The 144,179-nt window shown below is 35.1% G+C and overlaps 4 protein-coding genes and 1 long non-coding RNA gene across 5 annotated transcripts in view; 1 reads left to right on the plus strand and 4 right to left on the minus strand.

Annotated features, from left to right (window-relative positions):
• Positions 1-6,000: 6,000 nt before the first annotated feature.
• On the minus strand, positions 6,001-28,791 carry LOC129228164 (uncharacterized). The gene is made up of 6 exons (XM_054862818.1): positions 28,628-28,791; positions 26,162-26,214; positions 20,858-20,968; positions 18,225-18,272; positions 12,329-12,385; positions 6,001-6,220 (listed from the first exon to the last, which is right to left on the minus strand). The coding sequence occupies exons 1-6, from the start codon at positions 28,770-28,772 to the stop codon at positions 6,134-6,136; spliced, it is 501 nt and encodes a 166-aa protein (XP_054718793.1). The 5' UTR covers positions 28,773-28,791; the 3' UTR covers positions 6,001-6,133.
• A 10,416-nt stretch (positions 28,792-39,207) lies between these two features.
• On the minus strand, positions 39,208-56,379 carry LOC129228274 (uncharacterized). The gene is made up of 6 exons (XM_054862943.1): positions 56,232-56,379; positions 54,305-54,357; positions 48,733-48,843; positions 45,618-45,665; positions 42,952-43,002; positions 39,208-39,359 (listed from the first exon to the last, which is right to left on the minus strand). Exons 1-6 carry the CDS (start codon positions 56,377-56,379, stop codon positions 39,273-39,275), a joined length of 498 nt encoding a protein of 165 aa, XP_054718918.1. The 3' UTR covers positions 39,208-39,272.
• Positions 56,380-65,872: 9,493 nt separating this feature from the next.
• LOC129228250 (uncharacterized) lies at positions 65,873-86,192 on the minus strand. The gene is made up of 6 exons (XM_054862918.1): positions 85,981-86,192; positions 81,012-81,064; positions 77,921-78,031; positions 72,674-72,721; positions 69,015-69,071; positions 65,873-66,067 (listed from the first exon to the last, which is right to left on the minus strand). The coding sequence occupies exons 1-6, from the start codon at positions 86,126-86,128 to the stop codon at positions 65,981-65,983; spliced, it is 504 nt and encodes a 167-aa protein (XP_054718893.1). The 5' UTR covers positions 86,129-86,192; the 3' UTR covers positions 65,873-65,980.
• A 6,634-nt stretch (positions 86,193-92,826) lies between these two features.
• On the minus strand, positions 92,827-114,428 carry LOC129228233 (uncharacterized). Its single transcript, XM_054862898.1, has 6 exons — positions 114,235-114,428; positions 110,639-110,691; positions 108,702-108,812; positions 104,281-104,328; positions 97,630-97,686; positions 92,827-92,999 (listed from the first exon to the last, which is right to left on the minus strand). The coding sequence occupies exons 1-6, from the start codon at positions 114,380-114,382 to the stop codon at positions 92,913-92,915; spliced, it is 504 nt and encodes a 167-aa protein (XP_054718873.1). The 5' UTR covers positions 114,383-114,428; the 3' UTR covers positions 92,827-92,912.
• Positions 114,429-128,005: 13,577 nt separating this feature from the next.
• Positions 128,006-144,179, plus strand: part of LOC129228117 (uncharacterized) — a 106,424-nt gene continuing 90,250 nt past the window's right edge. Inside the window, exon 1 of the long non-coding RNA XR_008580888.1 lies at positions 128,006-128,138. This is a non-coding gene — a long non-coding RNA (uncharacterized LOC129228117). The remainder of the gene's footprint in view (positions 128,139-144,179) is intronic.

A 144,179-nucleotide genomic window follows, 5' to 3' on the forward strand; every position in this document is an offset into this window, starting at 1 on the left:
TGGCAATTCTATTTGCATATTGGAGTCTATATTATATCTATACAGCCCCTATACGCCCAGTTCTTAGCATGCAGAGCAGTACAAGGCAAGAGCTAAATAATACTTTTTATAAAAAGCTTAGTTCTACAAAATTGAGTGGAAATCTATCTTTCCCACTTATAAAAGCCAAACAGGTTGTCTCTGTTTCTCAGTTATTTGCAAATCTGAGAGAAGCATGAATTGTGAGGAGAGATTATGCTCTTTTATGGTAGCTCGATGTACTGCGAAACGAATAATAGAAAATAACTTCTGCGCTGATGAAGTGAAAGAATAGTAGTTAGTTTAGTTTAGTGCAGCTCTTTCGGAACTATCAGATCCGCCGAAAAATAAGCTTGAACACGGGGGGGAGGGGGGACCACGTGCTATGGTTCTGTTACCAGCCGTTGGGAAATTCTTTACATCTGATTTTAGTTTAGTTATGACAAAAATAAATGATTCATCATAAAAAACTGTGTTCTTCACGATGCAATTCCAACTTCTCTGTCACACGTGAAGTCGGGAAGATAACAGCAAACACCTGCGAATGAGTTCAGAACAAAGCAACAATAGATCAGCAGACCGCTCTCGAAGTTATGCTGTTTCGATAATGGGAGACATGAAAGACAGTGACCTTCCTTATTAACATTCAGATAATCCTAACCATTGTTATTCTGTTGAGAGGTTATGGAAGAATGAGTTAGTCTCTCCCAAAACTAGTATGGACATATATGAAAGGGCTGTAATTCAAAAACAAATCAAAATTTTCAATTTTCAATTTTTTTATTTCTGTATTTTTGCTGCAAGTGCTGCTGCTGTAAAAAAAAATAATGAAAAGAAAAAAAAGGACAGAAAAAAAAAAACTTTTAGTTCTCGTCTGGGGCGGCTTCAGCCTCTCAGCCGCCCCCCTAGATTCGCCACTGCATACCTTGGCGGGCGACTTTCTAGTCTTAAAAATAATGTCTTACTGATGATGTTTGATGAAACATTAGGGAAGTTATGGCGAACCGACAAAAACACTTACTACAATTTACAATGTTAAAGTCAACGTTTTCTTTTCTGGTTTGAATGCAACAAGAAAACTGTTGTTCAGAATCCGCCCCCAATGAGTTAAGATTATATATTCATGAAAATTTAATTTAGAATTCTGACGAAGAAAAAAGTGATTAAAACGATACTGTTTTGGTCAAAGAGAGGATTTGAACTCACGACCTTAGCACTAGTAGCAAGACGATCCAACCAACTAAACCCATGGGCTTCTATTTTTAGATGCAATACATTAAAACTATGCGCACAAAAAATACAAAACACGAAATCGTTTTTTCTTTTAGCAAATAAGTACAAAAATGTTAGTACTATGTTGTATTTCACCACTTCATTGTTGGCATTCGTTTTTGCTTTTGCATGTTAGTGTGCAGGATAAATCAACACTTCTGCAACTGCACTTGTTTTTGCAAATTTTGCTCTCGTGTTTTGTTTACTCAACGCATGGATAAGAAATTTCCAAAAGCTCCGACTATTTCAGCTGCCTAAATTTATCATGAAACCGCAGTCCCGATTCGCTTGGAGTTGGTGCACGTATCATACGTTTGCTTGCTTGTCCCCTAACGTTTCGAGTCCCGAAAAGCACTAAGGCTCCTATATAAGGGGAGCTGAGCTGTCCGATATATTGGTTCCAAAGTTGTCGGGCGAATTAAATAGTATTTGTACAAAAGCCTCATTGCAGAAAATTGGTGTCCAAGCTTTAAATTTGTTACCTAATTGATGTTTAATTATTTCATTCTGTAGATGAAAACGATTTAATTAATATAAATTAAAAACAAATAAGGAGTGAAAATGAGGTTTATTACAGTAAACATTTACCGATACATTTTTGTTGAATTTGTGAACAAAGTTATCTTTTTAGATTCACTTTAAGTGACATTTGACTCAACTTATCATCAATTGTTTTACGACATAGCAACCAAAGAATATTATAACGTATTTATAAATATTGGAAATAAGGTTGGATCCAATTCTGTCTTGGAACCAAAATGTCGGATAAGACAGCCTGTCCTTTTCAAGGGGCTCTACAGTAAAGTAGCATTTAGTGTGCTACTTACGCTACGTAAGTAGTGCTGTGAGGCATTCTCGTTGTCGATGACGAACTTTCAAGTGGTCGCTTTTTGGTCATAAACAACGCTTGATCAAATTAAGGCCACCATAAAGGGGAGCTGGCGTATCCGATATTTTAGTTCCAAAATTAACTGCGCACGAAATTAGTTTGTGTACAAAAGCCTGGTTGCAAAAAACTGGTGCCCAAGCTTTAGAAGTGTTGCTTGATTGATGTTTGATTATTTTATTCTGTAAATAAAAAAGATTTAACTAATACAAATTAAAAACGAAAAAGGTGTGAAAATGAGGTTCATTACAGTATACATTTTTGTTGAACTTGTGAACTAACGACCAAACGGCACGACCTTGAGGTATACGGATTTGGACAAAATCCTAGATATAGGTCAATTCCCACTAGGTATGAGCCCAGGTAAAGCGATTTGACTGCATAGGCCCTAGTTCGGCTGCAACGGGGGTCCAAAATTAATAATTTGTACCCAGAAATGCAATGGAGTTACCTTTAAAATTACCATTTTTATCGCGTTTTCTACTATTGTACTACAGTATGAGCCGTCTGCATGCTTACCTTTAAATTAATTACGTTGAATACTAATTTTTAATAAACGGTTCTCAAATTCAAATTGGCTACTACTTTTAATTTCACAAACTTGAATGCCAAAATAACATAGTTACAGGATATTTATCGTTTAAAAATGGAATTAATTAATTTCGTTTTATATTAATCGTCTGCCAGTAAAAATTATTTATCGTTTGCTAATAAAAACATTTATTTTAACTGGATATTTATCGTCTGCTACCAAATGTATCCCACATTGAAAAGCAAAAAATGGGAAAAGAGATGATTTATTGCACATGGCACACTAAAGTACAAAAATACACGATCGTTTCGACTTTTCAAAAAAAAAAAACTTAGATAATGCCCATAAATAAATCCGTGTTCCCCCTTACACTCAATTTACTAAAATAGATGCCAAAGGTGTTGGGAGATCGAACATAGTGTCGAATTCTGAAATTCCAATGGAAACGTCATTGCATTTCTGGGGCCAAACTAGCAAATTTGGACCCTCGTTGCAGAGAAACTAGGGCCTAAGCAGTCAAACCGCCTTACCTGCGCTCATATCTAGTGGGAATGGACCTATAGCAAGAATTTTGTCCAAATCCTGGACCCTCAAGGTCGTGCCGTTTGGTCGTAAGTTATTATCCTAGATTTACCTTAAGGGACATTGTACTTAACTTATCATCAATTGTTTTACGACTTAGCAACCAGCGAATATTATAACGTATTTATAAATACTAGAAACGAGGCTGGATCCAAGTCTGGTGTGAACCAAAGTGTCGGATAAGTCGGCCTGTCCTGTTCTAGGGGTTCCAGATCAAATATGTTGGATAAAAAAAGGATGATGCTAGTATGAGCAGCATCTTGTGAAATAAGCTGGGGCGTTTCAAACTAAAGTGTTTAGGGGAGGAATTCTCATTTAACCGAATGAAATTTCGAATTATTACCGATCTATAAAATACCAGCATGGGCAAAGCACTTACCAACATGTAACAGAAAAATTATTGTCTACATTTAAAAATGGCAGTAATAGTGCTTAATGTCATTCCGTCCTACAAATTTGCCAAATTATCAGGAAAAACTGACGAACATTTCAGATTTTGGGAAGTCACAGTGACCTCCCGGGACCTACTATCGTGTGCCCTTCTGTATACGTTATATGCAGTTCGACTGAGGCAGTGAAGAGCAAAGGGATGTAAGTGGGTTTTTAGAGTTATGAGTAAAATCCGTTTTAAGTTCAGACCGTAGATAGGTTTTCATCGAAAAATATTTCCAAATCATAATGTGCAACAGCACCTACCAGGGATACTGGTACCACCTCGTACCCCGAAACAGAGGAGATGTTAGACTATCATTAATATGTTATATATATACTACCCTTTCTTTCTCACTACCTCAATTGTTCCTCACAAAAACTATCTCTCTGCGTTTCGATAGATTGCGGAAATATTGCTTTTGCAACAATAGTTGGAAAAACCTAACCTGGTAGAATTATTGCCTCAACTGTATCTCACAAAAACTATCTCTTTGCGTTACGATAGATTGCGGACATATTTCTTTTGCAACAATAGTTGGAGCAAACCTAACCTGATAGAATTCTAAAAACTATGCAGATCCCAATCAAAGCATTACGACGCTGCTAAGGTTTGCTCCAATTACACTAAGTAGACGTGTCGGCATAGAACATGAATAGGTAGAAAAATATGGTCAGATACAACGTCACCATCTGTACAAATAAAACAAAGAATATATGTGTATGCATGTAATATGTGTGTGTATATATGTATGTTCCCTATACAAATCCACAGTTTACGTCTGATCTCGACCAAATTTGGCAGGGAGGTACTTGTGCACCCGAGAAGGAAAGTAGGGGAGTTTTCGAAGGCCAAAAAAAAAAAAAAAAAATTTGAATTTTGAAATTTCAAATTCAAAAATTTTTTTGAAATTCAAATTATGTTTTTCGCAATCACGAACTGAGACAGGACCCTACCCATAGGAGTTATTGTTTCTAGAAACAGCTCCTGTCCCCCCCCCAAGCCTGCCTCTCCTCCTGGGCGGTTACGTGTGCATAATTGTGTGTGTAAGTGTGTAGGCTTGTGTGTGTGTGCGTAGACCTGTGCGTATGCACGTAGGCGTGTGTGTGTGTGTGTGTGTGCGAATGTGCGTGTGTGTAGGACATGGACGCTTCCGACAAGGAGAAGCGGATAGCTCAGGACCGGAGCAGCCGCGCGGTGGGTGCAGAGGACGGTGGGTGGTGGTGCTGCAAAGGCTTCTGATCCAAGCTGAAAAAGGCACGGACCTCAAAAACGGTCAAATGAGAACAATAAGCAATCGTGATTGCTCAAAAAAACCGTTCGAGTCTCAATTTTAGGACCCGAAAATGCCATTTAATGGCTCTTTCTACCTGAAATAATTATCCGATTTTCTTCATTCAAGTCACAATCGAAAGCCTGCGAAAAATACCCATAATGTTGATTTCCTTCTTCAGAATTAAAAGAAAAAGCCAAGCCTGTAAAACTACCGGGGAAAACGCTATAAGCATTTTTAAGTCTAATGGATCATCAAAATCAAATCAGAAAATTTATCGTTTGCTAACAAGCTCAATTTAAATCAGCGTGAATAAACACATAGAGAAGAAAGATCTGTTGCCGTCTTTTACTCGGCGTGATGCTTGCTTCTGCATTCAGGTAAAATATTGTCTCTCTCTTTTTTTTTCTTTTGTACTGCCAGCAGAAGATAATGAAGGATTTTAGTTGCATTAATGGAGGGTTGGGTTTAATTTATTCCCTACTTAATGATTTGCCGTTAACGAAATTTATGAATCCTGATTTTAACGGGAATTTTTACAGTACTTTCTTTCTATTATTTAAGTCTAATTGTTGAACACAAGTCACTTTGACACAATTTTTATTTTGGAAGTAGACCGTGCAAAGCCGGGCTACGCAGCTAGTCATTAGTAAAACTTTCAAATTAACACTCCGTCGGGCGCAATATGTTGTAGAACATGATCGGGCGCATTGAGCCTGGGAAACACACTTTGATCTACTGATCTTTTCTACGCATGTTCACATTTTCTTACGAAAAAATTGTCAACTACAAACACCAAAGAAGAGAAATAAAAGTTTTTCATGATTTTCGAATGTAACAAGTTTATTTGAGAAAATGAATATACATTTTTCCATAAGCTATTGAGGGCGTGTGGCTAACTAACGTATTCGAGGTGTGCCTAATAGATCAGTTGCGCCCGACGGAGTGTTAAAGACAGTCAATGGAAGCTAAATAAAAACCACTACATTTCTTTTGTTTCTTTGATATTTCCATATCAGTTTATTTTCTGATTTTGTTTTCACATCAGTTTATTTTATAGAATTTTAAAATGGTAAAAGATGATCGGTAATGAGAATTTTCGAATGCAAGAAGAGTTGACCACCATCTGCATTTCTAGTTTCACATGAACCTGCCGTTTTTGATATCTACATCAATACCACACAGTCCTTTCGGAATATTTTCGTTATAAATGTCCAAAACACACTTCTGAAAGAAATAAAAAGAAAATCGATCAAGAAGAATAAGCACATGTACTTAATTTAAACTCTGCTATTTAGTGTTGGATAAAAAAAAAAAAAAAAACTGAAAGCAATAATAAAGGTAATTATTATTTTATTACCTCGATTAATTGTGGGTCTGTAACAGTGAAATTTTGTGATTAGTTAAAACTAACTTCCTGCTGAGCTAGAGAGTTAAAATCGAGGCTTCGAACTGCAATTTTCTTTGTTCCGGTTCAACTAAAAAAATATCTATTTATTCGTCGTATCAGAGGCAGGGGGAAGCCCCCTGCCCCTCCCCCTCCGTACGAGCCGCATATGCCCTCGGGTGAAAAAACATTAGGTACCTCTGATGCAGATAATGTGGTAGAGGTTAACGATAAAAAATAGTTTTAAAATGTGTGTGAGACAGTAGAGGGCGTAGTAGTACTAAAACTTTGCAAATGAGTAGCTAAAAAAATTTCCCTGTAAAGGCGATGCATGTAGCTCAAATCCATTGAACATAAGGAAAGTGCAGCAAACGGGATTTTAGGTTATTTCATTTTTTTAAAATCACAGATTGCATTTGCAGCACTCCGTGCTTACCGGCGGATGAAAAATTTGACAAAATGGTAATATACGTTAGCATACTGTGGACAGACGCTGTTTGCAAGCAGATCAAAGAGAAAAGTGTGAAAAATAATTATTAAATCAACACAAAAAACCCGACTGCGTAAAACCAAAAAAAAAAAAAAAAAAAAAAACTAACAAGGAATATATGCATAAGCCCAGTAGTTTAGAATGTTATTAAGTATTACTGAATAACTACACCATTTAAATAGTTATAGAATCGATACAGACATAACACAAATCATATATTCAAAAGCAGAATAGAAGGATCAACCGTCCGGGCCCATTCCTTTTTGTCTAATCAAGGAATCCAGTAAAATTTGAATGGGTCCCGACTGTTGATCCTTCTATTCCAGTGATTGAAAAAACTACTTTTTTTTGTTGTGAACTACAACTACTTTTTTTTAAATGTAGCAAGTACAAACTACTCTTGAAATGTAGTCGCTACTTCGCTACTTAAAAAAAGTAAATAAAAAGCATACACACTAGGGTGCCCACAAAAAATGAAAGTCAATTTGTCAAATCGGAAAGCCTCTTATATTTTTCCTCTTATGTCAAAACAATTGTGAAAAAAAGTTTCATATGATTTGAACAACGGCAACCCATGCCGACCTGCGTCTGAAAGTGTAAGTCAGCAGTTGTATGCTAGGCCAAATCGAAAAAAGAAAATCTTTTTTTTAGTCACTTGAAATTTCTGATGATAAAACTTTGCCAGTATACCCCGCACCCCATATGCACCACAAAATCATTTATTCAAATTAAAAAACATTTTGATATCCCACGCTTGTGTGGCCTAAAATTTATAATTTCCTCCAAAAATTTGATTTTTTTCTTTTTATCTTTTAAAAATCTACATATAAATTTAAATAAAATATAAAGTTCAAAAATGATTAGCGAACATATTTTCAGATTAACATTTGTAAATGAATAAAAGAAATTAAAATTAAAAATTTAACTTAACCTTGAAAAAATCCATATCTTTGAGTACTATGTGGAAGACTTAAATATTGCAGGATAGCAAACATTTCTATTTAACGCTAATTCCCTACTTTACTGTTAATAATTTTTTAGCTTGATAATTTCGTAAAATTCACCTTGCATTTTAAAAAATATGCATAAAAAATCATCTTTTTTTAAAGAAAATTATAAATTTTAGGCCAAGAGTGGGATACCTAAATGTTTTTTTAATTTGAATAAATGTTTTCGTGGTGCATGTGAGGTACATACGGGCAACGTTTTATCAACAGAAGCAATCACGATTGCTTATTGCTTTCATTTCACCGTCCTTGATGTTGTGGTTCCTTTTCCAGCTTGGACCAGGGACACCAGCACCACCGCCCACCGGCCTCTGCCGGCGCGGCTCCGAGCACTGCCTCCTGGAATCCGTTTCTCCTGGTCGGTGGCGTCCATGTCCTACACACAAGCATGCTAATACACACACACACATACACACCCACGCTCATACACACAAGCCTTTACGCACATACACACACGCCTACGTGCATACACACAGGACTACTTGCATACACACAGATCTACGCACACACACAAGCCTACAATGCACGCACGCGCGCCTACACATGCACACACGCCTGCACACACACACAACTATACACACGTAACCTCCCAGGAGGAGGGGTAGGCATGGGGGGACATGAGCTGTTTCTTGAAACAATAGCCCCCAATGCGTAGGGCCCTGTCGCAACTCGTGATTGCGAAAAACATAATTTGAATTCAAAATTTCAGAGTTCAAGTTAAATTTTTTTTAACAATTATTTTGACTTAAAAGGAAAAATATAAGAAGTTGTGGGACTTGAAAAATCAACTTTCGATTTTTTTGGAACACCCTAATACACGCACACCGTAAGAGAATTGAATGGGAAAAGGTTTAGATTGATGAATTAGGTCATCTGAACATGGAATATTACTATGATTTCTCTATTATTTCTTTTTTATTTTTTCCAAAAATGTCCCGTTATCATACTTATAAATACACTGTAATGTTTATATTTATTGTAAGCCGGCGAGGGCAGTTCTATATCTTCTGAAACATTTACAGTAGCTTCTATATTTGGTGAGCACTGTAAAAGCACATATTTTCGCGAGACTTTCATTTTTACGATTTTCCCGTGCCCGTCGTGATCACAAATTTAAGCCTCGCAAAATATTTTTGTTTTTCAGCTTTTGGTCTGTTCATATAAAATTCACGAAATTTTCAGCTCGCGAAATCACCGATATCTTAATTTTTGCGAAAATAAGTGCTTTTAGAATATTCGAACAATAACCTTTTTGAAATCTAAAACGTTCATCCACGGGATATTCTCGGCAGCCAGAAAAAACAAAGGAGTTACGAAATTGGTGGTTATCGCTAATTCATTACTTTTCTTTTTAAGTCAAGCTATCTATCTTCTTCTATACATATAATAAAATAAGATGTTTGTGTGTGTGTGTGTGTGTGTGTGTGTGTGTGTGTGTGGCGCGCATCCCGGGAAAACGGTAAGGCCTAGAAAGAGGAAATTTGGTATACAGGTGTAGTTTTTGCTGAAGTTGTGCACCTCAGGCTTCGATTTTTGATATTTTAATTAGAAAAAAAGTTACTTAATGTTTTATGTGATTTTTAGCACTTTTTAGTACTTTTAACCTCACAGACGCCGAACCAATCGCGCCAGACAAATATTTTTGGTACTATAGGGTCGGAAATTTAATTTTAAATATGATGAACAAAAAAATTTTGAAGATAGAGCAATTTTTGTATTTTTTATGAATTTTTGAAAAAACCTTTAATTTGCATGTTTTCCTGGGTTTTATTTTTTTTATAATATCATCCTGCGAGAAGTATCAAAGCCTCATTTCTGAAATTTAAGTTGGTAATAGTAAAAACATTTCGCCCTCTTCGGAAGAAAAAAGTTCTTAAAAATACGCAATAGTTTTTTTTTTTACAATTTTTTTAATGCTGAACACATCATGTACTTTCACGCATCAGTCGAAAAAAGCGTTCTTCAATCTTTTATGCCTGTGACGTCACTACTTGGGTTTCGATTCGATATTTACGATGGAATCTTAATCGCAAGCAATGTTAATCTTTTTTTTTTACTATATAGCTTACTTCTACATTTTCTGACGTGATGACCACGTGTTTTTTCGGCAGCGCTTGCTTTTTTTCTTTCTTTTTTTTTTGTTTTATTTAGGGATTGCATTTATTTCTTTTTCCATCCCCCCCCCCCAAGCTGGACCTTTCGCTGTATCTATATTACGTTACATTTCATAGTTGTGCGCATTAATTCAATAAAAACAGCGAGATTTTTTTATCTTTGTCAAATGCTACTTTTTGCACACTACGAGGAATTTGAGCTTTTTTTTTTTTTTTTTTTTGCTCTACTTAAATAAAAAAAAAAGCGGTTTTTTGAGTGTTCTTTGTTTTTATTAGGAAATGGGCGAGGAAGTCAAAATAAATAGAGATGGATAAGAAAATGTAGAGATAGATTGTAAAGGTAGATAGCCGCCGAAGGCGGCAATCTTGGCGCAAAAATGTGAATGGCACAAAAAAAAGATAGAGATGGATTGATTAATACTGCTGCCAAATTTATTTAAACAACCGCCGAAGGCGGCAAACTTGAAGTAAAAAGGTAAATGACAAGTTAGCCAAACAGCCGCCGTAGGTGACTGCTTGCACATTGGGTGTCAATGCCCCCCTCCCTCCCCCACATGCGGAAGTGTTTTTTGTTATTTTTCGACAAATTTGCATGAAGAGTACGTCGTTTGTGTCTCCCCTCCCCCTCCTTTAAAAATATTCCAAACGACGAAACTGGAGACAGATCTAGAAAATATTTTATTCAAATTATTAATGATATAGATAGATATAGATTGATTGATACCGCCACGAAATTTATTTAAACAGCCGCCAAAGGCGGCACCCCTGGCGCAAAAAGGCGAATGGCGTAAAAAGGCGGACCAGCTGGTCGCCGCAGGCGGCTAGTATTCAATATAAATATTGGCGAAATATGAAAATTACGATGTCTAATTAACAAATGGTGTCAAACAAATAGAACGTATGTTGTCAAAATGCTATAGCTGAGGTCAGCTGGTATTTTTATGAGTCTTATTTCTCATTGCATCCCCTTTTTTTTAAAAAAAAAAGTTTATTTAAAAGTAGTTTAAATAAATCGCTACAAACTACTATTTCTTTGTATCGAACTGCTCGCTACACTACTTTTTAAAAAGTAGTGCGCTACACTACAAACTACTAAAAAAATGTAGCTGCTACCGTAGCGTCGCTACTTGTAGCGTGCTCCTTCCAACCACTGTTCTATTCTGCTTTTGAATTTATGATTTGTCTTATGTGTTAATCGGTTATAAAACTTTCAATGGTGTAGTTATTAAGTGGTACTTAATATTCTAAACTACTGTGCTTATTTGTTTTCAGCTTTTTTTTTCTTTGATTTTTACGTAGTCGGATTTTTTGATTTTTTAATAGTTATCTTTAATTTTACACTTTTTAGTTGATTTTCATTGACTTAGTTATTATGTTTATAAGACGATAAATTTCGCAGTCTTGTCATTTTATTGAAAGAGTTTATAACGTGAGGATTATGAAGTAACTTGCGGTGGTCTAAACTACAGATTCCAAGTAAGGTCTCTCTTGGGACCTAACTCGGCTTAAAGCTACTTAAGCTTGACCTTAAAATAAACCACAGCACAGCTATATAAACAGCCTGTATAACTCACGATAGCGCTAGCTCGGAAACGTAGTCAGTCAAATCTTTATCGCAAAACCAAAAAAGCCCGTCAAGAAAGTACACGTCGCGAAACTCAGTCCTCTGAATCACAACAAAAACAAATGCAACATGTTAAAGATGAAAATCGAAATAATAGACTTAGTAAATAAATTCAGGCTGCGAAAACGATACCTGCATTTGTCGCACGCAGGTAGCGTGCGACACAATCCCGAACTGAGAATATGGCGACTGGTTTTTGATATGGTGAATTTTGATTACTGTCATGTGTTTAGTGACACTCCCAAGATTACGACAAATCGGATGACGTACGAATCATCTAAATTGGCCAAGGCGTTTAGCCTCTACAACGCCACATAGGAACAAACATACATACATAGAGTCATAAACACATTACACTCCTTTGAGTCGCGCACGCGTAGTCGGGTAAAAAGTAAAATTATTTAGTTTTCCTTAGGCGAAACTGTTTAATTGCTTTTTGCATCATTAAAGCATTACTTAGTGGCGAACTTTAAAAACTTCTTTCTTTTTTTTTTTTTTTTTGTTTGCAAAAATCTTCTCTGCAGTATCTACCTAACATGCATTTCAAGTTTCATTCAAACACATTCAGGAGAAATGGAGGTATGACGGTATGAGTCTCTGAATATTGTAAGTTTTATTTAAAAAAAGTGTATCAATAGTTTCAAGAGCATCAAAATTTATGCACGTGTAAGCAGGAAATACAAGAGTAAACGGATAAGTATCACACTACTTACTAGAGCTTTGTTCACCTGGTCACAGTACTCCAGTGATGAATCAGTATCGCAGCTCATCTGTTTGAAAATGGAGAAGTACTATATATCAGTTACTCTTCAAAGTGAAACTAAAATTTCGAATTTTCAATAGCTCTCAAAATATCAATGGAAAAAAAAATCAGGACAGTTTTTGGGAAATAACGAGCAGCTAATATGCCTAATTTCAGTTAGTAATATATCTGGCTAAATCAAGAAAGATTCTCGTTCAAAGCCTTCCTGAAATTTAACTGGAGTTTTCTGAAAAATTTACAAACCCTCACAATAAAAGCCAGACAATTTTGGTGAATAAATCAGAAACTAAGTTTAAAGTACTACACTTTAAAATCGATTCAGAAACATTTCTGGAAAATAAGGCGCAGCTGATGTGCCCAATTTCTGCCAGAAAAATACCTTGCAAAAAAAAAAAAAAGAAAAAAGAAAAGGAATATCCTCTGATAAAAGTCAGTAACCCACCTGAAATTACTCTAGAATCTTTCTAAATAAGTCAGAAATTTCCCAAGCCAGTCATATTTCTGGAACCTCCAGAAGAAACTTGAGCAGGTGTTAGGTATTAGCTTGGCGCCTTCCTGACTTGCCAAGAAGGTTCCAAATTCATTATTGCGACTAAGGCTAGGCCCGAATCCCAAGTATCTCGCTCGCAATTGCATGCAAAGCTGCAGAACCCAGAGACTTATTTGCCCCCTTTGGATACTTAATAATTCTGGATGAGCCGTTTTCGCGCCTCAGCCGATACACTTACTAAATACGTTCAATTAATCTCTAAACGGGTAGCTAAAAATATTTTTTCCAACAGTGAGAAGTCAGTATTCGTGCAACTTGGAGTAATACGGATTTGTTTTTTTTTTTTTTTTTCTTTTTTTTTTTTTTTTTTTGACGAAGTTACTTAATTTTTAAGGAAATTGGTGAAAACCTGTGAAATCTTGAAACTTCCATTTAAATTACCAGTTACGTTGCGGATTTTTTTTACGGTGTAGCTTGGTAACTTCTTTATTTCCAGGAAAGCTCCTACAGCGAATATGGCCGAATCTGGGGCAAGCAAGTTCCGAACAGCTTATTTTTCTGCAATTCTTGTTAAACTACTGAATCCAGAGATTGCATTGCGCCTTCGTTTAGAGCTCAGTAAAACTGGATTGGATGGGGAGCGGGAGGGGGGGGGGGGGAATAGATTGAAGACCCAACATAAAAAAAGACTGGATTCGCGATCCATTGTCTTCATCTGCGGAATCATCAGCTAAAAACCTTTCTTTGAAGACGCGAGAAGAATTTATGAACCTCTAGAGCGACCGTACTCTTAAACTAAAGTTGAGCGAAGTGCCTCTGGACGAATTTTGGTTGCTGGTTAAAAATGAGTATCCCACTATCTCTTGTCTTGCTATTGATGTGCTGCTACCATTTTCAACTACATATTTTTGCGAACTCAGCCTCTCACCCCTCACATTTATAAAAAAAACAGCAGGAGATCATCTGCAAAGAGCCTCGATCAAGAACTTCGTGTAGCTCTTTTCAGCATAGAGCCGAACAAAAAACGTCTTTGCCGGCTCAGGTGTCTCATTAGTGTAAAACGGAAATTAGGTGCTTAGTTTTAATTTCTTGCTTGCTTCTTTCTTGAAACATTTTTTGATACATCGTTTAACTGCAGTGTGCACTTTAATGACATGTTTGACAGAAATGCTTTGAAACATATCAAGTATAATTTGCTGTAATGTCTGATAATGGTAGTTTTGTTGTTCATTATCATTCGAAATATTTCTACTTTCTAAATAAATTTAAATACACTACGTTAGTTATAATTGTTTTATTCATATGAAAGCAGTCCCCCCCCAGTGCTGGGCATTAATCAATTATTTTTTCAATTGCCTTGTTAATTGATTAAAAAAGTAATTGCAATTAAATTAATTGCAATTAAACTATTAATTGTACTTTGCAATTAATTTAATTGGATTAATGTACGTTAATCGCTTTTCACAATTAAAATAATTGCAATTAATTTTTTAAACTGAGTTATGAAACAATTAAAACTAACAATTAACTTAATGTATCAATGGGTACACCGCAGCCTGCAGAGTTCAAAGTATTATTCGAATTTGTATTTTCGTTCAGTGTTAATTGCTCGCTCGCAGCGTGAACTATTCTCGTCTTGGCAAGTTTTTTCCACACGTAAATATTTGTGTTTTAAATAAGTGTTTTAAAATTGTGCAGATCATTGTTTTATAGTTTAACCTGTAACAGGGAAAATCAGAAAGAAGGACATAACAGGGGACGTAAGATCTCAGAGACCGCTCAGTTTAATTTTTTTTTTTTAAATCGTGTAATTAAGATGCATTTCTGTAATTTCCCTCAGATGTTCCTCGGACTTTTACTAGTACGGAAATTTTTTTTTAAATTTTTAATTGAAATATACCTTTTTGAGGATATTTTGCTGGAACCATAATATTTTTTGAGAAAAGTCATATATGCTGCAGTACATAATTTATTACTCGTAACAAAGTTACTAACACATGAAATCCACCGCCAGCTCAGTCACTTCCAGCCGAGAACTGCAGTTTCGTGCTCATTAATACGCATCAACCCGGCACACAGTGGAGTATTTGACTGAAAATCCTGGCCAAAACTAGTTTGAAATTTTCACCCTTCTGAAGGCGACATCCTTGTGTGCGTTTGTGTGCTGTACGGCGAAGCTATCCCACTTATAGACATGAAACTTGGTATACAAGTTGTCTGAAATGTCTAATGTTACAATTTGAAACTCGATTTTTAAAATTTGAATTAGAAAATGAAATATTTAATATTTTATCCACGTTTTAGACTTTTGCATGTTTACGACCGTAAAAACGATCCTAGTAAACGTACAAAAAAAACCCAATGCATCACTAGATAGGAAAAATAATTTTCTTCAAGATTATGGTTTGTTTGAAGTTCTAACGTAATTAACCGAATTTCTAAGAATTTACAAAGAGAGGTCACTCTTTCGACTTTTTTCAATTATTCAATCTATGTAAACTAAAATTCTTGCATCCAATATTCTAATAATGTTATGGCTCTGAAACTTTTTAAGGAAATAATATAAACACCTTACCTTCATTTACAGCGAAAACGGTGAAGTTATGTTCTTTCACTGATTTATAATGAATTTTTTTTCAATGAGTTGAAATAAAAATTTTCAATAATTTTCACTCGATCCGAAATGAATGCCACGGTTGGCTCTTTGCCAATAATGCTTAGACAAGTGATAAGTAAACATGTTCGATGCGAATTGCTGTTTTCCTTTGCAGATATGTAATTAAGTGCACTGTTCGAGGGGGAAAAGAGCAAAAAGCGGTTAAAAAATCCTAGTATTCTGTACAAAACACTAATTTGAAACCAAAAAAATAATCAATTTTATTCTTTTCGTTTGGTTTCAATTATTAAAACCCTGAGTTAATCATGCACAAAAAGAATTAAAGACAAGGGTTTCGGGGTTACAAAGAACCTTTTTTCTATTGAAAAAAAAAATAAATAAATAAATGAACTAGGATATTATAACTGTAAAAACACTCGAAAATGGATATTCAAAAGCTCTTTGTTTTTGAATTGTATATATTGTACTCGTACCTTGGGTCGATCCTTAGTTTTACATCGTGTGATGTGTCCCGCTAAAAATTGTACGAACAAATTTGGAACTAAAATTTTATATAACTTTAATTTCACAATGAGTAGGAAAAATGCCTTAAATATGGATAGCTCGCTAGCGTAGTAACGTTAGGAGACAATTACAATTGTCTCCTAACGCTAGCAAGTGTGTGTGGGGGGGAAGGGGGGTATTTCCCCCCTTTTGTTACGTATAAGGGGGAAAGACCCCCTCCCCCGGCACATTATTTGCAGCAATGAGCTGAAAAAATATAAATATTTATTTATTTTATCTAAAATCTATCTCAATTTTAAGGAAGAGCAAATTTTCTTAGCGAGATCACAAAATAATTTAATTTATTAACTCATTAACGTACATGAGAAAATTAACATAACTGAACGCAAACATATGTTTTAGGGGTGCAATGAATCTCTTTAGCGATGCATAAAGGTAAGCGTTTCGAAATTAATTGGAGGATTCTCATTCCATAACTTACATCTTTACCCATTGATGAAGCGGTTTCTCGTAACCATGAAACTCGTGTCTGAAATTTTATTGTTGTTTGTGCGCTCAAATATGTCGATCTTTTCATTCAGTAGTGCTTATGATAACTTTTTTACAAATTTATTAAATCTTTGTTGGTAAATTCAGTTTAAAATCATGACTTGTCACAAAAAGATCGGATTATGCACTTTTTAAAAAAAATCATTAAAAAAAAGGGCAGTTGTAGGCGGAAGATTTTTTTGCTGAAGTTAGCACTAGAGACTTTGCCAAATACGATGCAACTTTCAAAACAGCCCGACCGAGCCCGACACCCATTTAAAAAGCTTTCTCTACTTATAAATTAAGGCGAAAAGCCTTTAAAAACCTCATGTACCAAGTTTTCTTTATTTTTTTTCACAAAAATAGAATAAAAATATTTACTTTGATTTATAATTAGCACTAAGTCCTGACATTTCTTTATACCGTAAAATTGGTTTGGTTCAATTCCATTCATTTAGAAAGCCACAAAAAAATCTACATTGAAACGTAATAATTAAGCTGAAACGTAACAAAAAAGCGAAAATTATTATAGAACTCTCATCTTTCAACGAGGCTATGAGCAATTGTATGCGACTCAAGTTTCCAAAACAGTTGCCGATCGATGCACCAGTTAGTCAACTATCATGGAATAAATTTTCATAAAAATCGGGTAAATTTTTAATTTTGGACTTTTGGCCAGGATTTTCAGTCAAATACTCCACTGTGCGGCATAGGAAAGTGCCTGCGCTGGAGATGGAAAACCTCTTAAGGAAGCCAAGAGTGCCAAACAAACTGGTAGCTAATATAAGAATTAGCGCAGACCAGACGAGTGACCGAAGCAATGGTTCGGTTCAACTCGAGTATTTCATATATTTCTGCTTTAGCCCTGGCTATTGGGCGGTAATTTACTGAAAATTACTGATATTTTATTTGTTGCTAACATGTGTATTTAAATAGTTAGATAGTAATATGGTACCCGTTTAGCGTCCACGTTCCAGGTAGACCTGTCGTCTGTATAATATATTGTACAAAATCAGTAATTTTTTTTCTGAGTTAGTTTTAATAAAAATTCACAGAACAATCGACAATTGTTAATTGTAGCAAACTACAATCAACAATTGTTAATTGTAGTGAACTACAATTAACAATTAATTAATTCTTAACTGCGGTAAACTACAACTAACAATTAATTAATTGTTAACTGTGGCAAAATACAATTAACAATTAATTAATTGTTAATTGTAATTTTCCACAATTACAATTGATCAATTGTTAGTTGTTGTGGTTTCGTTTACCAATTAATCAATTGTTAATCTTTAATTGTCAATGCAATTAAAATTTGCCCAACTCTGCCACCCCCCCCCCCCCCCCGTCTTTTTACCAGTGAATAATAAGAACACTTCTATATTACCAATGCGAAATTAAGTTCAGTGTGCCCCTTTGATCCAGAAATTTCTTAAGTGTGCCGCAAAGTAAAAAAGGTTGAGAGGCACTGTCCTACCTCAAAAGTATGCAACGCGCCGAAAGAAGTGTTCACTTTAAAATTGAAGTTTAGATGTGCCGCATTACTAAAGGTTCATGTATTCAACATTTGGGAACTGAACTTTTAGCTTCTTTCTCCAGTAAGATATTTGTGAAATGTTTGTAATATTAAAAGGAATAATCGCTTTTAATTTCTTAAGGTAATGTACGATTATTTCATGCTAATTATAATTTTCATTAACTTACCATAAAGTCATCAAAAATATACTGCGCAACCTTGTAAAATGAATCTCGCTGAAATGAATAAAGAAGAATCAGAAATACAAGTGAACAAAAAGTCACAATTTTAAAAAGAAAGATAACTTGCATTATTAGTATAGATAAGAAGAAACGGAGGTTTTGTTACCGAGCAAGCACTACACTGAACAATTCTCGACTTGTAACAAAAAATCGGTTAGTCTACAGAAATGTATAGTGATGCTAGAAATTTAAATAAATGAACAAAGAAGTAAATAAATAAAATAATGCTAATAAATTAAGCTAAAAAGAAGGTAGATGAAGCGATGTTTACCAGGCGAAGTGAGATCAATACGTATGCTATCTTGACTTATTCTTGATCCAGACACGGACATCACACTATTTCCTGGCACCCCTATTAAATTCGATTCGATTCGATTCCGAGTCACAACTGACTACAACTGTATTTATGTCGAGGACTGCATACTAAGTGCCTTGCCTCCATTATTTTTTATACCGATAGATGGCAGCACCATCACCGGATCGAACAGTTAATGAGAATTTAGAACTAGACCAGGAGCTAATAGCTACCTGGTGCTAGCACCCCCAGAGGTATCGTTTCACTTGGAGGGCATTGAGACCACGAGCATATTTAACGTCGCCCAGTCCCCTTTAATGACGACGGTGGGTCTTCGACCATCGAGGTTCGTAACTCAGGACCCTCCGGCCCCGAATCCGACACTCTACCGATCGGGCTACCACGCCCCCCCCCCCCCATTAAATAATAAATGTTTCTTAGTAACTCTAAAGCATGGGATCGTGTACTCATGCTTGCGCGTAAAAAGTAGTACTTCTTAATTACTATCCTTTACACCTCCTAAAAAAGTAAGTCCTAAATACAGAAAATGTTTTTTTTTAAATGTAAAGTTTTAGTTATAGCGTTTGAGACCTGACTTTGCACAAAAGCTGTACGAAACAAAATAGTTTTTGCGCAATTATACAGCTGATCCTCGCTTAATGCTGTTTTATTTTACGCTAATTTAATTATACAACAGTGGGAAGGTAAAGCAAAGTATTTGCAGCAGTGACGCAATGAAGGGGGGATGGTGCGGGGGTAAAAGCACTCCCCCAGAGGCATTAGTTGGTACTTTTCCGTTAGCCGGTGCAAGCGAAATTCGCCAAATGATGCAGAAATTCCGCCATACTTGCTTGGCGACTCTTGTCGAATATTGGCAAAACAGAGCCCCACAAGGTTTGTAAAAAAATTGTCGGATTTCTACATTATTTGTCGATTTTCGCTCGCACCTGGCTGACGGAAAAGTATGGCGGAATTTCTGCATCATTTGGCGATTTTCGCTTGCGGCCGGCTAACGGAAAAATACCCATTCGTTTTAACATAAATGCGTATTCTAATACAGTAGTTCAAACATATGAAAGAACCGTTTCGATCAAGAAGGTATTTTTGATCATAGAATCCCAGAAGGTAATTTTGATTAAAAAACCCCTCCAGGAGATTTTTCTGGCTGCGCTAGTGATCTGCAGAAGTGAAGTTTTGTAGTATTTAAAGAAACGCGTTCTCGATATCATACTGATAATAGGGAAAGGTTGGAAATTGGCAATTTTTTCGTGACTTTTTCTTTTAGCGAAAACGAAATAAGTACGCTTTTACAATAAAGCTAAAGTGCAATAGATCGGCGATTCTCAACCGGTGGTTCGTGGAACCCTCACCGTTCAGCATAAAAATTTGATCCGTCTTCAGATCGAAAAAAAAAAAAAAATAAGAAAAAAAAACCTCTAAATTATTCGACTACTATGCGAACTAGCTGGGAAAAAGAATTTTGTCTTCCAACATGGGATAGAATCTACTTTAATATTGCTTAAATAAATTTTTATAACAGACTATATACAAAGTAAAATGAACACAAAGTTCGAATTTTGTAATGAAACTCCTACTTTTTTTTTTACTATGAGTTTTTAAGGCTGAAAGCAGCTATATATAAGTGTACCAAATTTCATTGCAATTTCAATGCGAGTAGAACAGGCAAATCAAGAAAGTGTTTAAAAAATGTCCAAGTTTTTTCTGTGCATATCGCTCTACAAAAGGTACCTTTTCCGCACTACTCATCATCGAACAAAAAAAATAAGTGTTTTTTCTGCCCGTTCTACATCATATGCACGCGTGCGGATCGTATCCATGGGGCGAACGTGTCGAAAAAACTCATCAAGATTCACGCGAGGGACTGTAAAATGAACATTTTGACTAAAATTTGAGTAAAATTTTTTTTTTATTTTTGATAATACATTGATTCTGTATTTTAAACAAAGAAGTAAATAAATTCTCCTAAAGCATTATATCACTAAAACAATCATTCTTCTCAAAATACTGCAAAACAAAATGTAGTCACGAGCATGAAAATACAATCATAACTTTCCTTTCAGTATGCGGTTAAGCTGTCCCATCAGCTTTTGCCGAGACACATGAACGTTATCTTGTGTTATCAGCATAGAAACAAAGCATAAACGAGTAAAGACTTAAATAAAAGTTGAAACTATCTAAAAAATAAGAATTTTTAATAACGTTCGAAGAGCGCACTTAAAGGGCTTGAGAAATTAATTAAGAGTGAAGCAATTGAAATACATACCTTTGTCAGTTCACTTAGGCCACAAAACTTATCTCGAGATTCTTCCAAATCATTTCCCTTAAGGGCACCATTTGAAACTTCGTCACTCCAATTAAGAAAGTTTTGCTTGTACTGAAATAGTTTCAATTTCATAAGGATATAAATATGATAGATACTTTTTTATACTACTCTAATTTTTACTGAAAAATATTAAACTAGAAAAATAATTTTGCTACGTAGCCAAAGTACAATTGTTTTAACCATTAAATTTTTGTCCGCTGCTAGTAGCCACACGAGATTTTTCGATAGATTATTAAAAAAAAAAAAAAAAAAAAAAAAAAAAAAAAAAAATGCTCTACAGTCAGTGGCGTGCACAGAAATTTTGGGGCCCGTCACAAATGACTTTTCCTGGCCCCCCTTCATGTTGTTTACCCCTATATTTCACCCCTAGTTTTAAAAATATTGGGCACCCTTCAGGCTCGGGTCTGGGCCAGCAGGTGTCCCTTCTCCCCCCCCCCCTGCCTACAGTGCCGTAAAGTGGGTGCTACAGAGAGAAACTAGGGGTGAGACTGAATTAAATACCGACTCGTAAAAACTTATGGTTGAAATCATATTTGTTATATTGCAATTATATCCTCGTAGCCGGTGATTAAGCTCAGCGATTTTGATGGATCTGTTTAAATACCAGTGGGTTGGCTAGCATTGTAGCTAACAGGAAGTTGAAGCTTCCTAGTAAATAATTATAACCCCAGGGTGATCCAAAAGGCAGTTGACTTTTTGAAACTTTTTCTTTTTTGAACTATATAAAAAACCGATGCGGTTTGCATAAAAAATACTCAGTACTGGATTAGTTACATTTTTAAAATCCCTTCAGACGTAGCGTCCGGAATACCGGACATGAACTTTAAACAGCGGCAAATCATTTAATATTTGATTAAACCACTTTTTTTTTTTAGTTCACACTTTACATTCTGTGTATTATTACCTATGCAAGAACTTTTCGTTTTGGGATTCACCACTCTAACAAATAGGGATTAGGAGATTGGGAAATGGTCATTTTCCAAACCTTAGATTCTCGTTGTAAAAGCGAAGTTTTTTTTTCGGATGTAAAATAATATAAAATTTTTTTATTTGATCATTGCAAATGCTTATATTATGTTTCATTATTGTTTGGAGAACATTTTGCAGTGAAGTTTGTTTGATGTTTCATAGTTTTTTTGCCTGAAATATTCATTTCAAAAAGATATGTCTGAAATATTGGCCGCATCATAACTCTTAATTTTTCGCTTTCAAACATGAAATTTTGTCTATTAGATACCCTTTACCATAGTCAACTGTCTACAAAGAAACATATTTTTAGTTAATTTGAACTGACAGAAAAGGTTAAGGAAAATGTGGCATTAGAATTCACTATTTGATCGATAAAAGTGTTTCAGTATAACAGCTATTCAATGCGCTTCCTATGACTGAGCACTACATAGTAGTGTTGCCAGATGGTCAAATCCAGATTTCCCCGATTCCCTTCCAACTTTTCCCCAAAAAGCGATGTTTTATGTCAAAATTCCCCAAATTCAAAAATTATTTTTTCACTAACATTTTCATAAAATGAATCGACTTCCTCATATATTTTTGTCTCTTGAAAAATTTTTTTTTCCCCAAATAGCCAAATTTTCTTATAAAATTCCCCAACTTTTTTTTCTTCCTTTTTTCGCTTTTTTTTTTGCCTTCTTTATCTTTATCTTTTTTTTAAGCTTTACTAATAATAAAGCTGAAAGTCTCTCTGTCCGGATCTCTCTCTCTCTCTCTGTTAGGATCTCTGTGACGCGCATAGCATCTAGACCGTTCGACCGATTTTCATGAAGTTTGGCGAAGAATTAGTTTGTAACATGGGAGTGTGCATCTTTAAGCGATTTTTCGAAAATTCGATTTTGTTCTTTTTCTGTTCCAATTTTAAGAACATTTTCCCGAGCAAAATTATCATAAGATGGATGACAAAATTACTAAGTTCTTGTACATGGATAATTAATGAATTAGTGATGCCGAGCGGATTTTGGTATTTTCTGGGTTGTTTATGTGGGAAATCCTAATCTATAATTTCGTTCTACCATTACTGCAACGAAATTACCAAAAGAAAGCATGCGAAGTCAGTAGAACTGTCGGAGACCGCAATGCATTCCTGCTCTGTAGGATGCTATTCAAAAAAAAAAAAAAAAACGCTAAACAGCAGCATTTCCATTTCGTTCGGTTTTCATGCCAAACATGCTTTACGCTTGTCGCGAACCTTCATTAACAGTAAACTTTGAGAATACCTTTAGTTTTGATTGCATTTAAAATATTTCCTGGTGGTTATAAGTTGCAAATCATTTTTATTAGCTTGGAATCAAAATTTCTAAATTTCACAATAGTAGTTAATCTTTAAAGAAACTTTATCTAGAACAGTTTTTTTCGGACTTTTCATTTAGACTAAATTCATAACTATACAAAAATTCGTTCGTGTAGAAAAGAGCAATTTTATGACTCAAAATATGAATTTAGACCACCTTGGTTCTTTAAAAATTCCAAAAACCCGCCTGTATAAATTCCTGATTAACAATTTACCTTTGTGCTAGATTTATAAGAAATCCGACGAAAACTGTGGATTTATATAAGGAACATACACACATACCCACACATCCACAAACATACATTCATATATATATATATATATATATATATAGATAGATAGATTAGTACTTTTACCCCTGTTCTTTGAAAGCCTGGAGCGACTTCTATTAAACCGAATTAGGTTATCGGTTATAGTTGAACCGAACTACTTAAAGATTCGGCGTAAATCAAGGAATATATCAAGAAAATTTATATATTTCAAATTGGTTTCATAAGGATCATAGAACATTAAATTAAATTTCTGTTGTAAGGATGAAATAGATGTGGTTTTAATAAAAGTAGTCCAATGCTGAAACAGTCGAAGATTGTACGTCAATATTGAACGCAATATTATTACCATACTCACGTATTTTCTCTGCTATTAACGGGAAAAACACTATTCAAAAATTACCCGCATCCCTTACTGTTGTGGATTTTATAGTTAAACAATATTTAAAAATTATAATTTAACGGTAGTATTGAAATCAAGTAGCACCAGTGGACCCCTGGGGCTTCGTAGGTCGCAAGTTTAAGAAACTATGCACAGCATCATTACTTATATCTACGGCTTTCTCGCCAGACATGCTTTAACGCTCTCGCTAAATAGCATTGACGACAGTCGTTCAGGATACATTTTGTGTTGATTGCATTTAAAATAGCTCCTGGTGGTTAGATGTTGATAACCGTTTTCATTTGCTGTGAACCAAGGTTCACAAATTTAACGATTAAAGTTAATCTTTGAAAAAACTACATCCACGGCAGTTTTTTACTGGATTTTCATTCAGACTAAATTTATAACTATACAAAGATTCGTTCGTGCAGAAAAGAGTAATTTTATGACTCAAAATATGAAATTAGACCTCTTTGGGTCGTTTTAAAATTCCAAAAACCCGCCTATATAAATTCCTGAGCAACAATTTACCTTTGTGCCAAATTTGGAAGAAATCCAACGAAAACTGTGGATTTGTATAAGGAACATACCAGAGCCGTGTCCAAGGGGAGGGTTTTAGGGGTTAAACCCCTTCCATTGGGGAAACAAATATATGTCAAATGAAGAAAGTGATTGACTTAAATTAACTTTAATGTGAAAGTCTGCGTTTAGCGCTTTTTTTTCCCCTTTCTCTCTGAAGTTTTTCTGTAATTTAACTCAGTAATTCTGTATTTTTTTTTCTCTTATTCAACTCAGTTGGACCTAAACCCTAAACGCTTACATTTCTTTCTTCTTTTTTAACTTGAAAAGTTTTACATTCCATTCAAATGTTATGTAATTTACAATTGTTAAAGCTTTACCGACTGAAATAATATTTTGGAAAAACTGGTGGTAGAACCGCTGAATGAGCTACCAATACAAAGCATTAATATTGCTTATTGTAAGGAGGTAATGATGAATTTGGCATATGCTGAACTATGTAAATGTATTGGCGATTGTGTTTAGTAATGTAATTTCCATCCACAAAAAGTTTGTTCTTGTTTAGTGTACAAGTAAGAACGTATTAAGCATTATTTCAGAACATAAAATCTGATGTACAGTAGACCTTCGTTCGGGGGTTGCGTTCCACGAAAATGCCGCGTTAATTGAGACCTAATACTAGTGTGTTAAAATAGGGGCTTGGTTCGCTAAGATAACAAAATACTTCATTATAGTGATGACTAATTATATTATAAGTTTAATGTATACTTATATCGACTTTTATACACAACGTTTATAATTAATTTCGTGTCCTGTTTATAAAGATGAGCTGGCTATGATTTTTTTTGGCAGTCATCAAGAATTTTTCCCTGTAATTCTTTGCAGAGCATTAACGCATCCATGATCACTTGCGTCATTTCAGAGATAGAATTTTCCTTCACTGAACAATCAGAAAGATAAATTCTATTGTCTAGGAATGGCTCAAAAAATTCAATGTGAACGTTTTTGGTAGTGTGTCACCGACAACGGTATCCTCGTTGGTTTTGACCTACTTTGTTTTGACCAGTGAGTTCTGAACTGTGTGAGTTTCATAACTTTACTTCTGGAAAGAGCTCTGGAACCAATCGTATAAAATGTCTCCAGTGGCCCAAGCTCGATTATTAGCACGTCAAAATGCAGTTGATTACGCGTAATCTGCAATGTTTAGGAGTTTGGATTTTGAAAGAGGGAAAATTTTTATCTGTTTGCATTGCCGCATCCGCGTAAAACCGAAACTCATCCGCGTAAAATAAAAGAAAGGTGTCAAATCTTAAACCGCGTATAACCAAAACCGCGTAAAATAAACCCGCGTAAAACGACGGTCTACTGTACATTCTACATTATAAAATAATTTGTAGAGAGTTTTTAATTCTTGTTGCAATAAACCGCATAGTAAACAGGTTTATTCAAAAGAAACAAACAAGGTTTGGTTAAAGTGAACCTGTAAAATGAAGGTATACTTTGGTTACCTGCCAGAATTATCCTTCTAGGGGAAGAAGGGGGGGCAGCAATACTTACGGGTGTATAAACGCCATACTGGGATTGGCAATGAATTCCCCCCCCCCCACACATGTAAGATTAAAACCCCTCCCTTTATGAAAATCTGGACACAGACTTGTAACATACACACATACCCACACACCCACAAACATACATCCATTTTTATATATATAGATTTTTCTCATCGCATTAGTATACAAATCAAAAACGGCTTGCGGAAAAAACAGAACTACCTTCTCAGGAACCATCTTGAAACACTTGTTATTCTTCTCTTTCGTTTCAGGGCCTAAAAAAGGAAAAAAGAAAAGAAGAAAGTTTTCTTCTTTTTCTGACTTTTACTGGGAAAGTAGGCTAAAAGGCATGAAAGAAGGCTTAATGATCTTAAAAATATCGCGAAAAACAAAGGAAAGTCAAAAATAAATAAAATAAATAAATATCGAAAAATTAAAAATTGGAAAGTAGGGTATTGAGATGGGGGAAAATGTCTGTGGGTCTGTCGGTCTGTCCCCCTTAATAACTTTTGAATGAATAGTCCGATTCGAACAAACTTTTTTTGTTCGAAAGATCTCGGCAAGGACACCTCATTCCCATATTTCACTTTTTGATTTGAACTATTTTTTGTTCAATTTTGAACGGTTCAAAAAAACTTAACATTAGCGCCTACGAGGAAATTCAAGGCAATTCCGAACTGTGAGGCGAATTTTCTTCAAACAAACTTTGTAGGGAAAAGCTTTTGATGAAAAAATTGTATGTAAAATATCTTTTTGATTTGAACAAATTTCCGTTCAATTTTGAACAGTTCAAATCAATTAACATTAGCGCCTACGGGGAAACTGAAAGTCAATGTAGATTCCGTACTTGAAGGCGGATTTACTTCAAACAAATTTTGTTGGAAATAGCTCTTGACGCCACACAAACTCCAGACTCCGACTCCGACTCCTGTGCTCGACAATTAATCGGACTCCGACTCCCCGACTTCGACTCTGATTTCGTAGCTTTGGCAAAAATTTATACACGGAGGACAAATGACTGACTCCGATTCTTGGATATTCGACCGACTCTTTTATCCTAAAATGAGATTGACTCCGACTCCGACTCCGCAGCTATGGTTTTAACTGTGAAATAATTATTGTTGATATGACTTGTTTTTATTTTCACGCTAAAGTTTTCATTTAGGTATTCAGTTTTTGGCGAATAAACTCGAAGTCATTTATGTTTCTACATAAAGATATGCGCAGACGATTTATTTTTTTTTTGGACAATGAAAATTATTTCTTTAAGTTGACATTTTATTGTTTTTATTTATTTTGGTAAGTGCATTAATTAATTTAAAAAAATATTTTTGGCAACAGGAGAAAAAGAAACGATTTTTTTTTTGATATGATGTATTTATTTTGATGAGTTTATTAATTTTTGAGCAATCACGATTGCTTATTGTTCTCACTTGACAGTCCTTGATGTTCCGGTTCCTTTTTCAGCTTGGACCAGGGCTGCAGCACCACCGTCCACCGGCGGCGGCGCGGCTGGTCCTGAGCACTGTCCCCCTTAATCCACTTTTGCTGGGCGGTGGCGTCCATGTCCTACACACGCATGCTCATACACATTCGCCTACGCGCGTGCGCCATTACACACATACACACGCCTACGTGCACACACGTAAGCCTACACACACACGCACACAACTATATACTCGTAAGCACCCAGAAGGAGGGACATGTTTGGGCGGGGGAGCCATTTCTAGAAACAATAACTCTAACCAGTAGAGTCTAGTCGCAACTCGTGATTGCGAAAAACATAATTTGAATTCAAAGTTTCGGAATTCAAATTAGAGTTAATTTTTAGTTATTATTTTTTCGTTTTGAAAACTGTTAAAGATTTTTTAATAGAAAAAGGTGTATTAGCTGCTTTGTTTAAAAGGTGCTGCTTTTTTTTAGATGAGTGAGAAATATTTTATTCCTAGAAATCAGCTTAAAATATTTAAAAAATATGTTAAAAAAAATTTGCGATTTTAGCTATTTTTGAGAATATTGATCAGGTACTAGAAAGTAGTATGGGTATATTGGAAAGTAGGCTCGTTTAGTTCTAGACAGAACTTCTTGTTGAATCACCCTGTGCGAACGAGTATACATAATGTATATGTTTTCTTTTATCTTTACTAATAATAAAGCTAAAAGTCGGGATCTCTGGATATCTAGATGTCAAGATCTCTCTGACACGCGTAGCGCCTAGACCGTTCGGTCGATTTTCATGAACTTTGGCACAGAATTAGTTTATAGCATGGAACCGTGCACCTCGAAGCGGTTTTTCGAAAATTCGTTTTTTTCTTTTTCTACTATAATTTTAAGAACATTTTACGGAGCAAATTATCATAACTAGGACGAACAAATTACCGTAACTTAGACGAGCAAACTACCATAACATAGGCAAATAAATTAACACAGCTTACTGGCGAGAAATTCATCATCCGTTATTTGTAAATATACAGGCGAATCAAATGACCTTTTCATTTTCTACTACGGGCAACGCCGTCCGGGTATCGCTAGTACTTGAATAAAGTCATCATAACAAATTACGACACCTTTCGAGTTCCGAAAACAAATAGATTGAAAAAAGCAGCTTTTTTTTGTAATTAACGCATTTGAATGGCGATTCAAAAAATATGTTTTAGAAAAGATTAGTTAATTTTTTTTTTCACTTACCTAATTCACAATTTGTAGATCGGAAACATGAATATGCATTTTCTTCCATTTTGATTGTCGCTTCTGTGGGGCGAGTTTGAAATATTTGTTTAGCAGAGATGCTACTCACACAAATTAGAGTAAAAAGTATTCTGTGTAAGAACATTCTTGCATTCTTGCTTATTTCAGTGAGAGAAATATTACAAAACGGCTCTATTTAAACCAATTATGTTCTCAAATCTTTTGTCTTCCGAAACGCTGAACAAATATAAAACAATGAAACATGAATGTGCAGTCTTTAGTATAGGAACAAGGAAAGGATTTACCAAAGCAAATTGTTGAAATTCGTGCTTGTGTAGTGCTCGTTTATTGATATAAACAGGAAAACTTCCTTTTCTATTCAGGATCCTGCAACATAAGTTTTCGATTTCCAAATTGAATACACTCATTTTTAGGGTTCATTTTTCACTTTTCACTGCAGGGTCCGTGGTATCTGCCACTATTTGTGGTTTAACCAGTTGGATCGGACCCTGAAGACAGCTCTAATATTTTAATCCGGACCAGAAACCCAGCAACCGCAGAGGTATCGTTCCACTGGGAGGACTTAGTGACCACGATCATATTTAACGTTCCCCAGTCACTATTAATGAAGACGGTTGATCTTCGATCGGCTAGGATCGAACCCGGGACCCTCCGGTCACGAGTCCGATACAGCCACCGGTGAAGCCACCACGGCCCAGTTTTTAGGGTTCGAACGATGGCATTTTTTTGACCGATGGGCGGATGCCGATTGTTCAAAGACGGCCGATTATTTCTTGTTTCGAATGGCCGATTCTAATGGCAGCACCTAACAAAGGGCCATCAAAATGTACGTTTCAAATAAGTTTTGAAGAAAGAAAGCATTCAGTACATTGTATAACCAACGACAAGACGTAGTTTTTTTAAAAAAGGGATAAACAAATATTATAATTAGATTGAGGCCACCGACATAGTTACATTTTTAATATTTTAGGAAGATCGCATCGAGAACCAAATGCAAAGTGAAGAAAAAACATGAGCCACCGAAACAAACTTTTAAAAGAAGAAAAGTTACAAGAGAGAAAGAAGGGGAGGGGGGGGGGAGATTCAAGATTTCATAAAAAATCACAATAATAATTAATTGTTCAAAGGCAAGAAACGGAAATAAAAAAAAAAAAAAAATTGAATTTTGACCTCTTGAATTCAAATTATGTTTTTCGCAATCACGAATGTCTGTGTGTGTATGTAGGCATGTGTGTTTATGTGTGTGTGGGGGGTATGTGTATGTGTGTGTAGGCATGTGTGTTTGTGTGTAGGCATGAGTATGATGAGTGTGTGGGTAGTTGTGTGTATATGTGTGTGTGGTGTGTGTGTGTAGGTGTCTGTATGTATGCGTGTGTGCATGTATGTGTTTGTGTGTGTGTATGTGTTTGTGTGTGTATGTGTTTGTGTATGTGTGTGTAGGTGTATGTGTTTGTGTATGTGTGTAGGTGTATGTATTTGTGTGTGTGCGCGTGTGTAGTTGTGTATGTATGCGCGTGTGTGTAGGATATGAACGCAACCTGGAGACGGTTTTCGCTATAGGAGCAGCATCGTGAGGAGCCGGTCGACGGTGATGCTGCAGAGGGTGCTGGCGGGAAAATAAAATGATAGCACATCAAAACAGTCAAATAAAAGTAATAAGCAATCGTGATTGCTCAAAAAAAAAAAAAACTTTGTCATGAAATTTATTGTATTTCAAAAAATAAAAATAGTATGGCAGAAATCAAAAATTATAGTATCGGAAAATGAAATTACCGAATGTTTTTCAAAAAGAAAAATTTCAGGAGCTTTTCCGGCAACATTTTTACTAAAAATAAGTGAAAAATTATGATGTAGCGAAGGAGGGGGAAGAGAAGCCTCCTGACCCCTATCCCTTCCCTACTCGCACCAAACGTGGATTAGAATTGCATTTTTGATCTTCATATAAAAAAATTCAGGTTAAATATCATTTATATCTCTCTCGTAACAATAGCTCACGTATTGTCTTCCTTCTTTACGAGGTGACCAACGGCGGGGGAGGGGGGGGGGTATTATGGTTCAAGTTGGTGCTATCCAAATTTTTGGGGGGATTTTTAAAATTTGTTCATTTAAATTTATTTATTGATTTATTTTTAATTTAAATTATTTATTTATTTTATTTTATTTCATTCTGTTTATAATTCATTTTATTTATTTATTTAGTTTGTGTGTGTGCGTGTGTGTGTATGTGGTATGTCATTTTTGCAGCACTGAACTTTTTAACAAAATAATAATAATAATAATAATAATAATAATAATAATAAAATCTTTAAAAAAATGAAATAAAAAAGAGAGCTAAAAGTAAAAAAAAAAACAAACAAAGAGAAATAGGGTCGAGAAAAATAGGAGGGAGGGAGGGTAATTTGCGCCATTGAACTTGGGGGGGGGGGGGGGATTAATGGGAACCACTGCTTCTTTACTTACTTTAAGGAATGGACTCGTTTTCTCATTTGACTGACAATGGTCAAATTTTCTCAGTCGAACTAGAAATGAGGCAGTGAGAGGGAAAAGGACATAAGTGGACTTTTTAAAAAGTTTTGAGTAAATCGGGTACAAAGTTCAAACCCAAGGTAGGCTTTAATTGAAAGGTTTTTTCAATCATGTTGTAAAGTAGCACCTTCATGTACTACTACTTCGACGCCCCAGCAGAGATCAGAATATCTCCTAACATTTGTACACTGTAAAAACAACGTAGAAGTGTTCTAGGAAAATAATGGCCAGCTAATGGCCCAATTTCTGCTAGTAACATATCTATCAAAAAACAGGAACGTTTTCCTCTAAGAGCCAGTAACTTTCTTGAAATTATCCTGAAATCCTTCTGAAGAATCCACAAATATCCCCGGTTAAAGCCAGTCGTGTCACTGAAATCTTCAAAGAAAGCTTAGGTAGTTAAAATTTACCGCCAGCTCAGTTATTCCATCCGAGGACTGCAGTTTCGTGCTCTGTAGCACTCATCAGCCCGGAATAGGAATCACATGAGCTGGAGGCGAAAAATCTATTAAGGGAGCCAAGAGAGCCAAGAGATTTTTCGCCTCCAGCTCATGTGATTCCTATTCCGGGCTGATGAGTACTAAAAAGCACGAAACTGCAGTCCTCGGATGGAATAACTGAGCTGGCGGTGTATTTTAAATATTTCTGCCTTAGCCCTGGCTTTAGGGCGGTAACTTACTACAAAAGCTTAGGTAGGTTTAATGTAACAGTTTAGCAACTTCATGATTTACTAAGCTTGCGTTCGACGAACCTCACCAGTCTACCGGTGAGTAACCGGTTGCTAACCGCAGCGTTCTTGAGAGCTACCGGTTAACTGGTTGCTTCCGATGTCGTTTCATGAGCCTCACCGGTTGAACTACCGGCTGACCGCAACTTTAGCTGGTTGATTGGTTGATGGAACCACGTGACATTTTGACCAATTATATGTATTTTTCACCTGCGTGTTATTCGTCTGCGTCATGTCTGCGCAAGTAACCGATCATCGACCGAAAGCGTTCGATGAAGCATTGGTTCGTGAACAACCGGTTAGTAACCGCTGACGGCATTGCTGTCACGTGATCAACCAACTGGTAGCTACCGGTCGTGCTCGTCGAACGTAAGCTAAAAGAGCTCAAAAGGCATTAACGCAAGCATCGCCCAAAGCCAAAACAGCATTGTAAGTAAATATCAAGTCTCTAACTCTCCGACATTTCTTGCACAGCTACGGAGGACACAGATTTATTTGTTCTCATAGGGAATTTAGTCGAGCTGAACAGGCGATACACTTAATAAATACGCTCAGTTAATCTTTAAACTGGCAGCTAAAAATACCTTTCACAACAGTGAGAATTCTGCATCTGTGCAACTTGTGACAATTCAGGAAACTTTTTGACAAATATACTTAAGTTTCAAAGGAAGTGGAGGAAAACTATTGAGAAGAAATAAAATGGAGGGAGTGATGACTTTCATTTGTGAAGCAAAGATACGAAGACACTTGATAAATTTTAAATCAAAGCATTGGAAGAAATCAGGTTTCTTTCTCTAGTTTCAAGCAAAACGTGCCAACCAATAGCTGGAAAATGGTAAATGATATAAAAATAATTCTTGCAGAAAATTCATGTGGTGGGTCGTAAATTTTTTTCCCCCAGAGTTCCAAATTTTAGTTGAAATTTTTTCCAACAGATGGCGCTGCAGATAGTAAGCCCGTAAATTAAAAAATATATTTATGAAAATTACATCAAAATTTTTCGAAAATAATGAACAAAAAAACAAAACAATATTTTCAAACAATCGTCGGCTGTGATCCCATGTCGCAATCAGAGGAAAAATCGGAGAATTTCAATTCTTCTTTTTTGACTTACCGGCAAACTAGCGCCATCTATTGAAACATTTTTTAACTAAAATTTGGAATTCTGAGGGAAAAAAATTTAAGGCCCACCACATGAATTTTCTGCAAGAATTTGTTTTTTATCATTAACCGTTCCCCTGTTATACGTTTCTGAAAACGGTCAGTCTTTTTCAGGACACCGTGTGTTAGGAGAAGTAGACTTAACGAGAATTTAAGCAACGAAAAGTCGTTATGATAAGCATTAAAGTTAATAGAAGTACATTTGCGTTATCTAACTTTATACAATTAATAAAATATTCAAGTTTATTTCTGTAATGTGCACGAAGTATTTACTTAACAGTTAATTTTAAACTTTGTGTCTATTGTTGTAAGGAAGGACGATTCCGTGATAAGGCGTTACAAAATGATATAAGCGTGGATGAAAGACGAAAATCAGGACTATTATTTGCTCAGCTTCTTCACAGAATAATTGCTTTGTTCATTTTTCAAAATAATCTCTAATAAAATTGGACAAACTGTTACTTCTGATGTTTCGTGCATTGAGCAAGAGAAAATGCATACAGAATTGGTGTTTTTTACGTTTCTGTGCTTTGAGAGGTTTTTTTTCTTTCAATCCATTGTCTGCCGGTTCTCCTCTAATACACAAAGAAAGCAACGAAGATGATGCTTACCCATGTTTTCAGAACATGATATGTTGCCTAGGTATGTAATATTATTGGTATAAATGGTTGTACACTGTGTCAAAAAAAGAAAAATAAATCTTGACTAATAATAAAGCTGAAAGTCTCTCTGTCTGAATGTCTGGATTTCTGTCAGGATCTCTGTGATGCACGTAGCGCCTAGACAGTTCGGTCAATTTTCATGAAATTTGGCACAGAATTAGTTTATAGCATGGGGCGTGCACCTCGAAGCGATTTTTCGAAAATTCGATTTTGTTCTATTTTTATTCCAATTTTAAGAACTTTTCACCGAGCAAATTATCACAACGTGGACGAGTAAATTACCAAATTATCATAACGTGGAACCGTAACATGGGCAAGCAGAGCAAATTAGCGAGAAAATACGGACGTCACGAGAAAATTCGTTGTAATTAACTCGGGGGATCGTCAAAATGGATATTTCGGGAGGCTGTACGTTCCTATAGGCATATATTCACGTGTGATCGGGTCGAAAAAAAAAAAAAAAAAAAAAAAAAAAAAAACTCAACATGCATTCGGGGTTGAGAAAAATGGAAATTAAGGCCAATTTTTTGAGTGAAAATTTTTTCGCGCATACAATACTTCCTTTTTTACTTTCTTCTATATCTAATACATAGAAGAAAGTATTGGATTCGTGCAAATTTTCGAATTTCGAATTTTGACGGATTCGAACGCTTTGAGGTGTGCTGAGTCCATTTCGACTATTTTTGGAAAATGTCTGTCTGTCTGTGTGTGTGTATGTGTGTGTGTATGTATGTGTGTGTGTATGTATGTGTGTGTGTATGTATGTGTGTGTGTATGTGTGTGTGTCACGTCTGTGTGTGACCAGTTTTTTGTGGCCGCTCTACAGCAAAAACTACCGCATGAAATCGAACGAAATTTGGTACACATATGTGCCCCTATGTGAACTTGTGCCCATTGGTTTTTGGCGCGAATTCCTACAAGGGGGGTGGAGCAATGGGACGTTTTTTGAGTTACGCGTGCTTGCTATTCCTCAGGAAGTAACTGGCGGAATCAGACAAAATTTGGTCCATATGTTGTCATTAACAGGAGCAGGTGCTGATTCAATTTTGGTGTCAATAACTCAAACGGGGGTTGAGCTATAGAACGTTTTTTGTCGTCGATTGTGACTGCTGTATCTCAAGAAATAATGAACAGAATGAAAGAAAAATTTATCGGCAAGTAGTCCTTAGTGGTTATAAGAGCTGATTTTATTTTGGTGTCAACAGCTAAAAAGGGGGTAGCGCAATCGCCCGTTCTTTTTTTCCATTGTGAGTGCCCTATCTCAAGAAGTAATGCTGCGTTCTGGTTGAAATTTGGAATATATGTGAATCCATACGTAAACAGGCATTGGTTCAATTTTGACGCCAATCGCTCCAAGAGGTGTTGATTTTTTTTTTTTTTTGAATAAAAATAGCTTTATTAATGCAACAATAAGAAAGATAAATCGTAATAGATTGTCGTCTACGTATTTCTCGTGATTTTAATTGAATGGAAATGATCGGAAATATTATCTCAATGATTTAAAATTTTTAACTGTTGCCATCTTATGTTTGTTAACAAATAAAATATTTGTAATTAATTCAAGCAAGGCTTTTAAAATAACTTTCAATTTTCGCTCTTTGCTTTGCTTTTAAAATAATTCAGACATTGGGATGGTCGTCAAGTTTTTGCATGTGTCATTTTGTTTTTGTTGGGAATATTGCTTCCTCGTCAAGCATGGGGAGGGATCAGAAAAAAAAAGAAAAATATAGAAGAAAGTTTCGTGATGGCCACAACATACTAGTTTGTAAAAGGAAGTAAAAAGGTTGAGAAGCACTGGTTTAATTCGATCCAGCCACTACTTCGGAATCGAGTTTTGAAAAATTCCTCTTGTAATGTTAAAACGTATTTCGATACTTTTACTCATAACACAAAAACTAGATTAGGCACGGCAAATAATGTTTTTTTTTTAATATCAAAATATGAATCGACCCAATAATAAAAACATCATTTACAACACCTAAAATGTAATTTTATTTTTTTATGAATTATTTTAATATTTTTTGAAAAAAATATGAGCTGAAACCATATTAAATTTTACTAGTTTTCGCGCTATGCTTAAAAATTCATTTTTTCCCACTTTAAGGGACCGTATACTTTTTTAAAACAGAAATTTTGAAAGTTGGTTTCTTTGTAAAACAAGAAAAAAATTGTTCAAGGAAATAAGCAAACAATTATAACGGGGTTTTTCTACATTAGAGTTACGTCTATGAATTTTTTAAATGCATAAATTTATTCGCTGTCTCTGCAGAAGAACAACGCAATATTGCAACCGTCATTTTTTTGTGGATATCGATCAAACGTCAATGTGTAAATAATGCGAAACACTACTTCATTGTCTAATAAAAGAATATTTTATAGAACTTTTAAAATTAAAAGCTACACTTAAAATACTTCTTTTTTTTTTTTTCTTTCTGCGTTTAGCCATTGCCTTTTGTAAAACAATAACTCAGAAAAAAATTGACATGCCCAACTTTTTCATAGAAACATACAATAAAACCTCATTGTCTTGCTAGTCATGTTGCAATAGACAGTGTAGAACTAATGGCTCTTCCCGGTGATAATTTGCTAAATGTAAAAATTATTGCCTTGTCTAAATCGGGAAAAAGTTCACGAAAAATAGTCGACAGTGTGAAGTTTTGCCTTTAACAGTATCCAGATGGGTCAATAGGTAATATTTGCTCTTAGATAAGTTTACTGGTTTTTAGGATTTTTTATTTATTTTTTTATAAAGTGTTTGAATAATTAACAATGCGTAAAGATCTAGGAGAGGAAATGTCAGTCGCAGTAGTAGGACGCGTGCTTTCAGCCGTATTCTGCAAGAAAGTAGTAGTTGTGGCTAATTGCGAACTTTTTTTTTTTTTTTTGACTTCGTCAAAGATTTAATAAAACATTAATTTGAGTGTTAAATTAAGTTGAGTTTTTGTTTTTTCTTTTTTTTGTTTAAATACTATTTTTCTTTTTACTTTCCCGGTCATTGTCCGTGCATTTCACATTAAAATCATTCTCGCAAGACAAAGATAAAATTTCAAATCATTTTCTTCTTTTTTGAATAACATGGAAAAATATCGACAAAGAAATCAAGTTAAAATAAATTATTGTTATCAACTACTGGATGCCTATCTTATTAAATGCATGTTTTTCAGAATCCAATGTCTGAATATTCGGCTCCAAGTTTATGATACTGGAACTAATTCTACTTTCGGATCTTATATTTTTAAGCAAACATGGGCCATCTTTGCGGGCTGAATGCGGCCCGCGTCTTCACTGCATATTTAGCTAGCCTATTCGAAGGCTGCTGTCCTAACACCGAGCACAACAGCCCTGAACTTGAGTTAACTGAGCAATGAAGCAGGTGTCATGTCATTGAAGCTGAGAGTGCCTAAAAACTGGTGAATGAAGAAAATTTATCTCACCAGTGAGATGCCGTAAAGATACAGCAGATAAATTTCCTTTACCTACCAGTTTACTCACACTCTCAGCTTCAATGAGGTGACTTCTGCATCCCGCACGATCGGTTCCGTTTCCAGTCTAGTCCGTCCAATCCACAGCAAGGACGAAATTGAAGCCTCTGGATAGATTAACCCGCCTGTAGGGTATGCTGCGTGTAGTATTGCTATAGGTGCGCCAGCCTAATGCCTGCTACTATAGAAAATGTTCGTATGCAAGTATATAGTGCACGAAAAAAAATTAAATAATGTTAAGCTTTGTTTGCAAGTGCAAAGTTACGAAATCGGAGAAATGACAAGAAGTCTGATTTCGGTTCACCTTGGTTTAAGCTAAAATAACTCTTTTCTTTTAAAACTACGGGGTTGGACCATCTCGAATGTCGTTGCTAGAAACAGCATTGAAAAATTACTTTCCTAAATTGCTTTTAAGAGCCGTTGCATGTTTAACTAAGACCGCCGATTTTGTTACGCTTTTTTAATAATACCACGCATTATGATATTTTCATCAAATTTGGATTTGAAACAAATTCTCTTTTTTTTATTACAAAAAAGCCGGCAGAAAAATTACTGTGTTTGTCCGCTGTGTTAATTCAAATAACCAACTTTTTCCCAAATAAAGTTCGAGAATGAACGGTTTGCTCATTAACGGGTATTTATATTCTCCTGTTTCTGTTTTATTTTTTAGATTGATACTTCGTTCATTTTATGTATTTAGAGAAAATTTTCACGGAATAAATGGACCTTGCTTCGCTCGAGTCTCCATTCTATTTAATGCTGCGTCTTCCCACGTTGTGCGGTATATTTTTTATATTTTTGTGTGCGATGGCCCAAACTTCTGCCGATGTTCTGCGAAATTAAAAACGCGCAATTCCATTTTACATCAAAAGACTTTCTATTCATTCCAAAATAAATCTGTAACATAGGTGCAATACATTTATCAAATATATTCACATCATGATTCTAGGTATAAGGTTGGACATTTACATTTCTATGATGCTAATTTGCTGAATGACTATATAAGCAATCCAATAGGTTCATATTAGAAAAGGCAAAAGTTCCATTACTTTTAATTTGTCATTATTCGATTTATTAAACAACGATCTATACGATGGACCAGCCTAACCCCATCCGTCTTTCTTAGATAGAAAAAAAACAGTAAATATTTTAATTTTTTTTTTCAAAAAAAAAAAAAAAAAAGGTTTCGAACGTAAATCGCTTTTTGGCGCAACATTATCGGCCAAAAAGTATCGAATTACGGAAAAAAAAAGAGAACATCAAAAAATCATGAGTTGAGCTGGATAAACTCGATCTTTTCTTTGTTTACATTCGTTACTTGATAAGCCGTGACCTAGAAAGTAGCGTTTTCAATGTGGTGACGGTCCCTAAAACGTTTTTCGTTAATAACTCCTGTTCTACTGCACGGAATGCAGTGAAATTTCGTACCCTGGCTGTTTTTTGCTGTCTAAACATAATTATGTAGCAAAAAATAGGGGTTCCGTATTGAAAATCAAGAGTTTTGCTCATTTTGCTTGGTATATGGTCCCTTATCAAAATGTTACTTACGTAGTTTTAAAGAAGACTTTAATCCAAGTCGGATAACACCTTTCTTTCCTTTCTAGCATGTATTATGATCGATTAATTAAAAGTGCTTCTTTTTTTTTTCTATGACTGTACCATTTATACGCTGCATAAATGAGATACATTGCTTCTTTTTCATTTTAATTGTCTATCATTAGTTTATTTATAGAATACCTATATATATATATATATATATATATATATATATATATATATATATATATATATATATATATATATATATATATATATATATATATATATATATATATATATATATATATATATATATATATATATATATATATATAGTTATTTCATGGAATAACAAGGTATTCTATAAAATAACTGCATTATATACTTTAACACAGTAACATATATAATAAAAAAATCTCTTATTTTCATCACATAAAAGTTTATTGTCCTGTTGTTTTAATATTTAGTTTACATATTTAATAGACATTAGAATGTTTAGGATTGAAGTAAAAAGGATCGAATGGTGTTCATTTCATCTTTCCTTTCTGTAGATCATGAATTTTTCCGCATTTCTTCTCTTCAAAAGTTTCATTAATAATATCTAAGACACACTTCTGAAAAAAAAAAAAAAAAAAAAAAATCAAGGAATGGTTAAAAATCACTCAGGTTAGATTTACAAATTATTTAAAAAATATCTTTCCAAAGCAAAATTAGTTGGGTCAGTTGAAGCAGAAGGGAACATGAGAAAACGGAAAACAATCTCTATTAAACTTACAAAATGAATAAATATCTTTGCGCAACGAAGTAACAGTAGTGCACTAAAAAAACTCCGAAACGTTACTGATTACTTCCGGGTAACGTTTCGGAATTTCAAGGGTTTACACCAGCTTCCTGTGAAAAACAAGTTTTTTTTTATAAAAAGTTTCCGTAATCGTAACGAGTTCTATAAATAACAACTTTATACTAAGGTGAAAACATTGTTAACTACCAGTGTAAACATTTACAAGGTGTCCTGAAAAATGCCGACTGTTTTAAAAAATTTACAACAGGAAAACGGTAAATAATAAAATAATTCTCGCAGAAAATTCATGTGGTGGGTCGTATTTTTTCCCCCCATGAGTTCCAAATTTTAGTTGAAAATTTTTCCAATAGATGGCGCTGCAGGGAGTAAGCCCGTAAATCAGAAAAAAAAATAGAAAATTACATCATAATTTTTCGAAAATAATGAACAAAAGAAGAAAACGATATTTTCAAACAATCGTCGGCTGTAATCCCATGTCGCAATCGGAGGAAAAATCGGTGAATTTCAATTCTTCTTTTTTGACTTACCGGCTTACTATGTGCAGCGCCATCCTTTGAAACATTTTTGAACTAAAATTTGGAACTCCGAGAGAAAAAATTAAGAGAACACCAAATGAATTTTCAGCAAGAATTTGTTTTTTTATCATTAACCGTTCTCCTGTTATAAATTTTTAAAAACAGTCAGTCTTTTTCAGGACACACTGTATAAGGCTTCTTCATAAGATGCTTCTCCTTCAGCTTAGGTACGGCTCGTCCGGACTGACTGAGCCTCAGTTGAGGAAATGAAGTCTCCGGATATTGTAGACTTGAAGGGAATTGCTAGTAATTCCCTTTGGCCATATTGGCTTTGGGAGCTTTCCCGGAAAATCAAGAAAGTGCCCAAGCAGCTGTAATATCCAATTGTTTTCATATTATTATTGTCGGTTTCCACGAGAAGGCACTTGACTCCGCCTTCGTCGTGTGGTGTCCGATGATTCTTTCGAAGAAGTCATCTTCGGATCATAGCATTTTGCCGTAAAAGCAGCAGTTTTTGAAATGGAAGAATAATGAAAGTAGCAACAGTTAACTGATGCAAATGATGTAAAGAAAACTATTTACTCATTAAAATGCACGCCAAAAAGAAGGTTGTCTCATTTACAAGCACAGGGGTATGTTTTCCGATCACCCCCGCGTAAAATTGAACTCAGCGTTCCAGAAGATGGGGCAAATTGCCTTCTCGTGGAAAACTGACAATTCTTATGGTGTTTAATATTCGGTTGAAGCATATATATTTTTGTGAGGAAAGCGTGTTAATTCTACTAACTGTTATGTTGAATATAACATTTCCTACGCAACAAAAACAAAAATGTAATATATAATGCAGATTTATTTACATAATAAATAGTACTATGTAATACATAATAGTGATTTATCACAAAAATACATATTAGCAACACGTTAAGAATACAAATAATGACTGAAACTTGGGTCGAAAATATGCAACAATATAAAATAATTCTAAAGTATCACCATGTTTAGAATTTTTAGAATCACATACTGTATTTAATTTTATAGTTTATTTATAAATAAATTTAATTTTCGTTCATTAGCAGCGAAGTATTCAATGACAGAATCGCACAGCAACCGAAAAACGTGTAGGGTGAGGTGAGTCATTCTTAAAAGAGTACATTCCAGGAATGCATTTCTAATAATAATAGCTAAAGTATGAGTGACAATGGGGGGGGGGGGGGGAGAAGGGGAAAGCCTATGTGGCGCTCACTTCGGCATTGAAATTTTTAGAGGTGTGCGCCTTTAAAGGACCTTTATTCTCATTCAGAAGGTGCGCCACTGCTTTTAGTGGGTAAGCAACCCTGCCTAAAGTATATGTATATTTAGGTCAAAGATCAGCATTGTGCGATAGATAAGATCTATTGGCCATCTGAAACAATAAGTACTCCAGCGACCGAAGCCATTATCTGCTACCATCATGAAATTAAAACATTCGTCATTACAAAGCGAAATCACGGTTAAAAAAGACCATATATATATTTTTTAAAAGGTATGAAGTACTTAAAACAAATCCTAGCCTAAAAAGCTTCATCTTGTATCAAAAAAGTACCTATTTAAAATAGTTTGAAATCCAAAAAAAGCCAAGCAATTTCAAAATTTTTTCGAATTTGACTTTAAAAAAGCCAATCTGGCAACAAAGCTTCTTTCATGTAATCCTATCTCCCCATGCGCAGAACTGCTTGCTAGGTTTCGAATCTGAAGAAGCGTCAACAGCGGTCTCTTATCATTGGATAGAAGCCATGGCGACAGTGTTGTCATGGCAACACCCTTTCATTTCTTCTCGTGCGTGGGTTGTTGTGTGGTTTTCTCTTTCCTTTCCCTGCGGATGCGTTTTTCGGAGAAATCACCTTTTGAGCGACTAAAAAATGTTTTTTTTAAACTTATTTTCAGTGAAAGTCAACTTATAATTATACTTCCTGTAAATTATGAGCATACAAGTTAGAAATTAAAATTACCTCCGGAACGCCCAAGCTCTGCTTGGTTTGCTTGGGCGGACCGCACGTCTCTGCTGCATACACATGTGAGCTTCACTGAAGGTTTCTGAGTTAGTCCAAAAACATGACTGTCTCTGATTGGGAAAGTTTCTGGATTTTTCAGAAAGACTGCAGGCTGTTTTCAGGAAGATTACTAGCTTTTAGCGGGATACTTTCTTGATATTTGCCAGCCATGTTATGGGCAGAAATTAGGCACATTAGTCGGCCAAGTAACAAGTTGGAGTTGAGCGCGAGAATCTTGCAGAGTTAGTAACCAAAAAACGACCATTTTGAATATGCTTTTCCACAACACATGACGAGGATTACCGCACCATGCCACTGCTCTACTGCATATGACACATGTATTAATATCGGCTGATAGCACCCCCCATAGTATCCCACCACAACTCACATAGCTTCCTCATCAAATACGATAGGGTAATATGTCGGTACCTGTAAGAAATTTTTTACTTTATCACTATTTTCTGAGGATGAAATCCTGCTTCCTTTTCCTCCTTCGTAGCTTTGCCAGAATTGCAAGCAAGTGAGATACTTGATACGTACTTGCAATTCTGGCTTAGCTTTGGACATGGTTTTAATACTGCTTTTGGCACTGTCTTGATAAATCAGGAAGGTGCCAAGGCATGCGGTTGTTATAGATAATTGCATTCTGCACAATCAATTTAGAAGCTTTACACCAACATTACTCAATACGTGGCCTGTATAGGTGTCATGTGACCCGCTGAACTCTCCAAGTGTAATCTAAAATCGTTTAAAAAGACAAATCTTCCGAATAGTTAAATTATGCCCTTAGTCTATTTAAAATACACACAAATGCGTCATTTGCATCAAAATTTAAGTAGAAATTTATACTGCAACTTACCATCGAGTCCTGAATATTTTCACAGATATCTGATGAGTCTTTGCAATTCGTCTATAATGAACAGAAAAAAAAATAGTGATTAAAAATATTTTAAAAATGCATTACAATCTCAGTCCTACTGATTTAACAGGCATAAAACTGAATCAGTGAACGTCATTCGCGTTTGTACAAGAATTTTGGTTCCGTGTTGCATTACGACATGCAGCAACGGTCGAAAAAGGATAAAGTTCGCCACTTTTACCAGTATTGTCAAAAACTTTTTAAAACTTCTGATTCAAATTAAAGCGAAGACTCTTTGTTTTTAAAAGTACCGTAAACCAAAAATTTGGAGCTACAGCGTCAATTGACATTGTTCTGCACTGTAAAAACGATTCAGAAACGTTCCATGAAAATAATAGGCAGCTGATGTGCCCACTTTCTGCCTGTAACATATCTCGCAAAAACCAGGAAAGTTTTCCGCTAAAATTCAGTAACCTTACTGAAAAATCCAGAAATCTACCCGTTTAAAGCCGTCGTATCTATGGAAGATCAAAGTTACCTTGGGAGCACCTTCCGTATTTATAAATACAGTGCCAAAAGCAGTATTGCAAGAATGGCGAAAGCTAGGCTAGAATTGCAAGTAAGTATCAAGCACCTCACTTGCTCGCAATTCTTGCAAAGCTACGTAATCCATACTTATTCGCTCCCTTTGGGAGTTTAATCAGCATGGACGAGCCGTAAACGAACTGAAGCCGATACACCTTATAAATACTCTTAATTAATATTTAAACTGGGAGCTAAAAATATTTTTTACAACAGAGAGAAGTCTGCATTCGTGCAACTTGTAGCAATTCAGGAAACTTTTTGACAATGATGCGGGATATTTCCAGGAAGTGGATGAAAACCATTGAAATCCCGAGAGGTTACATGAAAACAGTCAGTAATGTTTCTGAATTTTTTTACAGTGTGAGGAATTTAAAAGTTCATCAAATATGGAGGGGTCATCCTCTCAGGCAGATTAAACCCTAATGAAATACTGGTATCACATGTCGTAAAGAACACCTTCACGCGGATGAAGGTTGTTCGAAAAAAGCAGGAAATGATGTAGATGAACCCAGTTAAGTGGATCTCTCGGGAGAAGGTTGTTTGAGATGAGCAGGATTTGATGTAGACAAGACTTAACCAAGATTTATCTAAATCAATCAATATCTACTTCCGAATGAATCTCGTAACCAATTCACTCCGAAGAAGGCTGTTTGAAATGAGCAGGAATTAATGTAGATAAGACTTAGTAAAGGAGGTTCTCTGAGTAGAAGGTAGTTTGAGATGAGCAGGAATTGATGTAGATAAGACTTGGAGACTTGAGAGGTTCACTCTGTAGAAGGTTGTTTGAGATATGCAGAAATTGTATAGATAGGACAAATTTTTCGCTCGGGAAGACGGTTTTTCAAGATTCGCAAGAATTTAAGGTAGATAAGACTTAAGTTTCAAGGTCTCGTGAAAGGGATGCTGATGAAATACGATTGCACACTGCACTGTGTATACTCCTGTAAATAGGACATGTATGTAAATGTAATCAAGATGTGAATAAGTGCAACATTTTGAACGATGGAGCTGTTATTATGGTCCACAGATCCTCAGGATTACGTTAGACAACATATAATACAAAAATAACTAATGGTAGAGAATCTACCACTGGCCCTACACTGTAAAAAAATTCCGAAACGTTACTGGTTATTTCTGTGTAACGTCTCGGGATTTCACACGTTTTCACCTATTTCCCCGTAAAAACAAGTATCTTCACAAAAAAGTTTCCTGAACCGCTACAAGTTGCACGCGTGCAGACTTTTCACTGTTGTGGAAAATATTTTTAGCATCCAGTTTAAAGATTGAATGAGCGTGTTTATTAAGTGTATCGGCCTAAGGTTGTTTACGGCTTGTCCAGATTGACTAAGCTCCTAATGAGAGCGAAAATGTCAATGGATAGCTACAGCTTTGCGAGGCTTGGTCACTCCTTGCAAAGCCGTGATCGTTCTGATTTTTATAGTTCTTATCAATTACACTAAACCTACTTAATTTTCCTGGAAGGTCCTAGAGAGATGACTGGCTTTAACAGAGAAGATTTCGCACTTCTTCAGAAAGATTACTGACTTTTAGCGGAAAACGTTCCTGGTTTTTCCAAGATTTGTTACGGGAAGAAATTAGGCACATCAGCTGTCTATTATTTTCCAGGAACGTTTCTGAATCGTTTTTACTGTGTAGCGTTCATAATGGCGCATCCGGTAGAATGACTAAGGTCATTGGAGTTTTAATTTAGGACGTGTTTGTGTTTGCTCCGAGTTTTGCTTAATTAAGCCTGCTGATAATGGGTTATCGCCTTGGTATTTGAATAATAGCTTGTTTAGTTTTGAACAGTTCAAAGAGCTTGAACAAAACGTTTACGGAGAAGTTTTCAATCATATGTTGATCTGAATCAAACCAGCGGATTTTTTTCTAACAAGCTATTTAAATGACTGTTTTTGACGAAATAGTCACCGAACAATAGAGAGCTAATGGTAGCTCCCGACAGGGTGATATCATTGAAAAAAACACATTACGCGCGTCAGCAAAACCAATCTCAAAAATTTATAAACTTAAATTCAAAATAAATGAGTTATTTAAAAAAAGTGCGTAACAGTTTTACTCACCATAAAATAATCGTAAGTTAGTGTTACCATGGTGTTGAATCCTTCTCTCTGCCATAAAGAAGAAAAAAAAAAGCAGAAAGCATTTGTTAAATAGGAACAAATATGTCGTTTCTATATTGCATATTTTTAAACAATGAGTACCTACTGTCACCAGAAACAACTTTGCCAATGGGTTATCTTTGCTGGTAGTAACAACCACATGAAAAGGTTGAAAACACATGAAATGATTATCATCAACATTCTTTGTGCAACGAAATGAAAATGCTACCGGAACGACTAGCTGGTTTTAGTGCTCAATAGGAGTAGAAATATCATCGTGGCAAAGATTTTCTACTTGGCAAAGTTGTCCCGGTTGACTTGAATTTTTCATGATTAAGTATGCATACCTTTAATTCATGGGTATATTTTTAAAATCAATATTTCACACACTATTAGATGATTTGTAAATCTAAAATTTGTCGATACACAGACAGCACCAGTTTGCCAAGACATTATATCAACATCAGAAGGACATTTATTTGCGTCTAAACGTAGAAATTCACTCTGCAGCATGACGCACTATGTTGCAGGTTTTACCGTCCAAAAAGCAGATTATGTAGGGGTTTTAAAAAGTAAGGTAACAAGAGCTCTGACAGGTGTGCAGATCATCTGAGTGAATATAACGAAAGTAATCAGAGCGTTCAAACGGTACCGGTAGATGTAGTTAGGTGTCCACTAACAGGACAAAATAAGTTAGAAGATGGTTGTGTTGACGGAAACATGTCCCGCCAATGAAACAAGAAGTATGATAAGTTTTTTTTTTTTGCGTTGGGAGGTATTGAACCAGCCTCCAGACAATTCCGACCTTGCACCAAGTGACTTCCATTTCTTTGGTCTTCTAAAGAAACACTTGGAGATCCGGCATGGAAGAAATCATCTTCAAGAATGTTAAACTACATCTAGATGGCTTGCTGAACCACAGCATTGGAACTGAACTGCTGACCTCCTAAGTGTTTATTTCAGGATCACCCGAGGTTTTGACTGTAAAGAGAGTGGTCAGATACAGGGTGGCATAAAAAAATATCACGGTTTAAAAAATTTACAGAGAAATGTATTACTCTTTCTGGAAAATAAGTCAAAGCCACATTTTTACTGTTCCCTTAGTTTCACGAACTATGTTTTTATTTTCACTCGTTAATATGAATTTGTCATTCCTATTTCTTCATCTTTTCGTTCACCAAAAAAAAAAAAAAAAAAAAGCACAAGGCTGCATTTATTTGAAATCGATATGATGCTTAGAACACTCACAGGTGGTAAGGTAGAACCTCAGACCTTATAAATGAGAAAAACATCCAAATTAAAGCACAAATCGAAAAAATGTTGCAGCCACATGTTTCGGTGCTTAAGGGATCTCACCAATGTGGAAATTTGTGAGTTACAGGCAGGGGCAGCACAAGGGGGAAGGGGGAGAAGGGACACCTGTTGCCCCGGACCCGAGTCTGAAGGGGGGCCGAGATTTTTCAAATGAGGGTGAAATATATGTAGGGACGTAACGGTAAACAATATGGAGAGAGGCCCATAAGAGTCACTTGTTACGGGTCCCAAAATTACTGCGCACGCCTCTGGTTACAGAATGCAAGAGATTCAAGTGAAGATGCACCGTTGTAGCCTTGAAGCTCTGCCCAGAGAATTAGTCGTCAGGTCAGGTGATGGTTTTAGCGCCAAAATCTATGTTTTGAATCTCGACTAGGGCATGAATGGTATTAATCAGTAGAGCACTTTTTCAGACCCTGTCATAGTGGTTCAGATGCCAGAGCAGATGGTCCTCAGCAGTTCACTGAGGTACTTCGTACTAGGGTTTTTTCTGTACCTCAGAGCCAGATTGACGTAAGTCCAGTAATAGGGTTGTTTCTTTCAGTCAAAAGTACTACTTTTAGTCACTGGAATTGATAGAATTAGCAAAAAAAAAAAAAAAAACATAGACCCAGAAAAACAGTTGTTTTTTAATTAATTTTTTTAAATGTCCGATTTTTCAAACAAGGCGTGGTCTTGATGACGTCACAAATGATGCATTTTGGCGCATCTTTCTACCACGGTTCCACGTTATGATAATCAACAAGCGAATTAAAATTGCGCTCTACGCTTGCTATCAACCCTATCGTTGCCAACACACGTGAGTAAAGGTGCGAATTAAATATTTTGCTCTGCGAATGGCGACACTGAATGGCATTTCATCATTTGTGATGTCATCGGGCAGAAACATAAACTATAAAAGCGCACCGATTTAAGTATTTTTTAAAAATAATTAAACTTAAATAAATTATTTAAAAAATGGTCATATCCCATGTTTTTAAGCATGCTCTTTCAGAAAAAAATACTTTTAAAATTTCGGAAACGACCCCATTGCAATTTTCTGTTTGTTACTGCATTGTATAAAGAATACTAGTCCACATGAAGCCATGCAAACGTAATTCCGAAAAAAAAAAAACCCTCTGTAACTATTTACTAGAGTTAAAAGAGCGCACGTCATATCCTTTTAATGCGTTCAGACAAATGTTTTTCCCGTTTCCTGTAAAGTAGCAATTATGTAACTTACGTTAGTCTGGCTCTAAGGCACAGATTTAATGAAATATAAAAGCATATGATAGCATTCATTTGGTTTGCTATCTAAAAATGAAGAATACTGAATGACTATATTACTGAAATGACTGAATATACTCAAATGACTGTTTTGGGGGTTTTTTTAATAGAGGTTATGCATTTAACTTGATTTTCCCTTACACATTGACACTGATACTTTTACGTAGTTACTTAGGAATTATCCTCAAATCATGTCTCGCTTTAAGGGGAGAAAGGGGGAGGGCAGTGGAATTTTTTAGTTTTTGGCAAAAAGGATGGTGGAGGGGGTTCAATATATTGTAAAATGTGCGAAAGCATTTATGGCCAGCTCCTTTACGCTTACGTTGATTATTGATCAGGACTAATAATTTTTCATTAGTTTTTCATGTAAACTGATAAGGTCTAAACCTTAAAAAGATACTTAGTGGCCTTAGAATTTTTTCTTTAGTGTGAATTAGAAAATTTTTAGACATGGAATCAATAGAGAACAGGAAAAAAAGTTTTGTAAAATACAAACTCTTCGAAATTTCTCCGTAGTGCAAAACTCCTCTTGAATTCCCTCAATAGTGTTTGTAGTTATGAAACCTTTTGACGCGTCTCTGATCAGTTGAAACACTTGATCTTTGCTCTGGAAAAAAAACAACAAAAAACTATTTATCTATACATACATGCACACATAAATAGTTAATTTTTGAGCCCGTTCTACCAAGTGCATATGAATAAAAATCGGAATTTTAAATTTATAAGGGAAACGTGTGAGGTTTGAACAAGTGTTCAAAAAACGTTTTTTCATTTCTTTTAATATTTTACAGTAATTCAAATTTCTCATTTGACCTTTTTTCTTAACTTTATATGGTGAGCAACCTTTTACACTTCTTAAGAACGACCTTTTCACCAGGGATTTCAGAGATCTACACAATCTGGGTAAGTTCAGCACTTGAGAAATACTTGAGCCTCAAACTTTATTGAGTCAATAAACTTCATTTCCTTTAAAGCTAAATTCTTAACTAATGTAACTATATTTAGCTCTTGAAAATTATTTTTAAATTAATTTTGAATAATTCTATGCACTACATAACTCAAACAGTGTTAAATGGAAAATCGTTCAATTTTGTTACTGTACGTTTATTTAGTTTTACATTCTTACTTAATTATGTACAGTCATAGAAAAAAAAAACGAAACACTTTTAATTATTCGGCCATTTTTCGTGCTAGAAAGGAAAAAAAGATGTCATCCGACTTAGTTTAAAGTCTTCTTTAAAACTACGTAGGTAAAATTTTGATAAGGGACCATATACAAAGCAAAATGAGCACCAACTCTTGATTTTCAAATGGGAACCCCTAATTTTTGCTACATAATTATGTTTAGACCGCAAAATACAGCCAGGATACGAAATTTCACTGCATTCCGTGCAGTAGAACAGGAGTTATTAACGAAAAACGTTTTAGGGACCATCCCCACATTGAAAACGCTTCTTTCAAGGTCACGGTTTATCAAGTAACGGAAGGTGAACAATGAAAAGATCGAGATTATCCAGCTCAACTATTGCTTTTTTGAAGTTCTCTTTTCTTCCGTAATCCGATACTTTTTAGCCGATTATGTTGCGGCAAAAAGCGATTTACGGTCGTTTTTTTTTTTTTTTTTTTAAAAAGTAAAAATATTTACTGATTTTTGTCTATCTGCATTAACCTAAGAAAGACGGATGAGGTTTGGCTGGTCCATCGTATAGATCGTTCTTTAGTAAACCGAATAATGACAAATTAAAAGTAATGGAACTTTTTGACTTTTCCTAATATAAACCTATTGGATTGCTCATATAATCATTCAAGCCTCACAGAAATGTAAATATTCAACTTCATACCTAGAAACATGATGTGAATATGTTTGATAAATGTTGCACCTATGTTACAGGTTTATTTTGGAATGAATAAAAAGTCTTTGATTGTAAAATGGAATTGCGCGTTTTTAATTTCGCAGAACATCGGCAGAAGTTTGAGCCATCGCACACAAAAATATAAAAAATATACCGCACAACGTGGGAAGACGCAGCATTAAATAGATTGGAGACTCGAGCGAAGCAAGGTCCATTTATTCCGTGAAAACTTGCTCTAAATACATAAAATGAACGAAGTATCAATCTAAAAAATAAAGCAGAAACAGGAGAATATAAATACCCGTTAATGAGCAAACCCTTTATACTCGAACTTTATTTGGGAAAAATTTGGTTATTTGAATTAACCCAGTGGACAAACACAGTAATTGTTCTAGAGGCTTTTTTGTGATCAAAAAAAGAGAATTTGTTTCAAATCCTAATTTATGCGAAAGATCATAATGCGTGGTATTATTAAAAAGACATAACACAATCGGCGGTTTTAGTTAAACATGTAACATCTCTTAAAACCAATTTAGGAAAGTAATTTCCCAATGCTGTTTCTAGCAACGAGATTCGAGATGGTTCAACCCGTAATTAAAAAAAAAAAAGTCATTTTAATTTTAACCAAGGTGAACGGAAATCTGACTTCTTGTCATTTCTCCGATTTTCTAACATTACAAACAAAACTTAGCTTTATTTGATATTGTTTCTCGCACTATATACTTGCACACTAGCATTGTCTACCGCATCAGGCTGGCGCACCTACAGCAATACTATAGGCAGCATACCCGACAGGCGGGTTGAACTATCCAGAAGCTACGATTTCGTCCTCGCTGCATATTTCGCAGACTGGAATCGGAACTAAGCGTGTGGGATGCGGAAGTCATCTTATTGAAGCTGAGAGTGCGAATAAACTGGTAGGCAAAGTAAATTTATCTGCTGTATGTTTACGGCATCTCACTGGTGAGATAAATTTTCTTCATCCACCAGTTTTTAGGCACTCTCGGCTTCAATGACATGACACCTGCTACATTGTTCGGTTAAAATCTCGTTCAGGGCTGTTGTGTTCAATATTAGGACTCACAGCAGCCATGGAATGGGAAAGCCAATTCGCAGTGAAGAAGCGGGCCGCATTCAGCCCGCGACGTTGGTCCATGTGGCCCGTTGTGTGTTCAAAGAATAAGAACAGGAAGTGGAATTAGTTCCAGTGTCACAAAGTTGGAGCCGAATATCCAGATATTGGATTCTGAAAAAGATACATTTAATAAAATAGGCACCCATTAGTTGATAACAATTTTTTTTTCACTTTCTTTCTTTGACGATATTTTTCCATGTTGTTCAAAAGAGAAGAAAATATTTTGAAATTTTATCATTGTCTTGCGAGAATTATTTTAATGTGAAATGCACGCCAATGACCGAGAAAGTAAATAGAAAAATAGTATTTAAATTATAATTAAGAATAGACAAAAACTCAACTTAATCTAACACGCAAATTAATGTTTTGTTAAATCTGTGACGAAGTCAAAAAAAAAAAAAAAGTTCACAATTAGCCACAACTACTACTTTTGTGCTGAATACAGCTCAAAGCACGCGGCCCACTAGTGCGATTGAGATTTCCTCTCCTAGATCCTAACACATTGAAAATTATTCAAACTCTATACAAAAAAAAAATAATTCCTAAAAACCAGTAAACTTATCTGAGAGCAATTATTATTTTTTGACCCATTTGGATACTGTTAAAGGAGAAACTTCACACTGTCGGCTATTTTTCGAGTACTTTTTCCCGAATTAGACAAGGCAATAATTTTTCCTTTTAGTAAATTATCACCGGGAAGAGCCACTAATTCTACACTCTATTGCAACATGACTGGCAAGACACTGGGGTTTTGTTGTATGTTTCTGTAAAAAAGTTGTGCATGTTAATTTTTTTGAGCAATCACGATTGCTTATTGCTTTCATTTGACTGTTTTAATGTGATATCATTTTATTTTCCCACCAGCACCCTCCGCAGCACCATCGTCGGCCGGCCGCCTCACGATGCTGCTCCTCTGGCGAAAACCGTCTCCAGGTCGCGTCAATATCCTACACACACACATACACGCACTCCTACACACACACACGCGCATACATACACATACACGGCTCGTGATTGCGAAAAACATTATTTGAATTCAAGATGCCAAAAATTTATATATATATATATATATATATATATATATATATATATATATATATATATATATATATATATATATATATATATATATATATATATATATATATATATATATATATGTATATATATGTATATATATATATATATATATATATATATATATATATATATATATATATATATATATATATATTATTGTTTTACAAAAGGCAATGGCTAAACTCAGAAAAAATAAAAAATAAAAATAAATAAATAAAAAAATAAAAAAAAACAGAAGTATTTAAAGTATAGCTTTTGATTTAAAAAGTTCTATAAAATATTCTTTTATTAGACAATGAAGTAGTGTTTCGCATTATTTACACATTGACGTCTGAACGATATCTACAAAAAACTGACGGTTGCAATATTGTGTTGTTCTTCTGCAGAGACAACGAATAAATTTATGCATTTAAAAAATTCATAGGCGTAACTCTAATGTAGAAAAACCACGTTATAATTGGTTTGCTTAGTTTGTTGAACAATTTTTTTCTTTTTTTACGAAGAAACCAACTTTCATAATTTCTGTTTTAAAAAAGTATACGGTCCCCTAAAGTAGGAAAAAAGGAATTTTTAAGCATAGCGCAAAAACTACTGAATATTTTGAGCTCAAATTTTGGATTCCCTCATAAAAGCTCTTCTAGATTGTTTTTCTGTTAAAATTTAATATGGTTTCAGATCATATTTTTTTCAAAAAATATTAAAATAATTCATAAAAAAACTAAAATTACATTTTAGGCGTTATAAATGATGTTTTTATTATTGGGTCGATTCATATTTTGATACAAAAAAACAATCTTTGCCGTGCCTAATCTAGTTTTTGTGTTATGAGTAAAAATATCAAAATACGTTTTAACATTACGAGAGGAATTTTTCAAAACTCGATTCTGAAGTAACGGCTGGATCGAATTAAACAAAACTTTGTATACAAAGTTAAAAAAAGATGCTGATTACAAATATGTGATAAAAAAAGGGGGTTCTCATTGAAAATTTTGAAGTTGATGCTCGTTTTAATATGAAGACGACCCCTTAACAACAATTTTTTACCATAATTATGTAGAACTTTTTATTCCTGAAACAATGACACCTTACACGTGTCTCTAGTATCAATAGTCTTTGAATACGATCGAGTGTTTCGTTTTTTTTTTTCTATGACTGTACCTCGAGGGCAGTAGTTTATGAAAAAAGTCATAGTACTGACCTAAAATGGATTGCAGCTAGTAATTTTTGAAATCAGAGAATGAAAAATAAAAATCCATGAATAAGACCCGGTTTGCTCCAAAACATAATTTGAGTTATAATTAAGTAATATTTTGAGAAACTAGTTTGTTTTCATCTTCAAATACGTTTACAAGATAACTACTATTATTTACTAACGAATAATAATTTATATAATTTAATTGCATGTTTTGTTTTCTTGTATGCTGCAGGATTTTAAGAAGGTGGAATCTTGCCATTACTTTTTTGTTTCTTGACATCATCCATGCCAAGGGAGCGCTTGATTTTACTTTTACATTATTAAAGGGTGTTGGGAAACGAAAACCGTCAAAAAATATTAGTTTTAGGTTTTCACATTAATTTACTCATTACATTTTCAAAAACACCCTAAATCAACTCTATCACAATTGGAAGTGTCAAAATTTTGTTCTAGACGAATCCTCAATGTACTTTTAGGCGTAGTTGTTAAACTACAAAAAAGTATTTTTCACAAAATAATTTTTGAAGGTTCGATTTATCTTTCGCAGAAAGTATTACTCAAATTTCCTCTGTCAAAAATTTCTAAGTTTTCTTAACAGCAAATGACAACTTTGTAAAAACACCGAAACAAGATTTCCGATTCAGTAAAAAATTTCCTTAAGCTATATTTCGCTCACGGAAATGATGTTTAAGAATGTATCTGAAGCCGATTTTCGGAAAAGGTACATTAAAAAAAGTCCTTTGTAACATTATTCATATGCGTCCTTTAAAAATGACTGATTTATAAGTATATAAGCGAGAACTACCTCATTTTGAAGTAAGTGCACACATGCTTGGATTTGCGCTTTCTTCTCGGCTCCTAGAAAAAATAAAAGACTAATTCAGTCCTTTAGTAAACTTTGTAAAAAAGAAGCGTAACAGAGTTGTGTTAAAAACACATCCTTTTGGGCCAGATATAGTTTGCCGCAATAAATGTTCTAAGAGCTTGGATGTCTCTTTTCTGTGTAAATACAATTCTAAACTAGCTGGAGAACTTGTACACTGTAAAGAAATTCCGAAACGTTACTGGTTATTTCCGTGGAACGTCTCGGGATTTCACACGTTTTCACCTATTTCCCCGTAAAAACAAGTATCTTCACAAAAAAGTTTCCTGAATCGCTACAAGTTGCACGCGTGCAGACTTTTCGCTGTTGTGGAAAATATTTTTAGCAACCAGTTTAAAGATTGAACGAGCGTGTTTATTAAGTGTATCGGCCTGACGTTGCTTACGGCCTGTCCAGACTGACTTAGCTCCTAATGAGAGCAAATATGTCAATGGGATAGCTACAGCTTTGTAAGGCAGGAATTGCAAGCAAGAGATATGCTTGGTTCCTTCTTGCATAGCCGTGGTCGCTCTGAATTTTATGGAGCCTTCTTGGTAAATTAGGAAGGTTCTAATCAATTACATTAAACCTACTTAATTTTTCTAGAAGGTTCTAGAGACATAACTGGCTTTAACAGGGCAGATTTCACACGTCTGCGTCAAGTTTCAAAGTTAATTTTAGAAAGGTTACTGACTTATAGCGGAAAGCGTTCCTGATTTTTCCAAGATATGTTACTGGTAGAAATTGGGCACATCAGCTGCCCATTATTTTCCAGGAACGTCTCTGAATCATTTTTACAGTGTAAAACGTCTTGAATATGAATTCAGAACTTAACATTGGATCTTTTTTTTTTGCTCCATTTCCATCAAGAACGTTCAATGAAACTGCAAGTAGCCTTTCATAGTGAGTAAGCCCTTGACAGCACAATATGTGTCGGCGAAGTTACCAGAGACTGCGAGTCACAATGGCTAAAGCCCTCAATAAGTAGCGACACGTCCGCCATCTTGGGGCTAACAATGTTTGTAGCTTGATTGTGGTTTCTTATTAACTCCATGTTAATTCACAATCAAGAAGAACCGGGCGCACCGGTTCGGCCAAAAACTATATCACGACAGGTCACCAAACTTGTAAATTTGTCACTGGTTAAGAATACACTGTAAAAACAATTCAGGGACGTTCCTGGAAAATAATATGCAGCTGATGTGCCCAATTTCAATCTGTAACATATCTTGCAAAAACCGGGAACGTTTTCCGATAAAAGTCAGTAACTTTTCTGAAATATTGGAAAATCTCTCCTGTTAAAGCCAGTCGTGAACCTTCTGAAAATTAAATTATTTGATTGGAACTTCCTTGATTTACTAAGGAAGCATTGGAGCAACCATGGCCAAAGTTACACGAAACTTGCGAGCAGGAACCAAGCGTATTCCTTGCCTCTCAAGACTGCAGCTATCCAGTGACATATTTGCCCTCATTGGGAACTTAGTCAATCTGGACGGGCTGTACTCAAGTTAAAGCCTATGCACTTAATAAACACACTCAGTCAATCTTTAAACTGGTAGCAAAAAATATCTCTCACACCAGTGAGAAGTCTGCATCCGTGCATCTTTTAGCAATTCAGGAAACTGTTTTCGCGAAAATACTTGATTTTACGGGGAAATAGGTGAAAACCTCTGGAATCCCGAAAGGTTCCACGGAAATAACCAGTAACGTTTCGGAATTTTTTTGCAGTGTAGTTGTATTTCGATATTAAGGCAATTTAGTTTAAATATTTTCATAAATCATTTTCTGAATAGTAAGCAGTTCACTAATACAAAAACTACAAATCTCTCTTTTAAACATTTTCTTGAAAGTTTTCTCTTCATACACTTACCTAATGCACAGTTTAGATCATTGAAGCATGGATAATAGTTTTCTTCACTATCTGATGGAGACTCTGTGGGCGATGACGCATGTACCAGTTTCAAACAAATGACTCCACTTGTAGATAGTAACATTGCAAGCAGTGCTTCAGCAAACATTTTTTGATGTTTGCCCTTTAGAGGGTAAAAATCTGGATTGTTCGTTTTGTATCAATTGCAAGTGCTTTAATATTCTATTGCTGAAATTTGAATGCGGACAAAACACAAAAAATAACGTTAGTATTTGCTCAGCACACAAAGGAGAAAATGCAAAAAGTTGTATTGGAAAACAAAAGAAACAGGAAATGATAAAATAAATAAAATTATGTTTCATAATTCGTGTCTCAAAACAAATTGGCTTTTAACATGCGCAGTCAGACGACTTCATGTATTTACTTTGTTTGATTTGCTGAATAGCTATTTCTGGAGCTTTAACTGTATTTCTCCTTTCTCCACCTCTTCCTGCTAAATGAATGAGAAATAACTTATAGTAAAAAAAAAATAATCTAACTATCCTATTAACATATTTTAGCGACTTTACAATTCCGCGAGCCCCGATTCATCGTCAACACATTTTACTCCCTTTATAAAAAAAAAAAAAAAAAAAAATCCCTCGTTTCAACAAAGTAGACAAGGAGCAGTGACGAAGATAAAAGCAGCAACGAAATAAACGTCTATATACAAGCATTTGCAGATGACATCATCTTTGTAGTGTCAGCCTCAACTCAGAATGAACACGAGTCCTCAGCCAATGAAGCACTTAGAAGACTGCATGTTTGGTTCCAACAAAACCAGTTACAAGCTTGTTCGGAGAAAACAAAAGCCCTAGTTATTTTTAAACCTAGAAATTATGCTCGACAATTCCATTAAAAGGTACAATGAAATTGATTATCTTGGAGTCAGGCTGGATAAAAAGCTCAGCTGTACAGCACATTTGGAAAAAATCCATAAAAAATCAATTCTTCTTCTGAGCAAGCTACAATGCATCTCTCTAAAAACTTGGGGAGCAACTATCCAACTACACAGACTACACTGTAAAAACAATTCAGAAAGGTTCCTGGAATATAATGAGCAGCTTATGTGCCCAATTTTTGCCAGTGACATATCTTGAAAAAGCTAGGAAAGTTTTCCACTAAAATTCAGTAACCTTTCTGAAATTATCCTGGAAGCTACCTGAAAAACTCAAAAATCTTCCCATTTAAAGCCAGTCGTATCTCTCGCAGTTATAATATAATGGCATGGCACCTTTCTTATTTATCAAGAAAGTCTCAAGATTGGTATTGGAAACTTGGCCAAAGCTGAGACAGAAGTGTAAGAGCGAATCAAGAGTTTAACTCTCCTGCAAAGCTACGCAATCCATGGACTTATTCGCTTCCTTTGAGAGCTTAATCAGTCTGGCAATCCTTGCAGTCCATGGACTTATTCGCTCCCTTTGGGAGCTTAATCAGTCTGGACGGGCCGTAATTGAACTGAAGCCGATAAACTTTATAAAAACATTCAGTTAATCTTTAAACTGGGAGCTAAAAATGTTTTTCATAACGATGAAAAGTCTGCATTCGTGTAACTTGTAGTAATTCAGGAAACTTTTTGACAAAGATCCTTGCTTTTTCCAGGAAGTGGATAAAAACCGTTGAAATCCCGAAACGTTACACGGAAGTAATCAGTAACGTTTCGGAATTTTTTAAGTGTACTATATCAAACAGTAATAGAGCCTTCAGTTCTTTATGGAGTCGCAGTGTGGGGTCAATTTTTGAAGCAGAAAGATCTGAAGAAATTAGGAACTATTCAACGTCATTTCCTCCTTGTTGTCTTAGGAGCATATAACACATCAGCTCATACCACTTTGCATGTTCTTGCGGGTATTCCACCAATTGCTCTTACAGTTCGTCGAAAATTAGCTGTGGGAAATGTATTTATCAGGATAACCCCATTCAAATATCACCAAATAATACCTTCTCATCTAATAGCTTTGAAGAAGCCAGCCAAAAATGGACAGATCATCCAAAATTACCGTGTGAATTCCGTATGTTAATCTAGAAAAACTTAATATTTCAACACTACATACAGGAGTCTTCACGGACGATTCGAAAATATGTGATGGAACAACATCAGCACTTACTCACATTTCTAATAATCAGGTTGTCTATGATTGGTCAGCCAAACTAACAGTAAATAATTCTGCTTTTCAAACGGAACTTTTCTCCATCGTTCACACTTTACACAATATATCGCGCACGCGTCAAAAAATGGTTTTCTCCATCATTACAATATTCTCAGAGAGTATGTCTTCTCTCAAAGCGATAATGTACCCAATGCATACCTCAAAGTTATTCAGAGTCATTCAAACTCTCTGCAGCGAACACCCAAATATAAAACTAAACTAAATTTGATCTCATATGGGACACTACGGCAATGAGCGAGCCGACTTTTTAGCTGAAACCGCAGCAATGACCTTTACACATCCATTCGTATATAAAATTCCTCAGGCAAAATCTTTCCTCGATTGTCTCCTCTGGTCTCAGAATTGGCAGGAAATCTGGGACACTGCAGAAACTGGTCGGAGAGTTCATGATTTCCTGCCTAAAGTAAAACTAAAACAACGCTGCAAACATCCAATAGAAGTACAATTTCTCAGTGCACATGGACCATTTCCATCGTATCTACACACATTTAAGTTAATTAGTTCACCATTATGTGTATGCAGTCAACCTTCTACTCCTGAACATCACATATTCAACTGTCCTCTAACCACGCTTTCCATTGCACTTACAATTCCAACTCTTCTTTTTCCAAAATATTACACACATTCTATCTCTCATCCAGTTAACAGAAGAATATCCATAACATAATGTCACTACTCATATATCAAGCAGATGACTTTAAATATCCAGCCTAAAAACTTTCCAAATTGCCGTTTACATTGTATTTACCAGCCATACCAGTCTTATTTAGCTTCTTCACTTGTATACTTTGTTCTTTTTATCGTTTATGATTTTATATTGGTTTTTGTAAATATCAAAATTGTTCCAGTGAGTGTCGCTCTTGAACTGTTCTGTTCCCCACAGTCACCACATCCAGTTAAACCCTCACCAGGGTTGGTACGGTGGTGAATGGTGGGGTTTAAATAAAATAAATAAATAAGATAAAGGCAGTGAATCCCAATTTAAGGGTAAGGCAATGGCATTTTAAATGACATGAATTTTATCTATTGTACTTTAACTTTATTGTATAAGATTTTTTATTTGGTTTTCGCTGGAAAAAAGGCTCGAAAAAACCTCAAATTCCATCATTTTCTTATTGTTAGTATCTTCTTTATCTTCTTTACAAATAATAAAGCTGAATGTCCCTCTGTCTGTCCGGATCTCTGTGACGCGTATAGCGCCTAGACCGTTCGGCCGATTTTCATGAAATTTTGCACAAAGTTAGTTTGTAGCATGGGGGTGTGCAACTCGGAGCGAATTTTTGAAAATTCGATGTGGTTCTTTTTCTATTCCAATTTTAAGAACAAAATTCTCATAAGATGGACGAGCAAATTACGAAATTATCATTACCTAGAACTGTAACATGGGCACAAGCCAATTGGCGAGAAAATTCACCATACATTATTTGTAAATATACAGGCGAACCAAAAGACCTTTTAATTTTCTATTACGGGCAAAGCCGTGCGGGTACCACTAGTCTTTACTAATAATAAAGCTGAAAATCCCTCTGTCTGTCCGGATTTCTGTGACGCGCATAGCATCTAGACCGTTCGGCCGATTTTCATGAAATTTGGCACAAAGTTATTTTGTAGCATGGGGGTAAGCACCTAGAAGCGATTTTTCGAAAATTCGATGTGGTTCTTTTTCTATTCCAATTTTAAGAATAAAAATATCATAAGATGGACGAGTAAATAACGAAATTATCATAACGTGGAACCGTAACATGGGTACAAGCCAATTGGCAAGAAAATTCACCATACATTATTTGTAAATATACAGGCGAACCAAAAGATCTTTTAATTGTTCTATTACGGGCAGAGCCGTGCGGGTACCACTATTAAAATTAAAACGCGTTTCTTCAAATATCTCGAAAACTCACTTCGTCAGATACTGCCGTTCCTGTCACTCTTCATATAAGGCATCGAAGGGCAGAATGAACCTTTAGGGAGCTGTATAATTCTATCTATGTACATATTTTGGAAAGCTTAGAAACTACTCTAAAAACAATGCTGCATATTTTTTTCAAATAATGAATATTGGACGTGAAAATCCCCCAAGATTACATCATTAAAAACAAACTAGTATGTTGTGGCCATCACGAAACTTTCTTCTATATTTTTCTTTTTTTTTTCTAATCCCTCTCCATGCTTGATGAGGAAGCAATATTCCTAACAAAAACAAAATTTCACTTGAAAAAACTTGACGGCCATTCCAATGTCTGAATTATTGCAAAAGCAAAGCAAAAAGCGAAAAATGAAAGTTATTTTAAAAGCCTTGCTTAAATTAATTACAAATATTTTATTTATTAACAAACATAAGATGGCAACAGTTAAAAATTTTAAATCATTGAGATAATATTTCCGATCATTTTCATACCATTAAAATCACGAGAAATACGCAGACGACAATCTATTACGATTTATCTTTCTTATTGTTGCATTAATAAAGCTATTTTTATTCGCAAAAAAAAAAATAAATAAATAAATAAATAAATAAATCAACACCTCTTGGAGCGATCGGCGTCCAAATTGAACCAAAGCCTGTTTACATATGGATTCACATATATTCCAAATTTCAACCAGAACGCAGCATTGCTTCTTGAGATAGGGCACTCACAATGGAAAAAAAGAACGGGTGATTGCGCTACCCCCTTTTTAGCTGTTGACACCAAAATAAAATCAGCTCTTATACCCACTAAGGGCTACTTGCCGATAAATTTTTCTTTAATTCCGTTCATTATTTCTTGAGATACAGCAGTCACAATTGACGACAAAAAACGTTCTATAGCTCAACCCCCGTTTGAGTTATTGACACCAAAATTGAATCAGCACCTGTTTCTGTTAATGGCAACATATGGACCAAATTTTGTTTGATTCCGCCAGTTACTTCCTGAGGAATAGCAAGCACGCGTAACTCAAAAAACGTCCCATTGCTCCACCCCCCTTGGAGGGATTCGCGCCAAAAACCAATGGGGACAAGTTCACATAGCGGCACATATGTGTACCAAATTTCGTTCGATTTCATGCGGTAGTTTTTGCTGTAGAGCGGCCGCAAAAAACTGGTCACACACAGACGTGACACACACACACACATACACACACACAGACAGACAGACATTTTCCAAAAATAGTCGAAATGGACTCAGCACACCTCAAAACGTTCGAATCCGTCAAAATTCGAAATTCGAAAATTTGCACGAATCCAATACTTTCTTCTATATATTAGATATAGAAGAAAGTAAAAATGAAGAAAAATGTCAGAATTGCTCGAATTACAAAAAAAAAAAAAAAAAGTTTCTAAAGAGGAATAATACCACCATTTTATATTTCTTGTACTGAAAATGTCCGCCATGGTGGATTTTAGGATTATTTTCGAATGCCTTTCCTTTATAGAATGTGTGTTAATACATTGTTTACATACATGCCAAGCAATAAGATCTACTTTCAGTGGGTGCACCCGCACGTGAATGTTTATAAGAATGAAATTCCGGATGACTTAACATGTGGGAGGGAGTGGTAGCCATCAGGTTTCCTGATCTCGGTGTGGATATCTTACTTTTTCTGAAATTGCTCCCTCGTAAAACAGAATATTATCTATTACTGGCAGAGTCGTGCACAGAAATTTTGAGGCCCGTCACAAATGACTTTTGCGAGACCCCCTCCATATTGTTTACCTCTACGTCCTTACATATATTTAACCCCGCATTTTAAAAATATTGGGCCCCCATCAGGTTCAGGCCTTGCCCAGCAAGTAGCCCTTCTGCCTCCTTGTGCACGCCCCTGATCTTTGGAGACTGGCCCCCATAAGTAATTGGAATGATATAAAACGTCTTGGTGTTGCTCTTATTTATCATGACTATCTGCAGTCGGCCTGCCCTGTGCCTTAAAGGATCGCAAATAGCCATGGTCTGAGCCTGGCTATCTGCGATCAGCCTGCCCTTGAAGCATCGCAGAATCATCGCTGTGCCTTGAAGCATCGCAGATAGCCATGGTCTGGGCATGGCTATCTGCGGTCGGCTCCATGGTCTGGGATAAAAGGCCGAACCTGCCTTGCTAGGCTTTGTAATGAACACAGTCGAACGCAGAGTCATGAACCTGAACTGAAAGTTTAATCTTCTTTGCCCAAAATGGAATGTGTCTGCTCACTTGCTTTTTTTGCATTGGCGTCCAGAAGGGACTGATTTCCTGCAATCCTTCTCAGGTTCTTCAGAGTGGATGGGACAAGAAATAACAACACAGACATGCCAAGTTTTCTGATTTTGTCCGACTTTATTTCTACCACTGCTCTTCGATCGCTACATTTTCAAGAGGATTCAGCAATTGAAATCCTTTTCTCAGTTCTACAAGTGTCGTTTTCACAACCGTTCAACTATTTAGTATACAAGTAAAACTTGTATAAATGTAGTTCCCGAATAAATTGTATAAATGTAACTCCGAATAACATAATAAAATAAATAACAGGATTTGTGCTATGTCATTATTTTTGTCTTATTCATAATTCAACGCACTATACCTATTGTAAAATGACTTCGATATTTTCTTTTTTTAGTTTATTTTCGATGCGTTATTTATCTTCATTAGTTTGGATATAAGAATTTTTGTTCACTTTCATTTGTATGTTTACCCTGTGTGTTTTTCAATTTCATCAGTTAAATTATAAGAATTTGTGCTTACCTATTTATTGTATTTCCGATTCGCTTATTTCTTTTAGTTTTTGTATCAATTAATTTGCGCTATTTGTCAGCTGTTGAACTGCAATTACCACAACTAATAAACTAGTATGTTGTGGCCATCACGAAACTTTCTTCTATAATTTTTTTTTTTTTCTGATCCCTCCCCATGCTTGACGAGGAAGCAATATTCCCAACAAAAACAAAATTACACATGCAAAAACTTGACGACTATCCCAATGTCTGAATTATTGCAAAAGCAAAGCAAAGAGCGAAAATTGAAAGTTATTTTAAAAGCCTTGCTTGAATTAATTACAAATATTTTATTTGTTAACAAACATAAGATGGCAACAGTTAAAAATTTTAAATCATTGAGATAAAATTTCCTATTATTTCCATACAATTAAAATCACGAGAAATACGCAGACGACAATCTATTACGATTTATCTTTCTTATTGTTGCATTAATAAAAATATTTTTATTCGCAAAAAAAAAAAAAAAAAAAAAAAAAAAAATCAACACCTCTTGGAGCGATCGGCGTCAAAATTGAACCAAAGCCTGTTTACATATGGATTCACATATATTCCAAATTTCAACCAGAACGTAGCATTACTTCTTGAGATAGGGCACTCAAAATGGAAAAAAAGAAAGGGTGATTGCGCTACCCCCCTTTTTAGCTGTTGACACAAAAATAAAATCAGTTCTTATACCCACTAAGGGCTACTTGCCGATAAATTTTTCTTTCATTCCGTTCATTATTTCTTGAGATACAGCAGTCACAATTGACGACAAAAAACGTTCTATAGCTCAACCCTCGTTTGAGTTATTGACACCAAAATTGAATCAGCACCTGTTCCTGTTAATACCAACATATGGACCAAATTTTGTTTGATTCCGCCAGTTACTTCCTGAGGAATAGCAAGCACGCGTAACTCGAAAAACGTCCCATTGCTCCACCCCCCTTGGAGGAATTCGCGCCAAAAACTAATGGGCACAAGTTCACATAGGGGCACATATGTGTACTAAATTTCGTTCGATTTCATGCGGTAGTTTTTGTTGTAGAGCGGCCGCAAAAAACTGGTCACACACAGACGTGACACACACACACACATACACACACACAGACAGACAGACATTTTCCAAAAATAGTCGAAATGGACTCAGCACACCTCAAAACGTTCGAATCCGTCAAAATTCGAAATTCGAAAATTTGCACGAATCCAATACTTTCTTCTATATATTAGATATAGAAGAAAGTAAAAATCATTCAAAAAGTATTTCATTTATATCAGGGGCATAGAAATGAAACTTTGCATTTTTACTTTCTTCTATATCTAATATATAGAAGAAAGTATTGGATTCGTGCAAATTTTCGAATTTCGAATTTTGACGGATTCGAACGTTTTGAGGTGTGCTGAGTCCCTTTCGACTATTTTTGGAAAATGTCTGTCTGTCTGTGTGTGTGTGTGTGTGTATGTGTGTATGTGTGTCACGTCTGTGTGTGACCAGTTTTTTGTGGCCGCTCTACAGCAAAAACTACCGCATGAAATCGAACGAAATTTGGTACACATATGTGCCCCTATGTGAACTTGCGCCCATTGGTTTTTGGCGCGAATTCCTCCAAGGGGGGTGGAGCAATGGGACGTTTTTTTGAGTTTTGCGTGACTGCTATTCCCCAGGAAGTAACTGGCGGAATCAGACAAAATTTGGTCCATATGTTGTCCCTAACAGGTACAGATCCTGATTCAATTTTGGTGTCAATAGCTCAAACGGGGGTTGAGCTATAGAACGTTTTTTGCCGTCAATTGTGACTGCTGTATCTCAATAAATAACGAACGTAATCAAACAAAAATTTATCGACAAGTAGCCCTTAGAGGGTATAAGAAATGATTCTTTTTTGGTGTCAACAGCTAAAAAGGGGGGGTGGCGCAATCGAACGTTCTTTTTTTTCCATTGTGAGTGCCTTATCTCAAGAAGTAATGCTACGTTCTGGATGAAATTTGGAATAAATATGAATCCATATGTAAACAGGCGTTGGTTTAATTTTGGCGCCAATCGCTCCAGGGGGGGGGGCTGCTTTTTTTTATTTGTGCGAATAAAAATGGCTTTTTAATTGCAAGAATAAGAAAGATAAATCGTAACAGACTGTCGTCTGCGTTCAGCTCGTGCTTTTAATTGCATGGAAATGATCCGAAATATTATCTCAATGATTTAAAATTTTTAACTGTTGCCATCTTGTGTCTGTTAACAGATAAATGTTTGTAATTATTTTAAGCAAGGCTTTAAAAATAATTTTCAATTTTCATTCTTTGCTTTGCTTTTGAGATAAATCAGGAATTGGGATGGTCATCAAGTTTTGGCATGTGTAATTTTGTTTTCGTTGGGAACATTGCTTCCTCGTTAAGCATGGGGAGGGATCAGAAAAAAAAAAGAAAAATATAGAAGAAAGTTTCGTGATGGCCACAACATACTAGTTTGTTTTGTGTAAATTTCTCGCAACGCGCTCTATAGTATTTCGATAAATTAGGGAATATAAAAAATGCAAAAGAGTGAGACTTCAATATTTTAAATTTTCTACGAGTTCGTAAAGAAGAATCCTCTGCAAAAGTTAACGCATCTATTATTTTTTAAGTGATATTCAGCAAAAACAGTTAAAATTTTGCAATGATTGCAAATCTGTTGAACAGAAAAAAAAAAATATATATAATGAATCAAAATAATACGGTAGTTTATTATTTTCTGTTTTTTCCATAATTATTTTCAGATTTAATTGACACACAAATGCTTTGGATCAGAACAAAGAAACGCCGATGCCAACACCGCCATCCATGACCATCGCATAAAACGTTTTCATTTCAGCTTTCTTTTCTGAAGATCAACGAGATATCCGCACTTCTCTTTCTCAACATTCTCTTCAACAAGATCAAAGAGGCAACCCTGAAAAGAAAAACCAAAAACTTATACAGGGTGTCCTGAAGAAAACTGACTGTTTTCAGAAATTTATAACTGGTAAACGGTAAATGATCAAAAAATAATTCTTGCCAAAAATTCATATGGTGGGTCGTACATTTTTAACCCCCAAATTCCAAATTTTAGTTGAAAATTTTTCCAATAGATGACGCTGCAGATAGTAAGCCCGTATTTAAAATTTGAAAAAAAAAAGATGGAAAATTACATCATAATTTTTCGAAAAATGTTTTTAATGAACAAAAGTACGTAACAATATTTTCAAAATGGCAATCGTCGGCTGTAATCACATATCGCAATTGGAGGACAGATAAGTGAATTTCAATTCTTCTTTTTTGACTTACAGGCCTAAAATGTGAAGCGCCATCTATTGAAATGATTTTGAATAATAATTTGGAACTCTGAGGGAAAAAATATAGCTCCCACCAAAATGAATTTTCTCTAAGAATTTGTTTTTTTTTTAAATCATCAATCGTTCCCTTGTTATAAATGTTGGAAAACAATCTCCGTCTATTTCAGGACACCCTGTACTTCACGCGAGCGAAAGAACATTGTAAAAGCAATTCAGAAATGTTCCTGGAAAATAATGGGTAGCTAATGTGCCCAATTTCTGCCAGTAACATATTTAGCAGAAACCAGGAACGTTTTCCGCCATAATTCATAAACTTTCCTAAAATTATCCTGGAATATTTCTGAAGAATTCAGAAATGGTAACGATAAAAACCAGTCACGTCTCTGGAACAAACCAGGGACTGTCAGAAAAAAATAAAATGTTTATTAAATACAGACTTGACGCCTTCTTGATCCAACAGGGTAAGTGCCTAAAGCATCATTGCAGTCATAGTCAAAGCTAAGATAAAAACTGCATGTACCAATAATCTCATTTCCATAAAATTTTTGCATAATCACGTGATCAAGAACCTTGCATTTGATTCTCATTTAGAGCGTAATCAATGGGGTGGGGCCGTAATTTAACTGGAGGGGATAGACATGATAAATACGCTCAGTTCATCTTTAAACTGGTACTTAAAATACGTTGCACAATTATGAGAAATTTTTATTCGCGCAACATGTAGCAATTCTGGAAACTTTTTAACAAGAAATTAATCAAACCCTGTAAAATGCCGGAACGTTGCCCCGAAAGTAATCTGCGACTGCACGCAACATACCAAACAGCCCAGTTATCACATCCAGAGACTGCAGTTTTGTTCTTATAAGAACTCATTAGTCTAGATTAGCAAATAACCGAGCTGCAGACAGATGTCATCTCATTGAAGCTGAGAGTGCCAGCAAACTGGTGGACAAAGTAAATTTATCTTATCAGCGAGTTTCCACAGCACGGTGCGGTTCGACCTGTGAATTGAAGGCAAAGCTTGGGTACTTAACAGTTCAATTATGTCTTAGCCCTGGCTTGGGGGCGGTAACTTGCTGCTAATCTGTGATGTTTCGGAATTTTCTTATAGTGAACTAGCGTCATGTAAGCGGAATAAACTGTTGAGAAAACACACAAAGGCTCATGTAAATCTATGGATATATCACGTGTCGTTCAGAAACAAACGAGTCTAAAAGACCGACTCCTTAAAATGAACGGTGCCGTACGATCGCGTAAAAAATGGACTGCAGTTCTTTTGAAATATAATAGTTATTTTATAGTTTTATCTGTATTTAATTTCTTGAACTATATATTTATGTATTTCAACGACTTTTGATATTAGTGCTTTCGTTTTACTCATTCAAAATAGTTTTTGAGCAATCATGATTGCTTAAAGCAATTACGATTGCTCATTGTTTTCACTTGACAGTAGTTTACGTCTTTGATCATATTTTTCCATGCTTGTAATGTAAACTCCTCTGGTGCACTAGCCTGCACGAGCGAGCATGTTCCTCCTCCTTGGTGGTGGCGTTCCTGTCCTCTGTCAATGGGGGCCTTCACGAGCATGTTGTCGCCTGGCCGTGGCGTTCATGCTCCTCGCAGTCGAACAATTTATAAACGACTTTCTCGACTGTACACAATCCTTTTTACATAAAAACAGTATCCAACACACAACTTCCATCACGTAACATCCAGCATCCCTGGCATTAATTTGAATTTTGACGCCTTGAATTCAAAGTATAGTTACGATAAAAGCCATTAGTAGAAACCAAAAACTAAACGAGTACGGTAGTATCGCCCCGGACAGTGGAACCTAAGGCTTACAGCTAAGTGGTGGGGTGTGTGCGGAGAAAAGTAAGGTACTATCGCAGTTCGTGATTGCGAAAAACGTAATTTACATTCAAAATCTCAAAATTTAAACTATTTTTTGAGCAATCACATTGCTTATTTTTTTTCATTTGACTGTTTTTTGGCGTTCTTTGATTTTATTTTCCCCCCGCCTCCCTCTGCAGCACCACCGTCGACCGGCCTCACGATGCTGCTCCTCTCGCGAAAACCGTGTCCAGGTTGCGTCCATATCCTACTCACACACGCATGCAAACATACACCTACACACACACGCATGCAAACACACACCTACACACACACACACCTACACACAACTACACACACACACACATACCCACACACTCATGCCTGCACACGCACACGTGATTGCGAAAAACATAATTTGAATTCAAGATGACAAAATTCAAATTAATTAAATTTTTTTTGTTTTATTTTCAACTTTCAAAATGTTTTATGGGACGGTATTTAGTAATTTTTTTAAAGATTGAATTTTTTCATTTCTAGACCTCACGGTACATTAGTTTTTTTGATTATTATTATTTAATTTTTTTAATTGGACCTGAAACGTAAAGCAAAAACCAATCATAAACTATTGCACAAAAGTTATCACATGTTTCTTCCAATTTCTCTTTTTTCTCCTCTTCAAAGTTTTCAAACCACATTTTGTTTGTGACAGAAATATGTACTTCAACTTACCGCCATTTCTCGAATGTTTTCACACATATCTGATTCGGATTCTCCGTTGCAATTCATCTGCAATTAATAGAGAAGCTTTCATTTATTCCAAAGATTTTGAAAATGAAATGAAACTATGGGGTTAACAAGTATAGAAAACGAAACAGTGACAGTCATTCGTGTTTGAACTAGAATTCATGTTTTTATGTTGCATGCAACAAACATCTAAAGTATGTTTTAATTTACATAGTGCCTACGTTTTTCTTTGGAGTATTTGTTTGTTTAAGTATGAGTAAGTTACAAGGTGTCCTGAAATAGACTGACTGCTTTAAAAAATGTATAACAGAAAAACCGTTAATGATAAAAAAATAATTCTTGCGGAAAATTAATGTAATGGGCCGTAAGTTTTGTCTCCCAGAGTTCCAAATTTTAGTTCAAGAATTTTTCAATAGATGGCGCTGCACATCGTAAGACCGTTAATCAAAGAAAGGTAAAAAAATTACATCATAGTTTTTCGAAAAATGTTTTTAATAAACAAAATTACGCCACAATATTTTCAAAATTTCTACCGCCGGTTGCAGAATTGCGACTTGTGAATGTCGCAATGTGAGGAAAAATCGGTGTATTTCAATCCTTCTTTTTTGACTTAAAGCTTACTATCTGCAGCGCCATCTATTTAAAAAATTTTTAACTAAAGGGTCACCACATGAATGTTCCACAAGAATTTGTTTTTTTTTTATCATTAACCGTTTTCCTGTTATACATTTTTGAAATCAGTCAGTCTATTTCAGGACACCCTGAAAGTATGAGTAGTACAGCTAGAAACGGCACTCTGTAGTAGACCACTTTGGAGACGGACGTATCTGGAAAATGAGGATTTTGATATTTAACTCTAGCAATTCTTTGGAAGATAAATGATGCAAGCTAGTTGATCAAGTTTCCTCTAACACCAGCCTTTATAAACTTCTTGAAAAGCTTACTATACAAGAGTTTGTCATAAGCGTTTTGAAATCGACATATACAGCAAGGCTTGATTGTCTTCGATGAACACCATCCTAAATGCATCGAGAGAGGAAACCACTTGTTCTGTAGTAGGGGAATGTGGGGCAAAGTGAAATGGTTAAGATGACAGAGTTTTTAAAATGAACAAATGGGAAATTCGATTTCAAAATTACGGTACATAAAGAAAGAACATTGTATTTTATAATAAAACTTACATTTAAACATTCTTTTTTATTTTTGATAGTAAAATTGTGCCTTGGAAAAAAAGTGGAAATTTTTAACTTTGGTTTTTCCATGGGGCAAAGTGAATAATGAAATATTTTTTTCGACTAAAATATTTTTTATTCGATTGTGAAAACTATTTTTGAATAAAATAATGAGCAAATAAAATGATAATTTAATAAATGAGAAGATAATGAAGCAATAAACTAATAAATTAATTGATTTATTAATTAATACGTGAGAAGAAATGTATGAGTGAAAAAATTGTGAATGAGTAAGAAAATAAGTGAAAGAATGAATTAATAGGTGAATTATGAATTGAAGGAATGTAAATAAATAAGTTTATAAATAAATACGCAAGTGATTTAGTGAATGATTGAAATGAACTATTTCACTTTGCCCCGCATGCTCTTGACAAATTGTGAAAAATATTAAAAATACAAATAAGCTAAATATTTACTAAATAAATACTGCACCGAATATTAGAAGGTCCCAATTAATATTCAAATTGTTAACAACAAGAACTTTATCATTTGATAATATCAAAACAATTTTTAACTTACAACAAAATATTACAGTTTGAGTACCAGTTTTTGAAAATTGCTTGTATTATCATGTTCTTTGATTTTCAGAGGCACTTTTTTCTTGACTGGAATAGACTACATATGTTACTACGTAGTTAAAATATTTTAGGTAAATGGCACTAAAAGCGGAGTAAATATTTCACCATCACTTTGCCCCGCTATTTCACTTTGCCTTACATTCCCCTACTACCTTTTTCTTTTTTGGAGCAACTACGGCCAATGCTATGCGCGAATTGCAAGGAAGAGCCAAGTATATTTCTTGCCTGGCATTCCTGCCTTGTAAAGTTGCTGCGATCCAGTGACGTATTCGTTCTCTTTGGGATTGCAAAGTTACAGCTATCCGGTGCCTTATTCGTTCTTTTTGGGATTGCAAAGTTACAGCTATCCAGTGTCTTATTAGCTCTCTTTGGGATTGCAAAGTTAGAGCTATCCAGTGTCTTATTAGCTCTCTTTGGGATTGCAAAGTTATAGCTATCCAGTGTCTTATTAGCTCTCTTTGGGATTGCAAAGTTAGAGCTATCCAGTGTCTTATTAGCTCTCTTTGGGATTGCAAAGTTATAGCTATCCAGTGTCTTATTAGCTCTCTTTGGAATTGCAAAGTTACAGCTATCCAGTGTCTTATTAGCTCTCTTTGGGATTGCAAAGTTACAGCTATCCAGTGTCTTATTAGCTCTCTTTGGAATTGCAAAGTTACAGCTATCCAGTGTCTTATTCGCTCTCTTTCGAAACTTAGTTAATCTGAGTCGCCTGAGGTGGCCCATCATTTTGGGACTATTGCCACTATCTGGAGAGAAAAAATGCATGTATGCACTTGCGATCTTTTTATCATACTTAATTTATGTAGTAATACTGCCCAATCGCTGATTAAAATTTCGCCAGAGTTTGAATACCATCTTGACTGTCTTCGAGTTGCTGAGGACGCTCCCATTGAAATTAGCTGATGCTGGGGTTTTTGTTGTTTGTTGTAGTGTTTCCTAAAAACTTTATATCAATACATATCGGAAGAAGTTCTACTTTATTAGTTTTGTAAAACAACCTTAATAAAACGAGGAACGACTGCATGACTATACTCTATTTTTCATGAACTGGACAGTACAGATTTCATAGAGGATATTCCACACTGTAAAAACGATTCAGAAACGTTCCTGGAAAATACTGGGCAGCTGATGTGCCCAATTTCTGCCAGTAACATATCGTGAAAAGTCAGGAATTTTTTTCCGCTAAAATTCAGTAACCTTCCGGAAATTATCCTGGAAGATTCCTGAAAAATTCGGAAATCTTCCCGTTTAAAGCCAGTCGTGTCTCTGGAACTTTAGAGTAAACTTAGTAAGAATAACATAATAGCTTGGCACCTTCTTGATTTACCAAGAAAGTTTCAAAATCAGTAATGGAAACATGGCCAAAGCTACGGCAGAATTGCAAGAAAGTATCAAGAATTTTATTCTCCTGCAATTCTTGCAAAGTTTCGCAGTCCATGGACTTATTCGCTCCCTTAGAATGCTTAATCAGTCCGGACGGGCCATAATCGAACTGAAGCCGATACACGTTATAAATACGCTCAGTCGGAATTTTTTTACAGTGCAGATTACAAAAATACACAACAAAAATAACTTGATTTCCCCCCCCCTTTTTTTTAACAGTAAGAACCATGTAATACTTCATTAAGTATGCACTTGACACCATCATCAATCAACAGAGTTCTAGTAGACGTTCCAGTGTGACGTCATTGATAGAATGCAATAACTAATTTTCAACTCTACACGTAATGAAACACCGACTTGGAAGAAAATTAATCGATTAATTTTTTCGTAAATATTTTCATTTAAATTTTATTAAATTGCATATTTTAAATTAACATTTAATAATACTTACCATAAAATAATCGAAAGTTCTTTGCATTACGCTGCGAAATCCTTCTTTCTGCATCAAATATGAAAAAAAAAGTTTTATTAGAAATAAGAAAAATATATCACAATTCTATAACTCATATTTTTCATATAATCTGCTAAAAATTAAAATCGATAGATAATTACTCAGTCTGAATTAACGCAAAAAATAGTCGTAAAATTTGAAGTACAGTTGAACTCTCTTATAATCAGCCCTGATTTAACGAGAACCCGGATTAAGCGACAAAAACAGAAAGACTTGGTTGGTGCAATGTTTAATCTATGCCAGCATAACTCGCTTTTAACGAGCAAACCCAGCTTAAAGCGAGCAATATTTTTGTGATTCGAAAAATTTCTCTTGATTTCCAGCTCAGCTTGTTCTTTTCTGGTAAATTTGCTTTAACATTCCAATGTCAACCAAAGTTAGTGATAAATCATAAATCCTGAGCACAAGCGATGACGGCACTTTTTACTTCCTTTTACAAAAAAAAGGAGGTGTTGTAGTCGCGGTAAAATTTTCATTCAAATATGGACCTTAATTTCCATTTTGCTCACCCCCGAATGAGCATTGAGTTTTTTTTCGACCCGACTACACGTGCATATATACCTTAGACGCCCGAAATATCCATTTTGACGATTCCCAAGTTAACTACAACGAGTTTTCTCGTGGCGACTGTATGTACCTATGTATGTGCGTATGTACGTATGTGCGTATGTATGTCGCATAACTCAAGAACGGTATGTCCTAGAAAGTTGAAATTTGGTACGTAGACATTCTCGTGTTTCTAAAGGGGTCTTTTGTCTCTTTTTGAGGGGAAATCATTGTTAATTCCGATGTAAACTCAAGTGGTGTTATAATTTGGCTGACACTTGGCACTATATCGCCAGTCATTTGGTCACCAAGTTTTGTCGTCAACTTGGCGACAAATTTGGCGATTTTTTAAAAAAAAATTTGGTTTCAATTTGGCCACTGTTGGTGATATTTAGAGAGTAAACTATTGAATCACATTAAAATTGCCAATAATGGGGAAATTACATTAAATTGGAGTAAAAAGAAGCCATGTGATGCACACATCAGCTCGTTTTAATTTGTGGAGTAAAGAAACAGTTAAAACTATATATGTGTGTACACGTGTATTCCTCAAAAACAACGGAACAAGAAAGTTACATTTAGAGAGTTCAAAGCTTATTTCGTACTCCACAGTGAACAAAAAGACGAAAAAAAAGCAACTGTAATGAATTTTTGTGATTTTTTTCACGAACTCGCTTTTAACGAGCACTTGGGTATAACGAGCAAATATCACGGTCCGTTTGCGCTCGTTATAAGCAAGTTCGATTGTATTTTTGTGGGTATGTATGTCATTCAAACGGCGATTTGTTGCTTTTCAATATTTTTTTTTAATGTGTCGAGGACTTTTCGGACACTCCGTATTTTGTTCTTCCTCTTAGAGAAAATTGTCATTTTCCTCAAACATAGCATTTTTACGCTTTTATTAAAGTTACAATAGTGTTTGAAAGTAAACTTAATAATCAATATTTCTTTTACTTCAGATAATGTAGTACTAATATGAAATTGTGATAAGAGCCAGACAGTACCAAATTTACGAAAAGAGTATCTTTTCAGAGGGTTCTATTTGTGTTTAAAGGCTGAAATTAATTAAGCTGTTTAATGTATTAGGCTGCAGATATTATATTGTCCAAAACGCGAGCAAAACATTTACGACTAGAAAATCACACGTCAAGATATGACGAGTGAAATTTGCTTCTACATTTGAACGAAGTAATTGCCTGTTAGGTGATATTTTAATAGTTGACATCACTCCAGTGGATGAACCCCCAACTCCAGTATATAGCGTTCATTGTGTTGACCACTTTTTTGTTTCTTCATTTCCCTGAAATGAGTCTTACCAGTAGAACAGTTAAGTTACCGGATCCAGTTCAGCCTCGATACAATAAAGCCTTTCCCTGCATGTTAGACATTACCAAAACGTATTATGAAATGATCCTGCCGTGGCGTGAGTTTCATTGTTGATGACGTCAGGAGCGTTACTCGATCATTGTCTATTATTATATGAGGATGCGTCAGCGACGGAAAATTTCGTGCTTTATAAAAATTTAGAATTTTTTCTGACGGATTCAGTCTTTAAGAAACACCTAAAATCCACTTCAGAAAATGTACAATATTAAAATCTATTAATTACAAAATCATTTATGTTTGTGAAACTGTCAATAATAAAGAAACTAAAATAAGTAAATTCTGTATGATGTTTTATAGTGATGGCTGATGAAACTAATGACATTTCTCAAAAAGAAGATACAGTTACATCAATAGTTTGCCCAATTTTTCAATAACAATAATTTTATTCGTCAAGTGAAATTATCAAACAATAATGTCAACAGTAATAATAACAACAATTATTTTGTCAGATTTTTTTCGTTTTTTTTTCGTTTTTTTTTTTTTTTGTAAGAGTTTTGAAAATTTTCGGAGGGAACCTCCCCTTGCAAACGGCCCTGTGCGTAGTGATTATTATATACTATCAACCTTTAAACAACTGCTAGAACATTGAAGGTTGCTTTTTTTAAATCTGTATCCGTAATATTCTGTTTTGTTATGTTCGGTAAAAATAACTAACTTTAACAAAAACTGACAACTTTCAAATAACTGATTAAAATTAATGTATTATAGAGAGAAACAAAGTTATGTTCTTTGAAAAATTAATTGAAATTTGGTAAACTCGTTTGCATTGATCAGGAAACTTTGACCTTGAAAGTACCATTTTTAAATGAGATGGCGGTCATGCTGAGAAGGTTACAAGAAGTCACAGACAACTGAGACAGTGACATAGATTGGGGGGGTTAAAGCCTCATCCAAAGGCATTGGTTTAACATTATTGTAATACAGTAGTTTTGATGTGAGGGCTTTTTGAACTCCATCCAGAAGGTATGTTCAGGCAGCGCCTGTGCGTGTAGGTTTTTATATTTCTAACTAAATTGTACGCAAAATGGTTGAATATTGAAGTTTTTTTTTTTTTTAAATGTGTAACAGAAATATATATGTTTCTCTAAGTTAGGTAAAAATTGAAACCGCTAACAAAACCCAAAAGTTGTCAATAAATTATTTAAAGTTGATGTATTATAGTGAGTAGCTTCAGTTACTTCTTCTTAAAAAATCATTGGAATTTCATAAACCCGATTGCATCGAGCGGTAAACTTTGACCTTAAAAGAACCGATTTAAATGCAGTGGCGGGCTCTGAACTATTTTTCGCTAATATCTTGCATTCAGATTGTCATGAAATTTGGTAGCCTAGCTGCTTTTAGCCTTAAAAACTCAATCTTATATTATTAAAAACTGAGCGTATGTATCTAGTCCACCCGAACGCCAATGAATTGACCAGCGAACCAGGTACCGATGGATTCCTAATTTTCCCGTCTTTATGTTTGAGCATTTAACATAATCCTCCAATAATAATTAGCGGAGCTATCCATCAAAAACTATTAATTATGACACTCAGATTTCGACATAAAATCCATATTTTTCGAAGGCTTTCCTCCATTCAAACTACTATTCAGTACTTCATCTCAACTTTCGGTAACAATGCTTTTATTAAAATTTGTAGGGTAAAGAAAATCATTGAGAAAAAAGATCTGTTACCGTTTTATTTCTCGAATATGTACAAATAAAATTCTGACTTTTGTTTTGAGGTTTTTCCTGTAATTGGAGAACTTAAAATGTTTTTTTTTTGGTTATTTTTCCGCAAATCTACCGCAAAATTTTACTGATTTTTTTTTTTGTTCAAGCCTGATCGTTGAACACGCGTCACTTGACATAGTTTTTATTTTCGAGGTAGACCGTGCAAAGCCGGGCGACGCAGCTAGTTATGTATTAAAAAAAAGGGGTTCTCATTCGAAAATTCAGAGTTTGTGCTTGTTTACTTTGTACATGGGTACCTGATCAAAATTTAACCTAACGCATTTTTGAAGAAAACTTTAATCCAGTCGGATGACACCTTTCAAACTTTCCCAGTACGTATAATAGCCGAAGAATTAAGGGGTATTTCATTTTTTTCACCTTGAATGTATTCGCCCGTCCCATGTACTATGCATAAACGAGCTGATGTGTGCATCACATGACTTCCTTTTACTCCAATTTAATGTCATTTTCTCATCATTGGCAATTTTAATGTGATTCAATTGTTTACTCTCTAAATACCACTAACAGGAGCCGAATTGAAACCAAATCTAAAAATAAAAAAAAGGAAAAGAAAAAAAAAATTAATTTGAAATCAGAAATTTTGAATTCAAATTCTGTTTTTCGCAATCACGAACTGAGACAGGACCCTACTCATTGGAGTTATTGTTTCTAGAAACAGCTCCTGTCCCCCCCCCCAAGCCTGCCCCTCCTCCTGGGCGGTTACGTGTGCATAGTTGTGTGTGTGTGAGTGAGTAGGCTTGTGTGTGCGCGTAGATCTGTGTGTATGCACGTAGGCGTGTAAGTGTGTGAGCGAGCGTATGTGTAGGACATGGACGCCTCCTACCAGGAGAAGCGGAAAGCTCAGGCGGAGCAGCCGCGCCGCGCCGCCTGCAGAGGACGGCGGGCGGTGGTGCTGCAAAGGCTTCTGGTCCAAGCTGAAAAAGGCACGGACCTCAAAAACGGTCAAATGAGAACAATAAGCAATCGTGATTGCTCAAAAAAAACGATAAATTTGTTGCTAAGCTGTTGACAAAACTTGGCAACCAAAAGACTGGCGATGTGTATCACCGAGTGTCCGCCAAATTATAACACCACTTGAGTTTACATCGAAATTAACAATGATTCCCCCCCCCCAAAAAGGGGAAAAGACCCCTTTAGAAACACCCGAATGCAACCAAAAAAGGAGGCGCACAACTAGAACCCACTAGGATTCTACATATCAAATTTCAACCTCCTAGAACATTCCGTTCTTGAGTTATGCACATACATACGTACATACAGACGGCACGAGAAAATTCGTTGTACTTAACTCGGGAATCGTCATTATGGATATTTCGCGTGTCTATACGTTCTCAGGCACTTATCCACGTGTGGTCGAGTCGAAAAAAAACTCAATATTCATTCGGGGGTGAGTAAAATTGAAATTAAGGTCGATTTTTGAGTGAAATTTTTCGCGAATACAATACTTCCTTTTTTGTAAAAGGAAGAAAAAATGCCGAAAATAAATAAAATATCAAAGATAAATTTTCGTTAATACTAACTCTTAGGTTTTCGTCTGCTGCACAAAGTCTCTCATGATACTCATCAAGGTCGCTACTGGTTATGATGCCTTTTGACGCTTCTTTAATCCATTCAAACACTTCCTCTCTGCTCTGAAAAATATCAGTTCTTTATGCTTATGCAATTTTGAGTATGTAAATGTAAATCAAAAATTTAAGAATGGGGTCGCTTCCAAAATTTTAAAAGTATTTTTTTCTGAAAGCGCAGGCTTAAAAACGTAGGATCTGACCATTTTTTTTAAAAATAATTTGACTAAATTTAGTATTGTTAAAAATTACTTTAATCGGTTCGCGAACATTGTTTACGCTTCTGCCGATGACAAAAAAAAAAAAAAAAAAACACCAACATTGGTACATGAAAATCAGAAACGCAAATTAATGTTAATCGACATTCCCGGTGGAAATGGAAAAACTTAATAAGTTAAACCGTAAGCCAAATAACGATCAATAAGCTTTTTCGATGGTTTTTCATGGAACTGATTTTACTGAGGTGGAAAAACTGACCATTTCACATTTAATTGCTTTGAAAATCTCCTTCAAAGAGATCTGTATGTTCCACAAGAAAAAACGGGTAATTGGGAGAATCTTCAAGAGGGTATCACATAATGTAGGATGAAAGTTCAATGAGTCACTGTTAGGCTATTGAAGGCGTAAATGGAACCCTAAAAGATCACAAAAGTTCAGACAAAATTATGAGAGATGTCACCCTCGTATTTGACGTTGACTTTCGACATTATCTTCCTGTGGAGGGATGGGCCTGATGAACGCATGCAGATATACTTTATGTCTGATGAAAGTCGTCCCCTTTACAACCTCAGTATCTCAAGAACGACTTTAAGAGCCCGTTTAGGAGATGGTAGTAAGTATTAGTAGAGTATTTAATGACAAGTAAGTAAAAATACTGGAAAATGGTATCTTATTAAAATAGATGAGGTGAGAAATTCTCTCTGAATGATTTGATCCTCAATGTTTAACCTGAAACCAAAACAGTCAAAAAATTACATTGAATATGCGAGAGGGCTATAGTTTTTGCCACCAACGCTGTGCATCATCTAAAAAAATTCCTTAATTACCTTAACACCCCGGGACTTTTAAAATTAAAGGCAATATCCCAAACATTTTATTGCGTTACTTTAATTTGCCTAACTATGCAATGGGGGGAGCTCAACCACAATTAAAATCACTACGGAATGATATGATTTTGTTGTTCTAACATCACCTGCAGAAGATCAGTTGGCTCACATTCCTTGCATATGTATGGTCTTCGCATATCTCCTTTTTCAATTTAAGTGATTACAACTCCCAATAAAAAGTTCTTATGAACGTTACACATGATAAGATTGTATTGCTCAGTGGGAATTATGTGTTAGTCTCTGTTGATCAGGAAATGATGTAAATCAATTTGTTGCAAACCTCATAAAAACGAATCAAAAAATTTTGCTTACTATTAAATTCCAATTAAAAGTACCTGCAGAATATTTTTTAAAGATAGATCGCTTTTTAACCCGAACAAGGTCGGGACGGGCCGCTAGTTTTTATATACAGTGAAACTTTGACGTCTCGTCGTGGCAAGTGAAAAAAAAACATCGAGCTGTGGAAAGTTTCAATTACTCTAAAATTGTATAAATTCAAATTCCATTTTTTTTTCTTTTCTTTTTTTTTTGAAAACATGATACGTATTGCTTATTATTATTTTTTTTTCAACGGGATTATTTTTTATACTCTAATTCGACTTTGTACAATATTTTAATTTCAATATTAAGTATTACATATCAATTCACTCAGAGTCTGGAACAGTTTTCTGTTTAATATTTTATTTTATTTATTACCAGAATTTAGTACCGTGAATTTACAACCTTTTTTTATTATTAAACAGAAAATTTGAATACAGATAAATAAATACACATTTCCTCTACAGTTGGTTTTTCCTGAGAGCAAATGGTCTGTAGTGCTGTAAGAATTAGAAGTATTATCGGAGAGTTTGGCTTTTTTTATCATTTTCAAATTTCTGATCTGATTTTTCTTTTCCTCACTAATTTTGAGATGGATTCCGATGATATTCAGGCCCTTCGAGGTTTCCCTTTTTATTGGCGGGGAGATGGAGAATCATTTTCCCAAAACCCGTTATTTAGAGGAATCAGGGGGATTCATTGCCAACTTTTTCAGTTTTGGAAAATTAATGTATTTACATGTAAATGAGCGAGGCTTTTGCTGTTTTTTCAATGTAAAAACAATTCAGAAACGTTCCCGGAAAATAATGGGCGTCCAACGCTCCCAATTTCTACTAGTAACATTTCTTGCAAAAAACAGGAAAGTTTTTCACTAAATGTCAGAAACCTTTCTTATATCTAACTTATCCTTGAAACTTTCTGAAGAATTTAGAAATCTCCCCGGCTAAAGCCAGTCACGTCTCTGGAACCCTCAAGAAAATATTAGGTAGTTAATTAGAACCTTCCTGATTCATCGAGAAAGCTCCAGAAGCTCTAATGCAACCTCGCTAAGCTAAGACAGAATTGCAAGCAAGAACTTTCCGTGCCTGTCATAAGTTGCAGCTGTCCTATGACTTATTCGCTCTCATTATGAGGCTAATCATTCCGGACGGATCGGCTTTGAAAAAACGCCAATACGCTTCGTAAACACCTTCAGTTAAATTTTAAACTGGTGGCTAAAAATCTTTTTTACACCATTAAAAAGTCTGCCTTCGTACAGTTTGTAGAAATTCAGTAAACTTTTTTACAAAGTAATTTTAAGAGCAAAAAAAAAAAAAAAAAAAAAATGAAAATCAAAAACTTAAAATATTGTCTGGGAAGATGAATATCAATAAGGTTTTAAATAAGCAAAATTTACGCCAAATATATAATCTGATAACCAATATTTCTTTTTGCCTTTACACATATTATTACATAACAAATAAGAATTTAAATTTTCTAGTGGATGATTTTATTTTCTCTTTTTGTGTGGCAAATCGAGAAATGTCAGAAATGGATATATTGTGATGCTTCATTCTCATCTTACGGTTTTATTTATTATTATATATTATTTATAAATTCGTAACAAAAAATAAAGGAACTACCTCATCCTGAAGAACTTCTAAACAAGCCATGGCTCTTGTTTCTAATTCTTCTCCTAGGAAGAAAATAAAAATGGGATGCCTCAATATCTTAGTGAAATGGAAATAAAGAATAAGGATCACAGAGCTATTTCATTTTTGTCTAAATCTATTTCTATACAGTAAATAATCAATAGGTAAGCTCCCTTTAGTCATTTATGTACATAAAAATGGATTTATGTACGTGTGAATGTACAGGGTGTTCTAAAAATGACTGATACATTTGAAAAATGAATAAAAAACTAAACGGGCAGCGATAGAAATATTCCGCTTGTTGCATTATGCTTGGGGCAACGGTAAATTTTCAGAGAGACAAACTTCAATATTTAGTTACAATGTTCCTCAACAGATGGCGCTGCAGGTATTTTAAAAGGTATTTAAAAAAACGCAGTCTATAAGATTGCCAAAATGACCGGCATATTTGAAAAATCAATGCTGCCCGTTTAGATTTTACTGATTTTTCAAATAAACCGGTCATTTTGGCGATTTCAGACTGCGTTTTCTATTATACCTTTTAAAATACATGCAGCGCCATCTGTTGAGGAACATTGTAACTAAAATTGAAAGTTGGTCTCTCTGAAAATTTACCGTTGTCCTAAGCATAATGCAGCAAACGGTATATTTTAATCGCTGTCCGTTTAGTTTTAATTGATTTTTTAAATGTATGAGTCATTTTTGGAACACCCTGTATTTTCCTTACACAAATCTACAGTATAGGTTAAATATTTGCCAACTTTGTCACATACGTCCATTGGTGATCAGGAATTAATAATTGGGAGGAGGGAGTTTATAATTTTCCCACCGACTCCGCAGTCCCCGTAAAAACATTAGAGTTGTGAATTCGTTTAATTTTGAATGAGTCATATTTATCTTTAACTTGCGTTAATGTTAAATTTACAAGATATGGTATTTCGATTTTATGAATAAATTTTTCTATTTCTGTAGCCGAAAATTAATAATATATTCAGAATCTGCACACGTTTTAGGTGCCAAAATATAATGTTGTCATTTTCGTAAAAAATGTTTGACGTGTTCAATAATGCTGATAGGAAAGATAAATAAAAAAAAAATCTTTTCAATACAGTTGACTCTCTGTTTAACGACGCTCTATTTGACTTCTTTCTCTATTTAAAGGCGACTTTTCAAGGACCCGGATGCTCCACTTTAATTTTAGAAGCATTCTATTTGAATCGATTATTTCAGAAAGGGATTAAGTCCTACAAGAATCCATTCGACTTACGCCCTTTCTGAAATGATCGATTCATTTAAGGACGCATTCTACATAAGAAAAATTTTTTGTGGTCCCTTGAAAGTCGTTAAATAGAGAGCCAACTGTATGTTTCTCATCACGAGCTTTTTCCAACAAAGTTTGTTTGAAGCAAATCCGGGTAAGTTCGGGATTTAAATTGATCTTAGGTTCCCGCGTAGGTGCTAATGTTGAGTTTTTTGAACTGTTCAAAAATAAACGAAAAATGGCTCCAAAAATTGGTTTGAATCGAACAATCCACGTAAAACTTTTTAGGAAGTGTGTGGGGGGGGGGGGGCAGACTGATATAAGACCACTCATACAGGGGTTCTGAACTGATAGACCCAATTTTTCCATCTCAAAACCCTCCGTTCCAAAATTTAAAATGTTCACTATTGTTTTAATTATTTTATTTATTTTGTAATTTATGTTGTTTTTAGCCATATTTGCAAGATGCATTAAACGCTATTTCAGTATTTGTTTTTTACTTTAACATAAGTTTCCGAGAAAATAAGATAAAAACAGAATTTCCTCGAATTAGTGACGTCAACATTGGCATTTTTTCTCGTTTCCTCCTGTCCAAATGAACGAATGCTTGCCGATTAGACATTTAAGAGAAACGTTTCTGATGTCAAATACAGAAAGAAATAAACAATAACTAAGTTTTGACTTTTTTTTTTGTATTAATCATACATGTAAATACACATATTTCTTTCAAACTTCAGTTGTATGACCAAATATCTGTGGATGATGGAAAAAGTTTTTTAACATGTTTGAGTTGAGAGAAAAAAAAAAAAACTTTTATTTATTTTTTTAGTGTAGGATAGTGTAATTATGTAAATGTCGTCGAACATTTCCAGATCTTTGCTAGGTATCAACCCAAAATATTTCAAAAGTAAATTTGATGTTTCTAGTTAGGATTCAAATCAATCACTGCGGGTAACTTTGAGGCAAAACTTCTCTATTTTAAACTGCTCCATTCATATTTCAATAGGGTTCTTGCATTATATTTGCGGTATAAAACAGAAGATACGCTCCAAAACGTTTGTATAAACATCCAAAAATTGAGAAAAATAATTGTTAAATCAATTTAAAAGGATTTAGCTGTCATGCATTTAAGTTAAATTTGCGCCATATCAGACACGGTATGCAAAATAGTATGCAACGCAATAAAATTAAAAAAACTGAACCTATCTTTTAAGAAATTAAAATTTTTTTGTTAAAAAATAAGATTTTATTTCCTGATAATATATCATAAAATGTGTGCTTATTTTTACTGGGGGGGGGGGGGACGGTTTAACGGAATGAAAAAAAAATACCCAAAAAAAGAAAAAAAAAATACAAATACAAATGCCTGGTTCGTAAACATGTCAGTGAGTTTGGCTGATTATAAATCAACAAAACAAACCTTCTGCTAGATTGGTCAAAACTAAATACCGTATTACCCCGCATTATCCAGCATGCCGCAAAATTCGGGGGTCACCAGATTTTCAATAACACTTGCCTGGTCCTTTCCGGCAAGCCGGAAAACTCGAGGTTAGCAAAAAAAACTAATACTATAAAAAATATCTGTTCTCAGCATAAAACTGAATGTAAGTTCAAAACATATCTTATTAGTATTAATAAACAGTTTAATTTTGAAAAATATTTACTAACAATGTCATTTGTTGTTTCAACAAGAAAAATATTGCTTAATAACGAATAATTTAATAAAAATTAAATTAAAACTAAGTAAAGAAACATTTAAGCAGTAAGTTACCGCCCCTAAATCAGCGCTAAAGAATTTACCAGAGCTATTCAATAAGTAAAAATTAAAAACTTACCTTTCTAAAAGGAACCTAAAATAATTTACTTAAAAAAATTATGAGCAAATCGCAGTAACGATGATTGCTTCTGTGAATTGATTACTTTATTGGTATATAATTAAATTCATTAATAAGGATCTACCATAAATAACAAGCACATATTATGTGTAACACATTTTTTTTTTTTTTTTGAAAAAAAGGTTACTTTCGGGATTTATTTTTTTTCTCCTTACGGTGGTTTGCTTTCTGATTGGAACTGAGAGGGGAAATTTACTTTTGTTTTGTTGCAAAATAAACCTCGAATTATCCGGCATGCCGGAAAATTCGAATTTCCCGGCATGCTGGTAAACCCCGCTTTTTCCCGGCATGCCGGATAATGCGGAGTAATACGATATACAGCTAAAAAAATAAAATAAAACATAAATAACTGTTTAAAATATTACAGTTGCAGTCGAAAATACTTTTTTTAAGGGGTTACAGTACCTCAAAAATGATGAAACGATCGAAAAAAATTTTTATTGCTTATTTCAAAACAAAAAACTATTCTGAACACAGGGGAAAAGTTTCATTGCTTTAGTTAAAATATTTAAAAAGTTATGAGTGGTTTTAGGCCATGCTCCCTATGTGTTCATATGCAAAAGAAAAACTTCAAATTGCTTTTTCTCGATGATAGTTTTTTTGTGTTTTCATGTCATTAGAATCCCTAAGGATTTTTTTCTATTAAAGATACAGCTTTAAAGTAATACTTTTTGCAATCGGGATAACATATTTGACAAAACTGTGCATTGGATAAGCATTTTATAAATTACTCTAATGTTTAGAGCATATTAAACTTTTAAAACCCAAATTTAAAATCAAAAAAACTTTGATTTTTTACATAATTAATCACAGAAAATTTTCTAATGAAGCAAATGAATGCACAGATTTTTAGAGATGATTATAGTGTTCGTTTTGCAAAAAACGTTTTTTAAATTAGTGCAAAAATAAAAAAGCCTTAGAAATTTTAAAAAGTTGAAATTTTCCTCAATTTTTTGAATTTTCAAAACAAGTAGGCAATATTTTTAAATTTTGAAAATAAATTATTGATTACGAAATAAGTATGCATGTTATGGTTTCAAAGAAATATAAAATGTATATAAATTAAACGAAATTGCTTAAAAGGTACTGTGACCCCTTAACCCTTTCAGGGGGCGGTGGTTGCACTGTGAAACCACTAATTTATGATTTTTTTCCTCTCTCTTTTCCGAATTTTTTGAATCAAAATCGCTTGAGTCCTCTTCTTTGAAGTTCAATAAACAACATTGGATGGCAGAATAACAAAAAAAAAAAAAAAAATTTCGTAGGCTCAATTTCTTGTTCAAATCATCAAATTTTCAATTTTTCGTTTACCCCAAAAATTGGAATTTTTTTCAGATTTTAAAATTTTTAATTAGCGCTAAAAGAGTGAATCATTTTTCTTCTTTTTTCCTGAAGTAGTCAATCATATTGTTCGAAAAGATTCAAATTCATTTTTACATGCATAAACATGTTTTTGTCCTTCCCCAGGTGGGGGGTATAAATAAATGGGGACACCACCCCCAGTGAAAAAAATTCTGAAAAAAAAATTTTAACTGAAAAATCTATGTCTAGATGATCAAATAAACCCATTTGTGGTGTTTTTTTCTTAACATTTCTCAAAAATTAATGACGCGCCCCTGAAAGGGTTAATGAGAGATTCAGCCTTTTTAGAAAGCTGTAGTTAAGCGTCGTTCTTTTCGAATCTTAGAAAACTCATTGAAGCAATATTTTAAGACTCTCTTTCAGAAATCTAAGCAGTTCGTGCATACTAAAACTACAAACTGATCTTAATGATTTTCCTTAAATTTTCTCTTCATTTACTTACCTAATTCACAATTAAGATCACGGTAGCACGGATAATAGTCTCTTTCTCTGTCTGCTGAAGAAGCTGCGGACAAAACCATAAAATTCGATTTCTGACGATTGATATCACTCGTGAAAAGTAAAATGAAAAGCAATGCCCTAGTCAACATGCTTTAACCTTTACCCGTTTCAAAGCGTAAGAAACAGAACTCTTGCGATCACGCCGGTTACAACGCTTTAATATTAAATTATTGAGTTTTAACATTAAATGAAGCTCAATCATTACTTTATATGGCGATTAAACACGAAAAGTAACGAATACGTTTGTTCAGCAAACAAAAGGAAAATTGCTAAAGCTTATACATTGAAACAGAAGAGAAGCAGGAAACATTTTACTGAAAACATGCGTTTTCATAACTCGTACCCCGGACTGATTAAACCACACGCAACCTGAATCTTCTATTTCATATAGTTTTTTTTTTTGTTGAATGGCTATTTGTATAACAATAGCTATACTTCTCCTCCCCTTATTGTAAAATGGTTCAGTGGGTAGACACTTGCCACATCAAATTCAAAAATCGACAAACACTTATTGAAGGTTAAAAAAAACATTTTAATTAAGAACTGTTAGTTGAAACGTATATACAGTGCACATAAGTAATTTATATCGAAAATAGGGAACATGAGTCTCATCAAAAGGGGTGACTTTCGTCGCATGGAAATTTCTACATTCATCGAAGGTGATTCAGTGGCGACTGACCGCTTGATTCGAGTTCATGCTAGGAAGCGTTGAATGGCTGCTGCCATTCCAAATCAAATAGTTTTCCACACCCTTGTCATTTAGTGCTCAATGGTTCAGAAAGGAGTAATCGGGAAACTTTTAAATGGGATCCGGACAGAAGGTCCAAAACCAAAAGGTCCACGGGTAGAAATTTCCACTTCCAGAAGGTTCAACGGGCAGAAGACCCGAGGGAAAAAAGGTCCGGCGGACATACGTCCAGTGGACATAAGATCCAGTGGACATATGGTCCGACAGAAAAGCGATCCCCGGACGTAAGGCTCACATTTTTGTACAGCAGGGACGTAAGGTCCAGTTTTCTGAGCAGGTTAGACGTAAGGTCCGGATTTTAAAGTTCTATCCGTTGTCTCAAACAAAGTTTGCAAATTATTTGTGTAATACGTGGTACAGAATTGCCACCTTAATACGATTTTTTCATGTAGAATGTGTCTGTATGTATCCCCCCCCCCTCTCCATTGGCGGGATGGGAAGATAATTTAAGTATTTTTCCCAGTATCAACTATCTGAACTATCAGATTTTTGTTTCTTTGTGGGGAAGAAATGATAAGTTTTGATCAGTGTAATGGGTGGTACGTGTGGTAGTGTAAGCACTTGCAAAGAAGATCATTATGAAGGACTAACGACAACTCAAAGAAGGAGGAGCTTTGAAACATCTGACATAATTTTCAGGGTTAGACAGCCTGTTTATGAATCAATCGCAAAGCACCATGTGCAAAGTCACGTCATACAGCTTTGCAGCTGTTTTCCATTAATGCTAATTACGTTTTCTACTCTGTCGCTACCAAAAGGGAAATCCTTCTGTTTAGTTGAGGCAAACCTATCCAGGCAATATTGTGAAAATCACTGCACTACGACGCTATCAGATTAGATTTGCTATTGTTAGCAAAGAGCTTGGCACTGTTGCACTTAAATAAGTATACGAGAGAGACAGAAAATAGCGAAGCCAAAAGTTTCGATGACTGAGACGATTTTTTAATTATCGAAATACACTGTTTTTAAGTTAGTGTGAATATATTTTGGTTTTTCTTTCGACAGTAACAAATCTTTCAAAAAACAGGATCGTTTTCTGCTTAAAGTTTGTAACCTTCCTGAAATTATCATTGATTCTTTCCAAATAATACATAAATTTCCCCCGGTTAAAGGCAAAGGCAGTCATAGTTCTGGAACCTTCAGATAAACTTAGGAGGTTTTAAATTACAGCTTGGTGCCTTCCTGATTTACCAAGAAAGCTACAAAAGCATTATTGCAGCCAGGACCAACGATAAGACTGAATTAAAAGTAAGTACCAAGCATCTTGCTAGCCTGTACTGTTAAAACCAGAGGTGGGTGATGGGTGCCTTTTTTTTGCCCTAGGGTGCAAAGAACCTAGGTTTCACCCTAGGGTGCAAATGGAGGCTATTAAATATGGTTCCAATGCCTTTTGGAACTGTAAAGGCTGAAGGACGTTAATGAAAGTGCCAACAGTCCTTGGAATAGCCTATAGCAGAATCTTTTCCTCCGTAAGGATGCCTCGCTTTCGCATGCGCATAAGTTTAAAAAAAAGGATACATTACCTTTTCCGTACTAAAGAAGTGCGAAAACAAGAAAAAGTTATTCACACAAAAAATATGCTGCATGTACCAAATTGATACGGAATTAGATCCAAAGAGCTGTGCACCAAAATGACTGCTCCCCTGTGTAATCTATCCAATCTATTTTTAATAGAACGGAACTCAGTTGTACATCTTTACTAATAATAAAGTTTAAAGTCTTTCTGTCTGGAGGTCTGGATCTCTGTGACGCGCTCAGCGCCTAAACCTTTAGGCCAATTTTCATAAAATTCGGTACAAAGCTAGTTTATAGCATGAGGGTGTGCAGCTCAAAGCGTTTTTTTTCAAAAATTCGATTTTGTTCTTTTCATATTCTAATTTTAAGAACGTTTTACCGAGCAAATTATCACAAAGTGGAAGATTAAATTACGAAATTATCATAACGTGGAGCCGTAAAATGGGCGAGCAAATGAACATAGCTAATTGTCCAGAAAGGATCGCAATGGCAAGGAACTGAAAAAAAAAATCCATAATGTTCACATGTTTTACATTGTGGAATTCCATATGTTAGGTCAGTCACCTTCTTGACCTGAGCACCATTTCCGATTTTAACGAAATTTCGCTGGAAGCACACATACAACAAGATAAGTAATCCTACCAATTTTCAGAATTCTACTTCAAAAATGTTACGAAATACAGGGCTGTTAAAAGCTTTAAAAGGGCAAAATAAACGGAAAGTTGTGACATGCAAATGACTGTAACTTCTATCCTAATTACAGTCGAATAAAAATTTGAAAACCATTGTAAAGTTAAAGACTAGAGCATTCTATTAGGATAAAAAAAAATGGCTTTCTCAGGACAGGTTTCAGATTCAAGGTCATTCACCTTGACTATTGACCTTGAATATCTCAAAACACGCCCCCTTAGAACTCTTCCAAAAAAATATATTTTATAGCTCCAACACTGTTCTTCTACTACACCATAACTTAGGCTTGGGATCGCAATGGGAAGGGACTGCAAAAAAATCAGAAAAAGTTTGCGTATTTTGTTATATGTTTTACGTTTGTTACATGTTATTGTTTTACTGCCGTAATATTATTGTTTTAATTTTATTGTTTTAATTATGTTAAAAAAAGGAACTTTTTAATGAAATTCTAAAATGACGTGTTTTTAGACATTCAAGGTCAAAACTCACGGTGAATTGAACCATGGTGAATACTTGAAAACGTTCACACTGTTAACACACGGTGAACCTTAAAACTTAAACCTGTCGTGAGAAAGTCATGTTTTATATCAATAGAAAGCTCTATTCTTTAGCTTTACAATGGTTTTCAAATTTTTATTCTACTGTAATTAGGATAGAAGTTACAGTCATTTGCATGTCACAACTTTCCGTTTATTTTGCACTTTTCAAGTTTTTAACAGTCCTGTATTTCGTAACATTTTTAAAGTAGAATTCTGAAAATTGGTAGGATTACCTATCTTGTTGTATGTGTCTTTCTCACGAAGTTTCATTAAAATCGGAAATGGTGAGGAGGTCAAGAAGGTGACTGACCTGACATATGGAATTCCACAATGTAACCATGTGAACATTCTTGATTTTTGTGCAGTACCTTGCCATTGCGATCCCAGTCTTAGTATTGGTGTAGTGGAAGAATAGTGTTAGAGCTATAAAATATATTTTCTTAGAAATTCCAAGGGAGCAGGTTTTGAGATATTCAAGGTCAAAACTGAAACCTATCGTAAGAAAGTCATGTTTTATATCAAAAGAAAACTCTATTCTTTAGCTTTACAATGGTTTTTGAATTTTTACTCTACTATAATTAGGAGAGAAGTTTGTCATTTGAATGTCACAACTTTTCGTTTTTTTCATACTTTTTCAGCTTTTAACAGCCCTGTATTTCGTAAAATTTTTAAAGTAGAATTCTAAAAATTAGCCCGATTACTAGCCTTGTCATATGTGTCCCTCACATTAAATGTCGTTAAAATCGGAGATGGTTAGGTCAAGAAGGTGATTGATCTAACATGGAATCGCCCAATGTGTTAAGTCAGAGGTTCTCAAACTTTTTTGACTCGCGGCACCCTTTGAAGAATTAGAATTTTCTCACGGCACCCTAGTCCATCTCCATTATGTAAAAACAACCCAAATACTCTGGTGTTATCTTATAAGGACACCGGAGTGTTAATAAGGCGAACTATGGTCCTAATGTACTGCAGTCTATTTTTCTAGTTTATCAAATCTCGAGAAAAAATGACGTCACGCAACGACATTTTTTTTTCTGGAATTCGTCAACTACATAATTTAGGTTTCAAGAACAGTATGCTACTTATTTTTATTCCAGTTAGACTACAGGAAACCATGCATGATTAAAGTTTACCGCAAAGTAAGAAAAGTTGATTTTGACATCACTCTTTTGCAACACTGTCACTCACTTTTCTGTTGCACTGTTGCCCCGGTAGTTAAAAATGGCTTGTTGATAACGCTTTATTATCAGCCAAGCTTTTTGATGAAGATGAGGGGATGGAGTGAATTTTTGTTTCACTGTAACAAAAAATGGAGGATTTCCTTGCTGGTCAACTGAGGATTATTTGGCGCACACACCTTAAATACGGATACTCACCTTACTACTAACACTTCGCGTCACCCCCCCCCCCTATCTATGGCACCCAGTTTGAGAACCCCTGTGTTAGAGCCGCTATATAGAAAGGCCGACGCATCAGCTTAAGTTTAGCCATTTTCGATCGGATTTTTCATTGTTGCACTGTTAGGGTTACCAGAGCAAATTTTGGATTTCGCCAAATTTGCCGAAAATAATACTTTATTTAATTAACTATTCACGTGCCGCTAATAATTGCTCACAGTAAACAATCACCAAACGCGATAACTCGCCAGAAAGACAACCACTCAAACACGCACTCCGATCCAAAATGGCTAATCTTAAGCTGATGCGTCGCCGTCGGCTCGTATATACAGGGGCCTTACCCTGTGTTAAGTGGTTAAAAAGCACGCCCTTTACTCCTTTTGGGATGTGCAACGAAATTTGTATTGAGACACAAAGATGACATTATGAGTAAATAAATTTAAATTTTTGACATCTTGAATTCAAATTGTGTTCTTCGCAACTGTGATTTGCTATGCTGCCGTGCTCAGCACAAAAGTCATATTTGCATTTTGGGTTAAAAGTTTTATGCCTCCTTGTATTTGATTCCGATGCAACCTAAAAAAAAACGAGCTGATGTCAAATGACTTCCTTTTACTCCATTTTTATGTCCTTTTACCATTATTGGCAATTTTAATGTGATTCAATAGTTTATTCTCTAAATATCAACAACAATGGTCAAATTGAAACCAGATCTTTTTTAAAAAATCGCCAAATTTGTCGCCGAGTTGGTGACAAAACTTGGCGAACAAAAGTCTGACGATAAATCGCCAAGTGTCCGCCAAATTGTAACACCACTTGAGTTTAAATCGAAATTAACAATGATTTCACTCCAAAAAGAGGCAAAAGACCCCTTTAGAAACACCCGAATGCAATCAAAAGGAGAGGTGCACAACCAGACCCCACTAGAAGTCTACGTACCAAATTTCAACTTTTTAGGACATACCGTTCTTGAGTTATGCGACATATATCCGCACATACGCACATACGTACATACAGACGTCACGAGAAAACTCGTTTGTTAATTAACTCGGGAATAGTCAAAATGGATATTTCGCTTGTCTATACGTTCTTAGACACTTATCCACGTGTGATCGAGTCGAAAAAAAAACCTGAACATTCATTCGGGGGTGAGCAAAATGGAAATTAAGGTCGATTTTTGAGTGAAAATTTTTTCGCGGATACAATACTTCCTTTTTTGTAAAAAGAAGTAAAAGAGTTGAAATATTTACCATTGGCAAATGACCATAAAACGTTGTATTCAGGTGAAATACGTGCGTAACTCAATTTCGACAAAAACTGCAAACACGATTTTTGTGCTTAGCACGGTAGTATAGTATCCCACTCGTTGGGTTTTGTGTGTGTATACTGCCATGCTAAGCACATAAGTCGTATCTGCAACTGAGGTAAAAATGAGAAATTCCAGTTTAAAAAATTTGATTCAGATGCAATCTTTTCAGAATTTTTAAAAATATATTTCTCATTGACAAATGACCATCAAACATTGCATTTAGATGAAATATGTGATTCAAAAAAAAAAAAAAACCTGGTGACTGCAATTCCATTTCGATAAAACCCGTCCTGGAATTGTCCCGCTCGTAGAGGCCGGAATTTTACGCAATCCCTCCCTTCTATTTTAAAAGTAAAAACTGCTTAAGTTAAGCCTCGAATAAACGCAAACGATTTGCAACCATGGCGACGAAAATTTGACCTCTTAATAAATGTTAAAGCAAAGACTTAGCCTTATTCTCGTCGTCATGGTAAAGTCAGAGCTACATCAAATTCAGTCGAGTGAGCTTCAATAAGGAATTCGTGATTGCTCAATATTTTTTAAAAAATGCTTTTATTTCAATTACATTATAATGTATTGTTTACTGTTTCTCCATATTTATCTGCACATTTAACTGACATTCCAATATATAGAATGGGAGGAAATACAAGCTAGCGCCGCCTCTGCATGATGCTCTTATTTCAGCTTTCCCTTCTGTAGATCAACTAGAAATCCGCACTTCTTCTTTTCAACATTCTCTTCAAACAAATCACAGATACACCTCTGGAAATATTTAAATAATTATCTTAAAAAATACATAGCAATGTATATATTGACATTGTTTTTTTCATACAACTTTTCAAAAGAGAATTGGCTCAAATTGTTTATAAAGCAGAAATATAACACGTGCATTAACACAGTGCTTTAAAAAAATCACAAACTTTCAACTTTTACTTGTGATTAGTGACACATGTACAATCTGACCAATGAATAAATGAAAAGGCAAACATCCTGTTTACAGCCCGAAATGGACGCATCTATTAGTTTACAGGGGTGGTAGTTTGTTCGATACGAAAGTGCGCTTTTCCTGTTAGTTATTTAAACGCAGTTTTGTAAAAATGACAATGGGATCGTTTCCAAAATTTTGAAAGTATTTTTTTCTGAAAGAGCATGCTTAAAAACATAGGATCTGACCATTTTTTAAATAATTTATTTAAGTTCAATATTTTTAAAAAAATACTTAAATCGGTGCTCTTTTACTGTTTACACTTCTGTCGTGTGACATCACAAATGATGAAATGCCATTCAGTGTTGCCATTCACAGAACAAAATATTTGATTCGCATCTTTACTCACGTGTATTGGCAACGATATGGTTGATAGCAAGCGTAGAGCGCAATTTTAATTCGCTGCTTGATTATCATAAAGTGGAACCTAGTAGAAAGATGCGCCAAATTGCATCATTTGTGACGTCATAAAGACCACGCCTTGTTTGAAAAATTGGACATTTTAAAAAAATAATATAAAAAAAAACTGTTGGGAAAATGAAAGTATTTTCTGGGTCCATGTAATTTTTTTTTTGCTCATCCTATCCATTTCAATGACTAAAAGTAGTACTTTTGACTGAAGGAAACCACCCCATTTGTTCACAGCAATATTTTTTGTATCTAAACTATTTTCGATCTATATTTTCGCTAAAAAAATCGATGTATAATTTTACAATGTAATTTTGATCTTACCATTTCACTTTACATTTCCATACAAAATAAAAACATTTTATTTTCTGTTTGTTGTTTCCATGGAAAACTTTTTGTTTTCCACGAGTTAATTTTACAGAATGCAACAAATTAATAAGGCGCTATTGACATTATACAATGCGTGCATTAGAATCCAATTGTTATTTTCCCTTCTCCCCTGCTAGATTCATTCATATGGAATCGTCTTAACTTGGCCGATTGCCGAATTCCATGTAATTCGTGGTCTAACTGTATGTATGTATGACTCTAATATGCGCAAAGGTAGCTTGAAATCTTTTAACTGATAGAAAATGTTGCAGTGAGAAGGTAAAGTGCAGCATCTGCATAAAAGAGTATTCGAAGATATCTGAAAAAAAACGAGTTTTGGATTCTATATTAACGATAGGGATAGGTTGGAACTTGACACTGTTTTATTGTTCTTTTTTCAGCGGAAATCGAACAAGGAAATTTGTATAACAGAGGTTAAGTTCGAAAAAAAAGGCGAAAAAAAAATTTAAAAAAGAGAGGAAAAATCAAATATTTGTAGTTACTGCGCTTTACCTTCACACGGCAGAATGACACTCTATAGCTATGACACCTTATTGTGTCAAAATGATGCTCGAATTATTTACTATTTTCTAAAAAAATTGTTACGTAAAAGTTTTCCAAACTGTGTTAATACAGCAGCTAAGAACCAGTGCACAGTTATATTTTCACACTAGCGGTACCCGCACGGCTTTGCCCGTAGTAGAAAATTAAAAGGTCATTTGGTTCGCTTGTACATTTACAAAAAAATGGATGACGAATTTCTGGCCAATATGCTGTGTTAATTTGCTCGTCCACGTTATAATAGTTAAATCGTTCATGTTTTGTAAATTTACTCTTCCATGTTACGGTAATTCGCTCGGTAAAATGTTCTTAAAATTGGAGTAAAAAAATAACAAAATTGAATTTTTGAAAAATCACTTCGAAATTCTCCCCTCTGTGCTACGAACTAATTTTGTGCCAAACTTCATCAAAATCGTCCGAACGGTCTAGGCGCTATGCGCGTAGAAGACATCCAGAGATCCAGGCATCGAGACATCCAGAGACACAGACTTTCAGCTTTATTATTAGTAAAGAATATAGGGGGGTTAGAAATCAAGTTACTCTATTTCAGAAACGTAGATCTCGTTCTAATAGTTGCCGCAGCCATTTAAAATTATTTTGAAACTTTAGTTTTTATCTCTGTGAATGCAGAGCTGAAAGCCAGGGTGGACAGGTGAAAATTAAAGAGAATAGCCAAACAGTTTCAAGAAATTAGCCAGATATTTTGAAAGTTTTTAGAAGAGGACAAACTTTTCCACGTTGCTAAGCTTAAGGGGAAAAAATCACGAGATCATAAAAGAACAAAATTGCGAAAGTGCAAAACGAAGGGCAGAATCAATTCGCAACTCCAATAAACTATAGGGGGCGCTGCAGCCACTGTCTAATGGCGGATGAAAAAGGTAAAGCAAACAAATGCCGTAACTTATAACTTGCTTTGACGCTTAGTGAATGACAGTAATTTTTCATCGTGTTTGTGGGAAGCTTTCTTTTCTATTCTTCTGAAATTACATTACATCTTAAACTGTCTGAAGCCTGTAATTTACCCCAGAGAAAACACGTGGAATGTAATGTTTTACCTTTTTCTTTAGTATTGTTAATCACCGCAAGGTAGCGTATTCGAGCTCTGGAGTTGCGAATAATGTTTGATACCCTGCATAAAGGGCTACATGTCGAAGACATTCGATTTCAGAGTTGTGAAGCTTTTTCTCATTACCCAGAATCTCGTCTTAAAGTGTGGCACTAAGTATTTAAGTCTGGTGTCCTAAACAACTAAGTGTAAACTAGGGTGGTTCAAAAAAACTTTTTTTCAGCTAGAGTCCTTGACACCCCTATTTTTTTAGACTTACTAATAGTATTATGCTGTAAAATTCTTAGCTTCTTACTCAAATTTTAAGAGGGTGCTCAATGACCCCTTAATCTAATATTAGCCGTAGAATAAAAAATGCCACAAATTTAGAAACATTTAATTTCCCCAGCTGTTTTTTTTTTTTTTGTAAATGATTATTTTATTGCAATGTAAATGCATATTACTCGCATATATTATAATATGTAGCACTGTTTTTTTAGTTTAATGTATTTTTAACCCCCCCCCTTCCCATACTTATGAAGTTTATGGGAGGGGGTTGATCACCCTCTTTCAGTTGAAATAGGAAGCTAAAATTCTTCCAGTATATTTCCATCCACAAATCTAAAAATATTTAGGGGTGTCCTGTTACCTAGGAGAAACTTTTTTTTACATCTATTTTTGAACCACCCTCTAACAACCAAATTCGGTAGACCACACTCTTAAAAAATGTGACCGAAAACTTGAGACTTTAACTTGATAATTTTTACTAGGTTTCGACTTTCGTGACATTATTTTTTCCATGTACACTGTAAAAAAATTCCGAAACGTTACTGGTTATCTCCGTGGAACGTTTCGGGATTTCAGAGGTTTTCACCTATTTCCCCGCAAAATCAAGTATCTTCGCAAAAAAGTTTCCTGAATTGCTAAAAGATGCACGAATGCAGACATTTCACTGGTGTGAAAGATATTTTTTGCTACCAGTTTAAAGAATGACTGAGCATGTTTATAAAGTGTATCGGCTTCAATTTGATTACGGCCCGTCCAGATTGACTGAACTCCCAATGGGAGCAAATAAGTCACTGGATAGCTGCAGCCTTGCGAGGCAAGAAATATGGTTGGTTCTTGCTTGCAATTATTCGCGCAGCTTTGGCCATGGTCGCGGTAATGCTTCTGGACCTTTCTTGGTAAACCAGGAAGATTCTAATCAAATACATTTAACCTATTTAATTTTTGTAGAAGGTTCACGACTGGTTTAAACAGGGGATATTTCCCAGCATTTCAGGAAATACTCACTTGTATCGGAAAACGTTCCTGGTTTTTGTAAGAAATGTTACTGGTTGAAATTGGGCATATCAGCTGCCTATTATTTTCCAGGAACGTTTCTGAATCGTTTTTACAGTGTATGATGAATATTAAGCAAAACGTAGATGCACGCTTTGAAAATCACATAAAGATATTTGGAAAACAATTTATTTGTTAAAAAATTCAATCAACGGTTTAGCTAATGCTTTTGAGTTTTTTCTAACCAAGTTTCATCAAAAATAGCCGAATTGGCTAATACTAGCTAAACCTGGCAACACTGCTGGAAAACGCTAAGTCGTTTACAAACGAATTATTTTCGTAGAATTGTTTTTAAATTTAAACGAAGAACTTACTATAAATAACGCGTCACTAATATTACACAGAAATATGGACATAAAATGCACTACACTGTTAAAAATTCAGGAAGATTTTCTGGTAATTGTTACTGTAAAATGGCGGACTAACGCATCGCTGATTTTTCCGGTAATTTATACCGGAGAAATAAGCGATCCCAGCGCCAATTGGTTGCTGTGGCCTACCGAGGAAACCGTAAAATTTTACAGTAACATTTGATTTTTACGGTAATAGTTACTGGCAACATGGATGCCAGTAACAATTACCGTAAATTTTCCGGAAAATTTTTAACAGTGTATCTTTCCCCCTTTCCAAGTTCCTAAGTTTAACAATATTTAAAAATGAGAGAAATCCATTCTCTTACTTACTTTTAATTCTTGAATGTTTTCACAGGTATCTGTTTCGGATTCACCGTTGCAATTCATCTGTAATTAATAGAGAAACTTTATAGACTTCAAAAGTAAGGCCTGTACAGTGTGTTTTACACACTGTAAAAAAAATCCGAAGAGTTACTGAGTATTTCCGAGTTTAGTTTCGGGATTTTAATGGTTTTTACCCACTTTCTGGAAAAATCAAGTATCCGTGTCAAAAAGTTTCTTGAATTGCTGCAAGTCGCACGAATGCAGACTTATCACTGTTGTCAAAAATATTTTTAGCTCCCAGTTTAAAGATTAACTGAACGTATTTATAAAGTGCATCAGCTTCAATACACTTACGGTCCGTCCATGCTAATTACGCTTCCAAAGGGAGCGAATAAGTGTGGACTACTTTGCTTTGCAAGAATTGCAGGCGGGTAAAATTCTCGTCATTTACTTGCAATTCTGGCTTAGCTTTGGCCATGTTTCCTATAATGCTCTTGGAACTACCTTGGTAAATCTGGAAGATGCCGAGCTATTATATTATATATTCCAAAGTTTAGTCCAATGTTTCAGAGACACGACTGGCTTCTAACGGGAAGATTTCTGAATTTTTCAGGAAGCTTCCGGGATAATTTCAGGAAGGTTACTGAATTTTAGCAGAAAACGTTCCTGGTTTTTGCAAATTCTGTTACTGGCAGAAATTAGGCACATCAGCTGCCCATATACTTTCCTGGAACGTTTCTGAATCGTTTTTACAGTGCACGAGGAAATTTAGTAGACCCAGCTTACATTATAAAAACGATTCAGAAACGTTCCTGGAAAATAATAGGCAGCTGATGTGCCCAATTTCTGCCAGTAACATGCCTTGCAATAAGCAGGAACGTTTTCCGCTAAAATTCAGTAACCTTCCCGAAAAACCCAGAAATCTTCCCATTTAAAGCCAGTCGTGTCCCCAGAACTTAATAGTAATCTTAGGTTGTGATAATATAACAGCGTGGCACCTTCCTGATTAATCAAGACAGTATTGCAAACATGGCCGAAGCTAAGCCAGAATTGCAGGTATTAAGCATCTCGCTTGATTGCAATTCTTGCAAAGCTACGTTGTCCACACTTATTTGCTCCCATTGGGAGTTCAATCAGCATGGACGAGCAGTAACCATATGGAAGCCGATACACCTTATAAATACTCTTAGTTAATCTTTAAACTGGGAGCTAAACATATTTTTCACAACAGTGAGAAATCTGCATTCGTGCAACTTGTAGCAATTCAGGAAACTTTTTGACAATGATACTTGATTTTTCCAGGAAGTGGATAAAAACCATTGAAATCCCGAAACGTTGCACGGAAACACTCCGGAACGTTTCGGAATCTTTTTACAGTGTACGAACTCCGTGTGTACGAACTGGCGGTTAGTAGAAAGTTCAACCAGGTAGAGAAAAGTGAAGGAATCGCCTGTCATCCATCCCATGTCAGTCAACTGCGCTTGATATTCTCGTCACACAAGGCACATGTGCTGCTCATTTTCATCTCAATGAGTGTACTCAACTTTTTAGTTGATTACACTCATCGAGACATTGCCAATAAGCGTTCGCTCTACACATGAGTAAACTAGTTGAGTCAACTCTGTTCAGTTGCAACAGCGTTGCGGGGAAGCTGTTCGAATAAATTCGGCATCTTCATACACATAATGGCGAATGATCGAGCAACGCTCCTGACGTCATCAACAATGAAACTCGCTCCACGGCATGATAATTTAATAATATTTTTTGGTAATATTTGACGTGCAGGGAATTTTTTTATTTTGATGAAGCTGAACTGGATCCGGTATCTCAACCGTGTTACTGGTAAGACTCACTTTAGGAGAATGAAGAAGCGAAAAAGTAGTCAACAATGAACGCTACCTACTGGAGTTTAGGGTTAATCCAACGGAGTGAGGGTTAAAATTTCAACTATCAAAACATCCCCACACAGGCAATGGCTTCGTTCAAATGCAGAAGCAAATTTCACCCGTCATACCTTGACGGGCGATTTTCTAGTCTAAGAAGAAAAGTTGCCTCATGGGAAGGCAACGAAAAGCGTCACTCAACGTGTTGAACACAGCCTTCTATATATCAGGCCTACGCGCTGTATTGCGCAATCGATGTCACGTAACCTCAAGCAGGCGTTGAGCGGGAAAATCCCTTTAGTTCAAACAGTGTTGTGGACTTCAAGTAGCTGCTCGTTGCGGATGCAATATTGTATTTCATCTCACAACTTTAGTATCAAATAGCACAGTAATATTTATTCCAAATGTGTGAATACGTTATCAACTGTCTTATGGAGACTTGAAATGATGTTTTCTTTTTTGTTCTTTGTATTTGACTGTGCTAAATCGTTACGTTTCGTCAAGTTTACATTATAAGCCGTTGGGACACTTTGGTGGTGAAAATTTAACGTATCAAATGTTTAACATCTCCAAATATGTTTGAAGCTACTATTGTTGGATTAAAAAATGTTAAGAAGGTAAGTGTGGTTATCAATGGTTATTTTTAAGTGGAATTGATAATAAAAATATAGTAAAACCCCTCCTAAAGGATACCCCTCCTATGTGGACAGTATTTAATTCCTCGATTCTAAGGTAAAATTAAAAGGTATTAAACCTCTGTCATGCGGACACCCCTCTGTTGCGAACAAAAATTTTTGTCTTGTTAGTGTCCGTATTAGAGGAGTTTTACTGTACTTGTTAAATAATATTTTAAGGATTTTTTACTTGTAAGGGACGAATTTTTATGTATGTTTTTTCATGCTACATATTTTTATCACTTTCGATTTTAATGACGAAGCTTTTTTGCCCTCAATTTGTGTAATGATTATTTTTTGTAACTATTGTTTCAAGGAACTTTTTAATATGAATTGGCTGAAGAGTGCTGTTTAGTATATACATTAGATCGCGGTTCATTAAAAAGAGCAACTGTTTTAACTTTTAAAGCAGTTTCTCTTTCTGTAAGGTACTGTACTCTATTATTGAAAGGTACACATTTTTATTTATGTTTTTTTCATGTAATACACGTTTATTACTTTCGATTTTAATGACGAAGCTTTTTGCCCTCACTTGGTAAATGATTATTTTTTGTAACTAAAATTTCAATTAGCTTTTTAATATGAATTCTCTGAAGAGTGCAGTTTAATAGATACATGAAATCGTGTCTTTTAAAAAACACCAACTTTTTCTTTTAAACCCAGCTTCTATTTGTATAAATGTATTTTAAAATGTTGTGGAATTTTTTTTTTTTTTTGGAGGAATTCATAGCAAATGAAAAAGAATTAAAGCTTTTAACAACTATTAGCGAGCCATGCATTAGAAATGTGGTACATGACCATTACAAGCTTAGCTCTCACACCATTTTCTTGATTTTGAGAAATATTATGCAAACGATTTATAACATACTGTTGAATAAATTCTCAAAAAAAAAAAAAAAAAAAAAAAAAACTCACAGATAACTCATGATAAATCTAATTATATTTTTTACTTTGAAATATATGCATCAGTATTGTCCTTTTATACCAATTGTTTAGTTTGTTTCAATTGTTCAGATGTTTTGTAATTATTATTGGGTATTGGAGTGATTTTTTTCTCAAAAATGTATGCTGTTTTTTTGTTTGTAACAGTTAGAAATATGGCTAAATATTGGTTTATTTTATTCCATCTTATTTTTTTTTCATTTGTCTGTATTTTTATCAAAGGAAATCAATACTACTGTAAGTCATTCGTGTGAAAAATGCAAAATATTTATTAGTTTATGAATAAGAAATATGCACTTCCCGTTTATCTTCCCCGTCTGTCTTAATCATTTTACAATTTACAGTAAGCAAAATTTATTTTATACTTTCTTTTGCATTATGATTTGAAGTTGAAGTGTATTTTCTTTTTACCCATTAAAATTTTCATTTTTATTCATTATCTATATATTTATTGCGAATATAATATTTAATGTGTCATGCATGAATTTTAATTTAGTTTACTATTTAAGAACTATTTGTGTCGATATTAAAACTCGAACGATATAAATTTTTAATTTAGAGATGTATCGGAGTATTTCATGTAAAAATTAACTTTTTTTAAAAAAATGGATTATAAAAAAATCTAAATTTTTATTCACGGTAGAGCTGTTATGAAATGTAAACAAACCGCCTTCACGGGCGGCCATGTTGAATGAGCGCGCAGGCCTTGTGTTAAGATGGCTGTGGTGTTGAAAGTTAACTGTTTCGAAAAGTCGATTCCACTAACCACTTTTGTCTGACCCTCGATTACATAGAAAGGCTAATATCCGGTTTATAGGTGGAAATGGACGTATCTATTAGTTTATAGGGATATTAGTTAGTTTGTTACAGATGTGCACTTTTACCTCTCTATTATTTAGCCTTAGTTTTGTAAAAATTAAAATTTGCTCTCCGCAACATTTTTTTAATCTCAAGTATATTCGATCTATATTCTCACGGCAAAAATTAATTGATTTATTTATTCATAACAAAGTTTTGAGCTTATCCTTTTGCTGTTATGTTCCTGAACGAAATGAAAATATTTTATTTTCTTTTTGTTGTTTCCATGGTAACTATTTTTGTTTCCCCTTATTTTATTTTAGAGAGTGCAATAAATGAATAAGGCACTAGTGACATTATAAAACGCGTGCATCAAAATCCCATCGTTATTTTCCCTTCTCCCCTGCTAAATTCATTGAGATGGAATAGTCTTCACTTGGTAAATTGCCAAATTATATACAATCCGCGGTCAAACAGTAAGTGTTATTATATAACTTAAAATTCAGTCAGTTCTTGTCTTAGTACAAGAAGTTTTATCTTTGTCTCGTATGCACCACTCACGTAAAACGGATTTGACAAGGTGAGGTTCAATAGAAGTTTAATCACAAGGCTAGCAATTTTCAGTTTTAGCCAAAAACTGATTTTCCAATATATGCTACACAAATAAATTGGAGGATTTTTTTCTAATTTATTTTGGAATGAAACAGGAAAAGTTTTCGCTGAAAGTCTGAAACCTTCCTGACATTAAATTGGAATATTTCTAAAGAATTCAGTAAACTTCCCAATAAAAGTCAATCACGTTGCTTGAATAAATCAAGAACCTTCTAAAAAAAAAAACCTAAGTATGTTAATTGCAATAGCTTGGCACTTTTCTGATTCACCAGGATGGCTGTTGAAGCACTTTAGCGTGGCCAAAGTTAAGACAGAATCGTAAGCAAATATCGAACAACTTCTTTCACTGTAATTCTTGAAAAACTACAGTATCCAACGACGGCATCTTGCATTCTTTTACGCGTCTGTCAATTTGGAAGGGAAAGGGATGTGTAGCAGTGCTGAAGGAAAAACACCTCATATAGAAGCTGAATATTAATTTACACTGGTAGCTAAAACTATAATCATAACAGTGAAAAGTCTGCAATGCCCTCATACAACTTGTAACACTTCAGGAAGCTTTTAGCTAAAATACTTGTTTTTCACAGAAAACTGGAGAAAACCCGCGAAATCCCTGAATGTTGCTGGAAATAATCGGTAAGGTTTCGGCATTTTTTAAAAGTAAACAAGATTACGTTAAACTAATCGAAGATGCGAAGTGCTTATAAACCATGCTCAGTTCAACAAAAAGCATTCAAAATACGTTTTGAAAGCATGTCTAAAAATTTTGTTTCGCTTTAATATTTGCTTCAATTTTCGAGTAGGAATGTTTTATCACTCATAAAACAAGGAAACTTTAAAAGGCATTAATAGTTTGAAATGGAATCAAGAATGAAATGCCCATTCTCGTTACGAAACCATTGGCTGGGGTCTAGTCCATATTGTCCAAGATAAAACCACAGAAACTATAGTTCAGGGCTGTCCAACTGCAAAGAGCCCACGGGCCAGAATTCCGGTCACTGATCACCTGGCGGGCCGCAGTTTGAAAAAGTTGAACAATAACCTCTTACGTCTTATACAATAACAATTAACAGTTGAATTATTAATTATTAAACAATGAAACAGGATTACAAAACAATTTGCTTACATTTTAATGGGAAAACTGAGGTCGATCCGCCTTCTTTACAAGGGCAGGAATGTCAACATCGATGTAAGACCGCACAATATGTGTTGGCGGGTCGCATGTAGCCCGCGGGCCGCCTGTTGTACAGCACTGAGTTAGGGCAAACCCGTCGGCGGCGGCGTGGCGTCATAATCTTTGCTATTTATTTCTGTGTATGTCTGTAACCCTATCTCCTCCGGACTCGCAATGTCTACCGGGTCAATTCTGGTACCGTTTTATACAGGACATCCATCGAATGCCATTCCGCTCTTTGTCAGCCCATTAAACCTTAAGGAACAGGTCATTTAGTGGCAAAAAACATTAAAAGTATCAATTCTCATCCGTCACATGCTGCATTGAGCTACCGCAGGTGGTCAACGGGGTATGGTGAGCGAAGCGAGCAGAGGGCGAGCCCCCATACTGCTGTAATTAAGGATCTTCCTTCACAATGCTGCTAGGATAGGTTAACAAAAACTATGGTTTTCAGTCAGTGAAACATAGGTTTAACAGCAATGAATAAATTAATTTCCCCTTAAAACTTTAGATTTTCTTTTAAAATAATTTGTATACATTGTATATAGTAAAGATACGTAAATGATTTACTTACCATATAATAATCCAAAATTTTCTTCACTACGGCAGTAAATCCTTCTTTCTGCATTGAACGTGAGAGGAAAAAAACACAATTTATCACAAAAAATGAGAGAAAAACAGAATGGTCCAAGAACTAGTAGATTTTTCTAAACCTTATACATAACTATTGAACTGTTTACCAATGCACGATGCGGTTTGCACAGGTCTGTTCAGAATGGCTGCGTCAATAAATTTATAAAATCAGTTTCAAGGCTGAACTGAAGCAATCACGATGGTTGCTTAAAAAGATTTCTCTCTTTCACTATACTTGAACAAAATTGCTTTTAAATTTGAACATACAAATCAGCAATGCTGAAAAAAGATTAATGATAAAAAAGGAAAAAAGTTATTCTTTCTTTTTGTGAAATACATTTATTTTAAAATGAAAGTCCATACCGATTTTTTTTTTCCTAAATAAGTATAGGTGCTCAGAAAATATGTTTTAACTGTCGAAATTTTCACCTCAAATAAATTTTAAAACCAAAAAACTTTAGAATAAAATATAAAAAATGTTTTTTTTTTTTTATTTAAAGACATTTCTATAAGTTTAGATCGCACTAAAAAGTATGAAATAAACTAAGTTCAAGATTTCTTGATTGACACACCCAAAAGTTGAAGTCAAACTTTATATGTGTATGTCTGTTACAATTCTAAATCAGCCTATTAAATTATAACTAAATGTTTGAGAGAAGAAGTATAGGCAGTATAGTAAAAGCTATTCGTACAGAGCTGTATACCGACTATTTGTTCTCCCAAAATTTTAATTTAAATTTTTGCTGGCTGCTTTAGAATTGACATAAGTACACATAGATTAAGATCGACTTCAAATTTTGTGTGTTGCAATCAAGAAATAATGAACTTACTTTATTTCAATTTTTAATGCGATCCAAGCTTTTAGAAATGTCTTTAGAGTTAGAATTTTTTTTATATTTTATTCAGAGCATTTCTATGCAAACTGCATCGTTTTGTTTTAAATAACTTAAGAATTATAAGGTTTAGAAATGTCTACTGACTTGGACCAAAACGTATTTCTAGACACAGAATGCAGTGTTTATCCAGTCTGAATGAAAAAAAAATATTTTTTGAGATAATCATATTGTTACGATTTCGGTGCAACTTCAAACTTTCTTTAAATGACGACACAGTTCTTGAGAGAAACACAGGAGATTTATTTACAACTATGTACAATAAATATCGTTCGCAACTGCTAAATTAACCATAGCAATTTAGCAAATATCAGTTAACACCGTAAACTAAACAGTTACACTCGTATTTACATCAAACATACGCAAAAACACAGCGCAAAGGCTAATACACACTTAAAGCGGAACGACTGAAAACGAGACTCCACAGTTAGAAAGCAAAGCTAACTCTCCTTTCATTCACAAGACGCCCGGCGTTTTATACCTAGCAAAGAAAGATCCGGAAAATCTTACAATGTTCTACCAATTTCTCATATTTTCTTTCAATTCCATTCACAAATCTTATCGTTCGGAAATGGGGGGACCATATACTTCATTCAAGTGTGAGGGGGCTTGTATATGCATTACAAGAAACTATTTACAGATTAAGTTACTGCGATAATTTTAGATGACAGTTAGTGGAATAAACGCTAAATTTACCCAGATTACAACAAATTAATCATAAAAATAACTACTATTTTCAGAATTTGTAACCATACTTTCTCTCCTCGAAAGCATTTTCACATCTTTATTAAGGGAACCGGGACGTTCTCGGCAACGAAAAGAGTCAAATTTTTAGTTGCAAATCACAAGGTGTTTATTCGTTTTAAAATCAAGTGTGACTTAAAAACTATTTTGTAGAGAAAGAATGTAATCTTATCATCATAAACCAGTAAAAATATTTTTTTTCCTTATAGAATATATTTTTGAATAGTAAATAGAAAATATATTTTTGCACGATAATTTGAAAATTTATGACTGCAAATAGGTACGCTTAGCAAATACAATTCTGAATTAAATCACTCTAAACTTTAATAATATACAGGCAAAAGGTCACAAATTACAGTGAGCCTATTAGTTTTCAGTTACCTTCAAATTAAAAACCACAAAAAATGTTAAAATATAGTATTTTATAAAATCCCGAAAAAGTACGATATTTTTCGCTAAAATTAGCCTCTTAAAAATACAATAGTACCTAAACAAAAGTAAAAATATGTTTAACACATGCAAAATGCTTGTATATGTTATAATACAAAGTTTCATAATCATACATTGATATGAATTTTATGTAAGCGTACCTAAAGTTAAAAAAAATGTGTTTTCTGAAAAAAGGGAAAACGTGTTGACCTTGACAATGCTGGTAAGCATGCGATATACTTCCCAAACTGCTTGCACCGAGGCATTTTCTAAGTTTACGTTATGTAAATAGAAAAAAAGAGTAAAAGTAACTGGATCATGAAATATTTGATGAAAGAAAACAATAGTTTGTGTCAACATTCAATTCAGATATCATCCCTTAAAAAGGGGCGTGGCTTTTTTGTTTACATTTTAAATAGTAAATTAATTAGCTTTCGGAGTTTGATACCCACACAATACATACATTTTTGGAATTGGGGAAGTGTGCCTTATTTTATGCAGCTAAAATTGAAAAATCAATTTTTTGAACGTATAAAACGTCCCGGTTCCCTTAAAGGGATGGGTTAAGGTAGGTTTGACACGTGTGACACAGGGGACAGGTGGTTTCGATTTCTTGAAGAAATTATCACATCATTAATGTTTGTATGTCATTTTTCATTTGGCGTTATTCAACTGGCAGTAAAAAACTACGTAAGACTAAATTTATTCGAAGTTGGTAGGAGACTTTGGACGCTCATAAAGAAATATGAAACCATAGAGCCTATAAATGAGAAAGGAAGCCAAAACATATTTCAAATTGCAGAACACCGCTGTCATCGGTTTTGATGTTTGATGTATGACCTTCATCATTGAAGATAGCCGCCAGCTTTAATGTGCAAGAAATATGAATAACGTAGGTGCCCATATGCAAAATTATAAGGGGAGAGGCTCAGATATTTCCCCAAGGGCACCCATATAGGGGGGCAAGAATGGCTTGAGCCCCCCTTTGAAATGAGAACTTCCTTGCTTTTAGTGCTTTTTTTTTATTGCAAAAATGTATAAAAATTTCATTTCCACCCATTAATGAATAAGTTATTGAAAATATCAAATTTTAATGTCTCCAATCTGAACTGAAATCGGTTTCCATGGGGAAAATATTCTGCTAAACCATGGGGAAAATTTTTGAGCACCCCCCCCCTTAAAATTTTACATATGGGTGCCCTTGTATTTTCCCCATGGTTTAGCAGGATATTTTCCCCATGGAAACCGATTTCAGGACAGATTAGAGTCATTAAAATTTATCATTTTTGATAACTTATTCATTAATGGCTGGAGAAGAAATATTTTTACATTTTTGCAAAGGAAAATGTACGAAAAGCAAATAAGTTCTAATTTATAAGGGAGGGGGGCTAGAGCCCTTACTTGCCGCCGTATATGGGCACCCCCCCCCCCCACCCCGTTGATAAATAATGATGATCCGCTGCAACTTAGTGGCATAATTTCTATATCCAGTGGTTCTTGGCCGGAGGCCTAGATTCAATTTAGATGAATAGTATACATCGGCAATGCGCTTTTTTAAAAATCATTTACTACTGGTTCAGATCTAATTTCAATGTATAGGACTCCTAGCAGAACGTATTAGCTCTTCATACACAGCCACATTTAACCAAATAAATGTTCGCATGAAAATTGGTCATTTTGGTTTCAAGTGAAGTATACGAAGTAGTCACTAAACAGCTGTTTTGAGGCTTTTCTTTTCTTTTTAAAGGATCTTTTCTTTATTTACGTTGATCGTTCATGGCATACCTGTTTTATCATTCCTTATGTTTGACAAATTTTTTTTTTCTTTCGTTCTTCGTGTAAACAGACTAGAGTTAAAAAATAAACTGAAAGCCCATGTGCGACTAAATTCGGCGCATGCGATTCCTAAATAAAAATAGCATCATATAGGCTTGGAGTCGATGGACAGGACAAAAATTTAAAAATATTTGCCAAATTACTATCAGTTTTGCCAAGATATTTTGGCGCCAATTGGTGACCTTTATCGACATTTACAACCATTAAGATCAATACTGTTCCTTGACCACTACGAGATCACTAAACTATGATGATGCCTTCCATCCAACAGCCAATCATAAGTGGCCGTCAGGTGGATATGCATACATACATATATGTATATATAGACTGTTGAATTTTAGTATTATTGATAGAGCGAAAATATAGGTATTACAGAAAACATTTTCCACGTCACTGGGATGAGAAATTCTCATATATAAAAATTAAAATACAAAAAATTAAAATTTTAGGAGATACAAACTCTTTGATATTCTTCCATGCCGCAAAATTTTTCTTGAAACTCGTCAATATCGTTTGTATTTATAATACCTCGTGAACCGTCTTTTATCCATTGAAAGACTTCACCTCTGCTCTGTAAAACATATTTGTTAAAATTATATTGAAATGGAACTATTAAGAGTACAGTATAACCTCGATTTAAGGATTGTCAATTGACTGGAAAAAGTTATCTTTAAATCAAGGATGTCGTTAAATCGAGGGGCATAGACATTTAATACCGTCAAACCCGGAGCAGCGCTATGTGTCATTAAATTGAGGAAATCGTTAAATCGGGTATCGTTAAATCGAAATTATACTGTACGTTTAAAATTATCAGAAATTTGTGAGAGAAATAATGGAGGTTCGACCTATTTTTCACAAAAGCAGTTTTTGAATTTTATTTTATTGCGAGAGCATTTTCAAGTGGACATAATGTATTGGGAAAGCAGCTACAGGGCAGGTCCTGCAAAAGACTGACTGTTTTCAAAAATGTATAATAGGAGAACGGTTAATGATAAAAAACAAATTCTTGCAAAAAAATTCATGTGGTGAGCCATAATTTTTCCCCCCTCAGAGTTCCAAATGTTAGCGCAAAAATGTTTCAATAGATGGCGCTGCACATAGTAAGCTGGTAAGTCAAAAAAGAAGAATTGAAATTCACCGATTTTCCCTCCAATTGCGAAATGGGATTACAGCCGACGATTGTTTGAAAATATTGTACTGTTCTTTTGTTCATTGTTTTCGAAAAATTATGTTCTAATTTTCTATATATCTTTTGATTTACGGGCTTACTATCTGCAGTGCCATCTATTGGAAAAATTTTCAATTAAAATTTGTAACTCTGGGGGGGGGGGGGGAATTACGACTCACCACATGAATTTTCAGCAAGAATTATGTTTTTATCATTTACAGTTTTCTTGTTATAAATTTTTAAAAACAGTCAGTCTTTTTCAGGATACCCTGTATTTGCTCTGTATTATTTAAAAGTAACACCGCTGCAATTAGATTAATGTTATGTTTGTCCTTTATTAGTAGTTTTGGATTGCACGTTTTTTTTTCCGAAATTTAAAATTTCCCCTTCCTTGAAATATGTCAAAAGGTATGATTGAAACAGAAAACCAAGAGGGAAGAAAATTTCGTGTCGGTGAAACTAGAATGACACCCTAGTTTCAGAACTTTAATATAATGTATTTTAAAAATGGCAATAAACTCACGACACCATGAAACCCCCCTTTACGACACCTTTAACCCCCGACATACAAAGGAAGGGGGTTATATGTTTGACGTGTCTGTGTATCGGTCTGTGGCACTCTATCGCCTAAACGGATGGAAAGATTTTGAATATATTTTTGTTTTGTTCGGAAAGAGAGTTGATCGAGAGTGCTTTTAGATAGGTTGCGTCTTCGGATGACAATTATCAACGAAACGAGGATATTAATTAAAAACCTCTAAAAGGTTTTTCGCAATTATTGCAGCGAAAACATATTCAAAAATCTTTAAAAAATTGTAATCAAAATAAAGGGTAATTTTTCCTGTGTCTGATGGAATGTGTTTGGAATTTCCATGTTAGTTCGAATTATAACATTTTTTTAAAGCAGATTTTAAATACGGCAAAGCCTTTATTCACGCGAATGGATCTCGAATTCATTCTTGGCCGACAACGAAAGAAAATGCATTGATTTAATATTTTATCTGTTGCCAACTTATATTTGTTAACAAATAAAATACTTGTAATTGATTTTAAATAGTAAAGGCTTTCAAAAGGATTTTCAATTTTTCCTCTTAATTTTTCATTTTCGACTCAGTCGGGGTTTTCTTATTTTATTTTTTTTTTCGTTACTTGTTTTTATAATTTTCAAACCCAGAAAGCATTTTATCTTATTGTTACACCAGTTTTATTACAGTATATGAAAGAACTACCTTTTTTTGAAGTAACTGCATACATTCCTTTAGTTGTGTTTTCATCTCGACCCCTATACCAAATTAGAAAAAAAAAGTTAGTATTTTATTAAAAACTAGTAGGTTAGTATTGTAAGAAATAAGTGTCACGGGGTCACGTAATTAATATCTTTTTTTGTCTAAAAACTATACATTATATGCCTTTAAAGCACCCTTTCCCTCCCTGGAAAATTTGAAATGACGGACCTGCTGTAAGTAAAATTTGATACTTTGAACAATGCATATTTTTGACTTCAGATTTTCATTTACTATCATCCAACATGTTTTTTTTTTTTTTTGTCCCTAATCTTTGAAACCGAGTTATTTCGCCAAGGAGACAACTTATGTAGTATGTGCCGTTCCTTTTTAAAGTGGTGTACCTCCATACTTTTTTAATGCATATTTGTTTGCAAAATAGTATCACATTAAGTAATTAAGTGATATATTTCAGGCTAAAAGTGAAGTTACTCACTTTTCCAAAGATAAAAAATGCCCAGTGAAAAATAGTTGCTGAACACTTGTATTTTTTTCTTTAGTAAAATATTGTGAAGGGCTTAATATAACAAGGCATGGTGAAATCATTTACGAGGAAATACACCACTTTAATAATAAACGACACGTATCTTTCGTTAAGCTGTTCATCAATAAAAATATAATATAGCAATAGCAATAATAATGGTAGTTATAATATTAATCAGGCTAATAGCAACAATGTATAAAATGTTTATGTTTTAATTTTTAATGAAGTATTTTTTCAAAATATTGCAAACTAACTCTTGTTAATGCATTAAAAAAAAAAACATTCTAAGCTTACTATTTTGTAAAACGAAGTTTAGCATCGAAGTTTTTCAAATTTAATGCAACTTACTTTAAATATATTTAAATCTCATTTTTCTCATTGCTGAAGAAGTTCTGAATAGTAAAGCCACATTTTTTTTTTAAGAGGCTCTCAAAGTTTTCTCTTATTTGGTCAATGGGGTCGTTTCCAAAATTTTAAAAGTGTTTTTTTCTGAAAGAACATGCTTAAAAACATAGGATCTAACCATTTTTTCTAAATAATTTGTTTAAGTTTAATATTTTTAACAAATTACTTAAATCGGTATGCTTCATTATTCATACTTCTGCCGATGACATCACAAATGATGAAATGCCAATCAGTGTTGCCATTTACAGAACAAAATATTTAATTCGCATTTTTACTCACGTGTATTGGCAGCGATATGGTTGATAGCAAGCGTAGAGCGCAATTTTAATTCGCTTCTTGATTACCATAACGTGGAAACGCGGTACAAAATGTGCCAAAGAGCATCATTTGTGACGTCATCAAGACCACGCCTTGTTTGCAAAATCGGATGTTTTAAAAAACTAATTAAAAAATAACTGTTGGGAAAATGAAAGAATTTTCTGGGCCCATATTATTATTACTTTTTTTTTTTTTTTTTTGCTTATTCTAACAATTTCAGTGACTAAAAGTACTACTTTTGACTGAAGGAAACAACCACATTCAAAAGTTTTTTCCCCCGAAAAAAACTGCTAAAAATGATAGAAATATTTTTGGACAGAAAATAAATGTTTAGGTTTAGGATAGGTTATTTTTTGCAATTTCAACTGTGGGGAACGAACATAGCTTAAGGTTAAAGTAATAAAAGAAATTATTATGTAATCAAATTGTTCCCAATTTAATCGGATGTTTGTTTTAAAATTCAAAATGCTGAAATTTAAATTGAATCAAACTATCATACTTACAAGTATAAGAATGGCTTAAAAATCAGCTTGATAGTAAAAATGAATATACGTATTACAATTTCCACACAAAACCACTGCTTTACACACGACAACTTATTTTGCAAATGACAAATGCTGCAGGTTTATTTCATACTAGTGGTACCCGCACGGCTTTGCCCGTAGTAGAAAATGAAACGGTCATTTGGTTCGCCTGTATATTATCAAATAATGAATGATGAATTTCTCGCCAATGGGGTTGTTTCCTTCAGTTAAAAGTAGTACTTTTAGTCACTGAAATTGAGAGAATAAGCAAAGAAAATAACGTGGACCCAGGAAATTCTTTCATTTTCCCAACAGCTATTTTTTAATTAATCCTTTAAAATGTCCGATTTTGCAAACAAGGCATGGTCTTGATGACGTCACAAATGATGCTCTTTGGCGCATTTCGTATCGCGTTTCCACTTTATGATAATCAAGAAGCGAGTTAAAATTGCACTCTACGCTTGCTATCAACCATATCGTTGCCAATACGCGTGAGTAAAGATGCGAATTAAATATTTTGCTTTGTGAATGGCAACACAGAATGGCATTTCATCATTTGTGATGTCATCGGCAAGAAATGTAAATAATGAAAGCTCACCAATTTAAGTAACCTTTAAAAAATATTAAACTTAAACAAATTTTTAAAAAAAATGGTTAGATCCTATGTTTTTAAGCATGTTCTTTCAGAAAAAAATACTTTTACAGTTCTGGAAACGACCTCATTGGCTATATTCATTTGCTTGCCCATGTTGCGGTTCCACGTTATGATAATTCCGTAATGTATTCGTCCACGTTGTGATAATGTCCTCGGGAAAATATTCTTAAAATTGAAATATAAAAAGAACAAATCGAATTTTCGAAAAATCGCTTCGAGGTGCGCACCCTCATACTACAAACTAATTCTATGCCAAATTTCGTGAAAATCGGCCAAACGGTCTAGGCGCTATGCGCGTCACAGTGATCCCGACAGACAGAGAGACTTTCAGCTTTATTATTAGTAAAGATATGGTAAATAAATTTAGTAATATTGCCTTGGGCAAGTAAAGGGCAGTATCTACAAATTTATTTTTCATTGTTTCACATTTTTGTCGTCTATTGTACGTTAGCTTTTATTGTATTGCTTGCTTATTTGTTAGCTTGCCTATTTCATTTCCGCTGGAAGAAAAGAAACGTCTAATTCCAACCTTTCCCTATTGTTAGTATTAAATCAAAATTTGCCTCTTCAAGTATCTCGAAAACTCATTTCTGCAGATACTGCCGTTTACCTGTCCACGGCAGTATAAACTAGCTTATCTATTTTTACTAGAATGGAACTCAAACGGGCATCTTTATCTTTTTTTCTTTACTAATGCTTAAGCTGAAAGTCTGGATCTCTGTCTAGATGTCTGTGACGCGCATAACGCCTAGACCGTTTTCAAGAAATTAAGCACAAAATTTGTTTGTAGCTAATGGTGTGCACCTCGAAGCGAGTTTTCGAAAATTCGATTTTGTTCTTTTTCTATTTCAATTTTAAGAACATTTTACCTAGCAAATTATTATAACATGGAGGAGCAAATTATCATAACGTGAACGAGCAAATTACTATGACGTGGACGAGCAAACTACCATAACATGGGCGAGCAAATTAATTTTTCAAATTTGCGAGAAATTTATCATCCATTATTTGTAAATATACAGGCGAACCAAATGACCTTTTATTTTCTACTACGGGTAAAGCCGTGCGGGTACCGCTAGTTAGAAGTAAAACTACGCGTATGCGTAAATTTGCCTCTCAGGTACGGGCAAGTGCGTGAAGTGGTTGATTAACTTACCTAATGCACAATTAAGATCGCGGAAGCATGGATAATAATTTGCTTCTGAGTCGATGGAAGAGTCTGCGGGCTCAGACAGAAACCACAATTTCAGGGCGTTGACGTCACTCGTGAAAAGTAAAATTAAAAACAATGCCTTTGAAAGCATGCTTTAATCTACACCCGCTTTCACGTTAAGAATCAGAATTCGGACCTCTTCGAATACTGCACTATATGAAATATTTACCGAATTTTGACACTGAACGAACTTCATTCTTTAGGTTTAAATGCTGACTAAACACGAAAAATAGCGTAAGTGTTTATTCAGCTCACAAAGGGAAAAATCCATACGCTGATGCACAAGAGAAGAAGGAAACAGTTTAACCAAATAAAGTTCTGTTTTATAATTCGTGTTTTAAAATGAATTTGCGTTTATCTCTCGCACGATACCTGATTCTCCATACGTACTATTAAAATAAAAATAGAAATGTTTTGGAAAACAATATGTAGTTAGTGTTCCTAACTTTTGCCAGTAACGTCTATGGCAAGTTTCCTCTAAAAATCAGTAATTTTCTTGAAATTAACATGGAATAGTTCTGAAAAACTCAGACACCTTCTCAATCAAGGGCAGCCAAATTTCTGGAATAAATCAGGAAATCTTGAAGATATTTTTATACTAATCGCTGGACATCTTCCAAGTTTCCCAGGAACTTTACTAGACCAACTACGGAAAAACTAAGGTAGAATTGCAAACACCTGTCGAAATGTTCGTTCGCCTGCACTCCTAATTAGAACCCCCTTGAAAGAGACAGGCCGACTTATCCGATATTTTGGTTCCAAGACGGCTTTGAATCCAACCCTGTCTCTGGTATTTATAATTACGTCGTAATATTCCTTGGTTGCTATGACGTAAAACAATTGATGATAAGTTGAGTGAAATGTCACTTAAAGTCAATCTAAAAAGATAACTTAATTCACAAATTCAATTAAAATGTTTCGGGAAATGTTTACTGTAATAGACCATTTTTTCACACCTTTTTGTTTTTCGTTTATATTATTTAAATCTTCTTTATTTACAGAATCAAAAATTAAAAGATCCATCAGGCAACACATCTATAGTTTGGCCACTGGTTTTCTGCAAAGAGGCTTTTGTACAAATACTAATTTTGCCACCCCACAATTTTGGAACCAAAATGTCGGATACGTAAGCTCCTCTTATGTATTGGTCTTATCTCTACTAAAGCTGCAACAAAAGATTGCTTCTCATCCTTGTTTAAGTTACAGTGGAATAAGGACGGGCCTGTAATGAGCCGAATCTGAAAGACCTTTAAAGAAGCTGCGAACATCTTCGTACTGTTAGCTAAGAATGTTTTTCACAACCGTAAAGAGGCTACACTTCTGTAACAATTAGAGGGAGAAACGTTTTCACGAATATACTGGTTTTTACTAGAAGCTGGTGGAAACCCGTGATATCCCGGAACGTTGCCCGAAAATAATCAATGGGAACCAATTTTAGAAATTTATTATTAAATCGCGATTTTGACAAAGGATTTTGCACACAAAGAACTTTTTGCTGACTTTTAAATTGAATAATAAACTGTACTATTGCAAGAAGGGGAAAAAGGCAATTTTCATTAATTTTTAATTTATAGAGAAACAAAAAATAGTTGTGATTTACGAAAGCAAAAAGAAAACAAAAAATCAAAGTTACTACACTTAGAGAAATTTGAAAGACTTGTGAAATTATTTCTTCCGCGAAGAAAGATTACATTTGGATTCCCCATAATGATAAAAACATCTTGAAAAATGATGTCCGGTTCCACTATTTTCTTTATTTAGTTCTAAAGGGCATCAATCAGAGGCGATTTTTCCCATTACAACCCCCAATTTCTTCAGAAAACGAAGAGGTAAGTTCATTTAAAGAAGGGTAGAGTAGGATAATTACGCTCAGCTAGTAATGCAAATTAGCTGATAGCAAACCATTTTTAAAGTTTTGCAGTTATAATGCGGTGAAAAATATATTGATTTTTCGCGTAAATTTGACAGTCGCTCTTTTGTTGAAGCGGCAATGCCCTGCTAAATTTATTTCGACGAGTTTGCTTCAGTCAGTATCTTTTTTGCTGAAACTCATGATACTTCCTCCCTGACGCTATAACCTAAAGACGCTATAATAAATTAATTATGGGACCTAGGGCCCATATAAAAAGTTAAATTTTGTATTTTTTAACTTATTTATTTTTGCTTCAAACTTTCAATATCTTAACTCTGCATCTGATTTTGAACATTTTTGCCATTGGAAGTATGAATCTATGACTAACGGTGGGAAAATAAAGGTCTTGCTGGTTAAAACGGAACACTCTGTACACCGATGTTCATGTGGTTTACGTTCAATTCCCCCGCGACTTTCTTGCATTATCTTGAGCATTTTGTACTAATGAAGAAGCTCCATTGTATCCTTGAAGTACCTATGTGCTGTATTTTCTCTTCAATTTATGCTTTATTTATGTTGGTTGTGGTGAATTGTTAAAGGTTTATCTATCGTTTAGGAGAATGACGTACATGACACCATTCAAAACCACTTTGAGCAAATGGACCTTAATTTTCTTGTTCGCCTCCATGGTGTGTCCGAGCGTTTGCTCCTTTCTGCCAACTGTGTGCACCCTAGAACAACTCATGCTGCGACTTCCTGCTGTTGTGTTGCAATGGAGGAGGTGGAAGCAGCAGAGGAAATGGAAGCAGCGGAGGAAGTGGATTAAATGGAATTCGTGGAGGAAGTGGAATTGGTGGAAGTAGTAATCTCTTAGGTGAGGATAACCTTATATATTTATATCGATGAAGACAAACTTTTTTTCATGTTAATAATCTAGATTTCAAAATTTATTACGTGTTGGTTCTCCTTGGCAAGGCCGACGAGAGACTATGTCCTCGAAGTCGCAAACTAGGGACCCGTTTCTTGCAGTTGTTTTGCTCTGAATTGGAAAAGTATAAATTTGACAAGTTTTATGAGGGGAAGGAGTCAGGTGACCAGACGGACAAGAGGCCCACCTTGGCTCTCCGCGGCCCTCCTCCTTGACCAAAGGATAGTAAATTGATTGTCCTGAAGTTTTTAATTCATTGAAAATTTAAATGAAATATAGTGCGAAATTTGTCGGGGGGAGAATAGAGAGTATGGTGAGGTGTGATACTTTGTGACAAAAGGGGGGAGTAAAAGCATTGATAAATAATGTGACAGCAATTAGATGTGGAAGTGAAAATAGTGAAACAAGTTTAATTAGTGGAAGAAACGGAAGGAGTGGAGGGAATGAAATCAACGAAGGAAGTGTGTGGTGTCAGTGTATTAAGCGGTAACCATTGGATTAAGTGGAACCGGTGGAGGAAATGGAACATGCGGAAATAGTAGTCTCTTGGGCGAGGGTAACTTGAAATTCATATCATTAAAAATTAGGTTTTCAGAAAATGATCTAGATTTTCAAATTTATTAAATGATCTCCTTAGTAAAATTATAGTATCTTGATTATCACAAAGTTTTAATGCATTGAATATTGAAATGTAATGTACCAGGGGTTCCTCGACCTGTGAGGCGCGTCTTCCTAGAGAGGCGTAGAAAAACTTCAAAGGAGGCGTGAATTTTTAAAGAAAAAAAATTAAATAGTTAAATTTAATGTAACAAGCTCGATTTTGTGGCCACTTGAGAATAATTTTGATTACCTCAAATTGATTTTTATTAAGTTGTCTCAATTTCAATGAAATGACATCTGCCTCCAGCTCGGTAATTCACTATTCCAGACTGATCAGTCCGTAACATAGACTAAACTGCTGTCTCTGGTTGTGGTGACCGATCTGAAGGTATATTTTATTTAATCTTTATTTAGTTCATTGGTCTCTTAATTTAAAACATCGTGCGTCAAATAAAGTTATGTGTAACAATATTATATTTTATGTTCGAACTTAACAAGGATTCAGCTATTGGCAAAACTCGCCATCTTCAGTTTCAAATTCTTATTTTACTTCTTGTATTGACCATATATGGTTAATTGGTATAGGGGGAGTAACCTCATACCAGTGATCAAAGAAGGGGGGGGGGGAGGGAAAGGTTGAGAACCCTTGTGGCATGTGAAGGGGAGGGGGGGTGGAGAGGTCCTGTGAAAAGGTATACTCTGTGCACTGTTAAAAATTCAGGAAGATTTTCTGGTAATTGTAACTGTAAAATGGCGGACTTAACGCATCGCTGATTTTTATGGCAATTTATACCGGAGAAATAAGCGATCCCAGCGCCAATTGGTTGCTGTGGCCTACCGAGGAAACCGTAAAATTTTACAGTAACATTTGATTTTTACGGTAATAGTTACTGGCGACATGGATGCCAGTAACAATTACCGTAAATTTTCCGGTAAATTTTTAACAGTGTGAGAAGGGGGTAATTAATGTAAAAAATGTGACAACAATTATGAACAGTCTCTTATTGCGCGTTAAACCTTTCATTCACCGGCTGGTGGCGTGATGGTTAGGCGCTGGCCTTCTATGCCTGTGGACGCAGGTTCTGACCTAAGGTGGCCAGTCGGTGGATTTTCGAGATGCAGAAATTCATCAACGACCATGTCGTATGATTATGCGGTATGTAAAAGATCCCTTGGGTATTCGTTTGACTTAGAATTCCCCCGGCAAAATTAAAAATTCCTATTGTAAATTTTGCATCAAAAGAGATCCCAGGTGCCTCCATCTGGTGGAAACTGGGCGTCCAGGTTATCCGTGCCATTGACTTCCGCGCCTTAATGGTGGCACATGAAAGACTGGATGCCGTATCGGGGGATCGCGTTATGCCAGCTAAAGGCTAAATAGCCTAAACCGCAGCCCCCATTAGACGAAAAAAAAAGAAAATTAATTTGAATTCTGAAATTTTGAATTCAAATTACGTTTTTCGCAATCACAAGTTGCGACAGGACCCTACTGATTGGTTACTACCCTACTCACTTGTTTCTAGACACGGCTCCTGTCCCTCCAAGCCTACCTCTCCTTTTGAACGGAGACGTGTGTACTAGTTGTGTATGTGTAGGATTTTGTGTGTGCGTAGACCTGTGTGTATGCACGTTGGCGTGTGTATGTGTGCAAAGGCGAATGTGTGTATGTGTGTGAGTGCGTATGTGTATGAGCGTTCATGTGTGTGCGACATGGACGCTACAGACCAGATGCAGCTACCGGAGGACCGAGTCGCGCCTGCAGGTGACGGTGGGGGTTGAAAAAGGCACGGACACCAAAGACGATCAAATGAGAACAATGAGCAATCGTGATTGCTCAAAAAAAAAAAAAAAAAAAAAAACTTTCAATCCTAAAATTTTACAAAATACGTCTTTTCTCATTCACTTTTCTAATTTTTTTTTTTTATATAGCTGCACGACGTCTGGTTTCCAATCACGGACAGCAGGAGTTGGTGCACTGAATTCAGGTGCGTATATAGTACTGTACCTGGATTCAGTGTATTTATATATTTTGTTAAAGTCACATTTGGTAATGAGCAATTTTCAGTTGAATTGAAAAATAATGAAATAAACTTTGCTCTAAAAAATGAAAAAAGTGAAAATTCAACGTAAGTAAAGAACAAGTTCCCAAGAAAAATGCAGCAGACAGTTATTTCAAGGCTACAATAGAGCTTCTTCATCACTGAAAAAAAAAAAAAAAAACTCACCACAGAACAAGAAATTTAAGAGAGAACAGAACCTCTCTACGTGGACACCGGTATATATACAAAATGGGTCAAACGACAAATAAAAATTCACGAAAAGAGACAACAATCAAGCAATCAGCAAACTACAGGTCAGCTCCGAAGCAGCGAAGGGGAGAGGGGGGATAACCAATCAGAAGCTGGGAAACAAAAAGAGTGGGAAAAGTGAACATGTCAAAAAAGGAGATGATGAAAATTGCTCCCTAATATCAGAAAAAAATGGAGTACTGGAAAAATCATTGACTAGAAAATGGGAATTTTTTCGAATTCATTAAGCTTCCCAAAAATCGAGGTCATGGATCGAAAAATATTTACAAAATTTTCTGGAAAATGTTTTGATTTTATATTTGTTGGAGTTACAGATTACTTCTAAGCAGCGTTCCGAGATTTCAAGGGTTTCCACCAGTTTCCTGTGAAAATCAAGTATCTTTGCGATAATGTTTGCTGAACTACGACAATTTACATAGCTACGGGCTTCTGATTGTTGTGAAAAATATTTTTATCATCCAGTGAAAAGATATGCTCAGCGACCTGATTTAGTTCTGCGACTTCAGTACAATTACTGCTCGTTCAGATTGACTGAGCACTAAACGATGGTGAAACGCAGTCTCTGGTTGTTGTAGCTTTGTAAGGTTTGTAGGAGGCAAATACAGTCGAACCTCCATATATCGAACTTCCACACATCGAAATTTTCTATATATCGAAATTTCAGCAAATTTCTATGTTTATTACACAGAAAAATTGCTTCTATATATCGAAAAAATCTCTATGTATCGAAATTATTTTCGAGACCTTCGTAGATTATTTTTTTCCACTTCAGAATGTTTGTCTCATGAAAAATGAAAATTACGGGAGAAAATTATGTTCACTAAAGGTTGCTACGAAACTCATAAGGAATCTGGGGTTGAGGGCTGTGTAGATAGGTCGCTGCTCGGTTCTGGAGTTCTTAAATTCCCTCAAGTTTATTTCAAATCTAAATTGTAACCAGTAACACTGTAAAATCAGTTTCAAGCTATCCCTTTGGTCTGTTGATTATCATTCCTAGTTTTTTAGCTTCAGTAAAAATCATTCAAGTGAAGTAGATTGATTTTTTACTTTTCTCTCGATTACACTGTCTAAACGAAACCCCCCTAATGTTGCGAATCCAGTTAATTGCAGAAGAATGAAGATGTATGACGGCGCAAAAATGTAATTCCTGTTAATTTTTTATTTTTCAACTTTCATTTAATCCGTTGCTTGTATAAATTAGAAATTGGGTTTTATACACGAAAATTAGCTTTAATTTTAGTAATTTAGGAGATTTGTACGATAAAATAAGATCGTTTCTATATATCGATATTTCTATATATCGAATTTTTTTCCGGAAATTTGCTGCTTCGATATATGGATGTCCGACTGTACGTTGATTGATATTTGCTTGGAACAAATTCCGCCTTAACTTCGGCAGTACTTGATTTAGGATTCTTTCGTGGTAAATCAGGAAGGTGCCAAGCAATTACTACTCGTATGAACATGTCTCAGTTTTCTTGGGAGTTTCTAGATTTATTCCAAAAACGAGATTGGCTTTAATTCGGAAGGTTTCTGAATTTTTTTTCCTGAACACTTCAGAAAGATTCTGGGTTCAGCTAGGTTATGCACTTTTAAAGGGAAACTTTACTTCGTTTTTCGTTTCCAGATATGTCACTGCTAGAATTTAGGCAAATTAGCTGCTTATTATTTATCCAGGAAAGTTTTTTTTTTTTTTTTGGTTGTAAGCACTACAGTTTTTTTAAACTTCCCGAAACACTTTGTTTTCATACTCTTTATTCTGGTTTTTCTTTTACAGTGTCGGCAGTTCCAAATCTGGAGTCGAATGTCGCATCATCGGCGGTAGGTGCTATGTCGAATCCAGGTACGCCTATTAGCTGTATACTGTATTTCACACCTCTTTAAAGTCATTTTTGGTGAAAAATACTTTCAGTTAACCACGACTAATCTCTTACGCTGGCGCAAAACATGTCCCACAATCACTGCGGTGTGACTACATAATAAGAATTGATAGAGTAAATATCCAACTTTTAAATCGCGAGGTAAGCTCCACAAAGACAAACCACGTGACGGGCAAGGAAAATTTTTTCGCGCGTTAACGCGTTGGCGATTGTTTATAAACGTTAGGAAGGAAATTTTTATCTTGTTTCTAATTGAAAAAAAAAAAAAAAAAGCATATATAAATTAGTAGCCCTTAAAAGAAGAAAGAATCTAGTGAAAAAAATTTTTGACGAATAAGTTATGTGCCTTACTTCCACCGTTATCGAAATAAAAAACAAATTTGGACTATATTTTAATAAAAAAATCTGAACTTAGCTAAAAATAGACTCAAAACAGTCGCTATAGCTTCGTTAACATTCTGATCATCGTGTCCAGAATCTTCCATTTATCGCTAAATTTCGCGACTTTTCTAAAAATGGAGCCTGAATTTATGACCTTGTATTTCAATAACGGGGACACGAGGGCAAAAGGTTCATGCATGATAACACATGTTTCACTGTGCTCTTTCAATTGCTACATATTAAAAGGATTGTTATTATTACATTATTCGTTTGGTTCTCTGGTTATTATTGCGTGTAACATCCATTCATTGTTATTGTAATCACGTCTACTGATGGCATGATTCGTGGATGACAAGTGGGAAAATACAATTTTCCGCTTCCTCCAAACAAGTTTCTAAAAGTAGTTTTAGGTAAAGAAATATATTCTAGTGCAGAGGTTCCAAAAGTGGGGGCCGTGGCACGTTGGGGTACCACATGAAGAGGCAACGATGCCGCGAAATTTCTAAGGTATTAGATGATTTCTGAAACACATCCCTTCCTCTAACACTACCTGAAATAGTCTACAGTAGCTACTTTATGACTTAAATTTTTAAAAATGTTTGGGTGAAAACCTCCTCCTCAAGCTTTTAAAATTGCCTATTAGGAATTTTTAATTTCGAAAAGCTTCCGGCAAAGAGTTTCAATCCCCATTCGTTCCCCTAAAATCATCCAAGGTGACCTACACCTGCATTTTTACTCATTCAACCCCGAAAAAATGCCGGTACAGATCGAGTTACTCAAAAGGCAGGGGCGATCGGCCCCACCGCTCCTCCCTTATATCCGTCCTTAAGCGAAAATAATTCACCAGAGGCCCCATAAGAATCATTCTAGTAAGAACTAGTGATGTGCCGGATCGTTAAAAAAGTAGATCTACGGATACGGATCCGGATCATTGGTGTCAAGATCCGCGGATACGGATACGGATCCGGATCGTTGGTGTCAAGATCCGCGGATACGGATACGGATCTCAATATTTTTTTTACCCAATTCAATTATCCAAGTGTAAAATTTGTTACGAAGGTACTCCCGTCAGAATAATGGCAGTTTCTTCAAAAAATGTCAACTGCGGCAAAAATATAATCAAGACTATGATTTACTCTTTAAAGAAATCTCCGTTAAAATTGAAGAAGAGTTGGAAGTCAGGGGTCAGCGCTGCAATTAATGCTTAGATGGAATGTGAAAAATTATTTCTAGCTTACTCGGTAGATGTAGGATACAGGAGCAAGAGTGTAAAGCTGCTACTGGACAGGCTAGAAATAATTTTTCCTATTTTATTTCAGCATAAATGCAGCGCTGACCCATTCCACCGAACTTCTCCGACCGACGAAATACAGAGCCGGGAACACCTTTACAAACAGTAAATAGGGAATTTAGTCTCAGACTTTTTTTGAAGGATGCCGAGAAAAACAAAAATGAAGAACAACAGAAACCTCAAATCAATAACAAAAACTAATATTAAATTAAAAATTAAAAAAACAAAATATGTCCCTGAGAGCCGACCTCATATTAAGATGAATTTCGCGGGTCAGAAAACACATTTGTTAACAAATATGAACTGACAGCAGGTAAAAATTTTAAATCACTGATCTTTTTCTCTTTATCTTCCGACTATGAAATCGCTACCAATCACGCGTATAAAGGCTTAGAATTGCACTTCAAATTTACTTAACAAGATTATAGCTACTGCTGTATATAAGCTAGAAGTTTCAAATAAATATCAAACGCAGAAAACTTCGTTCTCTCAATTAGGGCCAATATTTTTAACGTACGGGTAAATTTTTACTACCATAATTGTGAAAAACGTTAAATCGGTTTTTAATTAATATCTCTGGTAATTAAAGTTCTACAAAAACGAGGCCAAGCTAAGAACACATTCGATCAAGTCACTTTTTGAACGAAAAATGAACTATCAAAATCGGTTCATCAGTTTAGGAGCTACGATGCCACAAAAAGACACAATGAACTGAACTTAAACTTAATTTTAAAACTTATTTCCCCTTCCTTTTTGCAGCAAGAGGGGGAGGGGGTACAGATTGGCTTCTGAAATGATACCTTATAACTTAAATAGGGAATAAAACCTAATTTAAAACGGAATTTAAGAGTCTTTTATTCAAATATTTAAAAATTTTTTAGAATAGAAATGATCCGTTTAAGATCCGTCAAAAAAGTAACGGATACGGATCAGTGTTGCCAGATGGTCAAATCCAGATTTCCCCAATTCCCTTCCAACTTTTCCCCAAAAAGCGATGTTTTTCTACCAAAATTCCTCAAATGCAAACATTATTTTTCCTCTAATATTTTCATAAAATGAATCGACTTCTAATATTTTTGTCTCTTGAAAATTCTTTTTTCCCCCAAATAGCCAAATTTTCTTATAAAATTCCCCAACTTTTTTTTCTTCACATTTTCGCTTTTTTTTTTTTTTTTTTTTTTTTTTTTGTCTTCTTTATCTTTATCTTTACTGATAATAAAGCTGAAAGTCTCTCTGTCTGGATATCTCTCTGTCCGGATCTATTTCTGTCTGTCAGGATCTCTAACGCGCATATAGCGCCAAGACCGTTCGGCTGATTTTCATGAAATTTGGCAAAGAATTAGTTTGTAGCATGGGGTGTGCACCTTTAAGCGATTTTTTGAAAATTTGATTTTGTTCTTTTTCTTATGGGCAAAGGCCGTGCGAGTGCCACTAGTCATAAATACAAGCGCCTGACCAAGAGATAAGAAATAACCAAATATTTTTTTCTACTAGCATTTACTACTCTGCTTCTGTATGTACATTTAAACTATGATTTTTGTATATATTTATCCAAGAACACTCTTCATCACACTTATTTTTAACTGTTTCACGTATCAACTAGTTACTCACGCAGAACATTAATGCGAATTCCATAGCATAATATTCCACATAATGCGAATTCCATAAAGTTGAGCAAAGTTAACCCAACGCTATTTGATACACAATGTTCCCACTACTTCTTGACGCAAATTCAAATACGAAAAAAAATCTTTTTTCCCCGAGGTTTTTTCCCCAGGTTTTCCCCAAGGAAAAAATTTTTCCCCAAAGAATTCCCCTCAAAACCCATTCCCCCAAAATTTCCCCAGAGAGCACCAGATTCCCCCAAAATGGGGAAATTTCCCCCAATCTGGCAACAATGATACGGATACGGATACAGATCTGTATTTTCAATCAGATATCCGCGGATACGGATACGGATATCCGGAACATCACTAGTAAGAACTAAGATAGCCACCGATGCTAGTAGGACATAGCTTTTCGAAAAGCATTAGGTCTTCGCGTTCTTTTTCCTGACGGGTCAATATTTAAAAAAAACTAACTGTAATTATTAGACAAAAACAATTCACAGTATTAAATCTGAATCGATCTTGATCTTTTCACTTATAATAAGATGGAGGATGGGGGAAGGGCCGTTTTCTGCATAGTTCGAATAGACAAATACAAAAACCAAATACACAGAAAACTTCGAAGAAATAAGTGCGAATGACAGCCACCTACTCTTTTGCGACGCCAATGGTGCTGCCATCTATTGTATTTCGAAAAACAAAAAAAAGAGCTAACGGAAAAAAATATATAAACACTTTTTTCTTCGTCTGAACTCTTACAGAGCGAGTTATTTTCCCAAAAATTGGTAAAAATTATCGAGACTTTTGGCTGCATAATGAATCAATAGATATAATGCAAGTTATTTTAAGTGATTTCAGTTTGGGGGAGGGGAGCGCTGCATATTGGTGCCATATATGTTAAAAGAGTTTTATTATGATTTAGCTTATCGGTTTTTACTAGAACAGAAATCAGACGTGCACTACGGGACAAACCTGACCTGGTAACACTAGCAAGGCCCAATCACTGCATTGCAGCACTTCCAGGGCAGATTTTCCCCAACAAAGTAAAAATAACGCGAGATACAGGAACAGGGTGTTGTGAAACTGACAGACGGTTTTAAATATTCATAAAATTATTCATGTGACAAGGCATACACTTTTCCTCCCAGAATTCCTGTGTTTAATTTAAAATTTTTCCAACATATGGCGCTGCAAAGAGTAAACACAAAATCAAAGGAACATAATTGGAAATCAAGTTACTTTTTTTTGAAAAGCAAAATCCTCCAGCATTTTAGAAACTTGAAGAAACAATCAGTGACGAATATAAAATTCCATTGGTAGTTTTAATTTACAGAAAATGCTTGCTTATTTCGTCCTCCGCTTACGACCTGCAGTTACAGCCAAAAGTTTGAAAATATTGTTATGTAATTTTATTCGCTCAAAATTTCGGAAAATTTCGATGTCATTTTCAATTATTTCTCTTTGGTTTATGGGCTTTGTATTTGCAGGGAAAAATTTTGAAGTAAAATATGAAACTCTGGAAGTGGAGAAATATTAGTTTCTAGAAGTTTAATAACAACGAGTAATAGACGAAAGGACAAGTTCTTTGTGTTTAACATAAGTTTCATGTTCTTTCAGACAGTGCTGAGAGCACGTTTAGTCTGACCAACGTCCACCATTTTCAGAAAATGCTATAAACACCCCACATGCAATGGTAATTATCGGGTGCTATAAGTTTGTAAACGTGATCTTATTTATAGCAGAAAAAGCAGTATCGAGTCCAAACGTTTTCAAATCTTCACAAATTTATGGATAAAAAGACAAAATGGTACAATCTACAGTGGCCACTTTACTAACATTATTCGTTCTATTTTTGACAGCTTAATTAACACCCATCAATTCAGGCAAGATTTCTGTCTCTAAAGCTGCTTATACCAGCTGTGTGATCACGTTTCGGAATCACGCTTTTTCTGTTGACAATCGTTGGAATATACTCACCCGAAATTGCTCCCTCTGATTTCCCTTTATCCGATGGCTGTAAGAGAAAAACTCAAACCTATTTATGATGTTCTTAATAATAGTTTCATATCCCTCAAACTATTTGATTTTTGTGAAGACGGATTCGGAAATTTTCGCATCTGACAGCAAAAATGTTGATGATAACGAAGGCAAACAACAATTACATTACATTGTTGCTTAGCATTGTTGCTAATAATTACATTGTTATTTGGACATTAAAATATGTTAAAATTTATTTATTTGAAGAAAAAAATAGTATGTTTCTGGTCACCTTTAGGGGCTGTCCACAAATAATTTCACGCTTTGTGGGGGAAGAGGGATTCGTTTAATTGGGACAGTTAGTGACGAGAGGGAGAGAGGGGGTAACAAGAAAGGTGACTACACCTTCGATTTTTGTTATAATAATATCTTAATCAAAAATTCCGTGACGTGTGACAAAGGGGTGGGGGGGGGGGGGGGGTGACACTTTGTTACCGAATGGGCAAATGAGTTAAAAAGTTTTAAAAAGTGTGACGTCATTTACGGCAGTCCTCTATACTATTTCCACGTTATTTCTATTAACTGCATTACGTAATTATTCTAAACTCGACAGGGGTCCATTTTTGCAAGTTCACCGATTCTAACTCATTTTGTCATTTTTCCAAATTAGTAATATTTTAGATAAGAGTGGAGAAAAAAACAGAAAACTTTTCGTGAAATAAAAATTGGTCGTTTCCCCCTTTGTTAAGTTCCAGACAATAGCACAACATTGTCAAATTGACAAGTTTTAAAATTTATACCTTGAAGAAGTGACAATTGAGTTTTTGTGACAATGGGTAACTATTTAACAGATCAATTGACACTGAGGCGATTCTCTAACTGGGTCTGTTTGAGAGACAATAGTTCCAATGATTGCTGTCATGAAAGATCATAATTTTGGGAGATTTTCACTTCCTGAAATTATTTTTACTCTGTCTCTCTTACTTTCGTTTTGACTTTCATCTTCAGAGGATCGAGAGGAGGTAAGTTACCATTTGTAGTGGAAAAACGCTTTCAGTTTATGTAAAAAAAAAAAACTTTTGCACAAACTAGAAACAAAATTTATCCGAACCATTCTAAGAAAGAAAGGCTTTGATTTCCAGTAACAAGCATTTTTCTAAGTATTTAATCCACTCACCTCCCTTTAAATAATTATACTTCATTGATCATAGTAGATATTTCTATTGCTCATTACATTTTTGTTATATCTACAAAACATTACTTACAAAACATTGTAGGGTAGACCGACCAGTGAATGAACAGTTAAGCACAATTTCATTTTTTAAAAATCCTAGTAATTTTAAATTTTATACAATACAGATCGTGATAGCTAAAACATTTTAATTGATCTATGTAAATATCTGTAAAAAATCGCGGGAACTTAAATGGTACCGCTCCCGACTTTTTTAGATGTTTAAAGAAAAAATGGCACAACGACCCAGTGAATGAACACCTCGAACCAGTAAATGAACACAAATTGGTCCAGTGAATGAACATGATAAATTTTGATTCAAAAAGAAACTCAGTTTCTTTAAGATCTATCTATCTATCTATGTAACTATCTATATCTATTTATCTATCTATCTATTTATATAACTATCTATATCTATCTATCTATCTATATCTATCTTTTTACATCTGTATCCATCTATCACTATACCTTTCTATCTATTTTTCTATCTACACATCTATCGGTCTATCTCTATGTCTATTTACCTATTTGTCAATGTACTTATCTATTTTTCTATCTATCTATCTACTTATCTGTATTTAGCTACCTATATATTTATCTATCTATCTACTTATCTATATATTTATATATCTATCTATTTATATATCGTATCTATCTATCTCTATGTCTATTTACCTATTTATCAATGTACTTATCTATTTTTCTATCTATATATCTACTTATCTATCTATGTATGTATCTATATATCTATCTATTTATATATCGTATCTATCTAACTCTATGTCTATTTACCTATTTATCAATGTACTTATCTATTTTTCTATCTATCTACTTATCTGTATCTAGTTATCTATATATGTATCTATATATCTATCTAGCTATTTATTTATCTATATATATATATATATATATATATATATATATATATATATATATATATATATATATATATATACTTATCTATATATCTATCTACTTATTTATCTATGTATGTATGTATCTACACTGTAAAAAAATTCCGAAACGTTCCTGAGTGTTTCCGTGTAACGTTTCGGGATTTCAATGGTTTTTATCCACTTAATGGAAAAATCAAGTATCATTGTCAAAAAGAAGTTTCCTGAATTGCTACAAGTTGTCCAAATGCAGACTTCTCTCTGTTGTAAAAAATATTTTTAACTCCCAGTTTAAAGATTAACTAAGAGTATTTATAAGGTGTATCGGCTTCCACTTGAATGCGACTCGTCCATGCTGATTGAACTCCCAAAGGGAGCAAATAAGTATGGACTACGTAGCTTTGCGAGAATTGCAATCAAGCGAGATGCTTAATACCTGCAATTCTGGCTTAGCTTCGGCCATTTTTGCAATCACTGTCTTGATTAATCAGGAAGGTGCTAAGCTGTTATATTATCACTGCCTAAGATTGCTCTTAAGTTCTGGGGACACGACTGACTTGAAATGGGAAGATTTCGGGATTTTTCAGGAAGGTTACTGAATTTTAGCGGAAAGCGTTCCTGGTTTTTGCGAGATATGTTACTGGCTGAAATTGGGCACATCAGCTGCCTATTATTTTCCAGGAACGTTTCTGAATCGTTTTTACAGTGTATATATCTATCTATCTATTTGTATATCGTATCTATTTAACTCTATGTCTATTTACCTATTTATCAATGTACTTATCTATTTTTCTATCTATCTACTTATCTATCTATCTATGTATCTACTTATCTATCTATCTATGTATCTACTTATCTATCGATTTATCTACTTATCTCTATACTTATCTGCTTATCTATCTATCTATCTATCTGTCTATCTATCCACCAATTTATATCTATCGGTCTATCTACCTGTCTATATATCTACCTACTATCTATCTCTATAATAGTCTATCTACCTATCTATCTATTAACCACTTCCTATCTATTTATCTATCAATAAATATATCGATCGATCTATCTACCTACCTATTCTATCTCTATATTTATCTACCTATATTTCTACTTACCTCTTATTTTTTTATGTATCTGTCTCTATATCTTCATCAATCTATTTATCGATCTGTCAATATACAAACATACATACATAACAACCACAAACATACCTATCTATCCTCTCACTTTGTGTGTATATATATTTCTATTTCTCTATCTCTCTATCTACCTGTCTATCTATCAAGAGAGATAAAGATACAGAAAGATAAATGTAGGTAGGTATATATAGGTTAATATACAGGTAGAGATATAGATAGATATAAGATAAAACACACAGGAAAAAGTGCATTGTTTACAAAGACAAAAATAAAGAAATTATAAAGTATTGTTACGGATTCGGTGCGACTTCCACTTTCTTGAAATGAAGACACAGTTCTTGATAAAAACACAGGAAATTTATTTACACTATGTACAGGAAAGATCGTCAACAACTGCAAAATTATTCATCAGCAATTAAGCAATTATCACGCAACACCGTAAACTCAACGTTTACACACGTATTTACTTCCAAATACGAAAACAACACAGCGAAATGCCTCGCTATAAACAGAGCTAATACACACACTCAGTTCGAAATCTGAATCGAAACTAACTGTTTATCCATCGCTAACGGCTTAATTACACCGAAAAGAAATTTCTCAAATATTCCACACGCTTCTGTAAAGTAGTAGACCGTTATCAATGAAAAGAAAGAAAATAGGGGTCGTATACTTTAGCCGAATGAAAAAGGGGTTGTATATTCATTACGGGAAACTATTTACAGGTTACGTTCCTACAATAATTACTATTTACAGAATTTGTAACATTGCCCCCTTCCTAAGGACTGCACGTCCCGGGCAGTACAATCCCCAGAAAGGGTGCCAAACTTCTATCACAAGTTTACAAATATACACATTAATTAATAACTAACAGATACAGAAAACACAATAATAACAAGAAATATTACTAAACATTAAAAGCAAAAATTATCTACAACTTTTATGTTATCAACCATGGTTGTTTACGTAATACTCATGAACTATGGCCATAGTATGGGGCTAACCGATCATAATGTACAACCCTAGGTTTTGCATTAGGTGATTTTTGGATCCTCACTACGACGTCATTTAGTCGGTTAACGACTTTGTAGGGTCCATCCCAATGCGACTGCAATTTGGGTGAAAGACCTTTCCGTCGGATGGGATTCCATAACCAAACCTTGTCGCCTTCGTTGAATTCATGTCCAGTAGACCTTGTGTCGTATCGGGTCTTCATCTTCTCCGCCGCGATGTTGATTCGCTCTCGTGCGAAGTTATGAACGTCTTCCAACCGGGCCTGGAGATCCTGGATGTACTCCTCAGGCGATGAAGGCGCATCCGGAGGACGACCGAAGACGAGATCACAAGGTAGCCGAAGCTCTCGTCCGAAGAGCATCTGAGATGGGGTATATCCGGTAGTCTCGTGGACAGCACTGCGGTAGGCCAGCAGGAACAAAGGTAGCTTCTTGTCCCAATCCTGTTGATTTCTGGATACCATAAGTGAGAGATTATTCAGGATTGTGCGGTTAAATCTCTCCACCATGCCGTCCGATTGTGGGTGTAGTGGTGTTGTCCTAGTTTTCTCAATTCCGAAAATTTGACATAGGCCCTTAAACACAGCAGAGATGAAATTCCTCCCTTGATCGGAATGAATCTGCAAAGGTGTTCCGTATCTCGAGATCCAATGTTGGACTAGAGTCTCTGCTACGGTAGTAGCCTCTTGATCTGGAATGGGATATGCTTCCGGCCATTTGGTGAAGTAGTCGATGGAAACAAGAATGTATTTGTTCCCATCAGCAGTTCTTGGTAGAGGACCCAGGATGTCGATCCCAATTCGTTCGAAAGGAGCTCCAACGTTGTACAGATGTAGCTTCCCTCTGCTTCTTTTCTTCGGTCCTTTACGAGCAGCACAGGCGTCACAAGAATGGCACCACTTCTCCACGTCATCCTTCGCCTTGCTCCAGAAGAAGCGCTCCCGAACTTTATTGAGAGTTTTCAAGACACCAAAATGTCCTCCAGTCGCACTACTATGTATTTCTTTCAGAACATCTGAAATCCTGGATCGAGGAAGTAGTAACTGCCACCTAGATGTCTTGCCGTCGTCAGATTCCCATTTCCGGTGTAGCACGCCGTTCCGTAAATGGAGTGAGTTCCATAAAGCCCAGTATCTTTTTGTTGCAGGACTGAAGATGGAAACGTCCTGCCAGCTAGGGCGTCGACTGTCACTTTCCATGAACTCTAAAATTGGTTTTATGTCGGGGTCTTCAAGTTGATCTTTTCGAACTTGGTCATCACTCCATGGATCAGGTTCTGATGATGTTGGAGTCACTGTCACCTGATAGGCGGTAGGGCTAGTCGTTCCATACTGTTTCTCGATTCGGGAACAATAGTGGCAGTTCTCAGGACAGGGTCTCCTTGATAAAGCGTCAGCATTACCGTGAGATAACCCTTTTCGATGCTTGATCTCCATGTCATATTCCTGGAGCCGCTGTATCCATCTGGCTATCTGGCCTTCTGGATTCTTGAAGTTCAAAAGCCAAGTTAACGAGGCATGATCTGTCCGAAGCAGAAATTTTCGGCTGTAGAGGTAATGATGGAAGTGTTCTACAGCTTTCACTATGGCCAGTAACTCCTTTCTGGTGACGCAGTAATTTCGCTCCGACTTTGATAAGCATTTGCTCCAGTAAGCGATGACATGTTCATTTCCGTCAATATCTTGGGATAAAACAGCTCCAATTCCCTCGTTGCTCGCATCAGTGTCCAGGATGAAGGATTTTTCAGGCTGAGGATAGGCGAGGATAGGCGTTGATGTTAAAGCCTCCTTCAGTCGTAGAAATGCATCTTCGCATTCTTTGGACCATTCATACTTTTGCTTGCTCTCCGTCAGCTTATGCAAAGGTCGTGCAATGTTGGAAAAACCCTTCACAAACTTCCTGTAGTACGTGCAGAGCCCCAGGAAACTTCGCAACTGATGGATGTTTTCGGGACGACTCCAACTCCTGACCGCAGATACCTTCTCTGGATCGGTTTGCACACCCTCAGAAGAGATGATGTGACCAAGGTAGTTCACTTCCCGGCGGAACAAATTACATTTGGACGGGCTTAACTTCAGATTGGCTTCCTTAAGCTTTTGCAGCACCTTCCTAAGATTTGCCAGATGTTCTTCGAAGCTGCGTCCCACGATGATGATATCGTCTAAGTAGACCAGACAGGATTCGTAAGAAAGTCCTCTTAACACTGTCTCCATAAGACGCTCGAACGTAGCTGGTGCATTGCAGAGGCCGAAGGGCATCACTTTAAACTGCCATAAGCCTTGTCCAGTTGTAAATGCTGTTTTTTCTCGGTCATCAGGGTGTATCTCAACCTGCCAGTAGCCGCTCTTCAAGTCCAGGGTCGAAAACCACTTGTGTCCGGAAAGAGTGTCCAAGGTGTCGTCTATCCGTGGAAGAGGGTAGCTGTCTTTCTTGGTGATTTCATTCAGCCGTCGGTAATCGACACAAAATCTGGTGGAGCCATCTTTCTTTCGGACCAAGACGATGGGAGAGGCCCAAGGACTGGATGACGGTTCGATTACATCATTCTCCTTCATCTCTTTCAGGAGGGTCTCAACCTCTTCCTTCTTGGCGAACGGTAGTCGTCTTGGATGCTGTTTAATAGGGGGGTGTTCTCCAGTGTAGATCCTATGCTGCGTTAAATTCGTCCGGCCCACATCCTCCGATGTAGATGAAAACAGATGCTTGAAGTCGTCCACCAATTGTTCCGCAGCAGTTCTTTGATCCTTCGATAAGGGTGCACTCCCAATTAACTTCGATGTCAAGGACTCAGAAGACACAGTCTCGGGGGAATTGATTCTTCTAATGATGCAGTTTACGGGAGTACAAGTTGCTAACACTTCGCCTTTCCCGATATTCCTTGGCCTTTCACTCACGTTGGCGACTCTCACAGGAATTACATCCTTGGAAAGGTCCACAAGCGTAGATGCCACCAGCACTCCTTTTGGGTTATTGCTTAAGTTGGGGTATTCAATGAGTCCAAATCTAAAACTATTGCTTTCTTCAATGGAGCCGGGTATTAATGATTCTGACCTTGAAGGAATTGATAAATCTGTTTGGGCAATTATTTGATGAGCGGATTTTGCATCACTTTCTGCGGGAAAGACTGCTATGTCTTCTCTCGTCGAGTGCAGCTCGTTAGTCTTGAAATCGAGGTTGAAGTCATACTTCTTTAAAAAGTCCAATCCGAGAATGAAGGGGTCTATGATAGCAGCAACGAATGCGGTATGATGGTAAATGGCATTTCCAAACACAATTTCTAAGATCACTTTACCTTCAATCTCGATCTTGTCACCTGTCACAGTTTGGAGGGTAACGCAGGGCGGCGTCCACAGAATGTTGAGTCCAAATTGACGAGCCACATCTGTTCTAATGATCGTAACATTGGCTCCAGTGTCAATAATCAGTTCGCAGGGAAACCCGTTTACATATGCGTAAACAAACAGTCCATTACTGCCGCCACTCGTCGATGAAATCTGGAAAACTTTAAGATGGGGCTCATTCCAATTTGGCGACCTCCGCCCCGCGAGATTGCCATGGCTTAGTTTTCCTGGACCTGCGAGGGAGAGGTGCTCTTCCCTCTGGTTTCTCGACGAGCTTCACAGTTTCTTCGTAAGTGACCCTCGCCACCACATTTCCAGCACTTAAGTGATTGTCCATTATGGTCCTTGGGAGCCGAATTCCTTTTGAGGATTCCTGCAATTTCTTTTATTTGCTTTTCCAGATCAGCAAAACGTGACGAAACCGGATCAGGCTCATCAGTTTTCACGCCGCGGATTGAATGGCGATCCTTGCGGGTTGCTTGCTGGGCGGCCTCCAACTTCATCGCATACACAACAGCAGAACTCAGGTCTTTGACATCCGCCATCCGTAGAGCTTTCTGGATTTCCGGATCTCGAACCTCGTCGATGTAGTAGTTGAGTGCCAGGTTGTCTCGAACATCCGCAGGACAGTCACAAAAAGCAAGATGAGACAATCTCTCGACGTCCGCCGCTAGCTCTTGCAGGGTTTCCCCGGTTTTCTGGAAACGGGATTTCAACTGGAGTCGGCTGAAATCTTTCTGGCACTTCTCACCGAAGCGAAGCTCCAACGCAGATGTGAGGGCGGCGAAATCCAGGCGCTGGCTGTCCGGAAGGGTCTGGAGAATGTCCGCTGCGTCACCTCTCAGGGATGCTGCAAGATGACAGGCCTTGGTAGCAGAGTCCCATCCGTTCGCTTCCGCCACTATCATGAATTGAGTTTTGTAAACCTGCCACGAAGTTTTCCCATCAAATGTGGCAAGTTTAATGGACGGTCGAGCAACCGATGTGGGAGCGCCAAACTGTACAGAGCTGCTTTCCGCGGTCGCCAATCTCCTTTCCATGTCTTTAATTATTTCTTCCTTAAATGAGGTAAATTTCTTGTCTTCTTCTTCCAACTTATTTTCCACATTGGCGATACGCTCCTCCACAGTATCAAATTTTTCTTCCAGAGCATCAACTTTATCTCCCATGGCGGTTAGTTGATTCTCCATCATGGTTTTCATCGACGTTAGGTCACTTTTTATTTCATTTTGACTTGTAGTAATTTTAGCAGTTAAATCACTATTTAACTGTTCTTGGTTAGTCGCCAATTCATTTTTTAATTGTTCTTGGTTAGTCGCCAATTCATTTTTTAATTGTTCTTGGTTAGTCGCCATATCATTTTTCACAGAGTTGATTGCGTCAAGAAGTTGTTTTAATTGTTCATCCATTGCGCGAGTAATCACCATAAAAATAAAGTCCAAATTTAAAAAGTCTTTATGAAAATAATGTCCAAAGTCACACTTACTCCAAGAAAGTCCAGAAGTAGCCCCACGTTGGGCGCCAAATTGTAGTGGGGAAAAGCTGCCTGGCTTCAAAATCATATAATTAGTTTGCAAATGTTCCCATTAATATGATGTTTGTGGAATTCCAGAATAGAAATACTGTAACGGATTCGGTGCGACTTCCACTTTCTTGTAATGAAAACACAGTTCTTGATAAAAACACAGGAAATTTATTTACACTATGTACAAGAAAGATCGTCAACAACTGCTAAATTATTCATCAGCAATTAAGCAATTATCACGCAACACCGTAAACTCAACGTTTACACACGTATTTACTTCCAAATACGAAAACAACACAGCGAAATGCCTCGCTATAAACAGAGCTAATACACACACTCAGTTCGAAATCTGAATCGAAACTAACTGTTTATCCATCGCTAACGGCTTAAATACACCGAAAAGAAATTTCTCAAATATTCCACACGCTTCTGTAAAGTAGTAGACCGTTATCAATGAAAAGAAAGAAAATAGGGGTCGTATACTTTAGCCGAATGAAAAAGGGGTTGTATATTCATTACGGGAAACTATTTACAGGTTACGTTCCTACAATAATTACTATTTACAGAATTTGTAACAGTATATAATGAAGTACATAAATAAATAAGCATATAAAACTATCTGCATTACAAAAAAGTACGAAAATGAAAATATCTCAAAGAAACTTCAAATTTCTTTTTAAATCAAAAGAAATTTTGCCAGTGTTCATTCACTGGGTTTTCGCAATTTTTCGTACCCAGTGACTGAACACCCCTCTACCTGAAAATCTACGCATTCTGCATTGACTGAAACAATTTAAATCCATAGCCTAAACATGTATACTTAATTTTTCTTTCGTAGAGTTAAAAAATAAAATTTATCGATAAAAATAATATGTATCAAAATAATTGCTAGCACGAAACCAGCCTTATTATTTTAAAAGAGAGAAAGAACGATTCACGGCAGTACAAATTTCAAATTTTTTCCAGGAAAAAAATACGTATCCAAAGTAACCAATCAGGTGTCAGATAGCTTAGAATATCAATAAAGAACGCTTTTGTAGTAAATGTATTCAGAAAAAAAATTTTGGAAGCTTATTTTTAAAAAAAAAATGAAGCGCTGTTCATTCACTGGGTGGTGTTCACTCACTGGTCGGTCTACCCTATTACAAAAAATCGAATGATGGTGTCGCAGCTGTCAATAAGCGCGTTAAAGCATTATGACGTTGGAAAATCGGATTGAATATCGTAATCGAAGGTTAAAATTACAATCTAAGATCGAAAGACATCTAATGTAATAGATTGTTGTAGATTAAGATAAAACTGGAGTTGCAGTGTCGGCATACGTTTATTGAATAATATTTTCGATTACTGAATCCTTGAATAATATTTATGATTAATGAATCCTTGAATAATATTTCCGATTTAAAAATACTTGAATAATATTCCGATCATATAATTATATATCTAGCTGCATTACAAAAATCTAATGATGGTGTCGCACCTGTCAATAAACGCGTTAAAACGTTATGACGCTGAAAAATCAGCTGAATTTCGTAATCGACGAATAAAATTTCAATCAAAGGTTGAAACACATCTAATGCAATAATTTATAGCAGATTAAAATAAAATTGGAGTTGCCCTGCCGTATAGATTTGTTGAATAATATTTTTGAATTTATTCAATAAAATCATTTTAAGTTATAGAATGGTGGGGGAAATTTTGATAGGTATTAGATTTTGGCATAATTGTCAAATATTGCTTCGTTCTGGAAAAAACGGCAATTCCAAAAAATCCAGTGCCCGGATTCTATAGTTATTATGAACCTACTATTAAACAGGCATACAGTCAATTACAATATTGAACGAACGGAGAGAATTTTGTGGAACCGCTTGCAGTTCCCGGTGTTGATACCGACATGATGACCAATACTTCGAACGCTGTTTCTAAAGGTAACAGTGTATTACTAAAGAAAACAAGCTTTTTTTTTTTTGTAAAACTTTTAACTCACTCTTGTATATTGGAAGTCCATTTAAGGGGTTTTAAATAACAAATTATTGTTTTTAGAAAAAAAATGAGACACACGCTATTTGCTTAGGAGGAAACATTTTTGGTTCTGGTGCGTCGTGCAGATTGAAGAAGTGCTACACTGTAACAAATTTCGGAAACGTTTCTAGATATATCGGAAACGTTTCCGAAATAGTAGGAATCCTTCATCCAATAGCGAACTCCTCATTATTCAGAAAGCTTTTTGTTATTTCAAGAAATCCAGACGCGGAAGTGATGACGCAACGCTTCGAAACATATTTCATCCTTCTAACACGGGCGCCAATGAGTCGGAAACAACGATAACTTATTTTTTTCTTATCTATGGTTGCTGCAGTCAGCAACTCTAGCATTGGACTGCTTGTTATTTCATGTCTGGAGAGTAGTAAAATGTGTCAAAATTAATTTTACGCCTTTGCATTTTGGACTGCCCTTGATTTTTTTGACGATGTACGCAGCTATTAAGTTAGTTAACAACCATTTTCTTTCCAGTGCGACTATAATTAGATATATATTGTGTGTTCAAGCATGAATAGTTTCAACACCCGTGTTTATACTTAATGAAACGAACCCTTTCTATTACTTATTCAGTTGTAATGGAGGTACTTAGGTTTTCTTCCGCTCATGTTCACTTGTAAGTATTAATGAATATTTTAAAACATGTTGTTATATACATTTATATTTTTGTTGATTTGCATTTGATGAGGCTCTAATTGTAACTGTTTTTTGGTTTATCGAATTAATTTAAAGTTATCCTACATACCTATGTGCGCGGTGTATTATTTGTTGTAACCAACTGAAACTGATTAATTGCGCAAAAGAAATAAGATTTATATTTGAGAAGCAATCACAGAAAAGTTATTTCGAAATACTTGGATGTTCATACATTTTGGTTTAAAAAAGAAAAAAAAATCAATTGTTTAATTCATTAAAAATATGGTAATGCAAATGTTTTCTAGTATTGTAATATGCTTCACAAAAAATGTGCCAGTATTATTTATCTTTTTTTATTGTAATTTATTCATTCATTTAAAAAATATTTATACCATTCGAAAATGACCCAGTTATCTATTAGTAAGCAACATAGTTATGCAATTAATTCACGTGCTTATTCATTTTGTTAAATGTGGTTGACAATAAAAAATTCCTTGACATTAGTTGTTCGGTAAATAACATTTCCTTCGTGGATATTCTAGTTTAATGTAGGACAGTCAGGAGGAATGAGTCAGTGGCAAAAATGGAACAGCTGCATTTATGCCGAAATAAAAATTAATATTATTTCATGTCATTGTTTTAAAAGTGATCATTTATTAAATGCTATGTTATTAATATACAATGTTCATATGGGGAGAAGACGAGGGGCGTTCACCACGCAGACTGTGCCATCATTGACATTTTCAAGGGGTTGCTTTTTTTAAGGGGGTGCCTTTATAGAATTTTATGGGTGCACCATCACTCTTATGGTGGGGGGGGGGGAGGGATTCTCATATATATGAAATGGAATAATCATGTAATAGAGTTCAATGTTTTAATAAATAAAATATATAATGCATTTTGCGCACACTGTAAAAATAAAATCAGTAACCTATTTTGATTAAGTATTTATATTTGTGATGAACTGGAAAAGGGCAAGAACAGAAGAATCAACCCGAATGGTTCCAGCAGGAGGGCTTGGTGTCATATTTAAATTCACCAATTTCTCTGTTGGTACTTTTCGGTACACTTTGTTCGCCAGAGAAATTGATTTGAGGTGAACGAATTCCGGAACGCGAAGGGTAGGTAAGTTCTGTCAAATTTTATTCGAAAATAAAAGCTATCTAGTTTGATACGGGATATGTTTTAAAGTTCTGCATTAAAAATACAATATGTTGATAATTTTGTCTTGAAAATATTGAGAGAAAAACTGAAGTTTAAGATTGTTTAATAAACAATCCCTCTTTTGAGAAAGTACCCCCCTCCCCTCTGCTGACGATTTTGTGATTAAGAATGAAACTACTATATTATTTCATAAATTTTCAAAAATTTATAACTGCGCATATGTTATGCTGTTAACCATGCTATTTGTCATTAGAAATTCAGAAAAAAAAATCCACGAATGATTCTACAATTGCTTGTTTCATTGCTCTTATATATGAAAGAATTGAAACTGATATAGTATGCAATAGTACAGTAAAAAATGATATTTTAGAAAAAATCACGGAAAAAGCATTCCGAAATTCTCGGAAACGTTTTTGAAAATTGTTTGGAGAATTCCGAAATAGTCGGAAACGTTTTCGAAACTTTTATGAACCACAGCTGCACAGAATACTCAGAAACATTTCTGGAAATTACGGAGAGAGGATTCCGAAATTCTCCGAAACGTTTCTGAAAATTACAGAAAGAGTATTTCAAAATACTCAGAAACGTTTCTGAAAATTACAGAAAGAATATTCCAAAATACTCAGAAACATTTCTGGAAATTACAGAAAGAGGATTCCGAAATACTCAGACACGTTTCTGGACAATACAGAAAGAGAATTCCGAAATACTCAGAAACGTTTTTGAAAATTTCATGAACCGCAGCTGCACGATATACTCAGAAACGTTTCCGGATTTTTTTTAGTGTACTGAACGGATTTTGATGAAACTTTACAATAATATAGCTTATGCATCAGAATAACACATTGGGTAGTTTTCGTCCCGTTATGGGAGGCAAAACCCCCTTAGGGGGGGCAATAAAACACAATTTTTGTATAAATTCTCTAATATTGGGATGAAAAAATACTTGCACATATTTACATTATATGTCCATCGAAAGCTCTGATTTTTCTGCTGAAGATGGCACCTGTTCGAAATTTCTAAGTAGAGTAAAAAACGAGTTATGAGCTTTTTAGATCCATGTTCGAAGGCTTTCCTCAACTCAATACAGTATTTAGTGTATCATCTCAACTCCCTGTCGATAGCGACAATTGTTGTATTGTTGACTTTCTTTGCTTTTCGTGACTGTTCAAGGCTTTTCTCAAGTCAAATCTTGAAGTAAGATTTTTGCACAAGATTGGCAAATAATTCGCAACTCCAACGAACTATAGGGGGCACTGCAGTCACTGTCTAATGGCGGAATTGAAAACTAAAACAAACGCATGTGGTAACGAAGAAAATGGTAAAAGTGTTGTGATTTTTGTTCGTATGTATGATTTTTTCGCTTTATTCGTTTGAAAAGATTTTTCTAAGTCTTTTGGTTATTCTGACCCATATAGAAAGAGATTAGAAACCAAAAAGTATTACGAAAGTAAACAATTAATGCAGAACACACAGTAAGTTGTTCTGAAGCAGCCATTTTCACGATGTTGAATTCGGAACTCATAAATTTTTGGTTCGCTTCGAACGGCATTTTCATTTTGTACCGTTTTTTCTATACATTAGTACATATTAAGTTCAGTTTCGTGACATTTCCAGCATTTGTTGACATTTTTGTCACATAGTGCACATACGTGGCAGACTGTCAAGAGTAACGTTTAACACTAGATAATTTATTTCTATGACTATATGATTGGATATCCAAAGAAATCATGCATTTAATTCATTCGTCATGGAAATGATTTACCCGATATGCGAAATCTTGTCAAGATACATTATTCTTTCACATAATTTTAAAACCATACCCCTATAAACAGATTTTTGGCGAACTTTTATTTTTTATTGTTCAAATTCTTAACGTTCTTTCTGGATTTTTCAATCTGTTCTGCGATAAATATTTTCAAGAAAATTTATTTGCATACTGTCTATTTCAGTAGGATACTGTAGTAACAAAGGTTATTTAAATCATTTATGTAGAATTAGGTTAAGTAAAAGTGTCCAGTCAATGTTGTTAAGTTCGTTTTTTTTTCATCGAATTGAAAAACTGATATTTATTCAAATTCACTCAGAACAAAATAAATAAAATGTGTACTCACAGTTTATATATGGTGGTAGTTTTCTTTTCAGTTGATTGACCATTATTTCTTTTTACTTATTGAATTCTGTAATCTTACTATCATTTTATTCCACTCATGATAAAAATTAAAAATGGTTTAACTAAAAACGCGAAAACTCGCCAAGGCTACTTTGCTTGCACAATACTAAAACTACTATAACCCTAAACAAATTTGGCGAAACCTTTCAGCTGAGAATAAAAGGAATAAAGTAAATTCTTTCTCGGTTAAACATTTTTCATTTTGTTCTACGATAATAAATTCAAGAAAATATTTTGCACACTGTCCATTCCAACTAAATGCTGCTGTAAAATATGATTAGTTAAATTAATTTAAGATTAAAAAAAACTCATATTCTTACAAATTCATACAAAACAATAAAAAATTTTACCTGGTATAACGTTATCCAATTTTGTTAATCCAGAGTTTTCTTGTTTATGCTTCCACCATTTAATACTTTTTTGAAAGAAATAAGGAAAACTAACATTATTTTGAGAAGCTCGAGAATACTACTAAGGGACGAATTAATTTCTGTAGCTGAAAGCAAACTAAGACACATCGATTGCGTTAATAAATACTCAGAACAAACTGCCTGTGTTTACGTCAACAGACACACGTGATGCGCAACGTGGCAATGTTTTAGGTGCAGACGCAGTTTTATAAATCACCGCAAGGTAGCGTATTCGAGCGCTGGAGTTCCGAATACATGATTCGGCTGATGATTTTCCATTTAAACGGAACTATAATGTAATTAATGGTTTTTATTATTATTTATGCTGATTGAACACTTACTCATTATCCAAACAACCAGCAGATCGCTAAAATTTTTGCAGAAATATTTCTGTAGCTGATGCATTTGGCAGTTTTTTCAACGTTGCTGTTTTTGAAGCCGAAGACTACGTCATAATGTTTCTCAGCTTTCACCATGTAAACAAAATATCGCCAATCAAAGAATTTTCAAAACACTTTTTTTACTGTGTTAAATAATCCAGCAACTAAATTAGGCAAATCCATAAACAGCACAAAAACTTCCATTAATTTTCCTTTTTGCACAATTTCAAACAATCACCAAATTGTATTACTTATTTTGGTAACATTTCGGATGAAACTGTTAAGCGCCATTTTATGGTGACCAAAAATATCTCAGCATCTGGCGACGATATCTCTGTAACGAAAATTAATATCATATCGTTTTACAAAGTAAGGAAAACGTGAGGCTCATTACTTTTGGATCGTATACGATGTATATTAAAAGTATTAATCAACGAATTTTGAAACATGAAGCCTTCTTTGTACAATTGAAGGAAAATTGAAATAAGTCTGATATGCGGGTTTGATGTTGTAAAAGGGCGATTAACATGTTCTGAATGAATGAAAGGTTCTGAATACGTATAATATGTAAATGTGATGTTTATTGGGCAGAAGAAAGTACAACGTTATAGCCCGGTTTTGAAAATTTATATTTCATAAACTATTACACGAACCACTGTAAATAATACATCAAAATAAAGATAAACCGTGATTTTTTTTTTTTTTTTAACGTTAGTAACTACTTAAACTTGCACGTTCCGCACTAGCGCAGCCAGAAATTCCTTCATTCCTTCTTCCATCTTGCTGCGCCACTGAAGTTCTGCAACGCTGGATTGACCGTGCAGCTGATGATGAGTTACCCTTTATGCGTTGGCAAGGGAGATCGCCAAACCTAACCCCATCTGATTTTCTTTTCTGAGGTTTCATCAAAGATAGCGTTTGAATACCACCTTTGTCTAAAAAATTGCGAGAATTGAAAGATCGTATAGGGTAAAAGTGGGAGAGACTGCATACTTTTCGTAGAAATTAGACAAAAAATTTAAAATGCAATATAAATCAGTCCTTTATGTTTTATTTTAAAGTTACGTTATTATTAAGTATTAATATTACCATTAACGAGCTTTATAGACTTAAATAAAAAA

Source organism: Uloborus diversus, chromosome 8, assembly GCF_026930045.1.
Source record: "Uloborus diversus isolate 005 chromosome 8, Udiv.v.3.1, whole genome shotgun sequence".
NCBI lineage: Eukaryota > Metazoa > Arthropoda > Arachnida > Araneae > Uloboridae > Uloborus > Uloborus diversus.

What these genes read in the sequence shown, in the direction of transcription:
- LOC129228250 (XM_054862918.1), bottom strand. Translation starts at nt 86,128, where the DNA reads ATGTTGACTAGGGCATTGCTTTTCATTTTACTTTTCACGAGTGATATC. An exon ending in TAGAAGTTCTTCAGGATGAG is followed by an intron (nt 78,032 to 81,011) that starts GTAGTTCCTTTA and finishes GATATTTTTCAG; the next exon opens with AGCAGAGAGGAAGTGTTTGA. An exon ending in CAGCAGACGAAAACCTAAGA is followed by an intron (nt 72,722 to 77,920) that starts GTTAGTATTAAC and finishes TATTTGATGCAG; the next exon opens with AAAGAAGGATTTCGCAGCGT.
- LOC129228274 (XM_054862943.1), bottom strand. Translation starts at nt 56,379, where the DNA reads ATGTTTGCTGAAGCACTGCTTGCAATGTTACTATCTACAAGTGGAGTC. An exon ending in CTACGGAGAAATTTCGAAGA is followed by an intron (nt 45,666 to 48,732) that starts GTTTGTATTTTA and finishes TCTTTATGGCAG; the next exon opens with AGAGAAGGATTCAACACCAT. An exon ending in TAACTTACGATTATTTTATG is followed by an intron (nt 43,003 to 45,617) that starts GTGAGTAAAACT and finishes TGTTCATTATAG; the next exon opens with ACGAATTGCAAAGACTCATC.
- LOC129228233 (XM_054862898.1), bottom strand. Translation starts at nt 114,382, where the DNA reads ATGCTTTCAAAGGCATTGTTTTTAATTTTACTTTTCACGAGTGACGTC. An exon ending in CGATCTTAATTGTGCATTAG is followed by an intron (nt 110,692 to 114,234) that starts GTAAGTTAATCA and finishes AATTTGGTATAG; the next exon opens with GGGTCGAGATGAAAACACAA. An exon ending in TGCAGTTACTTCAAAAAAAG is followed by an intron (nt 108,813 to 110,638) that starts GTAGTTCTTTCA and finishes TATGTTTTACAG; the next exon opens with AGCAGAGGTGAAGTCTTTCA.
- LOC129228164 (XM_054862818.1), bottom strand. Translation starts at nt 28,772, where the DNA reads ATGTTCTTACACAGAATACTTTTTACTCTAATTTGTGTGAGTAGCATC. An exon ending in ATCTACAAATTGTGAATTAG is followed by an intron (nt 26,215 to 28,627) that starts GTAAGTGAAAAA and finishes TTCCTTTTTTAG; the next exon opens with GCCCTGAAACGAAAGAGAAG. An exon ending in GCCTAAGTGAACTGACAAAG is followed by an intron (nt 18,273 to 20,857) that starts GTATGTATTTCA and finishes TATTCATTTCAG; the next exon opens with CGAGATTCATTTTACAAGGT.